The sequence below is a fragment of the Vitis riparia genome, chromosome 5 (genome assembly GCF_004353265.1).
Source record: "Vitis riparia cultivar Riparia Gloire de Montpellier isolate 1030 chromosome 5, EGFV_Vit.rip_1.0, whole genome shotgun sequence".
In the NCBI taxonomy this organism is placed as follows: Eukaryota; Viridiplantae; Streptophyta; class Magnoliopsida; order Vitales; family Vitaceae; genus Vitis; species Vitis riparia.
In genome coordinates, this window is record NC_048435.1 from 15,875,077 (window position 1) to 16,019,255 (window position 144,179).

General features: G+C 34.0%; 4 protein-coding genes, 1 long non-coding RNA gene and 1 pseudogene across 13 annotated transcripts; 2 read left to right on the forward strand and 4 right to left on the reverse strand.

The window, feature by feature from the left end:
- Positions 1–34,590: 34,590 nt before the first annotated feature.
- Positions 34,591–36,999, reverse strand: LOC117915201 (annotated as a pseudogene).
- A 10,598-nt stretch (positions 37,000–47,597) lies between these two features.
- Positions 47,598–59,323, forward strand: LOC117915027. 3 transcript variants are annotated; one of them, XR_004651354.1, is made up of 5 exons: positions 47,598–47,835; positions 48,232–48,310; positions 49,193–49,370; positions 59,115–59,188; positions 59,260–59,323. It is a non-coding gene; the product is annotated as an uncharacterized LOC117915027 (long non-coding RNA). The 3 variants fall into 3 exon arrangements; XR_004651355.1 differs by having other exon boundaries at positions 49,205–49,370; XR_004651356.1 differs by having other exon boundaries at positions 47,598–47,752.
- Positions 59,324–59,333: 10 nt separating this feature from the next.
- LOC117915024 lies at positions 59,334–75,716 on the forward strand. Its single transcript, XM_034830569.1, has 11 exons — positions 59,334–59,384; positions 59,543–59,631; positions 59,719–59,872; positions 59,952–60,154; positions 62,524–62,738; positions 62,828–62,935; positions 71,244–71,365; positions 73,595–73,696; positions 74,304–74,391; positions 75,063–75,207; positions 75,436–75,716. The coding sequence occupies exons 1-11, from the start codon at positions 59,358–59,360 to the stop codon at positions 75,467–75,469; spliced, it is 1,287 nt and encodes a 428-aa protein (XP_034686460.1). The 5' UTR covers positions 59,334–59,357; the 3' UTR covers positions 75,470–75,716.
- Positions 75,717–76,097: 381 nt separating this feature from the next.
- Positions 76,098–103,918, reverse strand: LOC117915025 (disease resistance protein RUN1-like). Of its 3 annotated transcripts, none has more exons than XR_004651352.1 (4): positions 103,335–103,917; positions 101,814–102,444; positions 77,603–77,823; positions 76,098–76,433 (listed from the first exon to the last, which is right to left on the reverse strand). XR_004651352.1 is itself a non-coding variant. In XM_034830571.1 (4 exons), the coding sequence occupies exons 1-3, from the start codon at positions 103,817–103,819 to the stop codon at positions 77,728–77,730; spliced, it is 1,212 nt and encodes a 403-aa protein (XP_034686462.1). In that variant the 5' UTR covers positions 103,820–103,918; the 3' UTR covers positions 76,098–76,433; positions 77,686–77,727. The 3 variants fall into 3 exon arrangements, 2 of the variants coding, with proteins under 2 accessions (XP_034686462.1, XP_034686461.1); XM_034830571.1 differs by having other exon boundaries at positions 77,686–77,823; positions 103,335–103,918; XM_034830570.1 differs by having other exon boundaries at positions 76,098–77,823.
- LOC117915023 (disease resistance protein RUN1-like) lies at positions 77,812–82,240 on the reverse strand. Its single transcript, XM_034830568.1, is given in 6 exon segments — positions 77,812–78,285; positions 78,374–78,825; positions 78,828–79,410; positions 79,506–79,817; positions 79,964–81,059; positions 81,700–82,240. Coding segments are annotated over 6 exon segments (3,396 nt in total). The 5' UTR covers positions 82,206–82,240; the 3' UTR covers positions 77,812–77,838.
- Positions 96,302–101,432, reverse strand: LOC117915026 (disease resistance protein RUN1-like). Of its 5 annotated transcripts, none has more exons than XM_034830576.1 (3): positions 99,547–100,151; positions 98,858–99,458; positions 96,302–96,320 (listed from the first exon to the last, which is right to left on the reverse strand). In XM_034830576.1, the coding sequence occupies exons 1-2, from the start codon at positions 99,994–99,996 to the stop codon at positions 98,871–98,873; spliced, it is 1,038 nt and encodes a 345-aa protein (XP_034686467.1). In that variant the 5' UTR covers positions 99,997–100,151; the 3' UTR covers positions 96,302–96,320; positions 98,858–98,870. The 5 variants fall into 5 exon arrangements, 4 of the variants coding, with proteins under 4 accessions (XP_034686467.1, XP_034686465.1, XP_034686466.1 ...); XM_034830574.1 differs by lacking the exon at positions 96,302–96,320 and adding an exon at positions 96,728–97,037; XM_034830575.1 differs by lacking the exon at positions 96,302–96,320 and adding an exon at positions 96,728–97,082.
- Positions 103,919–144,179: the final 40,261 nt, after the last annotated feature.

A 144,179-nucleotide genomic window follows, 5' to 3' on the forward strand; every position in this document is an offset into this window, starting at 1 on the left:
TCAACACAAGATGTGTAAAACACACTCACGAGAAAAATGCCACAATACTTAGATAAAATATCATATCACTAAATGAACCAACGAGTACATCATGTGTGAAATGACAAAGGACTACAAACAACTGAACTCTCAACATGAAACTAAAAACAATGACCCTAAACCGAAAACAGAACTCAACAAAACGAAAACAACTCTGACGAACTGAAAACTGGACTCAACAAAACGGAGACAACTCTGATGATGACCATAATCAGGATGAAAAGGTGCTCTGAAGTGAACTGCTGCAAAGTGATGTATCCATGTCGACTGAATCAAGTCCTCGACCTGGAAGATCCCAGAACACCATATGTCATCAGTACCCTCAATATCCAAATCAATCTACTGATGACCAGGAGCAGGAGGAACTGCATGTGTAGAATGTGTAGGCAGGGGATTGGTGGTCACACTTGGCCTAGCCAAGTCAACCACCCCTGAATCGATCAAATCCTGTATTGCATGATGGAGTGCTGAACAACGCTCAGTATCGTGCCCCGGAATCTGATGATACAAGCAGTGCTCATGTGAACAGAAATGAGGAGGAATAGGATGGGGCAGAGGCCTCAGCGCCAAAGGAACAATCACCCCAGCGTCTCTGAGCTTCTCAAAAGCTCTAGTCAATGTCATGCCCAAAGGAGTGAACTGTCTCGCAGCCCTCTGTGCATATGGTCTAGGTGGCGGGTGAGTAGCGGCTCTCGGATGTGGTGGTCGCGGCTGCATACTAGTCTGAGCAATGTAAGGCTCCTGAGCATAATCCAGCTGATACTGATACTGTGGAAGAGAGAAAGGAGCTCTGACTGTAGGTGGCCTATAAAGTGAGTGATGCGTAGGCCTCCGATGCTGATAACTAATAGCGCCAACCTCTCCAGATCTACTAAATGGCCCAATCAGCTTCTTCCCCTTACTGTCAGGGGAAGGAGTAGTATCTGTCCATAATCCTCGAGCAATGGCCTCCTCAACACTGAAAGCTGCCTGAACCAAACTCCTGAGATCCTGAAATGGGATGCCCACAAGACGTCTCGCGAACCTCGGCTGTAGGTTCCGAAGAACCATATCAATCTGATCCTGCTCCTTAGGCCGATTTACCATACCAGCCACCTTTGCCCTCCAATGAGTGACAAATGAAGAAATAGACTCCTCTGGCCTCTGTCTAGTGGCCTCCAACTCTCGTCTGGATACATCAATATCGGGCACTGAAAGCAAACTGAGTCAGGAACTCACGAGCCACGTCCTCCCAGGTGCGAAGTCTCGAAGGCTCAGCTGAAGCAAACCACCTTTGAGTTGCCCCACTAAGTGACATAGGAAAGAGGGCCACCAACTGTGCATCATCTATCCCATGTGCTCTCATGACCGTGCTATATAGCCTCAAGTAGATCTTGGGACAACCAATCCCACTATAACGCTCAATGTCTGACATGCGAAACTTGGCGGGCAAGCTAGCCGCCGGTATGCCATCTCTGTCATCCCAAGTCAAACCCCCGTCCTGTAATCTGATCTGTCTCATCATGGACTCAAGCCTCTCAACCTTGGCCTCCTGCTCGGCCAATCGAGTATCCTCAATAGTAGGAACCATGGGAGGCAGCACTGTGACAGTAGGTGGTGGAATGATCTCATAATGATCTGCCAGATGGAATGGAGTACCAAGTGAAACCCCAGGTGGACGAGTCTATGCTGTCTGAGATGCATGAGGAATCGTCTCGTCAGTAACCATGCCATCCGGATGAGGATCCTGGTGAGAACTCTCTAACTGATCCAAGCGCCTACTGACTCCGGCCATGAACTCCTGAATGGAAGCAAGTGTGGAAGCTAGCTCATCTGACATCTCAACTGAACTGTCTAAACTCAGATATGAATCTGCTCTAATCAATCGTCCTCTAACTCTCCTCCAAGAATGTGACTCCAGACTCAAACGACTCCTAAACTGACTCCTACAATGCAAACAAGATGGATGAAGGACACGAGATAAAACTCTAAAAGACGACAATACAACATACAAGCACATGGTCCTGAGGTGGCAATCAGAAATCTAGACATATGACGAGAACTCTGGAGTCATAAAGGTGTCCACTGTGAGATGGCTACAAATGTGACTAGAGAATTCTCATCAATAATCCAAGATGAAAGAAGTGTGAAAAACACACTATCACGAGATCAGTACTCCATCTATAAACATATATCTTTACCTCAACTTTCGACTCGAGCTCCATAAGAGGAAGATAATAAGGTGATCAAGGCGAATCTCTAGAAAAAAGTGTGGATGTGAAAATGCGCCTTTCACCTTTCCGTAATGAAAATATGAGCATCGAGTCGAAAATCGAACCAAGGATCAAACAAATGATGAGGTACTGAGCTCGTGATAAACGTACAGTGTAAAAAGATGATCAATGAACATATCCCAAAGTAGCAAGTGAGTGTCAACAAAGTGAAAGGGTGTGTCGAGCCAAGAAATGAGAACGAAAACCCTAAGGAGGAAAACATGACAAACTCATCGAGTGAAAAACTCAATCCAAGGTGACAGGACAAAGGTGATCCAACCGATACTCAAACTCATACCAATCTCCGAGCACTCTCAACTGGAGACTAAAAAGAGGAAGTGTCGAATCTGAACTATGACCACAGAGGCTCTGAAGGCCCTCAGATGCACCCACGTGTAGGAAGGGAGTCCTAATCGAAGGATCTATGGCTCAACCTACGAGGTTAAGGTGGCTCTAAATGGATATGGGTGGACTTTAAAAGATCCCTAGCAGAAGCGATCATACCCTCCGGCGGTACGCAACCCTCTGCACTCCCCCGAAGAGACGGGGCGCTTCCATGCCAGGTGGTCATCACCTCCACACATGCACTACCTCGACATCCCAGGGGTTTCCTATGGTGAAACCTCTCAAAACTCTCAACTCTTGAAGGTCAACTGATGTGCACAGTGACGGTGTGGGTGCATCCGAAAATCCTATGAAACTAAAAAGAAAACAAACTGGCCACACAAATATCCTAAAATCTAGCTCTGGGCTATACAAGTCTTCAAAGTTCGGACTCCAATCAGCATCAATATGTCGACCACCTCCAGAACGCTCCCAAACATAGATATAGCCCATCGCTAGACCCTACTCCTAATCACTAGCTCGGTCGAAGAGCAAACAAAGCAATAAGTTTCGTATCAAATACGAGACCTCAGAAAACAAAGTCGACTGAGACTAGGGACTCGGAAATAAGGGGATAAGGGTGTGTCCCACATAGACAAGCAACTCATGCAGTCACATGGAAATAAGAGAAGTCATGCAACAAACAGTCATGCAAAACAGGTATATATCATCCAAATCTACACACAAACTAATCGAGAAGAATATCTGACAAATGATAGCATGCTCCATGATAACCAAGATAATATATAACCGAGAGAATCAATCATGTCAAATCAAATGATATACAATGGTGAACCTATACATGTGAAGCGATCAGAACAAACATGGCAAAATCAGGGTCACTATGCTAAGCAAGGTAAGATGATCAGTCAACATAATCAGCATATCAATGTTTCAAACAAATAGTAACAATGAAGCACGGGAAAAATTGCCATGATCGGAATCCTCAATCAAGATAAACAATCATCATAATCAACATGTTAATGTCCCAAGTAAAAACAAACACCCAAGCATACATCCAATAGTATCGGGAACTCTCAATGTGCAATCAAGAGATAGGTATCCACTGATCGGCTCATCAAACACCACATTTGCTTCATCTTAAGTTCAAGCTTGACCCTCTAAACAATCCCCAGTGGAGTCGCCATTTTGTGGACCCCGCATTTCGGCTCAATGCGTTTCCCACTCGATGGCAAGCTCGATTTTTATTTTGAAAAATGATTTTATTTGATTAGGAAAAATGACTTGGAGTCGCCACTTATTTTTGTTTTATTTTTAAAAGGGTAAACAAAATAAGAAAGAAAAACCCTAAGTGTGACTCCTTGTTTTGGAAAAGGTGGTCTGTGAAAAACCGAATCGGGTTCGGGGGTCAGGTTACTTATCGGGAAGGTACGGTAAAAACCGTAGCACCCCTCTAAGTCCCTAAAGTCGGGTCTCTACTAATAAAATGAAGCTGACATGGCAACCAATGAGAAAGTCAATGAATACTCAAATTGATCATGCATGTATGAGAATTAAAACAAGCATAAGGAGTGACCATGATGTGAGAAAATACGTACCTGGGTGGCGAACCAATATGCGCTATCAAGAGAGGGGGTTAGTGCACAATAATGATCACAACTATGTCACTTATGTCACCAAACAAGATAAAGAAAGCATCAATAGCACACATAGCTTTTCATTCAAATTCACTCTTATTTTAAAGAAAATTTATTTGATGTCGGGCCCCCACCATAGCCCGTTTATTTTAGTATGAATTAATTCCATAAATTCCATTATTCGGAATTACGGAAATTAATTCACAATTATTTTTAAAACGTTTTAGAAAATCACATAAAATGTGAAAAAGGCTTGCCGGGAAGAAAATGGCGGCAAATTTTATTAAAAGAATGAGGTATTTAGAACCTAAAAAAAATGTCTAAGGATGAAAAATTTAAGAAATGTAGAGTTGGAATTATTTAAAAAAAACCAGAAAAACATTTGAAGAAAACGATTCGGAAGATTATTTTCAAAAATAAAATAAAAAGGATGAATTGGAATATGGCACGTGGTCAAAAAGTGGCCATGCAAAAAGGTGGCCATGCACACCTGCCTGTAGAGTGGGCCCAGGGAGTGAGTTCTGAAATGGGCTATAGTTGCAGGCTCCTTTGAACAGTGAGACAAGGTTCAGATCAAGAGGTTGGCCCACATTAACCGCGTCTACCATTTTTTCATGAAGTCTTGAGCATGCCAACCACTTTTAGGTTATATTCCCATCCCTCTATTTCAATGCAAGCCTGGACGACATGATATAATTCCTGTGACACTTCTGTATCTCCACGCTGTATCACATTAAAATCAAACTTAGCCTCATTTTGACCACTAACCATACTAGATGCAGCTTCTCAACTGTTGAGCTATCATTGATGTTACAGGCAAAAGATATGAGCTTCTGGGCAGCCTCCTCAGATCCAGCGACAGGGAAACGTTCTATCTCCATATGAAACCTCACAGAGCGTTTCATCATTGTATTCTTCCCCATTAAATTTAAACCTTCCAATGGTTTCATCAGCGCACCTTATCTTCTTTACTAAATCTGGCCTAGCTATTTTATTGCTAAAACTTCAATGGGATTCCACATGGCCAGGGTTCAGCGCAATACTTCATGTTTTCACTCTAATGGAACACTGATTTTAAGGTTTCATCATGAAACGGGGATACAGGCCGACTCCAAGTGGTTCCTGGTGGTGGCAGTTGCAAAGGTGTGATGAGGGGAGGCCACGGCGGCACGAGTAGTGGCACTACAGCCGCGAGTGCAGGAGCTGGCTTGAGCGCCAGGTTTGCCGTTGTAGTAGGACGCGCCCCGCTGTGAGCACGGCACACTGTTCCTGCTCAGTGCACCGTAGCTTATGTACCTGGGATGGATTATTGGGTTCTTGAATGAATGAGGTAGGAACCCGTGAATCCATGGAAAGCGAAACTCGGCCTGCTTGTGATGTGGGCAAGGATGTATCACCTGAATCTCCTTGCTGCTGCTGTAGCTGTTCTTCCCCTTGTGAGTGACTGAAACTTTCTTCAATGCACTTGCATTCCTGCATATTCATCAAGTTTCTCGTTGAAGTCCACTTGTGGATCCTTATTCATCAGAACTCCATACAAAATCACCAGATTTTTATATAAAAACACCCTTAACCAATTTGGGAGTATTGAAACACTCATGAACTTATAGGCTCGGAAAATGAAATGTCCAAGGAGGCCATGCAAGCGCCGTTCTCTGTTATTGACGCACTTAACCTCATAGCAAGAGCCACAACTCAACCCATTGTTGAGCAAAGCTGTGCTCAAAGCTGCTGTGTTCGTCCCCTACCCCTCGCTGTACCAGTTTCAAGTTCTGGCGAATTCGATGCCTTATAAACGTCATCATCTTCTTCCTCATCCTCTCCATGAGCACCAAGGGCGTTTGTTGAGTTGCTGGAGCTGTAGCCAGCTGGACCGCGTTGGCAATGAAGTCAATATGACCTGGGTGGAAGGCGACGTCCATATGAGTGTAGGAATAACCTTAGCTAAAGGGCTTCACCACCAGAATACCGCATTCGATAGGAGCTCCGTCCTCGTTTCCTACAGCACAGAAAATTTCAGAATTTCCTCTAGGTAATCTCTTTCTCAAACTCGTTCCACACATGGAAATATCCTCATCCGCTCATTTCTATCAAAACTGGAAAGTGGCGTGCGTGCCTTGCAAATAGAGGAGAGAGAAAAGTGATAGAGAAAACGGGTTGTGAGCGGCAATGAATGCAAACAAGCACGCCGGCGGCACCGTCTGCTGATGAATATCTCAAGTGACTGACCGTTGATGGTCATCTCAGTGACAGCAGCCATACAGGTGACGTCCAGGTTAGAAAGCTCAGGAAGACAAGTGAAAACCCAGAGTTTCAGGCTTTGAGACAATCGCTTGCGCGTGCTGATTCGTGGTCAGAGCCCCAAGATCAATCAGATTTCATTACCGTTTACCTTATCATCCACTACAGATGGGATTCTACCAGATTTCTCAACGATGCTTGCCAGCCGATCCAACACTTGCAATATAACAATCATAGTTTAAACCAGATATACCTCTAATACTGAAACCCATTCCTCCAATTTATTTTCATCGCGTTGCTTCAAAGTCAAGCAGTCATCACCTGAAGAATCTTGAGTATGGAAGCCAAAACAATGACTCGCATGAAACACCCATGTACAGGATGGGGAGAAATAGATAATGTGAAGGAGCGGAGCTTTTCATTTTGAAAAAGAATGGACGAGGAATGAATACCCCATAAATATGAAGTGACTCATTTCATTTTCCTTGTCCTGTGGGCTCAAAATTGGTGGATTAATCCAAAGGAATGTTTTAAAAAAAAACAAACGAAATACGAAAAGGCTCTCAAGTATTAAACAAACAATCAAAACACAGTGAAAACTGAGAAATATAAGATGAAAACGCAATATCCAAACCAAAGCCCACTCACAAATGATGCAGAAGAATTACCTGTAAAAGAGATGAGGGAAACATGATGATATAATGAACAATGAACCCCAAATAAACTTACCAGACAATGCTTTCCTCAAACCAGAGTTTGTTTGTTTCTCCTCAATTTTCTCTGCTCAAGCTTTCCTCACCTGCAGCTGGCCTAACTCTCCCTTCTCTCACCTAAACTCTACTCTCTTTTCCATCCCATGCTCTGTTTTTCTCCGCTTGCTTCTCAAGAATGTCTCTCTCTAAGCTCTTCGAGACTCACCTTCCTCAGCTAAACTCTCTAAAAAAAACTGCTCTGTTTTTCTCTCACCAGTAGTCTCCAAAAAGCAAACCTCTCATGTGAAAGCTCTATTTTCTCTCAGGTTCCCTCTTCTCAAGCCAACAGCCAGCCCCCCCCAAAAAAATCCTTTCCTCTCTAGCTCATCTCCTCTAAGCCTCGAAAAGCACCACCACCCCCTGTAACAGAAACCCTACCTCCACTCTCTCTCGCTGCCAGAGACGCTCCTCCCAGCTTGCACTAACGGCCAACAGATTTTCTCAGAATCACTTTTACAGGTGTCAACTCCTGATTGCTCCTCCAACTCCACTATTGTGATTCTCTAGCAGCTAGTCAAAATGTGACACGTGGCTTCCCCCAGATGGTGGCACCTGGCTAAAAGCAAGCTGCAGAAAATGAGCCCCAAATGGGGTCTACAACGTCATACGTACTTTCCAATGGGAATAGTTACTCCCATTAAAATAGGGTGAACTATTTAAAAGAGCACCACTTTTTGATTGTTTGATATTGGACTTATAGGATCAATAAAAATTTGATTTTTATCCTATATGATTAATAAAAAATTGATTTTTAAATAATATAAATAATAAAAATTGAATTTTTAATCAATATGATAAAGAATTGATTTTTTATCTTGCTCTGATACCAATTGAAAAATGGGTACTACTCTGAATGTCACTTGAATAATAGTCAAAAGTCCAATAGGGAACACCCAGATGAGGGGTGAATGAGTGATTTAAAAATTTAAAACAATATTATTAAATTATAATCAATTTTCTTATCCTAAGATATTATAACGATATTCAAGATATCCAAATAAATGTTCACCTCAAATAAAAATATAATTTTTATGGTTCATTTATATCCAAAGATTATTTAGGGATGGAATAAAACAAATACTAATATCCAAAAGATATCTTGAAGGGTGTTAGGGATAACAAAAATTAGTTATAGGGATAACCACTACAACCACCTAAATAACCAACACAACAACCTCTAGAGTAATCCCAACAAATCAATCGAACCAAGATATTCAATATCATCAACCAAAACATAAGTAGGAATAAATAGATATGTACTTTTTAGTAAAGTCCTTCAAGATATTAAGGATAATCAATTTAACCAGTTATATTCAATTCAAACAAAATATAAAATATAAAATATATAGACAATGAGACACAATAATTTTTATGTGGAAAACCCCCACAAATTGTGGAGATAAAAAACCATAAGGTCTAAGACTTATCAATCTAAATCCACTATTTAAAATCAAGCTACACATATTTAGCTGACCGCTTTACCCTAAAGGCTTAGAATGTGTTTGGAAGTGATTCTAGAAAATATTTATACCATTTTTAACACTTGAATGATAAAAAATTTCAAGTGCTAAAAAGATTAAAAGTGTTTCTTAGAATCACTGCCAAATAGGCTCTTACTCTCCAATACTTATAACTTGATCTACGTCTGCAATGCAACAACTATTTATTGCTCACTAGTAGGACCTTTGATCCCTCGAAAGGATTACAATCTTCAACTAACAATTTAAAGAATTGAATCCTTGAATGAGAGATCAGAAATGGTGTGGTAATAAGGCTTTCTCTTAATGAGGTCCCTCTTTAAGGAACAAGAAGTCTCAACAAAGTATTTTCAATCTTCCTAAAACTCTCCACCCAATCATTCTGGGATCTCTTAACTTGAACCTCTAAGCCTAAATCTCTAATCCTCAAAGGTTTATAAGGGAGGTATTTATAGGCACAAGTCAAAAGAGTCATAGTATCTTAAGTTTCCAAATTAGAGTGAGTGAAAATCATCCAAAATACTTTTCTAAACTCGATAGAATTGACATGACCCTTTGAGCAAACTTGGACCACATGAGCAGTCCATTTAAGCAGTCCTTATCGCTTGAGCAACCCTTGCTTCTTTTGAAAAAATATTTTAAAACATTTTAAGTCCAAAAATGATACTAAACCTTTTATACCTCAAATAAACCTTATATGCCACAAGCCAAACCTTTTTAGATGTACCAGTGACTTCTTGATTGGACGAATAACAACCATTGATCTTCAGTGGAGTGTAAGTCACTATCTAAAAGACTTCTATGGTCAAACATAAATTGGAACAAAATTGTCAACATATGAACAAGACTCAATATTTTAACATTAGGTGCCTTATTTTTGCTTCACCAAAATTTGAAAAAGAAATTAAATTTATATTTCATTAAGTTTAGTTAGGAAATAAATGAATGATTTATTATAATGAAAAATGTCAACTATTAAGATTATATGGTCATAATATGTTAACTATTATAAGAATGAAACTAATTTAAAAAGAATATAATCAATACACACTTCTAATTTGTAGATGAATTTTTAAATCAATCCCTACCCAAGCAATTTTTTTTTTTTTTTTATCAATTTAATATATTTCTTTTAATGTTTTTTGAAATTATTTTTATTAATAATTTTTCTTTAATGTTAGGGTAAGTCCATCAAGTGTTTGATGGTTTTATTATTATTATTATTATTTTACAACAATTTTTATGATATTTTTTTTTTCAAAATTAAATATTTTTTTTTTAAAAAAAAAATTGATGGTAAATCAATTTTTAATTTTTTGAAATGTTATAATTTTTTATGTAAGTATTATGTTATTCCCTATTTATTTTTAGATTTTTTTTATATAATTAATTAATGTGATTATTGTTAAATTATTGTGGATGCAATTTAGGAAAGATGTAGACCTTGATTGTTTGACTTTTTATAGGTTACAACTAATTAATTATTTTGAATAATTTTATTTAAAATTTTTGGATTAATTTTGTATAATATATTGTCATGATATTGTGATATATTAATTATTAAAATATAATCTTAGTTTGCTTTGATTTTGTTATTTTAATCAATGGATAGACCATATTAATTCAATAAAGTTAATTTAATAGTCAAAACATAGAAAATATAATCTCAATTTAAAACATTAATGTACATATTTGTCTAAATAATGTATAATGAAATTATTTTTCGTAACAATATATTTATTTTCCTTCAATATACACTTATTTTTCTAAGAAATGTACTTTTTTTTTTCAAAATGTAATTGTTTTTCCTAAGGATGTACTTATTTATATTATTACAAATTTATCATAAATTTAATTATCAATAAATGACCATTTTGGTATTTTCATTAACCAAAAATTCATAAATCCTCAAGAAGTAAAATGATATATCAAATCACAGACAATAATCACATGCACAAATAGATCTATCTCACAACAAGATCTATAATTTTTTTCTTCTAACATATATTAAATAAAAGTTTTAGGGATAATTCACCTTACCAAAATCCTACCCTTAACTTTAAAATCAAACTCCATAACAATATTCCCCACGTGAAATAAAATAGCATCCTAGAATTTCATACCAACCCAACTACGTTTGGTCTTTCAAACAACCTTTTGAGGACTTATGCTACATGTTTTTTTATTTTTTTATTTTTTGTTTCCCTTTTTATTTTCTGTTTTTCTCATTTCTCTCTACTGTCATCCAACTCTTTTTCTCTCTCATTTCCCCTTTGTTTGACTTTTTCTTTTCTTTTCCTTTTTAATTCTTCATCGTGACTTCCACACCGACTTTTTTTATTATTATTATTACTATTATTACAACTTCTCTATATTATTTTTTATACATATCCTTAAAAATATTTAATTCTTCCTAATTATTTTTATTATAATATACATACTTTTTTTTTTCAAAACTATCATTTTATGTGGACCACGTGTATATTATTATGTGATATTTATTTAAATATTAAATTAAATATTATGGTTTAATAAATAATAAAGCTAAAATCCTATTAGTCAGTTTTCGAGAAGTTAGTTTCTTAAATTAAAGACACTTTGATGGAAAGTGCACTTCTAATTCTATAAGGAAACTGGTCCTCTCTCCACCCTATAAATAAATGTTCTATTCCATCAATAATACGCATAAGAGAAAACCTAAGGGTGAAGGGGTTAAAGGAAAGAAACATAGTTTCTATTATACTTATTGTTTGGTCTCTTCAAAAATTCCCTAGGGATTAAAGACATGTTTTTTGTTTTTCTCTTAATAATAGAATTGTGAAAATCATATTATTCTAAAATCCTTGGTTATTATGACTGTTCTGCAAGAATTAAAGTTATGGTTGTTCTGCAGGAATTAGGGTTATTATTATTCTGCATAAATAAAGAAAACCTAACATGTGGTATTAGAGTAATGGTTCAAGAACTTATGATTTTCCTTTAAAGATTATTTTATATCTCTCTTATGATATCAAATTTTGATGAGAGAATTAAATTTATTGATTGTATTTTTCCGCTGCAATCAACATATTTTGTTGATATTTTTTGTATTCGATTTCTTCCTGAAATGAATTATGGTGGCTTCAAGTTATTATATGAATTACGATTTTATCTCAATTATGATTTGTTGCCACATAATTGTTTATTGCTATTAATGCACAATTTGAATAAATCAAATTCTTTATGACTTTATGTTAAACTTGATCCTTTTATGAAGAAATTGCATATTATACAACTTGAGATCATAAGTTATTTTTGGCAAATTGTCTTTTATGCTTCCGTAATAGTATTATGAAGGTTTAACATGATTGAGATTTTGTTTAATTTGATATTCATATTATTTTTGTTTGCAGTCACCAAAGTGGCCAAACTTTAATGTTTTGAATATCAAATTATATAATAATTATTTATATTATATAATTTGAAATTCGCTTATGAACGGTTTGTTAGTCACCAAAGTGGCCAAATCTTAAAGTTTTGTGTCTATCAAATTGTATAATATTATTATTGATTACCTATTATGTATGAGGTAATATAAGAATGATTGAATAGTTATGGGTTAAAGATCATTTGGGTGAAGGTCTTATTATGGGTGATTATTTATATGAATTATACATTATGGATATTGTTGTCAATGTAATGCAAATTGACACTTATAAGATTTTGAGGTATAATTCACATAAATATAAATGGAGCTAATTATGTGGGAGTTTCTCATATTGTAGACCCTCAATTTTGTCCTCTTAGCATATTCCTTAGGTGTTATTTCAGTGCTGTGTAACAGTTCCCTAATGGCCCATTGCTACTCATACAACCTACCTTTTTGAGCCACCTTAGAGACTCTGGTTGAGGGATTTATCTCTCCCCATTGTGACCCTTGGCAGCCCCGAATTAGACTTAGGATTTTTCTTCTTTTTTTAGGATAGCTCATTTAGGTACATTTTTAGGATAACATACTTAGGCATGTTTAGGCACACTTTTTAGGTCACTTAGGTTCACTTAAACACTTCTTACGCACACTTAGGCACCTTTTAGCTTGCACACACTCACCCAAGGTCACCTAGGCACCTTCTAAATTACACACACTCACCTTAGGTCACTTAAGCACCTTGTTGATCATCATAGGTCACTTAGGACCACTGAGTCACACCTTAGGTCACTTAGGCTAACCTTAGGTCACTTAGGCACATTATACTTCAACTAGATTCACCTAGGCACATTACACTTTACCTAGATTCACCTAGGGCACATTTAGGTACACCTTAACCCATCTAGGCACACTAAAGCCCACTTAGGCACACCTTGATTCATTGAGGCACACCTTGACCCATTGAGGCACACCTTATCCCATTTAGGTATACTCTAGGTCACTTAGGCACCTTTCTAATCACCTTAGGCATATGTAGACATTTTTTAGATCACCTTAGGTCACTTAGGCACGTTTCAAGCCCACCTAGATTCACTTTGGCCCATTTAGATTCATCTAGACCTATTTAGGCACATCTAGGCTCAATTAGGTTAGCTAGGTCCACTTAGACACATCTTTGGCCCACTTAGGAATGTCTTGGCCCTTGCAGGTACACCTGACCCACTTAGGCACACCCGAGCCCACCAAGGATCACTTCATATGGATTGTTTCACTTTAAGTTGGACTTTGGTTTTGATTGCTTGATTTTTTAGATTAGGTAAGTATGTGGTTTGATTTAGATTTTTTTGATTGCTTGAGGTGAATTTTCATTATTTAATTATGCCAATTCGATATTTCATTTTTCAATTTTATCTATTCCTTTAGTTTAATATTAGGATTTGTGATCACATGTGTTTAGTATTTATGTATTTATTCATTTATTTTATTTTATTTTTGTTTTATTTAGTTATTTATTTATTTTTGCTTACTTGTTCATTTTTTTAGGAAAGTTGCATAAGGTCGCTTCTACTTATTTTTCTAATTGCATGAATTAATTAATATTACTATTATTATTATTGATTTTCCTATATAAGTATGTGATTGATTTCTTTTATTTTATTTTTACTTTTCATGATTTTTTATTCTACCATTTTTATTTTATTTATTTCTTCATTTATTTATTTTTGCATGAATCCTGTGGCTATGCGTTGGAGAATCTACATTAGAGAAGACTCTTAGGAAGACGAATTTGGAAGGTTTTAGAAAAGGAAAGGGGTTGTTAGCCATTCGGGAGAAAAAGGAAGGTTGAAAACGTGTTTTGGGAAGTATATTTAGGCAAAAGTCTTTTGGGGAAATAGAGGAGATTCAATCATAAAGAAAAAAAAAATGAATTTTCATGTGTGGTGATGGAAATGAAAGATTGAGCGGGTTCAAGAATGGATTCAAGGTGTTTTGAAGAAGAGAGAACGTGTGTGAGGAATAAGAGGATTCAATGACTTTTAGAAGAAAGGGTTGCCATCTACAGAGTGTTGTATTTAAGGGTATGGAAACAAAGGACTAGTCCAAAACAGACAAACAAAGAACAAAATGAATAACAAGGAAACTTAGTGCACTATCCTTGAAATAGATCTACCCTCCTCAAAGACGAACTCGGTGCATTAGGGTACCATTGGTCTACCTTTAAGATTTAACATCCAGAAAATCTCATCTTTGGTGCACTCTATAAGCGAGATGTGTACAACTCGGGTTTTGAAATATTCCTCCAGATAGATGAATGAAAGGCTCTCTGAAAAACTCTTTGAAAAATTGGGTGTGTAGAGAGTGAAGGGTGACCTGCTTTTATAGGCTACAAACACAGTCCAAATGAGACTCTACTTGTAATCTGAATAGAACTTTACTTGTAATTTGAATAGAACTTTACTATTCTACTTGTAAGCAGAATGAGACACTACTAGCACAATCCTAGTGGGACTCTTCCCAAAGATAAAAGACTAAGTCAAACGGAATAAAAATTTAAATTAAAAAAAATTTATTTTGAATTTTGTAAAAATTTGTTGAATTCGCTAAAACACTTTTTCACATTTACACTCTTCCAACAATCTCCCATAGAGTGTAGATGTGAAAGAAAAAAAAGGAGGAAAAAAGAATCCAATACATCAGTACTGGTGCCCAAATGCTATGAACCAGTCTTAGGACAAATAAGTATTGAATCACAAAACACGGTGAAAATAAATTTCTATGAACCAGTGTTTCTTGATGTAACTCAAGGAACTTTTATCCACATTCGTTTTCTCAACTACACTACAAGCTGTACAAAACGGGTTGGCACAAATAAGTCATGTGCCCTGCCTGGATATTCATGAGAGTTCTAGAGAACCTGTCTAAGTTCTCATAGGAAGCAGTCTCACCTCCACTCTCATATAGGTGAATTCATCAGGTATGTTCTACATTTAAACATACCATCCATAAGGAATATGGTATTCATTAAGAGTAAACACTCAACCTTAGTCAATGCAAAATACACTCTATTTACACCATAGGGATAGACTCTCATACAATTAAAGTCAATAGAGTACCTTAAGTCAACAAGTGATTTGTTATTTCCCATATGAACCTTCTTCATGGAATTTCCATTCTAATAGCTTGGGTTACCACTACTCTTGACTTCTGTAATAGGCATAAGCCCCATTCCCCATGATGTTTCTTCCACTATTTTCTTATTTAGTGATTTGGTCAAATGATCGACCAAGTTCAACTCTAACATCACAAATTCTAGGGATATAATCCCTGTTTCAAGCAACTGTCGCACAATATTGTGCCTTATGAGTATATTCCTATTCTTCCCATTAAATATTTTACTCTTAGCCTTAACAATTGCAACTTGACTATCACAATGCATAAACACAGGTGGGGCTGGTCTCGTCCATAAAGGGATATTTGCTAAGAGGTTTCTAAACCACTTAGCCTTAGAACTTGCCTTTTCTAAGGCAATAAGCTCAACCTTCATAGTAGACCGAGTAATGCAAGTTTGCTTGGTGGACTTCCAAGAAACTGCATTTTCACCAAGGATGAAAACATGTACACTAGTGAATTTCATCTCATCTAAATCTGAGATCCAATTTGCATCACTAAATCCTTCAAGGACACTTGGAAATCCACTATAGCACAAACCATAGTTAATGGTGCCTCTTAAATACTTAAGCACTCTACAAACAACAATCCAATGGTCCTGATTAGGACTTTGGGTGTACCAACTCAATCTACCTACTGCATAAGTGATGTAAAGTCTGGTATAGTTCATTAAGTACATTAGGCTCCCTATGATCTGAGCATTCTCTATTTGGGCAACACTGTGTTTTCTATTTTTCTTCAACTGTGAGCTGGGATCATAAGGAGTTGACACTAGTTTACAATCAAAGTGTTCAAACTTCCTTAAGATCTTCTCAACATAGTGCTATTGAGAAAGTTTAAGCCCATTAGGTGTTTAGTTATTTTAATTCCTAGAATTACTTCTGTCTCTCCTAGGTGTTTCATATCAGACTTAGAACCTAGGAATTTCTTGGTCTCACACACAACCTCTAGGCTAGTTCCAAAGATCAGCATGTCATCAACATAAAGGTAGATGACTACACATGTGTTATCCTCATACTTGTTGTAGACACACTTATCAACATCATTAATGGAATATCCATTAGTTACTAACACATGATCAAACTTGTTGTGTCACTATTTGGGAGCTTGTTTTAACCCATATAATGATTTAACTAGCTTACACACCTTTTTCTCCTTCCTTGGTTGTTTTAAATTTCTTTTAAAGATCCACTTACAACCAATAGTCATTGCACCAGGAGGTAAATCTACTAACTCCTATGTATGGTTATACATGATTGATTCGATTTCACTATTTATGGTTTCCTTCTAGAATGGTGCATCAGGAGAAGTTATAGCTTTTTTGTAGGATCTAGGATCCTTATCTATTAGGAAGGTGTAGAAACCATCTCCAAGGTTTGTTTCCTTCCTATCTCTTTTACTTCTTCTAAGTTCAAATTCAGAAGGTTCAATATACTCGTCTCTACTTGTTTTGTAACGACCCACACCCAACTATGTAGATATTGTCCGCTTTGGGCCCAATGGGGCCCTCACGGCTTTAAAACGTGTCTATAGGGTTAAGAGAAGTCCATACTTATATAGCGTCAAGAATTTTCCCCCCTATCCGATGTGGGATGTCACAAACACCCTCCCATCCAGACACAATGTCCTTGTTGTGTCCCACGGGATTGCGGGGCCAAACAGACGAACACCCCTACGTGGCCAAACAAATCCCCACATTGAGGTCGGAGATCAGCTCTGATACCATTTGTAACGACCCACACCCAACCATGTAGATATTGTCCGCTTTGGGCCCAAGGAAGCCCTCACGGCTTTAAAACGCATCTACAGGGTTAAGAGAAGTCCATACTTATATAGCGTCAGGAACTTTCCCCCATATCCGATGTGGGATGTCACAAAAGTTCACCATTTAGTTTCATAGGAAAGATGTTTTCAAAGACATCCACATTTTTTGTTTCTATTATGGTATTGACATCTATAAGACTATTTTCTGACTTAGTAACAACAAACCTATATGCCGCACTATTCTCAGCATAGCCAATGAACATTGCATCAAAGGTTTTAGGATCTAGTTTTTGTTTTTTAGGTTCAGTGAAAAGAATTTTAGCTAAACACCCCCACACTTTAAAGTATGCTATATTAGGTGCATAACCCTTCCATAACTCATAAGGTGTTTTACCGGTTTTCTTGTAAGGTATTCTATTTTGAATATGACAAGTGGAGAGGATAGTTTCCTCCCACAAGTTCAAGGGTGCTCCTGAACTTACCAACATTGGATTCATCATTTCTTTTAAGGTCCTATTTTTCCTTTCTGTTACTCCATTAGAATCAGGGGAATAAGGAGAAGTAGTTTCATGAACGATCCCATGATCTTCACAAAAAAGTTAAAGGGGTTGGACTCATACTCTCCTCTCCTATCGGTTCTAAGCCTTTTAATTTTCTTACTTAGTTGATTTTCCACTTCATTTTTGTACTTGATGAAAAAATCTCTTGCTTCATCTTTGTTTCTCAAAAGATATACCCTTGTATACCTTGAGTAGTCATCTATGAAAGTTATGTAGTATCGTTTACCGCCTCTAGTCATTGTATTTTTTAGGTCTCTTAAGTCACTGTGTATTAAACTTAGTAGATCTGATTTTCTTTCAATTGTTTTGCAAGATTTCTTTGTGGTTTTATATTTTACACAAGATTCACATTTTCCATGGTTTTCTAAGGATAGTTTAGGGATTAAATTCAATTCAACCATTTTCTTCATATATGAAAAGTTCACATGTCCTAGTCTACCATGCCAAATATTACAAGAATCAACAATGTAAGCAGAAGAAGAAGATGCATTATTATTGATAATATCATGAACATTCAACATAAATAAACCCTAATTACAATAACCCTTCCCCACAAATGCATCATTCTTGGTTAAAACTATTTTATCAGAGTCAAACAAGATCCTCGCTCCTACTTTCTCAAGCAGAGATACTGACACCAAGATCTAGCGGATATCTGGCATATTAAGAACATCACTAAAGGCAAGCACTTTTCCAGAGGTTAGCTTGAGGAGAACTTTCTCTTTACCAATCACTAGAGTAGATCTAGAATCACCCAAGAACACTTGTTCATCTCCTTCCGTTACAGTGGTATAGGAAGTAAATGCACTTTTGTTCCCATAGATGTGCGTGGTAACCCTAGAGTTTGTCATCTAGTCCTTCATATTGGTGACCATGCTCACCTCAGAGGAGATTACTACTATGATCTCCTCTGTCTCCATATTTGCCTTTGAATTGGACTTCTCAGTTCTCTTCCTATGGCGACATTGAGTTGCATGGTGTCCAGACTTGCCACAAACAAAACAATTACCTCGTTTTTTAATAGTTGGATTTTGAACCTTGTTTGATGCAATGGGCTTGGTTCTAGAATTTTGTTTTCTGAACCTATCTTTTTTTTTCTTTTTTTTTTTCTGGTTTGAGTTTTTCTTTTACTACATTAGCCTTAGAAGACAATTCCTTAGCTTTCTCGACATCGTCCTTATTTCGATTTTGTTCCTCAATCCTAATATGGATTATGACATCTTCTAGGGACATTTGTTTCCTTTTATGTTTCATGTTACTTTTGTAGTCTTTCCAAGACTTTGGAAGAGTCTCTACTAAATAACCAACCATAAAAGATTCGGGTAATTTAATGTCTTCAATAACTATGTCATTAATCAATAAGTGATAGTCATGGATTTGAGATGATACATCTCTATCCTCGGTCATTTGGAAATTCCTAAAATTCCCTATGGCATATTTCTGAGTTCCTGCATCTTTCAAGATAATTTTTTATTCATTGCATCTCAAATTTCTTTTGCAACTTTAAATTGATAATAAATATAAAAAAGTTCATTAGAAAGGGTACTTAGAATAGTATGCCTAACTTGTTTATTTCATGTTTCCTAGGTAGGCAAATATGGACCTCGTATTTTTGGCTCGATGCGTTCCCACTTGTTTGGCGAGACTCGCTTTTGATTAAAATGAAAAACTGATTTTTTATAAAAAGTTGGAGTCGCCACTGACTGTTATTTATTTTTTAAGGGGAAAACAAGTAACAATAAAACCCCTAAAAGGACTCCTGATTTTTGTGGAAAAGCTGTCTACAAAAAATCTGAGTCTGGGTTCGGGGATAAGGTTACTTATTGGGAAGGTACGGTAAAGACCGTAACACCCTTCTAAGCCCCTAAAAATGGGTCTCTACTAAATAAGGTGAAGTAGTATGACAATTAACTAAGAGGTCAATGGATACCAAAATGATTATAGTTCAAAAACAAGTCATGATAATGAAATAATAAACATAATGAGGATGAGAGCGTACCTAGGTAGCAGATAATAAAACATTGTCATGAAAACAAGGTTAGTGTATAATGACAAGTGTAAAAAAATCTCACACAAAACCAAATCAAAATCAAATAAAATCAATCGTACAGTTCATTTGAATTATTTTTGAAATAAATGTTATGAATGTTGGGCCCCACCAAAGCCCAATTTATTTTGTTATGAATTAATCCTCATAAATTCCATTATTTTGGAATTATGAAAACTTATTCATTTTTTATTTAAAAAAAAAAATTGAAAATGAGTTTTTTGAAAATTAAATTTGAAATTTAGGAAATTTTGGAAATGGAATTTTAAGAATTAAATTTGGGATATTGGAATTTTGAAAATTTTGGAGAATGGAAACTTAAAAATTAAATTTGGAATTTTGGAAGTTTTGGAAATGGAAACTTAAAAAATAAATTTGGAATTTTGGAAAATTTGAAACTTAAAAATTAAATTTGGAAATTTGGAATTTTTGGAAACGGAAACTTAAAAAATAAATTTGGAAATTTGGAAAATTTTGGACATGGAAGCTTAAAATTAAATTTGGAATTTTGGAAATTTTGGAAATGACATTTTAAAAAAAAAATTAAGTTTGGAATTTTGGAAAATTGGAAGATTTATATGAAGATGATATCTTTTAAAAAAATAAGTTTGTGATTTTGGAAAATTGGAAGATTTATTTGAAGATGATATCTTTTTTTAAAAAAAAAAAAAAAAAAGTTTAGGATTTTGGAAAATTAGGAAATTTAGAAAATTATTTGAGAATTTTAGTTAGTGCGCTTAGAGAATAGCCATCAACAACCATGTACACGTGGGAGGTTTAAGTGCAAAGGTAGGTCTGCTTTGTGAGTGCCACTTACTCTCCTTAAAAAAAACATATTCTAAAAAAACTTACCAACTTGGGACGTATTATACCTAGTTTTATCCACACCTATATATAAAGGATTTGAATCATGCAAGTCATGCGCCAATCGAACCCACTCAATATCTCAAAATGATAACTGTCTCACACGGGAAATGAAGCCACGTTTGTGCATTTTCTTTCACATGGGCCGGTGCTAGCGGCAGTGGGGAATGAGGTCTGGATTGATAGGAGCTGAGGACCAAAGCTAGACGATGTTCTGGGGGTGATTGGTGGGCATTGTGAGGAGGATAAGCTGACGGTGGCTGTGTGTGTGTGTTCATAATGACAGCTTGGTGGTCTTAAAATTTGATGGTGTGATCATGTGCTTGTTGCTTTTCTCCTCATAGTCATGAAAACACGCACTAAAGTGACTGAAATCCCTCAAAAAATCAAGCATCAACACAACACCAATGTGGTAAAATGGAGCAGCATCTATGGATCCATGAATCCTTCATGAATTTACCATAAAAAAAAAATTAATAACCAAAGCCACTACACATTCATGAATTCTTTATGGATTCTCATGAAAATACTCCATTCACGGCCACAAAACTAACGACCACAATGTTCCATAATTTAGTCGTGAGAGGAACACTATATACACGGCCACGATATCCCCATTGTTTCATTTTTAAAAAGCATTAAATATCAAAGCCACTAGCATGATCTCCACGGTTGATGTATATAAATTCAACCATTCATTTTATTTTTAATTCCATCCACCATGTCATTGTCTTGTGAATCTTCATTAAATTCTCTAAATATTCGACCACTACATTCACACTTTCATTTTTTTTTCTTTTTTTATTTTATTTTAAAGAATCAATAAACATTGAAGCCACTAATATGATATCCACTCAAACACCAACACAACATGAATTTCAGCCACATAACGACCAATTTCACTTGTATTTCTTTTCTCCATTAGCGCAACAAAGTGGGTTCACATGAAAGTGGTGGTATTCTCTATTAGATCTCCACATGAAAACAATTGCATCTTCCATTAAATATTTACTCAATGTGCCACCATTTTCAGCCATAAAAAAAATAAAAATCTATTAACCTACACGCATGGTTTCTAGTAAACCAACATTGTTGAATCATCTATTTTCCTTGTCAAATTCAACCATGAGAACACACGGTTGCAACTTTTTGAAAATTCATTTCTTCATTAACAGAAAATATTTCCACCAAAATCATCCAAACACACTCATAACCAAGGCATTGTACCCAGAAGAAACGCATGGTGGTAAACTACTTGATGCACACTACGGGATGGACACCAAAACTAAAGGAAAACAACAATAATATAGCAACAAAAGAAATAGATTATAAACACAAATCATTAAGCCATTAAATGAAGATTTATCTCATGGAATACTAGTGAGCTTACAGGCTAGGTGAGAAAGACCATAAATTCTAAGAAAAACATTATAATAATAAAAAGATGATCTTTAAGCATCACACAACGAAACTAGACCAAATTTGTATTATTTATCCATCATGAACAAAGAAACAGTAGTTAGAAAAAATGGCAACCAACTTGCAAATGTCTCAGACATTAATAAGCAACATAAGGCCATCTACTACTCATACCTCAAATTGACAAATAAACATCCAAGAACATCATACAATGAACGAGGAATAGGGTAATAACGAAAATAAACAAGAAATCTGCAATAGTCATACCTCAAAGTGTTCCTCTGTTTTGCTTTTCTTTGTTTTATTTCTCAAAACCCACTTTACCGGAACGTCTCTTTCTACCCAGAAAATAAAAAAATCTCTTTCCCATGCTAGCCCTTTCTTCCTTCCTGTGTTATTTCTCTCTCTGCCTGTCTCCCACTCTCGTCTCCTATCCAGTTTTTTCTCTCTCTCAAAACCTATTTTTTTCTTTTTCTTCTTTTTCTCTGCTCTAACAACTCTCCTACTTTTTCTCTCAATCCCTTGCTCGGTTTTCCTTCTTTCTCAGTTCCTTCTTCAAACCAGTTTTCTGCCACTCCTTACTCTATTTCTCTCTCTCATCTCTCTATTTTCTCATCTTTCCATCTGAATCCCCTTCCTATCTGAATCCCCTTCCTCCTCTGTTTTTTCTTTCTTTAAATCTTAATGCTCTCCATCAAAAACCTCTTCCCCTTCCTCTAGACTTCCTTGGCCTCCCTCATTTTTTCCTTTCTTTAAATCTCAATGCTCTCCATAAAAAACTTCTCCCATTTCCTCCAGACTTCCTTGGCCTCCCTTCTCTTTTTTCTTCTTTAAATCTCAACTCTCTCCATCAAAAACCTCTCACTCTTCCTCTAGACTTCCTTCACTTTTGATTTTCTTTCTTCCCTTTTAAGATACCCCACATGACTCCATTTTCCACAATCTCCCTCGGAAAACCCCAACCTCCCTCTTTTTCTTTTAAAAAAAATCATTTTTCCATGCATTTTTTTCCATTAATTGTTTTTAGAACTTCACTTTCCTATGCAATTTTTTTTATGGTGCAACTTCAGTCCTCTAGTAGCGTTCTCTCCTTACATCTCTTAACTTAACAAGCATCTAGTTGCATTTTTTAGAGTTCTCAAACTCCCATGCAAAATAAATAAATAAATAAAAGAGCTACAAATTAAAAACCTTATAATAGAAAATGAATAAATAAATAAATAAATAATCATGCCAATTTGGAAAAGAAAAATGAAAAATATCAATACAGGCATATATGAGAAAAATCTAAGAATTAATTCATGAAATAATAATAATGATAATAATGATGATAATAATAATAATAATAATAATAATAATAATAAGATAAGATCACTAATCACATGCAATTTTTTGAAAAAAATAATTAGAAGAATAAATAAATAAAACAAGGAAACAAATAAATATCAAATGCATATAATTAATAATCCAAATATTAAACTAAAACACAATAAATAAATAAAAATTAAATTAAAAAATACAAAATACCAAATTGACACAATTAAATATCGAAAATTCATCTCAAGCAATCAAAATCAAAATCAAGCCAAATACTCACCTAATCTAAAAAATCAAGCAATAAAAAAAAAATCAATCTAAGGGAATTAAGCCCAAAAAAACATCTGAGTGACCTAGGTGAAAAGTGCACAAGTGACCTAAGTGGGAATTGCAAGGTGAACTAGGTGGAAATTAAACTGAGGAGGTGTCTAAGTGAGCCTAAATTAAGCTCGAAAGATAGCCAAGGTCATAATGAGAGTCCAAATGAGCCTAAATGGATTAGGTGTACCTAAATGGGTCAAGAATACCTAAATGAATCGAAGTGATAAAAAATGTGCTAAGTGACCTAGAAGGTTGAGAAAAGTGCCTAAGTGATATAGGGTGATCAGAAACGTGTCAAGTGACCTAGGAGTGTACCTAATGGACCAAGTTCAACTAAATGGGCCTAGTGTGCCTAATGGACCAGATGTATCTAAGTGAGCCTAAATTAAGCTCGAAAAGCAGCCAAGAGATGACTACAAGTCAAAAGAGAAGTATGGGAAGACACTTGGTGTCACACCTGTTAAGAGGACAAAATGGAAGGTCTACAACAACAAATCAGAACCATCTTCTGGTTTTGGGTTAGTCAAAATGTGTCCCAAGTTCACTACATCAATTTCAGAGAAAACCCTTTCTTGCCATCTCTTGAAGAATGTCTCGTTTAAGGGATCAATCTTAGAGGTGTCGAATAGGTGTGAACTAGGGAAGCTTCCATCTGGGATATATTTCAAGATTGTTGTTTTTAAGGGTATGGAAACAAAGGACTAGCCCAAAACAAACAAATAAAGAATAAAATGAATAACAAGGAAACTTATTGGCCGGGGTGTGACAAACATTGTCCTTGAAATAGATCCACCTTCCTTGAAGACGAACTTAGTGCACTAGGGTATCAGTGGTTTACCTCCAGGATTCAACAGTTAGAGAATCTCGTCTTGGGTGCACTTTGTAAGCGAGATGTGTACAACTCGAGTTCTGAAATATTCCTCCAGATAGATGTATGAAAGGCTCTTTGAAAAACTCTGAAAATTTGGGTGTTCAGAGAGTGAAGGGTGATTTTCTTTTATAGGCCACTAACACAGTTCAAATGAGACTCTACTTGTAATCAGAGCAAAACTCTACTTGTAAGTGGAACAAGATTCTACTTGTAAGCGGAACGGGATTCTACTAACACAATCCCAATGAGACTCTTCCCAAAAATAAAAGACTAAGTCAAACAGAATAAAAATAAAATTTAAAAAATATTTTGAATTTTGTAAAAATTAACTGAATTTGCTAAAACACTTTTTCACATTTACACTCTTCCTACACAAAGGATTTATTAAAATTAGCCGAATTATCTTAATTCAATCTACACACTTTTCACCGAATTAACGTTTTTTTTATTATTATTTATTTGTTTTGCCAATTTGGTTAGCTTAAATCTTGAGTTCATTAACATTTGGTGATGTTTTTATTTGTTTTAGAGGATTAGATAGCTTGATAAAATAATTGTCTAGATTGAATCCTATTTATTTGTTTTAGAAATAGAATAGTTCAAATAAAATAATTTTTTTGAATGAATCTTGTTTATTTGTATTAAAAAATAAATAAATAACTCAATAGAATATTTGTTAATGCTTTTAAAATTATCTAATTTTTTTTTTGATTGAGTAGAAAATTTTTTCTTTTGTCAAAAATGAATTTTCTCCATCATGGATGTAGCTCCTTGATTCCAAATGAAAGGTAGCCGAAAAGGGGATCTAAGTTAGTTTTTCTTTTTTTTCCTTCAATCTTGTAAGTTAGAAAATAAAAATCTTCATTTTGTGTATTGATTGAGGTTTATTAATTTGCTTGGTCTCTTTTGCTTCCCTTAAAATCATTTTCAAAAGTATTTAAATCATCAAAAGGCTTTGAAAAAAAAATATTCATTCTAGATTTAGGCAAAGAATACATTTTCTTTAATTTAAAAATTATGCAACTCTATTTTATCCAGGTTGCATTCTTTTTTTTTTTTCAAATTTTGTTTTTATTAACATAGGTATGGACTTATGCTCCCAAACTAATGGGAATACACAAGTAAAACTTATGGATATTGAATGGGGACTTGATGGGACCCCAACCTTTTCCAAACTCATCTTTGTTGCCACTTTTGTTACTTGTTGTAATCATAACCATCAATTTTTTAGAAATTATTTACAAGATGTATGCGATAATTGATGATTCTGTATACTCTGATCATTTTGCTATGCTATTTAAATACCAAGCATGCTAGGATTTTTTTTAATTTAAATTTATTATTTATTACTATAATTTTGATCTAACCTCTAGTGTCTTTTGGAAGCACATTATAAGTTACCTATGTTATTCATGCACGCTTTTTACCTTCGTATTTTAATTTCATAAATTATGTATTGCTTTATATAGGATCGTTATGTATTGCTTCGTATGTGATTGTCAACCTGTTTAGCATATATTTTTTATTGTTTGTTTGGCTTGTCATGTTGATTGAGAGACTAGGGTAAAATGCAAACTAACCATTGATATCCTATGATAACACTTAAGTTACAGTTCAGGTACGCACACTATCCTTTTATTATGCTTATGTTTTGACTTCTTGTTTGACATGTTAGTGCTAATAGAGTTTTGAAATCACCTTAGCTTACCTAGTTACTCTCATTCAATTGATTAATTTTCATGCTTCCCTCAACTTGGCTAGTAGAGACATATTTAGGGCTTAGGGGGGTGCTACCTCTTTGAGGTGCCTTCCCAATAGATAACCTGATCTCTCGGACCAAGACTTAGGTTTTTCAAGACACGTTTTTTCAAAACTATGGAGTCACTTCTTTAAAGTTTTCTTTCTTGTTTTATTTTCCCTTTTAAAATAAAATAAAATATGTGGTGACTCCAACTTTTCCAAAACTAATTTTTCACCATTAAAAAGTGAGTCTTGTCGACGAGTGGGGACACACCTGAAAAATGCAGGTCCACACATATACTCTCAAATTCTTGTTATAGTAACATGTCTTGCATGTTTATAATTTTGTATTATTATTGATGTATATAAAGCCTTTGATATTTGCCCTATTTACAAAGTCTCATTTAAGTTTTCTCATCATGTTTGACAATTCTGGTTATGATTGTTGTAATATTATGTTTTCCAATAAACTTGTATGTTTAACTATTATATAATGTTCATAATAATAGTTAATATTGATTTATTACAAAGTAATGTTTTTATGGTAATTATATTATCACGTAAGAGTTCATATTATTTAGTGTGTTAGTCACCAAAGTGACCATACTGAAAGTTGATGAATATCCTTTAAAGATCTAAATGTTGTTTATTACAAAATTTTGAAATTCATATAATGTAAAGTTTGTTAGTCACCATAGTGGCCGAACTTGAAAGTTTCATGAATTTCATATTAAGTAATACGTACTTACGTTATTCAATTACTCATTATTTATGGATGCTTGCAATATATTTAAATACTTGTTGAATAAGTATATTGAAAGATATTTAAGGATTTACCCAACCACTTTATGAATGAGGAATATGATGAGATAAATCATATGTTTTAGTTAGATTATATTTGTACATCCAAAGATTGCAAATGTATTTTAACATGGGCTATGAAGTTATCCATTAAAATATGTATTAAAAACATCATAAAGGTATTATATATTGTAATATCTACCTAAAGGAGAGTTGTAGTATATATGTATTGTTTTTCTAAATTAGTTGTTTGAATCTGATTGTGTTTTTGCTTATAGCTTACCAAGTTTAATCATGAAAACATGATATTTTATGTTACATTGTTGTCCTCAAATTTGCTAATTATTTTGCAATATTAAGTTTATTATTGTTCCTCTAAATAAAGAATATCCATGATTGAAGACTAATTAATATCATCATGAATTTTGATGATATGTAAGAAATGAGCCCTTCAAAATGATATGATTGCAAGACTAAAGATCTTGGAAATAATTGATGAATTTTCATATTATGCAATCTTGTTTTAGTATAGACCACTTCAAATCTATCCAAACACTATTAAGAATGAGTGTGATATGATTGAATTCGTCATCATATTTCTTTGAAAGGAAACAAGACTACTTGATGAAAATTCATTCCCTTTGAAGATTTATGAAACTTATAGGAGGTCAATGATTAAAGTCTATAAGAATTATGAATGAACCAATTAAAGAGATGATTCTTGTGAAATTATCAAGAATCATAAAAGGAAACTCAAAATGTTGAGGATCACTTTATTGAAAAATTATGAATAGTTGAAGGATTGCATAAATTGTAAAATATGATTTAAAAGAACAATTAAGTTTTGTTCTTTTGTATGATTAAAATCATATTTCATTAACGTTTTCCTTTTAATGAGATTCAAAAAGAAATTAATAGAATCAAAGTATGAAGTTAGACAATTATGTTTTAAGGTGGTAAATGTTACAATTGCTATTAAACTCTTTAGGCACTCAATACTTATGTTATATTAAGTATGATTGTAATTCAATGCTACTCGGTTAGGAGTATGTCAAGTATCTCTTACTACCCCAAAGGTATAAGATTTACAATCCAAACCGAAGTATCACGAGTGATTGTTGAAACTAACAATGTTGTGGTTCATTAAGAATGTTTATATTAGTGGGAGTGATAAGCACCATGAAATATGGTTATCTAAGGAGTTATAATAAAGTTGTCTTTAACTTTATAACTTCTAAAATGTTGCTTACTATTAACAAAGGTTAAAGTTAGTAAGTAACAACTAAATGATCAATCACTCTTAAATGAAGTTAATTGGACCTCTTATTATTAGGAATGACATTAAAAATAAACAAATAAATAAATAAAATCTTATAAGGGGAAAGATTTGTTATTCCAAGTATCAACCATGTGGTATTATAACCACATAAAAAATTTTCAAGATTAGAAGTTTAACATGAAATGTTCGACTTTTAGTTTTATTTGATACTTCAAGTTTGTTTCTCAATTAATGTAAAAAGTGAGCCAAGTGGGAGAATATCATATTTTCATTAAGTGGCTCATATTTTAATGATTGAGTAAGTTTAAGAGATAAACTTATAGTTTTCAATTAAAACTATCATTGAAAGTCAATTAAAGTTGATATATAAATTTTAATATTCCTTTGTGATATCTTAAGCTCTATGATATCATAATGTTCTTTGGATTTAAGAAAACCACTATGATTTAGTAAATATATCCAAAGATCAATGGGAGAAAATTATTTTTATATTGATAATGTCTTGCTAGTTATTGTTGGATTTCTATTTATTGCATTAAGTTATGAAATAAAATCTCAAAATTCTTTGATAAAATATATAAAAGAGACAATATTATGTGATGGAATAACATATCTTATGTGAAGTTACATGAATTGTTAGATTGTCTCATAAAGTATATATTTAAAGTTTTTTGAGATATTTGATGGATTGAAAGTGTTATGAGAGAGGAACCTTAATGTTGTATGTTTTCCATTTACTTTCAAATTCAATTATGTTGAATGATAGTTAAAAGTCTACTTTTTCTATTTGTTCATATTAATTGAAGATTATGCAAAGGAATAATATTATGTAAAGGTATGACAATCTTCTATCAAAGTATGTATTGTGACATAATATGTCATAAATGATGAATTATGGGTGCGGAATATTATTTTAGAACTTAATTGGATTTGTCGAATTTATCGCCAAGTTGCTAAAAATAATATATCCTACTGTCACTTCTCTTTCAACAACAAATATTTTATGATCATCGAGGACATAAAAGATAAAGATTTTGTTGTATATGAGATAATTTAGAAACAAGAGTGTTAAATTAATTGATTATGTGTACAACTTATGATTGAAGACCTAATTATGAAAAAAGTGCTACTAAGACATTGAATACCACATAGAAATTACAAGTCTTAGGCACATTATGGTATTGGTTTCATGATGATGATTGTTTATTGAACACTCTGGAGCTTGATTATATGTTTCTGAAATTTCCTTATATCTGTTTTGTATACATAATTTCATACAGATTGATGTTAAAAGGAAAGTCTTTGACAAAGACATTATTATGGACTATTATTGTACTTCTCATTTATAGGTCATGTTAAGTGGGAGCTATTTGTGTAGTTCATGGAAGGAAGGGACTATCTCGAAATAGTGATGTACAACTGCCATGACTCTCATTAGTTTTCACTTAATTATGATTTATGATGTGATCAATGTAAGAATGTTTTATCTTCATATTTTGCGCATTATGCTTTAATTATTAAATCATGAAGTGAAAGAATATCACATGGGCCAAGTGGGAGAATGTAAGAATTTTATGTGGCCCACGTGTATATTATTATGTGATATTTATTTAAATGTCAAATTAAGTATTATGGTCTAATAAATAATAAAGCTAAAATCGGTCAGTTTTTCGATAAGTTAGTTTCCTAAATTAAAAGCACTTTGATGGAAAGTGCACTTCTAATTCTATAAGGAAACTAGTCCTCTCTCTACCCTATAAATAAGAGTTCTATTCCATCAATAATATGCATAAGAGAAAACCTAAGGGTGAAGGGGTTGAGGGAGAGACACAATTTCTATTATACTTATTGTTTGGTCTCTTCAAAAATTCCATAGGGATTAAAGATATGTTTTTTGTTTTTTTTTCTCAATAATAGAATTGTAAAAATCATATTATTCTAAAATCCTTGGCTATTATGATTGTTTTACAAGAATTAGAGTTATGATTGTTTTACAAGAATTATTCTACATGAATTAGGGTTATTATTGTTCTACATAAATAAAGAAAATCTAACATTTTATGTTTCTTATTTCTCAATAAAATATCTCCTAATAGTACTAATCATATATCTACATTTTTTTCAAACTTAATTAATTTTCAAAAACCCAAATTATTAATTCCAATAGTAGTTAAGATTTAACTTCCTAAAAAAATTTATATAGTAAAGCTAATATGATGTAAATTTAATTCACTTATTTGACCATTAGAATTCTTTGAAATTTTCCAATTCTTTGACTTGTGTTCTTAATTTTGAATTTTTTGACTTTTCAACCAAAAAAGTTTTTACACTCGTAATTTCCACATGGCCTAAAATACTTGGATATTACGTGATCTTTCAGTTTTCCTTGGCTAGGCATATATGGAGTTGTTGCGAATACATCATGATGAAAAATAAGTACACCCTGTTAAAATTAACTGCATCGAATCAACATCATGGTGGGGATCACTCTACTAAATGGTGGCAAGTCTGGCTTCAAGAATGGCAGTGCAGTGGTTCTCATGGTGGTTAGAAGGGCAGCAGGGTGCTCCAGCCACAATGGTGCTAAGTCAGCATTGATTCTTTAGTTGTACCAATCACCTGAATGTAGAACGATGGTTTTGGATTGTCTCAAGATTTGTTTAACCACAAAATAATAATAATAATAATAATAAAATAAGACATTGAAGGTACAGTAAAGAATTTAAGCAACCCCAAATGCCTTTGTTATATAGACTTGAAGGAGAAATGAATATACCTTACAATTACAACTGTAACGACACCACGCATTTGGAGACATTCTAGGTAGAGCTTCAAGTGATTGAAAACAAGAAAAATCTCTAGGAACAAGTTCCTCACTTTAAGAAATGGTTCAATGATAAGTTTTCTTGTTCTTCATTGCTCCAATTGATGTGTACATAGACTTTACTTTAGAAATCTACATCAAATATAGATTTTAGGACCAAATTAAGATGTTTTTTTAGATACTTTATTTTTGAGTAATTAATTCAATATTTGAAAATAACACTATATTTTAATTATTGTTTTGTTTTTTTTGTCTGTACTTTTATATATAGTAGCTTGAGATACATACTTCACTCTGAATGCATTCCAAATTTGAGTTATAGATGGATATGTTCTTCACTATTTAAGTTTAATTGATAATTTATTCCAAATATGAGTTTATGAAACTAAGAGGGTGTTTGTTTTTTTGGCTTTTTGTTAAAAGTAATTTGTTTTCAGAATTTAGGTTGTTTATTTTTCTACTTTTTCATGACTTATTATAAACTTTTTGATGAATAGAAAAAACCAAAATATTTGACTTTTCTAAATAGAAAAAATCACATATTGGTTTTTCTTTATTTTTTAATGCTTAATAGAAATAAAATACTACAAAAACAAACAACCTAATACTTAATACTATTAAGCATTAAAGTCTTATTTAGAATTAAGTATAAAAAACAAACACCATCTAAGTGTTTAGCTAATCTAAAAGAAAGAAAGTCAAGTTTTAGGCATTAGGGTTCGGATTTCCAAACTCCATAAAGTTATAAAATGACTATTATTTAAGGTGAACCATGTTGAGAAGTGTATCAAATTCCCCATTTTTATATATTCTTTTTTGTAGAAATGATATTATATGGAATGTTTTCAAAGTTCATATGTGATCGTAATTAGATTCTTTATAGAATAAAAAAACCTAGTAGAAATATCTCTCTAAATATTTTAGGTTATGAGGGGAAAAAGTTATGATATAAGATAGAAATAGAGATAAGAAGAGTAAGAGACATTTGATGAAGTAAGAGTGCTCACAACTTAAGTTGTAGACACAAAGACTAGGAAAACGATGGATGTTTAGGAACCTAGAAGTTGCATATGTTTTGTTATTTGCGATTTTTTTTTTATCATACAGTGAAATGTTATCTCTCATTCGTAGGTGTAGACATGTTGACCAAACTCTGCACTTTAAAACTTTTACATCTTTATATCTAGATTGTCTTTACTTTTTGTGTTCTTTCATTCATATATTTGCATTGAAACTTTTGCAAGCCCAATAAATGGTATCAAGTTTTCATTAGCCCAACAAACTCAACGTTGTCCTTTCAAAATGTAGCGAAAAGGCCTTTTAAAGGATTTGTATTTTATCATAAAATGGAAAAGAAAGACAAGAAACATTATAGAATTTTGACTCCTTCGAACCACTTGGCAATATATTTATCTTATATTGAAGATAAATATCTAGTCAAAATTTTATGGTGTTATATAGTCTACACAGAGATTAAAGTAATTAAGAAGGAGAAGGAAGATGGCCTACCAATAAGTTTCCACGAGGGCTTGAATGAACAAATAAAATAGAGGGATGGTGGTTAGAATGCTAGAGAAGTGCTTCTCATGGTGGTTAGAAGGGCAGCAGGGTGCTCCAGCCACGGTGTGACGGTGGTGCTAAGTCAACAGTGATTCTTTAGTTGTTGTACCAAGCACCTGTACGTAGAATGATGGTTTTGGATTGTCTCAAGATTTGTTTAACCACAAAATAATAATAATAAAAAGAAATAAGATATTGAAAGTATAGCAAAGAATTTAAGCAACTCCAATCCCTTTGTCATATAGACTTGAAGAAGAAATGAAGATAACTTACAATTACAACTGTAGGGAAACCATGCATTTGGAGACATTGTAGGATCTATGCTTGAAATATGCAAATCAAAATCAACAATAAATAGAAATAAGAAGCTGGAACAAGTCCTTCACCTTAAGCAATGGTTCAATGATAAGTTTTCTTGTTCTTCGATCGCTACCACATCCAATTCCATTGTCCAACATCACCATATATAGACTCTTTTACTTTTAGAATATTCTACCATCAACCAATGATCAGCCTATTTCCATAAGGATTCATATTAATTTAAGATGGATACATTATAGAACTAAAATGAGAATACATTTTAAAATAGTTAGTGGGAATAATTCAAATATATTTCAATAATAACACTACTAAGAAATTTAATATACATGTCATAATTGATGAAAAAAATATGAAAATAATTTTAAACAAAAGTTTTGATCTAGAAAAATCAAAAGTTTTAATTTTCTTGTTGTCCTATATAGTAGCTCGAGATATATACTTCACTTTGAATGCATCCCAAATTTGAGTTATAAGATGCATATGTTCTTTACTATTTAAGTTTAATAGATAATTTATTCCAACTATGAATTTCTAAAACTAATTGTTTAGCTAATTTAGAAAAAAAAAAAAAAAAACAGGAAGTCAAGTTTTAGGCATTAGGGTTTGGATTTTCAAACTCCATAAAGTTATAAAATAACTCATATTTAAGATGAACTATGTTGAGAAGTGTTCCAAATTATCCTAATTTTTATGTATATGTTCTTTTTTGTAAAAATATTATTATATAGAATACTTTTTAACTTCTCATGTCATTGTAATTAGATTTTTTATAGAATAAAGAAACCTAGTATAAATATCTCTCTAAATATTTAGGTAATGAAAGGGAAAAAGTTATGACATGAGATAAAGATAAAGATGAGAAGAAGAGTAAAAGACACCTAATAAAGTAAGAGTGCTCACAACTTAAGCTGTAGACACAAAGACTAGTAAAACGATGGATGTTTAGGGACCCAATAGTTGCATCTGTTTTGTTATCTGTAGTAGTTTTTTATTGTATAGTGATCATTTGTAGGTGTAGACATGTTGGCCGAACCATGCACGTTAAAACTCTGTGTACCTCCATGTGTGGATTATCTTTACTTTTGTATTCTTTCACTCATATATTTGCATTCAAACTTCCGTTAGCCCAATAAATGATATCAGAGCTTTTATTGGCTCAACAAACTCAATGTTGTTTGACCCCTTCTGAGCCACTTGGCAATGTATTTATCTTATATTGAAGATAAATATTTAGTCAAAATCTTATGGTGTTATATAGTCCCCACATATCTTAAAGTAATTAAGGAGGGGAAGGATGATGACTTACCAGTAAGTTCAGATGAGGGCTTGAATGAACAAATAAAATAGAGAGATGGTGGAATATAAAGAGGACTTTGCTAGCAAGCGCACCTGGCAATGCAGCTTAATGCTTGAGATCAGTGTTGGATGCTCTCAATCTTTTAGGGTGTGGTTCCTGATCATCTGCTTTGTTTTCCCCGGCATCATCATAGCCCCTTTGATGATCCAACAACATCATGATATGGGTGTTCATCAGCTGAACTCCGCACCTCATGATATGGGTGCAAGTAGACGGATAATTAATCAACTATCAACATCAATCGCAGCCAGAAAGTGCCATGGTTGATTGCGGTTGTACTTATTTGGAATAGCATTCTTAGGATAGAGAGCCACCCACAATTGATCTGATCCATTATCATTAATCTGGCAGCAGTTATGCCAAGAAGAAATGGAGAAGTCATCCACAATTTCATCCGGATCACCACGCAATCTCAGATAAAAATGATCTGGATCGTCCAAATAAGTTCCTCTATGATAAATAGAGAAGAAAGCAAATCCCAGAAAGTGGTTATCCTCGTACCAATTTAGATAAAAAATGCTCTACTCTTACTTGGCTATACCCACCCTGGAATTCCACCATCTCCTGAGATAATAATCATCTTGCCTTTCTTGCAATTCAAGTGCTGCATGTACAATCAAAGCTAATATGTAATTGGAGTACTACTGGGTGGATGAAAAGTTTTACGTGTCATTATTAAATAAAAATCATACCTCATTACTTGTTGGTTTGAACCATTTGAGGAGGGAAGACCCGAGTATAGATGATGGACTTGATAACATTTCCAGCTTCGTGAAATAGCTGGCATGTATTTCTCGTAGACTCAATGGAAGCTCTGGAATTTCTTGGAGCATCTTGCAGTGACTGATGTAAAGGGAACGAAGCTTACAAAGTTGAGAGATGCCAGAAGGTATGCTAACCATATGGTTTACACTTAAATCTAAATTTTCTAAGGAATATAGGCCTCAGCTATCAGTGGGTATTGACCCTTCCATTAGATTGCAGTGACTCAAATTTAGTGCTGCTGAGGAGCAAAAGCCTTTCAGATTCTTGGGGGACCTCTCCAAGTTTGAACAACCATGGAGCATCAACATTTTTAACTTTCCTAAACACTGTGACAAAAGGAATTTTGATTTAGTAAATGAATTTTCATAAACAAAAAATTAATCTCAAACAAAATAATGATGAAATACTAATTATACCTTATTTCCTTGCCAAAGTTGTTTTATGTTGTTGTCCATCATGTTGAGTATAACAAGGTTCTCTCCATGAACATTTGACGGCAATAATTTCGAAGGGTATCCTTTCCAATGAAGATATCTCAACTGTTGTGAAGGAAATTGAAAATCTTCATGAAGAATAATTTTATACTCCTTGTTCATAGAACCACAATAATCCATCCCATAAATCTTGAGCAATCTAAGTCGTTTCATCTTTGCAAAAACCTTTGTACTAAATTGTAGTTGTTTTGATCTAGACAAGTTTAAGAATATGGCCTCAACATTTTTCATCCCCTACAAACTATAACAAAAGGATTAGGCAAGCATAAAAGAGATAAAAGCTAGCTGAAATTGTATGGATATGTAACTTAGACAAAAATGATATTGCTCACATTTACATATTTTTATGAAGCTTAAGAAAGTTCATGAGTTTGATGGTTACCTTCTTCATTGTAAATGCACGATACACATCACTCGGATCCCACAATTTGCTCCATTTTCTAGGATTATCAGGAAATTCAGTACGAATAATGTTCCATCCCATTTCTTGTATCAAATCATGCATAAGTATCTGATTGTTGGAAAGAGATATAAGACACTTATCATAGAGGACTTTTATTCCTATCTATGCATACAAATCACAACTATCCAATATCCTTAAAACAAAAAGCTTACTTTAAGTACATTTTGAATTTTCACTTCAGGTTCTCTTTCCAATTTGCACAATTCACTTTCCCATTAGAGTATTGTCTTGTTAAACAAGAGAGAATCGAGGACTTTTAGAGCTAAAGAAAGGCCATGACAATAATATACTACACGATCCGAGAGGTGGATAAAGTCTTGTTTCGGAAGATTTTGTCTAAAAGCAAAGAGACGAAAAAGCTCACAAGCTTGTTCATAATTTAATTCCTCAACCTCATATACGTCATCCATTTCTTGTAACAAATGTTTACTTCTAGTTGTTATGATGACTCTACTTCCTCTTCCAAGCCTATCACGATTTCTGAGTAAGTATTCTAATTGATCTGAATCATCAATGTCATCAAGAACAATAAAAACTCTTTTAAATCGGAGAACATTTTTTATCATATTAGCTCCTTGGCCAACATTGCTTACATTTTGATTTCTCTCCACTTGTAGTATATCACAAAGAAGTTGATTTTGTAAATGATGCAAACCCATAGTATTGCCAACTTCTCTAACATTTTCGAGAAAGCTCATATACTCAAATTCACGAAAACAATTTATTATTTACAACTTTGGCAATAGTTGTCTTACCTATTCCGCCTATTCCACATATACCAATCATACGAACATCATTCAATTGATCAATGCATAGCCGCCGAATTATCTCATTTACATGAGAATCCATACCAACCAAGTTGGCACCAACATCAAACATTCTACAATTCAATCTCATGAATATATTGTTGACGATTTTCTTAATATGCTCGGACTCATACCTGCCAATTGTAAAGTACATGTGATGATTGATTAGGCTATAGCTGATTAAAAAATAAATACATGTTAAGCTTCTTCATGAAAAATGAATTATAGTAATATATATATATATATATATATATATATATATTAAAAGTATTAAGTTTTAAAACTCAAATTACATTTTTAGGACATTTTCATTGTATCAAGTATACAAGACAATTTTCTACACAATCACAAGATGACCGTGAGGAGGACTCGTTCGACTCATGGGAAGAGCTATCTTCTATTAGAAGATATTGGTTGTCACTAGATGATTCTACCGAGGTTTGACTAGATGAATCCGACTATGACTTTATTTTGATGAGATTAATCATTTGTCGCTTGGGATGCTTTCCTATGTCTAAGTCGGCAATTATTTCTTTGATTTTGCAATTTGGGGTGATATGTCCCTTTTACCACATTTGAAACATTTAATATCTTTCTTTTCTATTTTCTTTGAAGTGTTTTGATATTTTTTATTTGAATATTTCTTATGTTTTGGTTTTCTATAAAAGGATTCTTCTTTGAATTTTAAGTATTTTTTATTTAATCTCTTTTTCTTTCATCTATAGTATTTTTCCTGTTTGGTAGAAAGAGGAAGGGGATTTTCATATCCATATTGGGCACAAAACGATCCTAACTCTTTCTTTGAGGTTTTAAGATCTTTTTTGTGGGTAGCATTAACTTTGATCATATAACAAAGATTTAATGCTTTTTTATTGATGAATTTGCTTAATTGGCCATAGGTAAGGGAATCATAAGGTATGACACCATTATACATCTCTTTGATTCTAAGTTGGACTTTTTGACTAAAGAACTTAGATAACCCATTAAGGAATCTTTATTTCCAATAGGGTTGGTTTACATCTGGTTTGGTGTGGACTTTAGCAAAGTATAACTCTTTATACCATCTATAGTCACTAAGCTTTCTACATCTAATGTTTTGAAGGATTTCTGAGGTTCAGGCTTGAAAGGCAATTGGATCTCCAAGGAAGTGTTTGGTTATGACAAATATTAGGGTATGAACTGAATTTTGATTTCCTCTTTCATCTAAGCTGGTTTGAATATAGTTTTTTTCTTCTTCAATGAGAGTATTATCCCACCAACTTTTGAGCTGGCTAGTGAATCCTGTAATCAGGTGTACACTGATCAGATGGTCAGAGTTTCTAGAAGCTATTGTGTCATCAAAACCACTCTTCAAAACGGTGGACTCAAAGGATGGGCTTCAAAACTGCCTTTCAAATTCAAAGACACGTGCACAAATGGACATCCAATTTTTGGTGGATTTCAAACCATTTTGAATCTGTGGACTTCAAATCTGTCTCCAAGGACCTATATGAGGCTCCCTCTTCTCATTGTAAGGTAGAGAAAAAGTTTGAGTGAAAACTTAGAGAGAGAAAACAAGTGAGATTTTCCTTTGTAAGATAGCCTTATATTTGAGAAAGCTCTCAAATTCTGTTGTAAAGCTCTCTTCAAGGATTGTAAGTTTCAACTTTTCAAAGTTCTTGTATATTTTATGTTTTGAATGAAAGTTTAAATTTCAAATTTAACTGTGGATCAAGTTTATTATTTAATATTTAAAGAACCTCTTTGAAAGTTTATGAACTTTCTGAAAACACTGTCAAGTTATCTGGGTTTTAAGCAAGACCATTGTGACTCCTCCGGATTCAACTAGGAGATTTCTTCAAAGTTTGTATTGATATTCAAATTGAAGTGTTCTTCTTGCTTTAATTTTCTTATCATTCCCCGATCCTGTATTTATTGGTATCAGAGCCATGATAGTTAATTTTCAAATTTAATTTGTTATTTTATTTTATGATTATTTGTTTAAATCCAAACTGCTTAGTGTTGGTCAACCCATAGTATCCGTTGGTAAGCCATTGTAGCCATGCTAGCATTTAGGTGTTCCTGGTGGTGGTCCCACTAAGTTGCCCAGGATTTAAATAGAGAACCCATAGAGTAAAATGTCAAATTTGTTTAGAAATTTTTCTAGAAGTAGCTCTCATAGTAATATGAGTAGGATGAAACATGATCTCAAAATGCTAGAAGAAAATACTTCAAAATTTGAGAATCAATTGAATGTATAAATTGATACTCTGGAACAATATATCAAAAACTAGGAAATTCCAAGACAACATATCAAAGATATTTATCAAATAGGTACTTTCAGATTTAGATCAACATATAAAATCAAAGTGTCCGAAAACACACATTCTATAGGATCAGAAAGTGAAACTATAGAACTCCTTAACCCCAGGGACATTAAGATGTTAAGAGAACAATCTTACAAAATTCTTCACATAGGAGCCATTCAAGTAGCAGTCAAACCATTAACCCGAATTGGGTTAAACAAACCAATTTGTGTTTGCCTTAAAGATGCAAGACACAATAACTTTGATGACTCCTTGTTAAGAGTCATGGAATCAAACATGGCACATGGCCCTATTTATTTCAATTATTTCCCTTACCTAGAGTTAAGTTGTATAGATTGTGAAACCAAGGTTTGGTTAATTTTGATTTTGATGATAACAAAACAAGATTTAGAACTAATGATCATATTTCAAGTGTGATTAGGCAAGACGATTTTCAAAGTGGCAATCATAAAGACAAATCAAGCCAAGGAGAAATCATGAAGAAGAAGACCACCTCAAAGAAAAGAGTTTTTTCAAGACCAAAGTTTCATAAGATCTCTTTGTAAGGTTGTTGGTGCACTAGGACTTTCATGCATTTCATTCTTTATTTATGCACCAAAATCATCCAAGAGTAATATTGTTTTAAATATCTTAAGAATTTGATGATTTCATGTTTTCAACTAAAACCTTGTGTTAAATGATTTTCAAACATGTGTTAAAAGGTTTTAAGTTGAAAAAGGTTGGGTGTTGAGCCAAAAAATGGCTTAATCGGTTCAACCGGTCGACTGTTGTGCTCGTCCGGTCGATGACCGGTTGAGGGAGGCCAAAAAGTTTCTCTCTCTCTCCCAGTGGCCTTCTCTTCCCGATCAAGGTTGAAGCTCAATCGGTTGAGGTCCGGTTGAGGCCCAACAATCACTTTCCAAGCATTAAATGCTAATGGCTAGTCAACCGGTTGACCCCTAGCTCGACCGGTCGAACCCCTAATGGCTAGTTTGCTTTTTTTCTTCTATAAAAAGGCTCCAATCTTCATTGTTTCATAAGTTTAACCTTCCCAAATCATTCTTGATTATATTTGAGCCTTGGAAGAGTATTTTTTAGTGCACCATTGTTTCATAACTTGCATATCTTTAGTGCACCATTCAATCTTAGTTTTTCTTGTATCTTTGAGCCTAAAGTTCTATTACTAGGATTTTTGTGAGATCATTATTTGTATATCTTTGTGAGGAATTTTCTTAAGTGAGGGGTATCACTTGAGAGGTTGTTCAAGAGAGGGATATCTCTTGAAGAAGTGTAAAGGGTGCTTGGAGCCAAAAGTCTAAGAGGGTGAATTGGAACCATAATCCAATTGTAAAGAGATTGGAAGTTTGGTTGAAGCTTCAAGATAGTGGAACCCTCATTCGGTTAGGAGGTTGAGGAGAGTGGACGTAGGCAAAGAAGTGTCGAACCACTATAAACTCTCGTGTTTGCACTCTCTCTTCCCTAACTCTTTTAAATTATATGCAATTGTCTTTATTTTGTTTATTATATACTTGCATATAACTGTCTCTTATTTTTGCATAGTTTAAATTTGAAGAAAAAGAGACCATCACCCTATTTACCTCCTCCCCCTTCTAGGGTGATTATCATAGTTTGGATTAGCCTCAAATTCCTAACATAGATGATATGACTATACACAAAGCTTTAACTTTAAATGTTCAAATCAAGGGTTATGACATAGACCCTAGAGCAAAGAACATTCTTATATTATATCGAATATACTAGAAGGTCATGACCACCTCAGTAAATGCTAAGTGTTTATTGAAATCTCTAAAAGGGAAAACACTTTTGTTCTAAGCCAATGAGGAACATTCCTTAACTATGACCCCTGAAGAAATCTCTTGGGAATCTTTAACTCATTCAAATACTTGGAATTTCACACAGTTAGCTCTTCCAAAACCTATTCAAAATAGGAAACCTCTCTTTATCATGCAAGATGATAAAGGAAATGTTACTATCCAGTTTCCAAAAAGAGAAAAGTGACAGAATACTAGAATCTCTATTCAAGGAAGTAGAACTTTCTCTCCTCCTAGACTATCCTTCAAGGTAAATTCTCGAAAGGCTTATGTCAAATTAGACAATGTGGATTTTGCTCTTAATATCCCTCATCCTAGGTATGTTACCCAAGAATCACCTTTAACTTTTCCAACACTCTCTCAAATGATGCCTGATGAACCTAACTAGTTAATGGTTATAGACAGTACTAAACCCTTCCAAATAGATAAATAATATCTTCACAAAGAAATGCACCTTCCAAAACATGATCAAAAGAGAAAATGGTTTTTTTCTTCTAAACTCACCACTCAAACTAGACATAAGTATAGGAATGAATGGTACAAGTGTATGGAAACACATAGGATAAATATTCTCATGTTTACATACTTAAAAATGTATGCTTCAAACAATAATATTGACTACCATTTCCTAGAAGTAAATATGTTTCAAAAAGGTCAAAATTGGAAAACCACTTCAAGTAAAACTGTAGTTTCAAATCATCCTCCTTTAGAAGAAATAACCATAATTGCTCAAAATACTGAAATTATAGTTTCTCCTTTCAAAACATTAAATCTCAACGATATTGAAGGTAGAACAATAACCTTAAAAGACTGTAAAAACCTTCAACAACAAAATAATTTTACAAATCAAATTTTAGGCACTCTTTCCTCTCAACTTGATAGGATAGAAGACAGACTAGAAACCCCTCACATATCTCGCCAAATAGTCACACCTCATTAACTAGATAGGAATCTAGATAAGAATCACCCAATTTTCAAACCCATGGAAGTAGGGAATAAGACACTTAAACTTTCAAATAATGATGATCTAATCAAGACTTTAACAAAAAGGATTGAACAATTAGATCTTACTAATAAACCCTCACCATCAAATACAAAGTCTATAAATATGATAATAGAAATTACACCTACAAATGTAGATAAAATAAGAGCCATATTTGAGGAACAGGACCCTCAAATAAATAGGATTAGACATCAATTTAAACAACAAACTAAGACTAGGAACTACTATCCTAGACCAAATCCTCTTGATCTTCAATATGAAGAAAGGAATCAAATCACCCAATCAAAGTATGATGGAGATGGCATTTATGAATGGAACATAGATGGCGTAAGTGAACACCAAGTCTTGAATATTCTTTAAGAAATGATTATGGCCTCCACAGCCTACAAATCTAGATGAGACTTTGACCATCTAATCATGTACACCTGATCGTAGGATTCACCGGTCAGCTCAAAGGTTGGTGGGACAATTCTCTCACTAAAGAAGAAAAAATCTATATTCAAACCAGCTTAAATGAAAGAGGAAATCAAAATTTAGTCCATACCCTAATATTTGCCATAACCAATCACTTCCTTGGAAATCCAATTGCTTTTCAAGCTCGAACCTTAGAAATCCTTCAAAACATTAGATGTAGAAAGCTTAGTGATTGTAGATGGTATAAAGAGGTATAATTTGCTAAAGTCCACACCAGACCAGATGTAAACCAACCCTATTGGAAAAAAAGATTCCTAATGGGTTACCTAAGTCCTTTAGTCAAAGAGTCCAACTTAGAATCAAAGAGATGTATAATGGTGCCATACCTTATGATTCCCCTACCTATGGCCAATAAAGGAACTTCATCAATCAAAAAGCATTAAATCTTTGTTATCTAATCAAAATTAATGCTACCCTAAAAAAAGATCTTAAAACCTCAAAGAAAGAGTTAGGATCTTTTTGTGCCCAATATGGATATGAAAATCCTCTTCCTTATTCGGCCAAATAGGAAAAATACTATAGATCAAAGAAAAAGAGATTAAATAAAAAATACTCAAAATTCGAAGAAGAATCCTTTTATAGAAAACCAAAACATATGAAATGTCACAAAATCTCGCCTCTTTGAGGGTGTCCTCCACGTCGAGGAACATGTACTAGGGTGTATGTGCCTACTCATTTACTTTTAAGATAATTTTTAATTTTAAAATATAGGAGATAATATTTCATTCAAATTAATATTTTTTTTTATATTTATAAGAAATGTATTCCTTTTACATCAACTCTCATAAGGGTTTTTATTTCCCTTTTGGTTTTCAATTTTTTAGAAAATGATTTTCATTTTTTTCATTTTTTAAGTTTGGTTTTTTAAAATAAAAAAATGAAAAAATATTATCCAAAAAACACCATATTAATGAAGCAAATAAAACAAAATAATGTGAAAACAATAACAAAATCATGCAAACAATACAACACACAAAATTTACATAGTTCACCCAAAATAGGTTACATCCATGGAGTATTGCATATTTTCACTTATAGGGATAAAAATAATCACAAGTGTTTACAAACACTTACTCCTCACAAACCAAATCCCGGTTACACCCGAAAGAATAATAATTCTACAACCCTTAATAGAACATTACTTTTTCACTTAAAGAGTTACATCACACTTTTCTCTTAACCGGGGATGAGTAGAAAGATGATAGGGAACCTTTATTTATAAGCTCCTACAACCACTAGGTTTATATGTAAATTACATGTTATTATCGAATTCAAGTAACATTACATGATTCAAAATTTGAATATGTCTACAATTTCCTCACCCAACATTCTTTATATATTATACATGCACATACACATGGCTATGAGATTTGTCATGTGCATTCCATGTCCCTAAATCAAAGACTCCACCACCAACATTTTGTCCCTAATTGTTATTTTCTTCTAATATAAAAATAAAAATAATCTAAACTAAGCAGGCCTAATTATTCAATTCTTACATAGACAGATTATTTATTGCTTCAAGTCAATATAATATATTTTATATAAAAAAATCCTCAATGTGCATTGAAATGATGACAAAACCATCGTCTCCAGTTTTTACCATAATCTTAGTTACTAAAAATAATTTTGACTTAAGATTAAAATCATAATTAGCTATAATGTTTTTGGGCTTCTTTAAAATCCAAGCCTAAAATTTAAATTATAGTTTTTAGATTTTTTTTTTTTTACAAAGTTTTGTTATTTTATTTTAAAATATTTTATTTTATTTTTGTTTAAACAAATTACTATTATAAATTTATTATATTAATTTTTATCTTGTATTTATTAATATGTAAATAGTTATGAAACTTATTTGATTATTTTTATTTTTAATATATGAACTTAAATAAGTTGTTTTGTATATATTACAATAGGTAGTTGTGTTTATCATAAAACTTTTTAAGTGTAATTTTTGGCTTTATTATTTTTAGTTTTTTTTCTATCAGGTTTTTCTTTTCATTTAATTTTTTTTCTATTTATTTTATGTAAAAATATTTTGGTTTATTTTTGTTAAAAAAATAAAATTACACAATAAATTTATTGTATTAATTGTATATTTTTGTATATACTATATTATAAGTGGCATATAATAGCTAAGTTCAATTTTAGGTTACAGTGTTAAATATTTTCATGTGGCATGGGGGAATTCCTTTAATAGATGGAACTTACATATAACTATAATGATAATAAAAAATAATAATAATAAAAAGGAAAATTCAAAATTGTTGTTTAAGTTTTAAGTTTAGATTTTAAATAAGCTTAACTAATTTCACAATTTATTAAACACATGTCCAAAAAAAAAAAATAGAGTTGAATTTCTTACAAGTGGGAAAAAATAAAACTTACTGCTCAGGGTTTTACCATGAGCTTCAATTCCTCCATGAGGTAAAAGAGCTTTGGATTAGGAGGAGTTCGTGGAGAGGGCGGTGGTGTCGTAGGCCAGGCGCATTCAATGTCTGGGTTCATCTGACCTGGAAATGTAACATGCATGCAAACTACAAAACCAAACTCTACCTTTCATGAACTAAACCTAGTTACCAACAACAAACAAATCGATTTCACTACGCAACAAAAACAAACTAATTTGGAGTCCTTGATTTTAAATTTTTAATATATATATATAAAGATAAAAGATTCATTTATATGTTTAAATTAATAATCTTAATATATTGGAAGGAGTTTCAATTTTATATTCTCATTTTTTTTCTTCTCATAAAATATTTTTTGATAATAAATAATGTTTGAATTCCTCTTATATTGTTATCTTTGAGTTTATCTACTTAATGCTTTAACCATGTCATCTATGTTCAACATAGTAAGTTACAATCATCTTTCTACTTATTTATACTTCACTTCAACATTTCCAATTTCTAGATTGATTTTCATGCCATAAAAGGACATTTACCTCAATTACTACTAATAAGTTATTATATCTTAAACATAATATTCAAAATATTAAGTTTTGAATTTGTATTGATTAGTAACCTAATCAAATTAATCTTAGTTAAAGCTACAACTCTATAGTCCATAATGGGGCATGATAATGAAAGTCGATCCACCAATTCTATCGACGATGGTAAAAAACATTTTGACAAAACAAAAGAAATGATGATTTATTTTCTCAACTTATAAAAATTAATTAATTTTTATCATCATGTCATTTATGATAACTTTAATTTCATATTTTTACATTAACTAGAAATGCAATTGTTATGAATATTAAGTTTTAAATGAGTAAAATCATTATAATTTAGATTAGCAACCTATTTATAATTAAACAATTGTATAAGAAAATCTACATACTCTCAAAGCCTAAAATATCTATGCAATAATTCTTTTAGTGGGGATTCATCATCCTTTTTCATTGACCTCATGTCCTCCATTTTTAAAATATCATAAAAATGAATCTATATATATATTCTACAATGAAAAACAACCAACAAAAAGAAATGGTTGAAAGAAAATAAGAGAGTGAAAGAGAGTTGTTATTTATTTGATATGAAGATATGAAAAGACGAGATCTGACATCTATAAAAAATGATAGATAAGAAGGCTCCGGTATCTAGTTTATGAAATTTTTTTGACAACTGGTTGTTATAAAGTAAGTAATATAAATAAGAATGATAAATAAGAGGAGATGTAGAAGAATATTAGAATTTAATGGGATGCAAAAAAATAGTAATAAATAAAAAGAAGCATAAAAACATATTAAAATTTAATAGTATAAACAAATTTAAGAAATAAATTAATAAGATGAAAAGATTGATTTTGATGTTTTAATTTGTTAATATTTATTGTTTTTTCATAATTGAAATAGAAGCTAAAAGGTCATCATGGTTTCTCAATTTATATAATGTTGATGATACTTGAATATAATTTTTAATTAATAAACTTATAAAATAAAAGGAATTATAAGAAGTAAAATAAAAACACAAGAAATGTTAAATAAGTAAATGATGACAGTTAACATTTATCAAGGTAATTATAATCCAATGTTGGTACAATTTATTTTTTGAAAAAAAATTATATAATAAAAACTAAATTATTATTAATATTGATTTTTTTTAGAGAAAAACTCAAATCCTTGTCTAAATCAATTTTTTTTTCATAAAAAAATTCAGTAACAATATTTAACTCTTCATTTTAAAAGAAGAATATAAACTAATGAAATTTAAAAATGAAAAAAACATTAAATTGAAAATTTCATTAAAAAAAAAAAAAAAACTCAAGCTTTATACGATAGTAATGAAATGTCTTGAATGTTGTATGAAAATTGACTTATGTTTTGTAATTCTTAAAATAAATTTAGCCATTTAATTAATATTTTCTTAAGAATGCCTTTAGTTTGCTAAATTGGATTAGGGGCTAATTAGAAAGTGATTATGGTAAAAACACTTATAATTATTTTTATAATATTTTATTAGAAATGTCTTTATTATAAATTTATTAAACATATTTAAGAGGTGGGATGAAAAGTTTGACTCTTACATTTTAATTTGTTAGCATTTATTGTTTTTTCATAATTGAAATAGAAGTTAATGGATCATTATAGTTTCTAAATTTATAAGCTACGGATGATATTAAAGTATAATTTTTAATTAATAAACAAACAAAAAAAAAATAATTATAAAAAGTAAAATAAGTAAAATAAAAATATTATCATCCTAAAACATCATTTTAAAATGAATTAAATTATGATATTTTTTTTTAAAAAAAAGATTATCTAAATCATTTTTTAAGTAATATATAAATTTTATTTTAATTAATTTTTTTTTAAGATGAACATTATCTAAACCTTAGTATTGTTTTTAATATATTTTCTATGATTTTTTTAAAATAAAAAATTATTAGAGAATTTGCATTGTTTTTAATATATTTTCTATGTTTATAGATATTATTTAAAATAATTTTATTCACAATATTTTATTTTTAATCATTTTTTATATTTTTATAATTATTTTTTAAATACAATTAAAAAGAGTAAAAATTATTGAAATATTTTTTAAAAATATATGAGTGAAGAAGACTGGAGTCATTTGATGCAATTTATCTTCCTAAGCTGTTTTTCTTCTGTGGGCGGGCAGACAGGCTTGTGTCTCTTTGATTTCGAAATTACTCAGTAGTGACTTCCACTTCCCAACCATACTTCCAAGCAATACAGGGATAAGGAAACCGGGGCACCAAATCTTTACTCTCCTCATTCCTCGGTAGTCAGCACACAGGTCTCTAAGGGTTTTAAAATTTGGGACTCATCTTTTCTTTTCTCATTTCTTATCCATGTCTTAACCATACTTTGGATTCCCAGGTACTTGTTCTCAATCTCACCGACTATCTCCATATGCAAGTGATTTGTTTCCATTGTTGTGTTCAAGCGCTTTGGCTTGTCAGCTTATTATGGGTGTTTTCAAACACTGGTTTTGGATGGATAATAGATCATAAAGCCCTGTGTTTGCATTCTTCAACATCATCTGGGTGTTGGGCTACTCTAAATGCTTTGAAAATCGTTTTAATAATGTGGGTGTAATGGTAAAAGTAGATCAACACAAGGAGTTCTGTTTCAAGAAAATTCTTCCTGTTTTTTTTTTTTCCTTATTCCTCTCTTCATTCATTGGACAATGCTTATTTTCTATTCCAACTATTTTGATTCCATGGCTAAGACACATGGTAAACATCACTTACATGGATGGGTTTTGTGGAACAGGGGGCATCAGTGGAATTGCTACATCTTGAATAGCGTTGAAAGATTAGCATCAGCGGTTCTCCGATTCCTTGGCTTTCAGGTTTTTCTTGAATAGCGTTCAAAGATTCTTGTCTTTTTTCCTGACCCGATTTAAAAATCCGGGTCCTTTTTTTCTCGGTTCTGCTTCTTTCCATTTGCAGTTCTAACTTCCGTGCTGTAAGTTTGAAGAAAAACCTTGCATTTGCAACTGAAAATGGGTTATTTCTTTGTTTTGAAGAATAGGAGAAATTGATGCCTTTGTTTGGTTATGTTTTGAAAGATAGGGAATGTTAAGGGCCTTTTGCTTTGCGGAAATGAAAACAAAGTTTGGACAGATAATTTCGTTTCCATGTGTCGAGGCTTGTTGTTTTTTTGATAGTTTTCAGTTGTTAAATATGCTATTTTTTGGATTAAAAAAAAATGATTTTGGAAATACCTTGCCTACTGTTTCTCCATGTAACTTTCATTTGTTCTCTTTTTGAAAACAAAAGTCAAAATTTCCATTGCTTTCCTCCATTTTCTCTGGTTTTGGTGGTAATCAAAGGGAGATGGTTGTGGATGTATTTGTTCTGATGAATTTTTGTATCATTAAGTTTGGTTGGGAAATATGACTATATGAGCTACATATGCCTGAAATTCATTTTTCTGTTCTGGGAAGAATTTACCTGGAAACATTTTCCATTGGTGAATTGAACGGTGGCTTTTCCAATTGAAACCTGTGGTGATTTAAAAGAATGGATTTCAAGAATGCACAATTTTGTCTGTAAAAAATAAGTAGAGTCTATACAAAATACCTGGTCTGTTTATATCATAGAGCCCAGATAGGGAGTGTTAAAAATTTTAGTTTAGGATCTTGAAGAATTTGATTACTCTGCAGTGAATATTTTTTTTAATGATAATTTTTCATACTTTCCTTTTGAAATGTTAATAGCATGGTTTATAGATATGCTTTCAGGACATGTAGGAAGAGAATTGATTGGACGAGGACTTATTGTCTTAGTATTTCAGAATAGTATGGCAAAGGTTGCTACGGCTGGTCCTTTATCTTCTGACTCTTCGTTTTGGTGGGGTTCTGGGAAGGTGGGGCAGGAGTTAAAAGGAAGACACCATCTGAATTGAGAGTAAGTTTCTGAATTCGTGGTTTTGCTCTGTTCTCTCTATTCTCTACATTATTAGATGATAAATTGGGCATAAAATGAGTTTCTTTAGCCTTTTATATGGAAGATCTTGGCAGGTAGTGTCTTCTTTTTTAATTTTTAATTTGTTAATTTGCAAGTTTTATGAGAATGAAGGAACATAGCCATTGCTCTGCATGTTTGCTTCATATACAAAGAAAGGAAGATTACTCTGATTATCTACTTGTACACTCTCCTGGTGCAACAAAGAAAATAAAAAATTGAATAGCTCTGAGCATAGAAGTCATCTCTAAGAGTTCTTACCTTTAATCTTCATGGCGGATGAGATTGATGGTTTGAAATTGGGATTTGAGAATCTCAGAATTGGACTTGTCGTACTTGGTATGGAACTCGGCGTGGTCAGTATCGAGGCAGATACAACTTGGTTGAGTCATTCTGTGGACCCGCATTTATCACGTGCGTCCTCACTCAATGGTGAGACTCGCTTTTGTTTGGTGAAAAATTAGTTTTGGAAAAGTTGGAGTCGTCACTTATTTTATTTTATTTTAAAAGGGGAAATAAAATAAGAAAGAAAACTCTAAAGAAGTGACTTCATAGTTTGGGAAAAACAAGTCTTGAAAAAACCCGAGTTTTGGTTCGGGGATCAGGTTACCTATTGGGAAGGTACCTCTAAGAGGTAGCACTCCTTTAAGCCTTAAAGAGGTTTCTACAAGCAAAGTTGAAGGAAATATGACAATTAATTAGTTGATTATGGATACCTAGGTAGGCCAAGGTGATTTCGAAACTAATATGCCAAAAAAGAAATCAAACCACAATCATAAAGGAGGTTTAGGGTGTGTACTTGGATTGTATCTCAAACGCTATCATAAGAAATCAAAGTTAGTGCAGAAATATAGCATACAACTCAACATGCGCTTTATAAGAAATAATCGAATAGTCAAACAAATGTCAAGACACCCAAGTCCTATCAAACATAGGCATAGTTCACAATGACATATATGTTCATAGAATTTCGAAATTAGAGAATAGAGATAGCGTACCTGGCTAGCAAGCATCAATGTCTCTATGGAAAACAAGGTTAGCTCAATAATAGGTGTAAAACAATCTCGTGCATATCATCAGGAGGAATCAAAATCAATTGATCACCAAACAACCATCTCACTTGAGTCAATATCAAAGAAGATATCAAGAATGTTGGACCCCCCCACCAAGGTCCAAATTACTATTGCATGAATTGGTTCAATGGGTTCCATTATTTGGAACCATGAAGTTCGTTCATGCTTGTTTGAAGAAAAGAGAAAATTAGTTGAAAACAGTGAAAATGCATGCTAGAAGGAAAATGACAGTAAGGAGTTTATTTAAATCTGGATTTTATGCCTAGGAAGGATCTAAATATGGATTTTTAAAACTGGAATTATTCAGTTGGAAATGGATTTGAAAAATCAATTCAAAACTGTAAATTTTCAATCCAAGAAACAAAAAGAGGAAGAAGAAGAGGTGTGCACCGAGGTGGCCTTTGCTGGAGTAGGACTTGGGGGTCTGGCTGTGACTGCGTTGCTGGTGGTCGTGTGAAGAGACCTCTATATATTGATGGCATGACTGGAAAAGAACTGACCGTATTCATTCCAGAGCCCAAACTCACTGGGTTTGAGTGTATAATTTTATCAGCAAAGACGTTCCAACCCAACTCTGGCTTCCTAGAATCACAACTTGCATTGCTAGGAGGAACTTGTGGTGAAGCAATTGAAGTCTAGCTCCAGATCTGATTCCCTTGCTGCCACTCATTCTCAAGTTTCAAGTCTTTGCTCAGAAATCCATCTGATTTATCAATTTTCTCACAGTTCACTTCTGGAATTTTATGTAGCTTAGATTCTGTGTCTTCTTGCTCATCCTGAGCTTCATTTCTTACCCTTCGGTTATCCTAACCAGTCATCTGAAGCCTGCATGCGGGAGCTCACTGATTGATGCTCACATAGCCCACCTCCATCATTTTAAGATGTGACTGTGGCAATGGCAATAGTTCTGATCCGGGATGCTGCTTTGCTCAAAGAGGGCTCTCAGCTCTGTCTAGTGTCGTTGATGATGGGCTATCTCACCTCCAGCACTAGGGATTGGAGTGCCTCTTCAAATATCCCAGCATCTAGGTGGCCCATTAATTTTCCATAGCCAGCTAGAGGACTATAAACCCGTAAATGCCCAGCTTCATCTTTCCACCTTGCTTTGAATTCCCATCATCAGCCTCCAAGAGTGAAACAGGGGCCTTGTCCAGTAGAAATGCCATCAATGAAATCAACAATTCTGTCTTCTTGGCATTCTTAACGTGAGCAATCTGTAGTAGATTCTTCTCACATCTTCCAAAACATCTTTGCTGTCATTCCCAAATTCCGTTGGCAGTAAAGCAGAATGAATGCTAAGTGAACTCCCTTGAAGCCACAGTACTGTATAAAGCAATAGGTAATCCTTTGGAAGACTGGGCAATATTAGGCTGTGGCAAAAGTTTCAGTAGAGTTTCGATCCCTGACTTTCATGCAGATAATTGGCGAGCTTCTGAATTTTCCATTATTCTGTGGACTAGAGCCATCACATGAAAGAAGCAAAGTTGGAACCACTCATTACTGGTGCCTGCTGTAGCCGAAATTGTTGAACTGACCAGACAGCAATGGCCATCAGACAACCCAGCCAACTTTTCCTACAACTCTTCTTGTCATGAGCAGAAATGTTCGGTGGCTCACATCAATTTTCAATGGCTTTCATGTCAGAAGAACCTGTGTTTTTAGGCTCTATCTTGAACAAAATATCACAAACAACTCCCTATGTCCAAAGTCACCGGAAACTGAAATCTCGACGAGTAGTGCGCTTTGAACCTTTTGGCATTTGTTTTAATTTGCACTTTGGGTATGAGTTCTGCTGAACCACACATAAATGACACTTTGGACAAGCCTGCTGCTTGTAGTGGAAGGCATGCTCTTCTCTCTTGAGTGGTATACTGATCATTCAGCTCCCATAGCCCAAATGCATGCATGAGGGCCTTCACCTCAGGTACAGATGAATTTATGGGAATTTAATACCAACACATGGGACTTCACTGATCTACAGCAGCTGACAACTTACCCTGCTGATGCTAGAATTGGCTTGGAATTACTGATTCATCGATACTAATCTCTTCGCAAGTGGTGTCGATAGGCAATTCAAAAAATTTCCAAATTAGATGACTGGGGAACTTTCTTTGTTTGGACATGAGTGCTATGTGCTGTTACAGTAGTCAGAACTTCTTGATGACACACCCCAGCTTGTTCTTGATTTTAGTCACGTGGATGGCATTACATCCAGGAACTTCACCAGAATTGGCCGAGCTTTCCTGAGAACGAAAAAAGAATCTGTGTTGTACCCAATTTCAGTAACCAGTTTACCCCTTGCCTCCCGTTTTCTTCCCTGCAGTTCAAGTCTCTTGAAAGTCTATTTGCTGGCGAATAGATGCAGGCCGGTAGCTAAGAGACTGGAAATGCCTCATATGATGTCCATTGTCCTGAATGCATGAGGGTGAAGAAACGAAACATCTTTTAGTTCCTTTTCTCATCAGTTTCTGTAATCAACAAATCAGCCAAAATGCTCTTAGTTCTCTCCTGAGCATCACTTTCAGTTCTGCAATATGTCTTGCTCTCTTTTATTGGTAGAAATTCTGAAATGGTCAGAGCCATTCAAAGAGTCTGATATCTGTCAAAGTATGTTGAGCTAACAGTCCTGGAAACAAGCCAATTACAACCTCCCTGCCACAAATCAGTCGTAAGTGAAGTCTGTCCAGTTCTTCGCAGTACTAATGACCAGTGGGGCGGGATGATGCTGAGTGAAGCCTTCTATAGACCAGGGTATTGTGTAGAGCAATAGGCATTACTTCAGAAGACTGGGTGAGATTAAGTCATGGCAGTAGCTTGAGTGGAAATTCAATCCCTGATTTTTCCACAAATAATCAGCAAGTTTCAGAATTTTCCTTGTTCTATGAACCGGGATCATCTCATGAAAGGTGCAAAGTTGGACGAATCACTCATCACTGATGTCTACGGCAGCTGAATTTATTGATGGCTATCATTTCTTTGTCTTCAAAAGTCATTTTCATTGCAGCAGTCCCGTTAAATCTTCCTGATGGCCCCCACATTTTCATCCCATGTTGAAGCAATTCTATTGACAATTTCGATAGTTATGTCAACACTAGTACTCCTTAATGAAAATACAGCAAAAGCTTTTCCACAACATTAGCCAAGGGAGCAAAAATCTCATTCATTGTTCACAAGGGATCATGATGCTGAAGCTTCTTTCACTTCCTTTAAGCCCTTGAGACAAATGGCACCGAGACCCTTAAGAACAAATGCGAGGGCCTTTGAAGAAGGGAGTATTCCTGCCACTATTGAAGATAAAAGGCATCAAGGTGATCCAGTTCATGCAAAGCAAAAAGACAAGTAGGGTCTTTATAGATAATGTCGGTATGACAGGTATGGCTGAAAAAGTATCCTCCAAGGTTGACAGGTAATGAATTATACTGGGAGCCTTGGGATCCCGTAGAATTTGCGGGAATACATGTGAGAGCCTCTGAAGGAGAAAGTATTCCAGCCGCTCCAATCATTTCTGCATTACCAAATACCAGTGACAAAGTAGCAAGTAAAGGATTATCATAAGGATTTGATGTCTAATATCCGTATCATGGATCTCAACTCTTGTCACTCCGATCTCAGTATGATATATTTGCTTATCCAGTATGAGATGCCATGTAAGGCGTGGCATTGAAGAGGACTATGGCAGAGTCTTTGCTGAAAATCAAGACCAACATATGCTGTAGGACTTTGTCTGGCTTGTGGCACACAAGAAGGTAAATACCAATGACTTGCTACAATTGAGAAGACCCCACAAAGCTCTTAGCCCTGACATTTGTAAGTTGTGTATGGAGCAAGGACAATCAGCAGATCATCTATTCCTTCATTGTTTTGTGACGTTGGGGTTGTGGCACAGACTATTTCAACTAACCAAGATGGATTGGGTTCCTCCGAAAAGCATTTCAGACATGATGTTCATCAATTATAAAGGTTTTGGCAAGTCAAGAGAGGGTTGGTTTTGTGGCAAAACGTGTGCATAGCTTTAATTTGGGTTGTGTGACGGGAAAAAAATGCTAGGATTTTTTAGGACAAAGCTAGGAATTCAGAGAATCTTTGGGACTCCATTCATTTCATCGCTTCGTTTTGGCTTTTTACTCAGCGGGTTTTAAGGGCATTCCCCTTAACGTTTTACAACTAGATTGGCTAGCAGTGTGTAGTTCCAATGAGACGGTGTAGTGTCATGTTATTTTTTTGTGTTGTTTAGTTTTAATTTTGGCGGGAGGATTTCTCATCCTCCTTATGTACTATTTTATCCTATCAATATATTCATGTGTGGTTTCCTATCAAAACATATGCTGTAGGACTCCATGAGCCTGGATCAATAAAAGATGAACAGCAGCCCTGAATTAATAAGAAAACAAACGACAACTTGACCTTTGGCAATTGTGGCAGACCCTCTGAATCCTCATCAGCTATCAGACCCAGTAGACCCCCCTGTCATTTTGCTTACTTGGAGGTTCTTCAAGATCGTGGACCATGCCGGCTCCGTTTTGCAGTCGATATACTTTTTTAAGATCAGCAGGAGCAACAATCTGAACTCAGAATCAGACCACCTATGACTGTTTGGTCATTGGATGAGAAAACCTCCAGGTCCTTTTTGAGGAACATGTATTATAAGGACCCTTCCATAGCTTTCTTTATCCATTCCTTTGCCAAGTAATATGTTCTCTTCTATCTTGCCACTCTGAATTCAAGGAAAATGAGTACCAAATTAAACATTGTAACCAACTTGTTCACCATGGTGGCCTTTAGTTTGAGCTCTACAATTTCTAGAAAACCCGTGACTGATCAAATTCCCATGCTGCATACCTGAACGCACCAGAACTGATGCTGATGCCTTCATGGGCACCAAAACTGATCAATCTCACCGCTGGCAAAGCTTCTCCAAAAAATGGGCAAAACTATCTATGCTTCACCTCTCGTCTGTTCTTCCACCCCTGTTTTGCTTCCTTCATTCTCCAGTAACAGATACTTTGACTGGTGCCAAACAATCTTCCTCATGAAACAGTAGTTGTATGAGAAACCACTGAACCTGCTTTTTTCTTCCAAATTTGGATATTGAGTTTTGACAGCATCAAGAAGCCATTGTCTAGCGCCATCAATCAGTGACGCAGACATGGCTGGAAATACTCGAAATATCCACAGAAAACAAAGGAAGACTACCAAGGAAACGGAGCACGAAGAAAATAAACAAAAAACGAACCAATGGAAGCCACATTTCATATTTTATTCCACGGGCTTAGGTTGGTGAGGGGAGTACAAGCAGATTCCAGCAAACAAATACAGCCACAATTCTCATGTAATGCACAGTAAATAAAAAAAAAACAGAGCCTTTCAGTTCCAAACCTAAACTAGAGAGCTCCAAAGAGAGAAATCAACAACAACTATAGAAGCAATCTAGTACCAATGCAAACAAAATATAACCTTTGTCATTCTACACCCAAGCATCCAGTCAAAACTTAAAATCCAGTGAAGATTAATACATAACAAGAGGATAACGGGAATGAAGGAAGAGTCTACGGAAAGCGTACCTGGAAATGCTCCTTTCTGGTAAGAAAATCCCCGTTGGTATATCGTCTTAGATCTCTTACTCTACTTTGCCGTGCTTCCTTCGTCTCCCTTTCTTCTCTGAATGTCTTTTCTTTTCTCCCTCCTTTTGTTCTTATCCATAGTCCTCCTTCTAAAAATTCATAATCATCCTTTTATTTGCATAAAGGAAATTCCTTCCTTATTCACTTCTTGTTGATCCTCTCTATTAAAGAAACAATCTTTGCCAGCTCACTGTATTTCCTTTAGTGGTGTGTGGATCCCATATGATATGCCTGTTGTATCTTTGAAGAACCTCCTCTTCTTATGCTCCAGCCGTGCCTTCCTTTCTCGGAGAAAATTCTTCATCCAAAGAAATCCATAGGTCTCCTATCAATCTATTAACCTCTTTTTTTGAATTGTTTTCTTACCTTGTCCAAAATTGCATGAATATCCTCCAAAGATCCTTACATGGCAGCCACGAGTTTGGAGAATTCCACCTTCCCATATGAATCTTTTTCTTTACAAACTTAGAATCCCTTTCGTGCGTGATTACCCTCAATATTTGCACTCCATCTACAGTAGTGGACTTTCCTTTGTCAAAATTTTTGGTTATCCTCTTTCCAAATAGCTGGTAGCCGTTTCCTCATGCAAGAAATAAAAATAAAGATAAAAATAAAAATAAAAATAAAATAAAATAAAAATAAAGATTAAAATCAATAAATATCATGAAATTGAAAATAAAAGAAATTTAAATCATGCAATTAAAAAATAAAAATCAACCACATGCAAGCCATGCAAGAAAGTGAACCATGTAATCATGCAAAAATACGAGCCATGCAACCATGCAAACCATGTAGAAACGCCTAAAGGTGACCTAGGGTGTGTCTAAGTGTCCTAGGACGAACTAAGTGGGCCTAAATAAACCTAGGTGGGCCTATGTGAACCTAGATGTTCTTGGCCAAACTAAGTGGAATCTAATCCTAAAGTGCACTTAAGTAAAACCTAATCTAAACTTGAAAGGCGGCCAAGGCCAGATAAATCCCTCAACCAAAGTCTCCGAGGTGACTTATAGAAGACAAACTATATGAGTAAAAATGGGCCACCAAGGAACTACTATGGAGTATTGAAAGAGCACTTAAAAACATGTGCTAAAGGGACAAAATGGAGGGTCTACATGTACCGGACTTGGTCGACTTAGTTCGTCCTAGGACAAAGATTGAGAAATGCAAAAGGATTTTCTTTGGTTAGGGTTTAGGGAGGGAAAGAGAGAGTATCTTATAAGCTGGATCTGAGTGTGCTTCGAGAAATAAGGCCCTCTTAGAGAAGTGGCTATGGAGATATCCTAGGGAGAGTATTGCTTTATGGCACAAGGTATTCTTGAGCATCTATGGGACACATTCAAATGGTTGAGATGCCAACATTTTAGTGGAAAATGGGTCAAAAATCCGCTTGTGGGAAGATTTGTGTTGGGGAAATCAACCTTTGGTTGCACAATATTTTTGAGTCTTTACAAACTTTTATCAGTTCAAAATTCTCCTATTTCATTTGTCCTCGGTCTTTCTTCTCCTCTTACTTGAAACTTTAACTTTAGCCAAACCTTACGGATATAGAGATAGAGGATCTTGAAAGACTCATGTCCATTCCCAATAGTGTTAATCTAACACCGTAATCCCTAGATATGAGACCTTGTTTATTATCACCTTTCAACTTATTTTTGGTCAAATCTTTTTTTCTTAACCTCATTTGATCATTTAACTTTAGTTTTCTTTTCTCTTGCTAATTTCATATGGAAATCAAAAGCTCGGCCAAAGGTCAAGGCATTTGCTTCTTTAGTGGCTAACAAGAAGGTTAATATCAATGACTTGCTTTAGGTGAGAAGACCATTCAAATCCCTTAGTCTAGATTGTTGACCTTTGTGTATGGTTAGTTGAGAATAAATGGATCACCTTTTTTACATTATTCGACAACTTTAGAGTTATAACGTAAGCTATTCAAACTAGTAAGTTTGGATTAGGTTCCTTCTAGAAGTGCTTGTGACATGTTGACCATTTCTTTTAAGGGTTTGGGTAGCACTAATTGGGGTAAAGTTCTAGGGCAAATAGCTTGTTTTACATTGATTTGGATAGCACAATGGGAAAGAAATGTAAGGATCTTTGAGGACAAGTGGAGGACTTTCAAAATGATATGGGACCTAGTCTACCTCTATCCATATTTTTGGGCCTCTACTACCATAGTTTTCAAAAGTATTCCTCTCAACATTATTCAACTTGATTGACTTTCAATATGTAGATCAGAAGGGTTAAAATAGCAATGTTGAAACATTTTGATGTCTTTTGGATTGTTTTTCTTTTCCTTTTTTTTGATCAAATTTTGTATTTAGGGAAAGATTTCTTATCCTTCTTTTGTTTACTTTTTCAATGAAAATGTTCTTCGTTTCTAATAAAAAAAATTATAAGTTTTGTTTATTTATTTATTTTTACCAACCATGAAAGTCATGCTAAATATGGAAAAATGCACATTTCCTGGGAAATACTGCAATGCTTTTGTCTTTTGGATTTGTTTTATGAAAGTTTTAATGGATTTTTGTGGGTATTATATTTGGTTTCACATTAATGCAAATCTCTTGGGAATTACAGCAGTGTTTTCATCTTTTGGTTTCCTCTTCCTAAGTTACTAGTGATTTTTTTTTTTTGGTGGGTATTATATTTGTTGCCAGACTAGAATGCATTTTTAAATAAAAATCCGTGGTCGGATTTCTTACTGTCATGGCCTGTAATTTAATGGGTTGACGTGGAACAAACATAAAAACAGGCTGGACCCTGATCAAAGTCGGATGCTGTGATATCCAGTTGCTGTGGTGTACAGCATCTTCCAATTTGTGTGATGTAAAATGGAACTGTTGCATTTTACTGTAGCTTATAGGCTTCAAATATTAGCCTTAATTGGCAACAAATCTTACCACTTTTTTTGCAATTTGGTTTCTGCGGACCTTTCTGTGTAATCTTTGCAAATGGTTGTGGAGGAAAATTCTTAAGATTTTCTGTGTCTATTACAGGGAGAGCAGTTAAAGCAAAGGAACGTTATAGAGCTTGTAGATGAATCTCTGGCTCCTTTGCTTGGTTCTACAAAGTAAGCTTTGTTGTATTTCTTTAGATTTACCTTGATTTATATTTCAATAAGTACTTGGTTACTTCTCTCAGGAACACAATTGAGCTCAAGAAACAAGATGCATTGAAGTTCCAAGATGCATTGACACCCGTATGGTGGAGTTTTTCCTGCCAAAAAGTCTAGGTTTAGGATGCTTTCTGGAAAAGAAAATGCTAAGGTACAATACTTTTTCATCTAAAATTGATTTATTATCAAGTATGTTTACTGTAACATGTTAGAACTGTCAAATCACTAATCTGTAAGATCTTGAATGTGCCATGCAATTTACCATGCATTATTTCTGTCTTAATTTATTCAATTTTTTAATATATGCAGGAAGATATTTCAGCTGCACCAGCTGGCTGCTTGAAGAATATCTGTGTTTCTTTGAATTCAGTTGTCAAGAGTCATCCACAACTTTCATGGTATACATTTCCAGGATGGTGTACCTTGTTTATACTTGATAAATTGTTTGCTTTTTTCTTATTTATTCAATTTCTTATTTCTATCAGTCAAGACAATACTGTGGCTTCAGCTGCAGTTTCCAAAGATGGTACAAGGCAAGATTGTGAATATGCTGAAAAGTGCAGTCAAAGCACATTTCGTAGTGTGGCTGAATTATCACTTGGTAGTGAGAGGATATCTGAAATGGCTGTTGTTGATATGGTATTTTTGTTAGCATTTTCCCCTTTTATTTACTTGAAGAAAGTTCTGTGTCAGAATATAAATCTATTTATTTTCACAGGATAAAGCATTAAAAGGACTGGTTGCCTGTGAACCCCGTGCTTTTTCTGGTTTAGCTGCTGATTCTTCTGAAAAGTTCGGCAATTTTACTTCAATCTCTTCTGGCCATTTCTGCTCTGAATTTCATATTCCTGGGCAGAAGGCCCCACTGGATTTTACATTAAAAACTAATATGCAGATAGTGTCTTCTTCCTCTGTGAACTGGTGAGTGTGCTGGTATGTTCTGTGTTGTTGGTTCTCATCACAGTTACACATCTTACCTGTTTCTAGAGATTGTTTTCTTTACTTTAAGGGTGAAAAATAATGCTTCCTCATCTTTACTCTATTTTCATCTGGAATTTTTTTTGGACGTGATCTGATGCATGAAACTGGTGTTGAACTTAAATCATTCACTTGAGAAGCCTAGATAAGGGTTTTTGGTGGTTTAGGATGACTACCATAAAATACATTCTATGAAAAACAATGTAGCATCAATAAGTCTGTTGTATTTTTAGGAGGATTCCTCGTCCTTCTTTTGTGTTCCTTTATACTTAATACATTTATTGTTTCTGATAAAAAATATATATCCTCAAAAGGCAGGATACAATCACAAGGACACAATAACATATCAATATTTACTTTTATATATAAATTATATAATATCTGAAAATTATGAGTCTGGCTAGTTCATCTATTTTTTATACTAAATTGCATAGCTTAGAAGAAGCAACTCGTTCACTTGTATCCATGCTTAGAGCATCTCTAATGCAATACCAAAGTAGTTTATATATATGTGTGTGTGTGTGTGTGTGCACGCCAAAAAACAACTAAATTTTTAAATATTAGCACTCCAATGGGAGCTGTCATTATTTGGCTTTCCTTTTAGCATTGCCAAATGCAATGCCATCTTTGGCATTTGGTTGGAGAATGGTGGTTGATTGCATTGTGAGTCTGGTGCTAAAATTTGGCATCGTTAGTTTAATATTTAAGCTGGAGAGCAATTACCATTGCCAGAAAATAAGTTTGGCATTTGTTGTTTTATCTATTTGCATTGGAGATGCTCTTAGTGTGTAATATCTTTTTCTTTTCTTTTTTTAAATGCTTTTACTGTGCTCATTCTTATCATGCCAAATGTTTTTTTATTTTCTTTTTAAGATTTAAGGTTTTATCAAGATTATACCAGGCTTAACTGCAGGTAAATGATATGTTGTTGCTGTGACTTATTTAAATAGATTTCCTTATGTCATTGGATGAGGTTTTCAGAAACATGTAACACAATAAGTAGCGCATACAAAATTTATTAACAATGCAGTCACATACGCAAAAACAAAATTACTAATTGGACAACTACATAAATTGATTGAGGATATGGTCTTTAAATACGTAATTGCACTCGAGTGGTTTGGAGAATGATGACTGGCGTCCATTTGTTTTATTTTTATTTTTGATGGTAAGATTTGACTAACTTGTATGCCTAAACTTGATTACTCATTTATATTGGTTATTCCCTTCAAATTAAATTTCATGTCTGGCTAGTCTCATGCTTACTCCATTCTTGAAAATTATCTATACCATACCAATTTACTGAAAAACTGGACTGATGCAATATTGAGAGAAGTACAATTCGACATAACTTTTGTTTTTTCTGATTTTCAGGAATGTGAAGATAAGATAATGGGTTTGTTTTATTGTTTAGGTGGCTGGTAGTGCACTTTGTTTAATGCTATATGATGGAAACTTTAACTATAATGAATTTGTCAGTGCAATTCTTTGGTAATCTATCGTATTCAAAGCTATTGGTTATCTGTGTATAGAAGATGTTGTAGAAGAAAGAAGTAATCTAAAATTTTTATTTATGAACAAAATTTTACAAGCTTCAGTAGCAACTTCCTTTTTTCATAACTTTCTGGGGCATAGGCATGTTATTGTTTCGCCACGGGGAATGATTCAGGCTTGAGTGTGATTTACATTCAAATTGCTGTGAATTTTTTCTAAATAACCTATTTCACTTGTCTAGATGTCTCTCCCACAAAACTAAAATTATGTTAATTGAAATTTTGAGAGAATATCATATTTGCCAGCTAAGTGTTGACGGTGTTGGATTTTCTTTTGTAATATTTTGATGCTCTTTTGCTGAAGTATTTAGATCTCTTTTTTTTTTTTTCTTTCTGTCGAATCAATTTTTAAAAAATTCATACTTCGGTGCTAACATTTAATTAACCCACTTATATTTCTGCTTTTGGACACAGTTGCTATTTTTCCTTGAACAACAAATTTTTGTACTAATATTTGACTTGAAGAAATATCATTGAATTATGTCCAGACTATTCTGATTTCATTTGATATCATCTATTCTTTTTATATTTATTCCTAGATCATTGGTTCTATATTGTGTTGGTATTTGTAAGCATTACAAGGTTATGCATTAATAAAATATTCAGAAAACGATGATTTTGCCATATATATGGGTTATGTGTATGCAAATTGTTGCATAATCTATGTATGGACTAATGTATATTCCACCACACTTAGCATTAGGTTTTCGTAGAAGGTGATTTTAGCTAATCAACCTTATCTCGTTTTGCCATTCCTAGGTTTCATAGATTGAACATGTCTGCTACTTACAATGGTACAACCCTATCTACACCTCAATTTGGTTGTTCCAAGGATCAAAATATTAGCTGCTCCTCTGGGATCACTTCCACTGCCCAAATATTCAATTATAGAGCTTTGCACTCATGGGTGCACCCTCAGTCTTCTCTACCACCTTCTGTCATATCAGCATGGACCTTATCTGCTGCAGATGGAGGTTTGTGAACCAAATATTTTATTAGTATGAAATTTAAGTTTTTCTTTTCCTTTCTTTTCCTCAAGTTTTCTTACAACATATTTTCTTAGTCAATTTAGTGGAAACGGATTTCTTAATCAAACGACAACTAGTATGGGAAGACTCATTTCGAAGTCTCTATTACATGCTTAGAAAGAATATCTGTAATATCTTCTATGGTAATTACCTTCTTCCATGCTTCATAGTAGTTTTCAATTTTACGTAAGTTCTTGTAAGATTTCATATCTTGTTCATATGGAGCAACCTGCAGATTAATAGAATACCCTTTTAATCCCTTATGGTGAATGATCTTTTCTTGCGTTACCTGAAGTATTAGTTTATGTTTTGGGCTCAATTGCTTTGGCCAGTTGCTGTTTGGTTTTTGGAATACCATGGTCTTTGTCGTTGTGATGAAATTTCTGTGAGTATTTATGTTCTCTTTGTTCTTCCTGGCATTGCAATTATTTGGTGTACTAATTCTTATAAAAAGGGAAAAGATAGTATTATATAGAGAAAAATAAGCTGTTTGTTAGTTTGTGCATTAGTGCTTTTTTTTCTTCCTCTTGTTGGAGGAGTTGGAACAAAAGATAATAATATTACATGGAGAAAAATAAGTTGTTTGTTACTTTGTGCATTAGTGCCCTTTTTTCCCCTCTCTTGTGGGAGGAGTCACAACAATGTTGATTATTTTATGAATTTGAAGCAAATTGGCTATAGTTTTGAAATTTAATAATTTGTTAATGTCGAACTCAAGGCTACAAATGTTGGTTTAGTGGACATTTCGTGGTTCCTAAGTATAATAATGTTAATATATCTATGTTTATGCCAATGTCATCGTTGAGAAATATTTTTGGTGATTTGTATGAAAAAAGAAAGAAAGTATACTTTTAGTTAAACCTCAAAATTTATAATAATTTAGAAGTCTAAATTCTAAAATCTTAGAAAATTCGAAGACTTAATTGCATTGATTAAACAAAATTGGGTTTAAATTTATCACCATATAATTGAGTGAAGATTATGTCATGAAATGTGGGAATTTGTATGGAAAGGAAAATCTTAGCTTAGAGAAAATTTGGAAACTAAATTGCATTCATGTTGACCAAAACCAGGTTTAGATAGATGACAGGATAACACATTGAAGACTATATCATAAAAAAATCATGGAGTCTATTCTACTTTGTAATTCTAACACAGAATCTTGTGGAATATTATGATAGTCATTCACATGAAATAATATAGTCTGACACAATACACCACATTATATGTGATAGTCCTTCTGATGTCATGTCTTCCCGAATTTACTTCTCTTTGTCTTACTATCTCTAACATTAATAATACATAAACAATACCTTTTGATAAAAGATTGACATATTATAGGTTCAAGATGCTTATGGAGCAAAGTATCTTTTTGAGAGCTTTTTGTGATAATTTGACATGCATACTAACATTGGTATTTTCCCTTTTGTTGATCAAAATACCATGCTGGAAACAAATGAACAACAAAATTAAATGAGAAGTACAATGCATTCCTACTTGATACAACGCAAAATTTTTGGGTGCTTGAAATCATCATCTATGTCATGATTGAGTTGGTGTAGTCCCACTCCATGTATTCTTTTATGCCCATTGCTTTTTTTTTTTCATTGGTAATAAATGGGCTTGCATTAGAAAAGCCTAAAAAGGGCGAAAACAGTACATACAAAGTATACACACATGCCTCAAAAAAGCTAAGCAATAAGAAGACAAGGAAATGCCTTCTCCTTACTTGACAAACAACCAATCTATAAAATCAATCATAGACAAAGTGTGGTCCTCTATATGCACCCTAGCCCAATTCACAAAAGTATATATGAAAAAAGATTTAATTGCTTGGTTGGACCACTCAATGACATTGAAAGCTCTTCCATTCCTTTCCTTCCATAAATTCCACATTAAACTTAAGAGAGCAGCCTTCCATGCACTCTTCCTAATTGAGGAATGCATAACCCACTGCACACCGAAAATGGAATAAATCAAGTTCCACAACATTTTAGCCTTGCCATAGAACAAAATTAGGTGGTTAGTGGTTTCCTCCTCTTCTTTGCACAAGTAGCATCTATTCGAAATATTCCATCCCTTTCTTTTCAACTAGTTGAGAGTCAAAATTATGCTCCAAGACACTTCCTAAGCAAAAAAGCTCACCCTTCCTAGAGCCCAAGACCTCTAAATAATATTCCAGGAAAATTGATCTCTAGATACCCTCGTATAAGAGCCATAAAGGGAGCTAACTTAAAATTTGCCATTCTTACTCTCTCTCTAACTCAGAATGTCGTCCACTTTTCTTCTCATAACAAAGGGTTGAAGCTTGCAAAACAAAGACTCAACTTCTCCCATCTCTTAATCATTAAGATATCTTGAAAAGCGGGTCTCCAGCTACCTAAATCCCCTCTCTCCTCCCAAGCTTTTGAGACCTAATTGTGTTTGTTTATTGCCATAGAAATAAGCTAGGGAAAGCTTCTTTCAAGGGTTGGTCTTCACACCAAAAGTCTTTCCAAAACTTAACCCTTCTCTCATTCCCAGCTATCAAGTGGGATCAACTTCTTATGTCCTCTCATTCATTTCTGATGGCTTTCCACATCACCACACCATGACCTCCTCTTACTCCTTTTGAACACTAACCCCTTTCTCTACTCCAAACTTCCAATGATAATTTGTTTTCAAAGGGGCCAACTCTCTTTCTTCTGCAAATCTCCAACTCCACTTACCAAGGCTTTATTAAGGGCCACAAGACTATGAATTCCTAAGCTTCCCTCCTTATTTCCACAAACCAAATTCCAATTCACCAAACGAGGCCTTCTCTTTAGAGCACCACCACCCCATAAAAAATCCCGTTGGATCTTTTCGAGTCTTGCACACTTTTTTTTTTTTTTTAATCAAGGTAAGCCTCCCACCCTTAGATATGTATCGCCTTTTTCACATTGTTAATTTTTTTTCTGAATCTCTGTTCCACTGCATCCCAACCCTACGAGATTTAAAAGGGGCATCCAAAGGAAGACCCAAATAAGAAGTGGGAAGCTTCCCTACTCTACACCCCATCACCAAAGCATCATTCTCCAAAGTCTTTAGGCCCTTACAAGAATAACCTCACTTTATCCATATTTGCTTTTAATTCAGAAAGCATCTCGAACCACATTGACAACTCAAATATCTCAACTGGTCACTGTTGGCCTTACAAAAGATTAATGTGTCGTCGACAAACAGAAAATGGGACACATCCCTCCTTTCTCCACTTCTCCTTTCCACCTTAAACCTTAAAATGAAGTCATTGCATTTGGCTGGGAACAACAACTGACTAAGAGCCTCCATAACCAAAATTAATAGATAGGGGGATAGCAAGTCGCCTTGTCTTAAGCCCCTAAAACTGTGAAAAAAGCATGAAGAGGTTCTATTGATATGAACAGAAAAGCTAGCTATGGAAATATACCAATTGATCTAACTTATCCACCTTTGCCCAAACCCCACTTTGGACATAACTGATAGAAATAAATCCCAATTGACATGATCATAAACCTTCTCAATGTCCATTTTTCAAAGGAAACCAGGAATATTGCTCTTTAACCTAGAGTCAACAACCTTAATAGCACTGACCATAGTGTCTAAAATTTGTCTACCTTGAATGAAGGCATGTTGATTTCACTTCCCCTGTTGTTATCTTTACCTTATTTGCCAAAACTTTGACTAATAGCTTATACAAACCCTCAACCAAACTAATTGGTCTAAAGTCTTTCAAATCTTTGCTCTCCCTTTTTTGGAATCAAAACCAAGAAGGTGGAATTTAGGTTTCTTTGGAATGTGCCATGAAGAAAGAACTCTTTAAAGAAAGGTATGATCTCCGGTTTGGTAAAATCCCAACAAAAATGTCAAAAAGCCATGTTAAAACTGTCTGGACCTAGAGCTTTACCACCAGAGAGACTACTCAGGGCTTCAAAAACTTCCCCTTTGAAAAAGGAACCTCTAGACTTTTGGATCTATCTTACCCCAACACTTCAAAGCGTAAACCCTTACACTCGGTCTCCAATCCCCTGTTTCCAAGAGAAGAGTATGATTGGCATTGCACACCCTAGCTTTAATCTCCTCATCATCAATTAGAGTAACCCCATTTGTTCTCACCTTGGTTAACAAATTCCTTCTTGCATGAGCATTGGCCATCTGTGAAAAAACTTGGTGTTCTTGTCTCCATCTCTTAACCAAATTTCCTAGATTTTTGTCTCCATGAAGTTTCTTCCAATAAAACCCACTTCTTATAATCCTCAAAGGCGCCCTTTTTAGCCTCTGCCTCCTCAAGAGAAAGACGACATTCTCTCTTAGAGTCTTAGAATTGAACACAAGAAAAGGCTTATGATTTGTTAAAGAAGACATTGCTAAAACCTTCTTTTTTCCACACTCTAAGATCCCTTTTAAGAGCTTTTAATTTCTTAATGAGGCAGTGATTGCTAAAGCTAGTAACCGTATACCCAGTCCACCAATTTCTCACAAGCTCTTTGAAGCCATCAGTCAAAAGCCACATATTCTCAGATCTAAAGGGGATCTTACACTTTTGACTCCTCCACCCTCAGAATAATGGGACAATGGTCAAAAGCTAGCCTAGGAAAGCGAATTGAGAAATACTCAAAAAATGGTTATCCTACTCATCAGAGACTAAGAAGCAGTCCAACCTAGAAGCTGCTTGAGAATTAAACCATCACACCATGTGAATGAATCTCCAGAAAGAGGAAGGTCCTTCAAACTCAACTCCTTTATGACATCTAAGACCCTCCTCATATCTGTCATAAATCTGAATTTGTTCATTCTTTCCCTTGGAAATCTAACAAGGTTAAAATACCTTCTATGCACTAGGGATCATCCCATAGACCTTTGATAGCTCCCAATTCATCCCCGAAATCCTTTTTTTCCCCATTAAAACTAGATCATAGACTCCTATGAACACCCAGACAAAATCATCTTCAACATTTCTAAAGTGACATGAAATGGAGAACCCACCACACTCCACTGCAATAGGTCCAAAACTCTATTGTCCTAAAAAATCAAAATGCATCTTGACGCTCCTCTAGCATCAATTGCACCTTAGTTCAAAAACCTTCCAACACCTAAGCTTCTTACCACCTGTAACTTCATCTCTTGCACCTTAGTCTCTAGAAGGCAAACTAGATCTACCTTCTGAGTCATAACCACAGACTTGATCAATTTCCTTTTTTTCTCATCGTTGAGTTCTCGTACATTCCAGGAAAGGATTTTAATCTTCATCAATCAATTGGAACCAAATCCTAATTGTTCCTACCATTCCTTCTAGAAGAGAGCAATGAACTTTCATAATTGATTGAACAATCTAGTCTCCTTAGCTCCCTTTTGAAATGAGAGGAGGACACACATTTCTTCTTCCCCCTCTACTAGGAATCCCACATCTAACTTTCCTCTTTAACTTCCTCAACAAAGACTAGATTTCCTTTTCAAACCCCTGAATCGGCATCCCCAAAAATCTATTAAAATCTACTAGCTTGGTGAAGTCCTTGTTTGAAAGCGGGTCCTTGCATTCCACACCATTGGATCCCACCTCTTGAGTTGAGGCTGAAGCATCGTTACCCCCGACTCAACTCCACTCTCTTGATTGGGGGAAAAATTCTCTAGGAAGACCACAACTTAGCCATCTTGAAAAACCATTGATAGAGGCTTTTTCACAGCATCAACCAAAATTTCCAACACTTCCCCTCCCAACTCAGAAAAATCTTCTCCCCGCTCAATACCCATGATCTCTTAGCAGACTCCTTGATTGTAGTTTCTCGTCACCTAGAAAGGAGTAGAAGAAGAAGAAGGCCCTTCTCCAGGATTGAGTCCAAGAGAGCGTACCTTGAAATCTGAGTGCTTTATCTAAAATAGCTTTGTTGGCTAAAGGCTTATCATTGTCTCCATGGAAGGCAACTTTGACATGCAAGGATTAGAAGCGATTAACAGGCTACTAGGGCTCCAACAACCTCTTTTTTTTCTGGAGAGCACGAAAGGAGTGGACTCAATGGTAGTAGCCTTGAGGCCCATCTCCCTTCCATTTTTAAAGCTCACCTGACCCACTTTAAAAGGAGCTTGGGCCTATCCAAAGTTGATCTTTGGCCCCCTCCATCTCCATAGAGCCTAACTTGACCTAAGGCCCAACAAAAAGGCCAAGGCCTCATCTACTAACCCACATGGCTCCTCCCCAACGATAGAAGGGGAAGGATGGGTTTTTGTAGAAACTTTGATTCCCATCTTTTTGGGTACCACTTTTTCTTTTTGTAGAGTTCGATGGATTGAGAGACAACACTTGAGCTTCCACTCTTTTAGAAACCATTCTTTCACTCTCAAATAGGCGCATGACCTTGCCCTACTCTCTTTTTCTACCCTCGTTTCTCTACAACTCTGAGAAGACTGCACCTCACTCTTCAATGGAGGAATCTCCCACCACAATTGAATTGCGAAACAAGAGGATGTAGAGTTTGATGGATCAAGAGATGACACTTGGGCTTCCACTTTTTCAAAAAACCCTTCTTCCACACTTCAGACAAGTGCGTGACCTTACCCTACCCTCTTCTCCTACCCTCCCCTCTTTGCAACTTTGAGAAGACTACACCTCACTCTTCCATGGAGGAATCTCCCACCATAACTGAATCGTGAAACAAGAGGAACCCACCATCACCTACAAAGAACTAGGTAACTTCCCTTGATCCTAGGAAGAATCCTCGCCCATTGCGAATTCCTACACTCCGTCGTATCCTCATCGATAGCCACAAGACTCTCATAAGCTTCTCCTAATCTTTTGAACAAACCTTTTCCCCAAAGATGCAAGGGAAGGCCCAAAACCCTTACCCACACCTCTCGAACATCCCTTGCCTCCATGAGGCAACCCATAGATGGATTCCACCACTTTAGTGGAAGACTTTTTCCATTGAACCATTTCACCCCCGAGTGGAACACCCTCTTAGCTTCAACTACATCTTCAAACTTGAACAGAATAAGGGATCCTCCCAACAATGCTAAGTGGAGTTTTCCTTTCAACTTCCAATTGAACTATGCCTAGTTCCTAAGAGAGACAAGGTTAGGAGGCTGGTCAAAAAGCCCCCCCATCTTCCCTCAAGATTCCTGTTCAAGACTTCCTTGTTTTTGTTGATCACCTCCTTTTTTATTTCAATCCATGGAGTGTTACACTATTCAGAAGAACTAGAGATCTCCACCTCTGCTACCGAGTACTCATTCCCATCATCACCCCTCTAAGAACCAACCCCTTCGAAGAGGTAGCTTTGGCTCCTCCACTCTCCTTAGGGTCGTGGAAACACCAAGGCTTCTTAGCTTGCTAGACAGGATTTTCCACCCCCCTACGAATCCCCTTCCTTTAGGAAACACCAAGGAAAACTTTTTTCCTTCCACTTCCTAAATAGAACAAAGTAGAAACCGCCTTGCTCCTATTATTGCTCAAATCTAGCAAATGGTGTCTACCCCACTCCACCCAAGACTTTCTGAAAAGCTCCCCATCTTTGAGAGCACAGCAGGTCTCAGCCCCTTCCACCAGCAAAGCCAAGCCCTTACCCCACTGAATCTAATAGATGATGAAAAGTTTGGACCCCTTTCACAAATCTTCCCAATCACCTTCCTTTTGGTCTCCTCGATTAAATCCTCAAAGCTCTTTGATTCAACGCCAAACCAACACTTATCTCCAGGAGAAACCACTGACATTTTTCAATCCCATGAAAAAACAGGAGTTTTTTTTTCCTTTTATGCCCATTGCTGAGTATGAAGACAGCTAGTTGTCATCTATCATTCTCACATCTTCCATACACAATCATTTTCACATGTTCCTTACATCTAGCTTGAAGGTCTATCTTGATTCTTGATGGTTTTGAATATTCATAATGATCTTGTTCATATAATCATGTGGTAGGGGCTGACAATTCATCACTGGTTTACATATTGTAGTGTTATGACACTGTAACTACATTTGCTGCTTCATAACCACTACAATTTCTTTGGCAATTTGGCTTGCCTAGGCCATGCTTTTGCAATGGCTAGTTTCTTTCCTATTTTTCTTTAGGAATTTTCAGTACATAAATTACATATAAAGCAATTTAGAGATGTGGTGATTTCATCATATTATTTTTGTTTGTGTACTCTAGAGTTTATTTATTATTCTCTGGAAGCTCTAATTATAACATTGAAATTGTAAGAAACTTCTTTCTTTCTCCTTAGAATGCCCTACACCATGACTTATGTGGACCATAATGTTAGAGCCTTTTGGTCGTTCAGGTTGTAATAGGAGCAAAATGTGCATGATCCATTCATTTTGGATTTTTATGCTCTCCCCTTTTTTTTGGGGTTTTGTTCTTTCTTTGTCTTGCCTTTTGTTTTTTTAGGGTTTTTTTATTAGTTAAATTTATTTTGTATATCACACTATACACTGATTTTTCTGTTTTATTGGAAACTTTCTAGTTTGTACTTCACAAATTGTGGTGGTGTTTGCTGGTGGTGACGGCTTAGGAGGAACGAAACAGTTCTCTAATGCTTATATCTCCCAGTCAACAAGAGGCTTAAGGTCATTGTTGAGAGAGCATGTAAGATGTATCTCTTTCATCTTTTAAAATTTGCATGGATAGGAAGTTTATTTTCTCTTTATGGAACATGTTCATAAACAATTTTCATGTGGAAAATATGTTTTTTCTCACTCTAAATGCTAATTCGAGTTTTTTCTGTTTGAATGTAAAAATTAGTTCCTGAAATAAGATATTACTTTTTTTTTTTTTGCACTTGGTATTAACTGAGGTAGTGGCATTGAAATAGAAATCATGGGGGTGCTTATTTTGACTTAAAACCTGGAAATAGTTGCTGCTTCTTTGCTAGAGGTTTAAATATGAGGTTTATAAAATTGTAACAAAAATGAGTGCAGTGACAAAATATTTTGTGTTCTTTCTGCAAACTTCAAAGCTAATCTGGGAATGATAATTTTAAACCATTCTTGTGGAATTAAGATGATTACCAAATTTATTGATTTTGAGAATGTTGATATTTATTAAGGACCTTGATCTGCTGACCAAGTGGCTAACTGTTAGATCATTAGAGATAATTTATCAGGGACCTTGATTGGCTGGCCAGATGGTTTACCGTGTTTGACTTTTACCAAGTAAAAAAAAAAACTGTCATCCTTGATTTTAGTGAGGCATTGGCTGCTCTCTATTTTTGGTTTTCTCATAATTTTGTCTTATATAATAGGCCAACAATGTATATCAAGTTAAGTTGACTTAGGCTAAAGCCTTAATGTTCCACTGGACATGCAACCTTCTCTTGCTTGTACTTGGCTCAATAATGGGGATTAAACAAGCAATGAGGTTCGAACTTATTGCCCCTTAGAAACCAAAGCTCTTGTACAATATTATGCTGACTTGGAGTAAAATCCTAACTGTCTTCTCATTTTTTATTTTGTAAGTTCTCGATTCATATAAGAAAATGAAAGAAAATTTTAATCAATAAAGAAATTTCTATATTTAGGTAAGGATGCATGAGACTATGTGTGACAGGCGGTGATACCTGGATTCTCAATTTTGCTGAAAGTAACCTTGTTGACAAAAATGACAGGGGTATTGTTGTGGGATCCTCATGGGATATATTATTATTATTTTTTACTTGGGACTAGATAATTGTCAGTAATTTTTAAAGTGAAATTTTTTGGAACTTGGGTCTTTAAGAGATGAATTCAAACTAAAAACAAGGAATTGAGTGTTGTTGAGGAGATTCAAGGATAAGAGAAAAAAAGGGCTTTTATGAGGATATTTAAAGATAAAAAAAAGGGGTCTACCTGGGCAGGTGGGGTGATAGAAAACAAGTCTCTTGGTACTTCATTAGCATAAATTTGTTACTTTTAGAATAATAACATTTAAAGAGATGATAAATCAAAACAAAGGTAATAAAATAAAAGTAAAGGGATGGATATGGATAAATAATAAAAAATATATTGATATAAAATAAAATTAGTGAAAGAAATATGTATGCATATTGTATATTAACAAAATTTGAAATTTCCAATGAAAAAACATGACATACGATATAAATTAAATTTTTTGGTACATTTCCTTCATGCGTAGGAGTAATATGACTTGAATTGCTAAAGGGTAATATTATGGATTCCACGGCGAATAAAGTAGATATAGATCTAAGTAAGCACTCAAATATTTGACTTTTGACCATGTCCAAGTATCTGTACCATTGTTAAGTTCCTTTCAGCCAAGTCCTTGTATCTTAGAGTTTGTGAATTTGAATGATTAGATGTGTAACACATCCCTGCATCTAATACTTGCAACTAAATCCTTGTAACATATGTGGCAAGCAGACATAATTTGTGATTGTTTCTATCTGTTGCATGTGCGATCAGGGGCTGCTTGGATTGTTTTAGGGCAGTGTATCTGATTTCAATTTGATATAATTGGGTTCAAAGAACTCAGAAACAAATATGGAAGCTCAGAACAATAATTGATTTTTTCATTTTGATTCAGCATAATGATGGGTTCAAATGCGGATCAAAGTTGAAAATCTTGGTAACCTAGTGGGCAAACCCCAACTTTGCAACCATGTAATGAGTTATGTGCTTATGAATTGGTGCCTGTCATATATGCTCTCTTCTTTTCAGGATGTTGGACCTCTGAGATTATGATATTAAGGGCTTGCAGTGCTAACCATTTTAACTAATTAATCTCTGTTTTGGATTTTACATATATTTTTTTCCATGTTTGTAATATTTTTTTAATCCAGTGAACTAACTTTTTCTTTTGTCTGTATATTATGAAAACTAGGATGTTTGTTTCTCTATGCCTCTTTGCCGTTCTAAAGTAGAACAAGTCACTACTGAAGACCTGGTTGAGCTCTCGGAGATTGAGAAACGCAATCTGGGCCAGGTTTTTGTCTATGCTTTTAATTTTGATAGTCTTTTATCTTTCACCTTGCTGAACTTATGCCTGGAATAGAACATGGGGTGCCTTTCTCTGCCATTTGTGGAACTTCCATGCTTGCTTAGACTACTTGCTTGTTACAGTTGCCTCAATGGGATTTTCTTAGGCATTTAGTTTATGACAAATTTATGAGCAGCAAGGGCAAAATATAAAGAAGCAGTTCCAAAAAGCTTCATGTTTGATGTGATGTCCATTACTGTTTTTTTTTTTTTTTTTCTTTTCCAAAATTTGATTATGAAAATCTCCTTAGTTACAGAAGTATACCTACTTCTCCTGATGTTGTTCTTTGTGATTTATCACTCATTGGTGATTCTCATTTCAATTCAGACTTGACGTCTTGGTTCCATATCTGATGTGGATAACAGTCCACAGTCTTTGCTGTCTTTCAGTGGAAACAAGAATGTGCATGCTTTATATGACTTTATGCTAAATTATAGGTAAATACCTAGCTAATGTCTGAAGCACTACATCTCTCTAGTAAGTTAGGTACTTTGTCTATATCTCTGTTCTCTTTTATTGTCAAGGGTTCTTCATTTCTTATGGCTGTTTCCAGATCTTTCTTGACCTCCTTGACAAGTGTGGATGTTCCTCTTCTGTATTCACCTATTCCATTTCAGAATGCTGCTCTTTCTGCTCCAGAGGCAAGTGTAATTTTATTCAAATTTAATTGTTTCCCTTGGCCATGAATGCATTTCCAAGAGCAAATATACGTCTCAGCCAGATTCTCGCATAAACAGTGGCCAACAGTTGGATGTTTAGATCCACCATATTGAAAATACATCCAAACTATTTCTGTGCATATGGGTAGGGTAGTCCAAAACTTTGAACCTTCTAACGGCAAGTGCTTCCCTGGTACTGCTTTGTGTTCTCAAAGTTTCATCAAATAGGATCCCTGAACTTTGTTGTAACATGATTGAAGTAACTTTGATCAATCCTTATTCCACCTTTTCTTATTGTTATAATCATTTATCAACCTTTCCTTGTATCTGCATCTGACACGAAGAGGTCCAATGCATGTATTACTGCCTTCTCATCTAATATAACCTACTCAGAATACATTGCTTTTCTTTTATAGGATTACCGATTACCTTGGAAGCAGAGTAGTCATCCTTTGAAATTAGAGCAAAATGGTTCTTTATAAATTTTAATACTTGTACAACGATAAATATTTATTATGATTAATTTTAGTTGCTTGGTTTTCCTTGCTAATTCCTGTGGGGTAGGTGCTAGGAATTTTTCAGCAGTGGCCTTCTTTTGCAGGTCAATTGCAGGGAGTTGAAGAGAGCTGATGATGTTGCTTTTCCTCTTAAAGGATCCAAAATGAAAGACGAAGCAAATGAAAGTGTTTCGGCTGGTCTCTCCTACAGCATTGAAATCAAGGATGCTTACATTCCTCCGTGGATAATATCCAGTTTATGTGCAACCATGGGTTCTGAAGGGAGGAGCTTTGCGGCAAGGTATGACAAATTTTGTCACTGTGCCTGATTATTTTCTATGATTAGCCCTGATCTCACCACAAAAGAAGAATAAATATATGTAACTGGGAGCTTTGGCTTTCAGTTATTCATCTTACTGGAAATCATGTCATTAGATGTTATTTTACGCACTTGTTCATGCTTGTTAGCATTACCAGCTGGCTAACAAGAATAAGCTAACTTTGTGTGTGCGTGCGCGCGTGTGCACAGAGTTTTACAACAGAGCCTACTTCAATTGGCCTAAATGCTGCGCTTGAAACTGTTGGCCTGAAAGCCGACACCCAAGCAGCAACAGGTGAAGCCATACAAGAAAGCACATATGCATCTGGAATTCCGGAGGCTGTTGTAACTTGTCACATGCATTCGACCTTCTTAAAAGGCTTGAAATATGCCAATGGTTCTTTTACTGCTTGTCTTTAGCCTGTATAACAAATCTGTTTTCCTTGATCAAGTGATTCAACTATATGTTGCTCATCAATTGCCCTGTTCGCCCTCATTATTATTATTGTACTATCATATTTTTTTTTCTAAGTCTTATTTTTATACACATCCTTAAAAATATTTAATTGCACACAAATTATTTTTATTATAATATACATTTTCTTTCAAACTAACATATATTTTTTTCTAAATTAAATTTCTTATTTCTCAATAAAACAAATCTTTCAATAGTAATAATCATACATCTACATTTTTACAAATACAATTAATTTTCAAAATTAAAATTATTAACTTAACTTCCTTGAAAAATTCTATATAATAAAACTAATGACACAAATTCAATTCATTTATTTGACCATTAAGATTCTTTGAAAATTTCCAAATTTTTGACACGTTCTTAATTTTGCATTTTTTGCCTTTTCAACCCTCACTTTGATAGAAAAGTTTTCACATTCATGGTTTCCATATAGGGTATTACATGACCTTTCAGTTTTCCTCGCTTAGGCATGTATGGAGTTGTCATGTCTCATTTTACATCAAAGGATGCTGGTTACGAATGCATCATGCATGCTGAAAAATAAGTACACCCTGTTACAAAATAAGTGCATCGTATCAACATCACAGTGGGGATTACTCGACTAAATGGTGGCAAATTTGGCTTCAAGAATGGCAGTGCAGTGGTTCTCATGGTGGTAGAAGGGCAGCAAGGTGCTCCAGCCATGGTGCCGCTAAGTCAACATTGATTCTTTAGTTGTTGTACCAAGCACCTGTACGTAGAATAATGGTTTTGGATTGTCTCAAGATTTGTTTAATCACAAGATAATAATAATAATAATAATAAGACATTGAAGCTACAGCTAAGAATTTAAGCAACCCCAATCCCTTTGTTATATAGACTTGAAGGAGAAATGAAGATGACTTACAATTACAACTGTGAGGACACCATGCATTTGGAGACATTCTAGGTAGAGGTAGAGCTTTTAAATGATTAAAAACAAGAAATGCTTGAAATATGCAAATCAAAATCAACAATAAATTGAATGCATTCCAAATTTGAGTTATAGGATGCATATGTTCTTCACTATTTAAGTTTAATTATAATTTATTCTAAATATGAGTTTCTAAAACTAAGTGTTTAGCTAATCTTAAAATAAAAAATAAAAAAAAAATCAAGTTTTAGGCATTAAGGTTTGGATTTCCAAACTCAAAATTGTAAAATGACTAATATTTAAGATGAATTATATTGAGAAGTGCCTCAAATTCCTAGTTGTTATATATTCCTTGTTGTGAAAATAATATTATGTAGAATATTTTCTAAGTTCATATGTGGTTGTAATAAAATTCTTTATAGAATAAAGAAACCTAGTAGGAATATCTCTCTAAACATTTTAGGTGATGTGGAGGAAAAAAGTTATGATATGAGATGGAGATAGAAATGAGAGGAAGAGTGAAAGACAACTAATGAAGTAAGAGTGCTCACGGCTTAAACTATAGATACAAAGACTGGAAAATGATGGATGTTTAGTAACCTAGTCGTTGCATCTGTTTTTACTATTTGTAATATTTTTTTTTATTGTATGGTGGAATGTTATCTCTCATTTATAGGTGTAGATATGGTTGATTGAATCATACTAAAACTTTGTGTACCTTTATACATGAATTATCTTTATTTTTGTGCTCTTTCATTCGTGTATTTTCATTAAGACTTCCACTAGCCCAATAAATGATATAAGAGTTTTTGTTGGCGTAACAAACTCAACATTACCCTTTCATGATGTAGTGAAAAGACCTTTTAAAGGATTTGTATTTTATTATAAAATAGAAAAGAAAGCAATATATTCTTATATTGATGATAAATACTTAGTAAAAATTGTATGGTGTTATATAGTCCGCACATATCTTAAAGTAATTAAGAAGGGGGAGGAAGATGGCTTACCAATAAGTTTCCATGAGGGCTTGAATGAACAACTAAAATAGAGAGATGGTGGAATATAAAGAGGACTTTTCTAGCAAGTGCACCTGGCAATGGAGCTTAAAGCTTGAGATCAGTGCTGGATGCTCTCAATCTTTAGGGTGTGGTTCCTGATCATCTGCTTGGTTTTCCCCAGCATCATCATGGCCTCTTTGATGATCCACCAACATAGGCACATTGTGGTGTGGATAATCATGGGTCTATATCAGCTGAACCCCGCACCTCTTGATATTGTTGGAATGAGTAACCCGACGATTACCCATAGGAACAAAATCAGCCAGAAAGTGCCATGGTTGTCTGCAGTGGTACTTACTTGGAATAGCATTCTTAGGATAGAGAGTCACCAACAATCGATCTGATGCATAATCATTAAGGATGTCGCATGTACACCGATACCGAGTGGCGCGGTCATCCACAACTTCATCCGGATCACCGCGCAATCTCAGACTAAATTGAGATCCAATTGGAGTGCCGCCACGAAAAAGAGTGAAGAAAGCAAATCCCAGAAAGTGGTCATCCTCGTACCAATTCAGAGGAGGTTCTATTCTTACTTGGCTTCCAATCTCCTGATGCAATACCCACCCTGGAATTCCACCATTTCCTAGGATAAGAATCGTCTTGCCTTTCTTCCAATTCCGATTCATGTACTGCATATACAATCAAAGCTAATATGTAATTGGAGTACTACTGGGTGGATGAAAAGTTTTAAGTGTCGTAATTAAATAAAAATCGTACCTCATTACTTGTTGGATTGAACCATTTGAGGAGGGAAGACCAGAGTAGAGATGATGGACTTGATAACATTTCCAGCTTCGTGCAATAGTGGGCATCTATTTCTCGTAGACTCGATGGAAGCTCTGGAATTTCTTGGAGCATGTTGCAGTGACTGATATCAAGGTAACAAAGCTTACAAAGTTGAGAGATGCCAGAAGGTATGCTAACCATAGGGTTCCAACTTAGATTTAATATTTCCAAGGAATATAGGTCCCAGATTTCAGTGGGTATTGACCCTTCCATTAGATTGGAGTGACTCAAATCTAGTTGATCTAAGGAGCAGAATCCTTCCAGATTCTTGGGAAACTTCTCCAAGTTTGAAGAACCAGAGAGTATCAGAGATCTAAGGGATCTCAAATTAAAAATGCTGTCTGGAAGAGTCACAAGGCAAGTGCTCATAGACGAACACGTATGAGGCTTTTCAGATTTTGAATTGATGATGGTAATTCTTTTATACCTGAACCTCTTAAATCAAGATATTGTAAGCATTTCATATCCTCCATGATTTCTGGAAAAGTATCTAGATTTGAACAACCATTGAGTTTGATGTGAAGAAGGGACTTTAACCTGCAAATGCTACGTGGAAGACTCCTCAAGTTTTTGCAGTTTGACATAAATAACACCTCAAGTCTAGTGAGATGTTCTATTGAGGAGGGTAATTCCTTAATACCACATCGATCAAGGTGAAGATAAGATAAAGCTTTCATAGGACTTCCCTCCATCTCTGGAAATTCCTCCAAGTTTGAGCATGAAACCAAGTTCATTAATTTAAGAGAGTCCAAGTATTGAATGCTACTTGGTAAACTCGTAAGGTTTTCACACCCACACAAATTCAACTTGGTAAGCTTCTTGAGAACTTCAATAGATGGATCAACAACATTCAAGCTTGTACAATGTGCAAGTTCTAACTTCTCTAGATTTGGCATATTTGAGAACTTCGATATTTCAGTGAGTTGCTTTGATCCTGTTAAAGTTAAGATCTTCAACCGTTCCAAATTCTGTGACAAAAGGAATTTTGGTTTAGTAAATGAATTTTCGCGAACAAAAAATTGATCTCAAACAAAATAATATGATCATGAAATACTAATTATACCTCATTTCCTTGCCAAAGTTGTTTTATGTTGCTATACTTCATGTAGAGTTCAATAAGGTTCAGTCCAAGAAAATTTGACGGCAATGATTTCAAAGGGTATCCTTCCCAATGAAGATATCTCAACTCATGTGCAAGGAATTGAAAATCTTCAGGAAGAATAACTTTCAATTGCATTTCTGTAGTACCACAATAACTGCTAGAATAAATCTTGAGCAATCTAAGTTGTTTCATCTTTGCAAAAATCTTTGTACTAACTTGTAGTGGTGTCGATCTCAACAAGTCCAAGAATATTGCCTCAACATTTTTCATCCCCTATAGACAATAACAAAGGATTAGGCAAGCATAAAAGAGATAAAGCTAGCTAAAATTGTATGGATATGCAACTTAGACAAAAATGATATTGCTCAAATTTAAATATTTTTATGAAGCTTAAGAAAGTTCATGAGTTTGATGGTTACCTTCCCCATTGTAAATGCACGACACACATCACTCGGATCCCACAATCTGCTCCATTTTGTAGGATCATCATGAGATTCACTACGAATAATGTTCCGTCCCATTTCTTGTATTAAATCATGCATAAGTATCTTATTTTTGGAAAGAGATATAAGACACTTGTCATAGAGGACTCTTATTTCTATCTCTGCATCCAAACCACAACTGTCCAATATCCTTGTAACATAGTCTTTGTCTTCCCCATTAAAAAAACATGCAATATCAAGAAATATTTTCTTCTGTGTATAATCTAATCCATCATAGCTTACTTTAAGCACATTATGAATTTTCGCTGCAGGTTCTCTTTCCAATTTACGCAATTGACTTTCCCATTCGGGTATTGCCTTGTTAAACAAGAGAGAACCGAGGACTTTTAGAGCTAAAGGAAGGCCATGACAATAATAGACTACACGATCCGAGAGGTGGATGAAGTCTTGTTTGGGAAGATTCTGTCTAAAAGCAAAGAGACTAAAAAGCTCACGAGCTTGTTCAAAATTTAATTCCTCAACCTCATATGCATCATCCATTTCATGTAACAAATGTTTATTTCTAGTTGTTATGATGACTCTGCTTCCTCTTCCAAGCCAATCACGATTTCTGAGTAAATATTCCAATTGATCTGAATCATCAATGTCATCGAGAACAATAAAAACTCTTTTACATCGGAGAACATTTTTTATCATATTGGCTCCTTGGCCAACATTGCTTACATTTTGATTTCTCTCCACTTGTAGTAGATCACATAGAAGTTGATTTTGTAAATGATGCAAACCCATAGTATTGCCAAGTACTTCTCTGACATTTTCAAGAAAGCTCATATACTCAAATTCACGAGAAAATGTATTATATGCAAGTTTGGCGATGGTCGTCTTACCCATTCCGCCTATTCCACATATACCAATGATACGGACATCATTCAATTGATCAACACATAGCCGCCGAATTATCTCCTCTACATGGGAATCCATACCAACCAAGTTGGCACCAACATCCAACATTCTACAATTCAATCTCCTGAATATATCGTCGACGATTTCGTTAACATGGTCAGACTCATACCTGCCAATTGTAAAGTACATGTGATGATTAATTAAGCTATAGCTAATATAAAAAAAAAAGAATACACGTTAAGCTTCTTCATGAGAAATGAATCATAGTTAAAAAAAATATATCAAAAGTATTAAGTTTTAAAAATCAAATTACGTTTTTAGGACATTTTCATTGTATCAAGTATACAAGACAATGAAAATAAAATATGTATTTGTTTAATTTATTTGCTTGTGAGACATTGTCAAATTGATTTTTTTTTGGGAACATTTATAGGCTGCTAAGCATGGAGCAAATTTATATAAAACAAAATCATATTGTAATGACCCACTCTCTTGTGCATATATAAATATCATTTGCAGCTCTCTCTCTCTCTCTCTCTCTCTCTCTGTTATGTGTAACATTATAATTACCCAATCCCCTATCCACAACGTAGACACAAGGTCTTCATCATGTCTCATAATATCATGGGTTTGCAGGTCTTCAGCGACTTTCTTGATATACTTTGAATATTTCATGACTTGCAATAATCATAAATGACCTCCAAATCTCTTCAACTATTACTCTATAATCATAAAAATGTCTGATTCCTGTGCCAGTAAATAAAGCCTACTTATAAATGAAAGTTGAAGGGAAATTAATAAAGCTTTACCCATCATTCTTCTTCACATGCACTCCAGATATATTGGCTGCATCTGTCAATGCACTCCTCCAACTTCGCACCTTCTCTTTCATCTCCTCTGTGTCTTCTTTGTAATTGGAAAATGCCTCTCTAAACCTTCCTGTCTGCCGCCGTACATGGGATGGATCCACATGGTAGAAAATCGGTACCACAGTTTGTTTCATTTCTTTCCTGCACTTCATGATCTTCACCAACTCATCTAAACACCATCTGGAACCAGCATAGTTTTTCGAGAAAACTATTAGGGCAAACCTTGATTCTTCAATAGCTTTTAGGAGTTCAGGCGCAATCTCTTCCCCTCTCTTAAGTGATTCATCATCTCTAAAGGTAGTAATACCTCTTTCAATCAACTTTGCATACAAGTGATCAGTGAAATTGAATCGGGTGTCTTCACCTCTAAAACTCAAGAAAACATCATACTTCCATTGTGAGATGAAAGTAGAAATAGAAGTAGAAGTAGAACTTGTGGAGGCCATAGGAAACTTTTGCCCAAATTAGAACTTAGAAGAGATTTTGCAGAATCGTGAATGTGGATTGTGGTTTTCTTTTTATGGTAAAAATTTGGTGATGAAAGACTTTGGGTCAATGTGGTGTACAGAAGACAAGAAAAAAAAAAAGGTGGGAAGCGCCTGGGGGCACTGAGTACGACATGTCTCCTACAGCTGTTAAAAAGCAGCGCCTCATAAAAATCTCGTCCAACCATTGCGAGTCTGCTTAAATCTCTTCTACTCGCTATTTTCTTCTGCCACCTTTCTAAATTGCTCTCATCTCTATTAAGTTATGTTGGATTCTCGTAAAGTATTAGGAAGGAAAAATAAAAGTAAAAAAGGGTTTTCTTATACTTAATTTTACCATAAAAATATAAAAAATATCAAATATATTTACAATTTATTAAAAATTTATATATTTTAAAATTATTTAATCTTTATATAATAAAAAATTAAATAAAATAAATTTTAAAAAATATACAAAATAATTTATTCACTTTATATGTATTTTATATTTTCTTTTACATTTTTTTTTATTATTTTTTATTTTCTTTCTTCGTATTTTTCCTTTAAATTTTTTGGAACTAAATAGAGTCTTAATTTTTTTTAAAAGGTTAATTTCATTAATTTCCCTCAAACTATAGCTAAATATATTTATCTCCTATAGTTTTGTAATTTCATTATACACCTTTTTTATTTGATTAAAAAAAAAATAAGGAAAAATAAAAAATTATAAAAAAGATATTGAATGAAATTTTAAATTTTTTTGAATTAAAAATATTTTGTACAGGATAAGAAGATCCCAAATTAACATAGTTGCATAACGAGACTCTTTTGTTATTATTTGTTTTTAAAAACTAGCAAAGTTATTAAAATATTTTCATAAATATTTAATTATTTTTTGTTTTCTCTAGAATTACTAAAATTAAGTGATCAAGAATTCCAACATAGGAAACAGTGATTGAAGAGAGCAAGAGCAGGCGCTGCTGCAGATGGGATCACGGGGATGGATCATCTCACTTTGGGTGATGTCAGTTCCAGTGGGATGGTACAATCGCACTATACATGCCACTCTTTTTCTTTTACTTTAAAAAAAAAAAAAAAAAAGTTAGAAATTTTAATTTGACCAATTGGAAGGGTGGTAGTTGAAGAATGAATTATTATGGAGTGGGACTCCTAGGGATCGTGAATGGGAACAAAATTCGGTAAATAGAAAAATAACATAACTTGCTTGGAACCAGACACCTTGAGCAACGGATGATAGCCTCTTACGCTTGGGTATTATAAAAGCACATAAATATTATTATATCTTTTATATTTTATATATTATAAATTAATTAAAATAAAATTATTTTATATTAATTAATTTTAATTATCTTGTTATTTATTTTATAAAACAATTAAATACAATGCAAATATATAATTTTTAAGTAGCTCATTAACCTCCTAAGACATTTTAGAACCCTTCATGATACCCTTATAAGTTTTCAAGAATAATATCTACATCTAAAATTTTTTTACAAGAAAAAAGTGAGCATTTTCATGTTTTAAAATAGTGTCTTACACACCAAATGGTTAGTGGGTAATCATTAGGCTATGTTTGGTTCCCGGAAAATTTGAGGGAAAATGCGAGGGAAAGAAAATATAAAGGAAAAGTAGAAGGAAAGAAAAAGTGAAGGAAAATAAAAAAATAGATTAAAAATTGATAAATTATTTTTTTTGTTACTTCAAACTCATTTTATTTATTTTAACTCATCAATATAAAGATTAAATAATTTAAAAATACATAAGTTTTTAATTAGTTTTAATTATATTTGATTTTCTTTGATATTTTTCATAGGACAATCAAACATGAGAAAATCATTTTCCTTAGCATTTTTTTTCTTTCCTTTGTATTTTCCGGGAACCAAACATAGCCTAAGGGTTAAGTACATTAAAATAAACATTTAAACATTAAATAACCATTCAAATAGTAATCTAAATGTTTTATTTTAACATGAATATACAACCTACACATATTTTGATAATTAAATAAAAATACAAATAGAGATATAATACACAATCATACGATGTGTCCATAATAAAATACAATCCCCATTCAAAGTTTGATTGGGGTAAATTTTTGTATCTTTTACATTAGAAATTTTGCTCTCTTTTTAATTCACCCACTTAGGGCACTTTGTTTTTCACTTTTTTTAATCCATTTCATAAAATCTTTAATTATTATTATTTTTTTCTCACACAATTATGATTCAAACGGAATACATTATGTTCATATATTAGAAACTATTATTTTTATAATACATTTGTATTTTCCTTTCAAATGTAGTCTAATTGTCTCAAACAACACCAATAATTTGTTTTTTCAATTATCATAAATTTTATTATCAATAAATGATTATTTAATTATTTTCATTAACCAAAAATTCATAAATCCTCAAAAAGTAAAATCTAAACAATAATTATATATCAAATCACATGCAAGAATCATAAGTATAAACAAATCTATCTCACAACAACATCTATAATTTTTTTTTTAAAACATATTAAATAAAAATTGCGAGGATAAGTCATCCTACCAAATACCAAAACTCAATCGTTAAGTTTAAAATTAGGCCCTATACCAAAATTTTCCATATAAAATAAAATATCCTCATAAAATTTTACACCAAACGAACTATGTTTGATCTATGGAACAACCTTTTGATGACCTATGGTACATGCTCTCTTTTCTTTTCTATTTCCCTTTTTAGTTTCTAATTTTCTCATTTCTCTTTACTTGCGTCCAACTCTTTCTCCTTTTTCTTTTTCTTTTTCTTTTTAATTCTTCATCATGACTTCCACACCACTTTCGGCTTCTTTTATTATTATTATTATTACAACTTTTTCGTATTATTTTCATACATATCCTTTAAAATATTTAATTCTCTACAAATTATTTTTATTATAATATATATATTTTTTCCAAACTATCATTTAAAAAAAATTAAATTTCTTATTTCTCAATAAAATATATCTCCTAATAGTACTAATCATATATTTACATTTTTTTTCAAACTTAATTAATTTTCAACAAATCAAGATTATTAATTCCAATAGTAATTAATACTTAACTTTCTAAAAAAATTTATTTAGTAAAGCTGATATGACGTAAATTTAACTCATTCGACCATTAGAATTCTTTGAATTTTTCTAATTCTTTGGCCCGTGTTCTACAGTTTTTACTTTTCAATCATAACTTGTTAGAAAAGTTTGAGCGTGATTCAGTCCACCACGCGGAGTGCTACAGCTGGTCGTCGGTCAGTCCAGTTGTCACCGACAATGGGTGTTAAAAGGCACCGTCTTTTCCTCTTCCTGCCCCATAAAAATCTCTCCCTCTTCCTCCCTCCAACCATTGCGAGCCTGCTTAAATCTCATTTACTCGCTCTATTCTTCTGCCACCTCTTTAAATTTTTCTCATCTTTTAGGTTATGTCTGGTTTGTCAAAAAGTATTAAAGAAAGAAAAAAAAATATATTAAAAAAATGGTTTTCTCTTTGATTTATTTATATAAATATATATTTTAAAATTATTTAGTTTTTATATAATGAAGAAAAATAATGAAAATAAATTTAAAAAAATATATAAAAATAATTTATTGATTTAGTGTGAAAAATAAAAGCAGTTTCTTTTTGAGTGTGACACTGAGTACGACATGTCTGAGGAGGACAGATTTAAGCGTGATTCAGTCCACCACGTGAAGCACTACAGCTGGTCATCGATGAGTCAGTTGTCACTGATAGTCGGTGTTAAAAAGCAGCGCCTCATAAAAATCTCGTCCAACCATTGCGAGTCTGCTTAAATCTCTTCTACTCGCTATTTTCTTCTGCCACCTTTCCAAATTGTTCTCATCTCTATTAAGTTATGTTGGATTCTCGTAAAGTATTAGGAAGGAAAAATAAAAGTAAAAGGGTTTTCTCATACTTAATTTTACCATCAAAATATAAAAAGTATCAAATATATTTACAATTTATTAAAAATTTATATATTTTAAAATTATTTAATTTTTATATAATAATAATAAAATAATTTATTCACTTTATATGTATTTTATATTTTCTTTTATTTTTTTTATTGTCTTTTCTCATAATTTTTTTTTAATTTTTTGGAACTAAGCAGAGTCTTAATTGTGTTTAAAAGGTTAATTTCATTAATTTCCCTCAAATTATAGCTAAATACATTTTCTTCCCTCATCTTTCTTATTTTGATTAAAAGAAAAGATGAGTAAAAATAGAAAAATAAAAATTATAAAAAAGATATTAAATGAAATTTCAAATTTTTTTTGAATTAAAACTAACGAAACTCTTTTGTTATAATTTGTTTTTAAAAACTAGCAAAGTTATTGAAATAATTTCATAAATATTTAATTATTTTTTACTTTCTCTAGAATTACTAAAATTAAGTGATCAAGAATTCCAACATATGAAACAGTGATTGAAGAGAGCAAGAGCAGGCGCTGCTGCAGATGGGATCACGGGGATGGATCATCTCACTTTGGGTGATGTCAGTTCCAGCGGGATGGCACATGCCACTCTTTTACTTTAAAAAAATAATAATAAATTGGAAATTTTAATTTGACGAATTGGAAGGGTGGTAGTTGAAGAATGAATTATTATGGAGTGGGACTCCTAGGGATCGTGAATGGGGCAACAAAACTCTTACCTAGAAAAATAACATAACTTGCTTGGAGCCAAACACCTTGAGCAACGGATGATAGCCTCTTACGCTTGGGTATTATAAAAGCACATAAATATTATTATATCTTTTATATTTTATATATTATAAATTAATTAAAATAAAATTATTTTAAATTAATTAATTTTAATTATCTTATTATTTATTTTATAAAATAATTAAATACAAGGCAAATATAAAATTTTAAATAAAAAAAATACTTACATATATTATTATTTATTTTATATCCTTCAATATATATTAATTTGTTTCTTAAAATTAAAACAACTTCAATATATGTATTATTAATTTTTCTATTATTTTTGAAGTTTTTTTAATATTTTTTATGATTTTTTTTATCGTTTCATTGATATTTCCCAATATATATATCCATTATAATCGATATTTTCATCTTTGGTTTTTTGTGAGTCCGAGAACATGTGATATTAACCTAACATTAAAAAATTACATTTAAATGCGATATTGGACTATGCTTCATACCTAATATTCAATACCAATAATTGGACTTTTGGGTTATAATTATTCTTTTAACCTAATGTTGAATTCCAACATCGAAAAACTTTGAGCAATTGTTAGTGTTGGATTTCTCATTGTCTCATCTTATTTTCGTGTTTACAAATCAATATCTAATATTTGATTATGAAAGAAATTCTTTTAGCAAAATCAATTTTTAGTTGGAAAAAATGTAACATATGATACTTTATCCATCTTTTGGTGGACAGTCTTGAAGAATTTTTGTTGTCAAAGAATTTTTTAATATTCTCACAATTGGTTCTTAAAGTAAATTGTTCTTGGTTAAAAAATAATTGAAATTTTTCTAAGACTAATATTATTGCTTCAATTTCTAAGTCTGTAGAGCTAAGGTTCTTTTGATAATCATTAAAGGTTCCACTACAATATCTACAAAGTTTTTCTTCTCCTATATTAGTTATTGCTAAAAGTATACCTCCCCATCCTGTTTGACTAGCATCAGTTTGGACTATTTTATATTCATTTTTTAAGGGTAAATGTAAGGTTGGGAGATGTTTCACAAGTTCTTTTATTTTCTGTATAAGTTTAATATCTTCTTGGTTAAAATATCTTTGCCCTGTGTTTTTTGTTTTACTATAAAGGGGTCCAGCTAATCTGCTAAGGTTTTTAATATATGGCCTAGCATAATTTAATAATCCTAAAAAACTTTGAAGGGTTTTTAAGTCTTCGAGTTTGTCTGGAAAATTATTTATTTTTTGCACTATATGTTCTTGTAATTTTATTTGTCCATCCTCTAATTCTAATCCTAAAAATTCTATTTGAGTCTTAAATAATTTCAATTTCTTTTTACTTACTATTAATCCATGACTAATTAATTTTTTAAAAATCAATTCTAAATGCTTTATGTGTTCTTGAAGAGTATATGAAAAGACAAGAATATCATCAATATATACAAGAACAAAATAATATTTTCCAAAAATATTATCCATCATTCGTTGGAATATCTGAGGAGCATTTTTTAGTCCAAATGACATTACATTCCATTCATATAATCCACAAGGACATGAAAACGCTGTCCATGGTTTACTATCCTCTTCTAATCTGATTTGCCAAAATCCACTTTTACAGTCTAGCTGAGAAAAATATTTACATCCTTGAATAGAATTAATTAAAGAATATTTGTTTGGAATTTTATAGGCATCATCATATGTATTATCATTCAATCTTTTATAATTAATAATCATCCTAGCCTTTCCTCGTTTTTCTTCATTATGGTTCCTAACTAAAAAAGCTGAGGATCTATGGGGACTGAAACTTGGTTTAATGAGGTTATTCTGTAACAGTTCTTCTATTTGAATTTTGAATTCCTTTGTATCTATAAGATTGGATGCTATATCTGCCGTTTTTATTGTTAAATCAGGGTTTTTAATTGGTATTTTACAGGTTGTCTTATTTTTATTCCAATGTTTTTGTGGTCTTCTCCTATAGTTCCTATTTTTTCTGCTTCTAATATAAAGTTTTTTAATCTATTTGCATTTCTTAATTGTTCTGAGTAGTCATTAACTATGCTATTCTTTTGTGCCTCCACTTTGCTAATTTGATGAGATGTTACATTATGATTTTTACTTAATACATTTTCCATGTTTGTATAAACAATTGTTGTGGTTTTAGGATGAAAACTAACTTGGTTATTTTGTATTGTTATCCCTCCTTGTAAAGAATGTACAAAATTTAAACCTAAAATAAAAGGATATAAACTTATAGTAGGTACAAGATAAGTTTGGGGTAATACTAAGGTTATGTTATTAATTATGATTGGTACGTTTGAAATATACTTGGTTAGTATTAGTTTTTGTTGATTGTATTGGATTAACTCTACTGGTTGAACTAATGTTTGCTGATATTCTTGAGGTACTAAGGTTTCAAATAAAAGGTTTTTACTGGCTTCAGTATCTAACATTGCGTCTACCTTTAATTCTATGGTTTTTAATTTAATTGTTGTTGGAAAAATAATAGATTTAACTTTATTTGCCATATTTACTTGTTCTATTGTTTGTATGGTTATTTTTTCAGGATTCATTGGTTCTTTTATAGGACTTTTTGGTTCTTCTGTGTCCTTAGGTTTTGAACAACTATCTTCTTCTTTTGAAATTTTTCCTTTGATTATTATTTGTAAATCTTTCCATATATTATAAGGTTTTATTTTACTTTCTAAAGGTTGTACAAAGTTTTCTAAATTTAAAGGGGTTTTCTTAGCTTGATTTTCCTCTTTTTCAATAATCATACAAATTTCTTCTTTTCCATTTTCACTATCTTCTACACTATATACACTTGAATTTTCACTTTCAAAGTTTAATTTACTGATAAGTTCTTCTTCTTCACTATCTAGCTGATACTCATTTATTAAGTTTATTTTTACTTGGGTTTTTCTATTTCGTTCATTTAATGGTTTTTTAAGTTCAGGACATTCAGGTCTTATATGGCCTTCCTGACCACACAAATAACATTTACACTGTCTTTTTCTCTCTGAGGTTCTTTTTCTTTTTATCCAAAACTTTCCAGGTTTTTTATACCTTGTCTGATATGGCCGTTTTTTATAAAAGGTTCTTGACTTTCTTCTTAAAAAAAAAAAAAAAGATGGAAATTTTAATGACCTTGAGCAACGGATGATAGCCTTTTACCACCGAACTACATATGCTTGGGTATTATAAAAGCACATAAATATTATTATATCTTTTATATTTTATATATTATAAATTAATTAAAATAAAATTATTTTAAATTAATTAATTTTAATTATCTTATTATTTATTTTATAAAATAATTAAATACAAGACAAATATAAATTTTAAATAAAAAAATACTTACATATATTATTATTTATTTATATCCTTCAATATATATTAAAATACTTACATAAATTTTAAACAAATTATTGAAAAAGTCATATCAATTTTATCAGCTCTTAAAAGTCATATCAATGCCTAAGAGCCAAAGATTCCAACCACTCAAGTGACCCCTCCATGACGGAAATGCATAAAATACTATTCTAGCCACAAGTAAGGAATATCAACTGGATCAACAAATTTTAGACATGACCTTAGTTCTTTCCAATTTTGAGCAGAACAGATCCAGTTCTTTGATTCCAGTTAGTAAGAGGGAAATCGAACTAAGAAATTGATACTCATATTCTTGATATAATAGATGCTACCACACATGCAATCACCTCAATCTGATGGAATTGTTTGATCTTAAACTTCTATCTTCAGCCATGAATCCTTTACTCACAATCATTGAATTGGAAGCATTGATCCAATTCAAAAAAATAATGTTTCATAATTCCATAATACAATTAAAAATTTTCAGGCAAATCAAGAGAATTTGTATTCTTCCCTGAATCCATCATTGACAGGTAAAGGATTAAATCATGTTAACAAATAAAGCTTTTGGTTAGAATATGAATCAAACCAAAGGAACCCTGAACTCTTAAGGAGGTTAATAGAAAAATCACGCTTTTACCACTAAACTTTATCAAATATAGTGTGATTATTGTCTATAAGAAACCTTCTGCCAAATAAAGGAATAAGATATTATCAAGACAGGATAAGAAAAGGATTACAAAAAATTAGAATTACAAAAAATTACAAAAATTAAAATTAAAAAAAAAATATTTAAAATGATTATAAAATTGCACCAGACTAGCAATGAAAGAATATAATTGCAGGTGTGAAACTGGGAAAGGGAAGAGAGTCCGGTCGCCGAGAAGCGTGAAAAATGGGTCTGAAAAAGATAGTAGAAGCGTTCAAAACAAGGTGGGTCGTAAAGATGGCCCGCCATTAAGACCATTTCGTTCTTGACGTGTCCAAAACGTTATGTACTTGTTATTTTCTATGGGTGTTCATATACCTTTTAGCTCCTTCCTCTCTTTTTCCCTCCAGGGAACACTTGAAAATTTGGTCGTGAAAGACTTTGGGTCAATGGAGTGTACAGCCTCCAACCATTTGAGTGTGATCCAGTCCACCGCGTGGAGCACTACAGCTGGTCATCGATGACTCCGGTTGTCACCGACACTGGGTGTTAAAAAGCAGCGCCCCAAAAAAATCTCCTCCAACCATTGCGAGTCTCCTTAAATCTCCTCTACTCGCTCTCATCTTCTGCCACCTTTCTAAATTTTTCTCATCTCTATTTAGTTATGTTGATTCTCGTAAAGTATTAGAAAGGAAAAATAAAAATAAAAGTATAAAATATATTTAAAATTTATATATTTTAAAATTATTTAATGAAGAAAATTAAATAAAATAAATTTAAAAAAAATATAAAAATAATTTATTGATTTTATATGTGTTTTATATTTTCTTTCACTCTCTTTTATTTATTTATTTATTTTTTTGCTTCCCTCATATTTTTCTTTTAAATTTTATGGAATCAAGCGTAATCTTAATTTTTCAAAGGGTTAATTTCATTTATCTCGCTCAAATTATGACTAAATATATTTATCATTTTTAACTTTAAAATTTCATCATGTACGTTTTTTAAGATGAGTAAAAATAAAAAAAATAAAAATTATAAAAGAGATATTGAATAAAATTTTAAAATTTAAAAAATTAGATATATTTAATTAAAATCTTTGTGGAAGTGAATGAAATTAATATTTTTTTGAATTAAAAATATTTTAGACATGATAAGAAGATCCCAAATTAACATAGATGTATAATGAGACTCTTTTTTTATTATTTGTTTTTAAAAATTAGCAAATTTATTAAAATAATTTCATGACATGAGGACAAATATTTAATTATTTTTTACTTTCTCTATAATTACTAAAATTAAGTGATCAAGAATTCCAACATATGAAAGAGTGATTGAAGAGAGCAAGAGCACGCGCTGATGGATCATCTCACTTTGGGTGGACGGTATAATCGCACTATACATAACTTGCTAGGGAAGGGTGGTAGTTGAAGAATGAATTATTAGGGAGTGAGACACATAGGGATCATGTGAATGGAGGAATAAAATTCGGTGTCTACTTCAATCACTCTAAAGTCTTGTCATGTTTAATTCTTTGCTATAACCTTTGTTTATTTAATTCTCCACTCCCTTGCCTTTTCTCTCACGGGAAAGTTGTGTTTTCATGGGCCAATATGGTAATAATATTGTTTTTGGAACCCAGGTTTGTGAAATGGGAAAAACATTTGTTAATGTGAAAACTTATATCAGTTTCATGCACTCTGAGCCGGTTGTTTTTTTTCTACCGAAATTGCCCCTCCAGGTATCCAGGTCAGCAGCCCATCTCAGCACGTGAAGGTAGTACTTGAGGTGCGTTAAGGTAGTACCTGAGGTACATTAAAGTAGTACCTGAAGACCATTAAGGTAGTACCTTATGTACATTAAGGTAGTACCTGAAATTTCTTATAATTACATAAGGTACCGTTGGAGTAACCTATGAGAACATAACAATGTCATGCTGCAATAGGTAATGAAATTAACTAATAAAAATATGAAGCCACAAAATGGCTACATTTCTGGCAGGTGCGTTAAGGTAGTACCTGAGGTACATTAAGGTAGTACCTGAAGACCATTAAGGTAGTAGCTTATGTGCATTAAGGTAGTACCTGAAATTTCTTATGATTACATAAGGTATCGTTGGAGTAACCTATGAGAACATAACAATGTCATGCTGCAATAGGTAATGAAATTAACTAATAAAAATCTGAAGCCACAAAATGGTTACATTTCTCGCAGGTGCGTTAAGGTAGTACCTGAGGTACATTAAGGTAGTACCTGAAGACCATTAAGGTAGTACCTTATGTGCATTAAGGTAGTACATGAAATTTGTTATGATTACATACGCCACTGATGGAGTAACCTATGAGAACATAACAATGTCATGCTGCAATGTGTAATGAAATGAACTAATTGTGTCTTAAGTCACACAACAACAACATTTCTCAAATATGCACTAAGATAGTACCTGATGTACATTAATGTAGTACCTCAAGCCCATTAAGGTAGTACATGTTTTGCATTAAGGTAGTACCTGATGCGATGAAACAATTCTGTCTTCGTTGACAAAAGATGTACACTACAAATTCCAACAAACATTACAAATTCACAAACACTACCAACAATTTCTACTAACCAACACATAATTTATGCATTTTAATCGCCAATATATGATATTGCCTAATTATATTCATCAATTATTACCATCAGTCTAAAAATCTGAATAAATACACAAGTTTTCCACCCAATTTCTAAATATGTCCACAACATTTTTCCATTTCATGAGTCTCCAATACACAAAAATATTGAGATCGAACAGCCGCTCATACGATCCAAAATCGACATTCGCCTCAACCTATGCCCTCACCAATGGGGAAAAATTGCAAATACAACAACCACTCGAAAATCACTCTTTTGCTCCAGTTTAAACAAAAAAAATATTAAAAAAACAACCCTAAATACAAATTAATTACCTTCACATTTGATGTGAAGGTTACAGAAAAATGTGATCCAATGAGAAGAACACGAGATTCTTCTTCATGAACCCAATATATCAGAGTTGTCGCTTCCATTCCGGTTCGCTTTCCTAAACCAGATTTTCAGTCAACACGTACCCTCCTCAAGCCGTCTTCTTAACTCGACCTTGTTTCAATGAAGTGCTCCATTTGGTTCTTCACAATTACCACAAGCAACAAAAATTTCGATTCAGGTTTTCAAGTAAAGGTTTATACTTTCAAATGTGTGAAATTTTGCAAATTTTCACACCCTCTTCGATCCGAAGGGGTGACGAAATTGGGATGATTGGGTTCAAATGGTTAGGACTTTGAGAGGAGAAGGGGCTGAAGATAGAAAACTAGATTGGAGTTTGGGATTAAAGGCTTCAGAAATTAAATGAGAGAAATTGTTGAAAAATATACAAGATTCTCTGCTTCGCCTCGGTGACGGAGTGAAGACAGATGAGAGGAATGGCTGCAAAAATGAGAGAGAGAGAAGAAAGAACGGCTGAACGCTAGGGTTTTCTTGTGGGAACCTCTGCTTCGCCTCCGTGACAGAGTGTAGAAAGATGAGAGGAATGGGTACCTGGAGGGGCAAGCTCGGTAGAAAAAACACAGCCAGCTCAGAGTGCATGAAACTGATATAAGTTTCCACATTATCAGATGTTTTTCCCATTTCACAAACCTGGGTTCCAAAAACAATATTATTACCATATTGGCCCATGAAAACACAACTTTCCCTTCTCTCACTCACACTTCACCATCAAGAATGAAGTGTTCAAACATAAGACTCTTGGGGATGGTATGGGATTTCTCAAATGGTTCAAGGTCACTTCCTTAAATTTACGAAATAAGAATGTTTGGTGCCAAGGTTTACAATACAAGAACACGATAATGACTCCCTAATTCTGGGCACAAGTTTCCTCTTCCATGTCCGATGTAAGATTGGGATTGCATTTTTAAAGCTAAATAGAAAAATAACATAACTTGCTAGGGAAGGGGCTTGGAACCAGAGACCTTGAGCAAGGAATGATGGCCTCTTTACTCTTAGCACCAAACTACTTATGCTTGGGTATTATAAAAGCACATAAATTCTATTATATCTTTTATCTTTTATCTTTTATATATTATAAATTAATTAAAATATAATTATTTTAAATTAATTAATTTTAATTATTTTATTATTTATGTCATAAAATAATTAAATACAAGGCAAATATAAATTTTTAAATAAAATTATCATATTTTTAAATAAAAAAAACTTACATATATTATTGTTTATTTTATATCCTTCCATATATATTATAATTTGTTTGTTAAAATTAAAACAATTTCAATATATGCATTATTAATTTTTCTATCATTTTTAGAGGTTTTTTTTTTCAATATTTCTGTAATTTATTTCATCAATTTTCGTGTGTGTATATATATATATATCCGTAAAATCAGGTCGTCAATATATTTTTTTTAATGAAATAAAATCATAGTTTAATTTAAATAAAATTCTCTAAACCAAAAAAACAGAAAATAAAAAATAAAAAATTCCTTTCACTAACTCATAATGCCATTATGGTCCAATTTGATATAATCTTCAAAGTCTCCATCCCAAGTCTAAAACAAAAATTACTATAGTTCATTCACAACCTACTAGAGTAATCAAATTACATATACTTAAATTCACCAAATTAGTATAAGTTCAAAGGTTTAACAAAGGTGATTGTTAAAATTTTTAAGTAGCTCATTAACCTCCTAGGACATTTTAGAACCCTTCATGATCCTCCTGTAAGTCTTCAAGAATAATATCTACATCTAAAAAATTTTTAAAAGAAAAAATTGAACATTTTCACATTTCAAAATAGAATGTCTTACACCCCAAAGGGTTAGTGGGTAATCATTAAGGGTTAAGTGTATTAAAATAAACATTTAAACATTAAATAACCATTCAAACATTAATCCAAATGTTTTTTTTGAAGTAAACATACGGAAATTTCATTAAACATCAGAATGAAGACAAGAAAGAATACATTGCGGGGGTGTATAACCCCAAATGTGTAGACTAGTAAAAGAACCTGCACCCTTGGCTAAGCAATGGACAGCAGAATTCGCTGATCTACGGGCATAAACAACTTGGACATCAACCAAGTGTTGTAACACATCTAAACAGTCTGCAATAATGAAACCAAAGCTCATATTTGGGCAAGATTTGTGCTGAATAGCTTGAACAACACGCAGACAATCGGTCTGCACTACAATCCTGCTTCTTGATCGCTCATGAATCCAACTCAAAACTTTGTGAACACCCAAAGCCTCTACAACTTTAGGAAGGGTTTGATGTGGAAAAGGCTTGGCAAAACCACCCATAAAGCGTCCCTGATGATCTCGGAAGACAGCACCTATAGCGCCTTTATCCGAAAATACAGCCCCATCCACATTAATCCACATTAGGCTTGGCAGTGTATCCAAATGTTTTATTTTAACATGAATATACAACATGCACACATTTTGATAATTAAATAAAAATACAAATAGAGATATAATACATGATCATATGATGTGTCCATAATCAAATACAATCCCCATTCAAAATTTTCTTAGGGTAAATTTTTGTATTTACCCTAATAGTAGTTAAGACTTAACTTCTTAAAAAATCTTGTTTAGTACAACTGACATGACACAAATTTAACTCACTTCTTTGACCATCATTAGAATTCTTTGAATTTTTTCCAATTCTTTGACTCATGTTCTTCGGTTTGCATTTTTTGACTTTTCAACCATAACTTGTTAGAAAAGTTTTTACATTCATTCCATATGACCTAAAATACTTGGATATAACATGATCTTTCAGTTTTCCTTGTCCAGGTGTATATGGAGTTTGCCACATCTCATTTTACATCAAAGGATGCTAGTTACGAATACATCATGCTGACAAATAAGTACACTCTGTTAAAAAATAAGTGCATCGTATCAACATCACAGTGGGGATTACTCTATCAAATGGTGGCAAATTTGGCTTCAAGAATGGCAGTGCAGTGGTTTTCATGGTCTTAGAAGGGCAACAAGGGGCTCTAGCCATGGTGCTACTAAGTCAACATTGATTCTTTAGTTGTTGTACCAAGCACCTGTAAGTAGAATAATGGTTTTGGATTGTCTCAAGATCAGTTTAACTACAAAACAATAATAACAACAACAACAACAACAACAACAACAACAACAACAACAATAATAATAATAATAATAATAATAATAATAAATAAAAATAATAATAATAATAAAAAATAAAAATAAATAATACATTGAAAGTATAGTAAAGAATTTAAGCAACTCCAATCCCTTTGTTATATAGACTTGAGGGAGAAATGAAGATAACTTACAATTACAACTATAAAGACACCATGCATTTGGAGACATTCTAGGTAGAGCTTTTAAATGATTAAAAACAAGAAAAATCTCTATGCTTGAAATATGCAAGTCAAAATCAACAATAAATAGAAATAAGAAGCTAAAAATAATGTCACGTGATGCTATTGTCATTCTAGGAACAAGTCCTTCACTTTATGAAATGGTTCAATGATAAGTTTTCTTGTTTTCATAAGCTACCAAATCCAATTCGATTGTGTTCAACATCACCATAGACTCTTTTACTTTTAGAATATTCTACCATCAACCAATGATCAGCCATATTTCCATAAGGATTCATATTAATATAAGATGGATCTATTATAGAACTAAATGAGAATACATTTCAAAATAGTTATTGGGAGTAATTTAATTATATTTCAATATATTTGAAATATACATGCCATAATTGATGATAAAAATATGACAATGACTTTAAACAAAAAAGTTTTGATATAGAAAAATTAATAGTTTTAATTTTTTTGTTGTCTTATATGTAGTAGCTCAAGATATATGCTTCACTTTGAAGGCATTCCAAATTTGAGTTATAGGAGGCATATGTTCTTCACTATTTAAGTTTAATTATAATTTATTCCAAATATGAGTTTCCAAAACTAAGTGCTTAGCTAATCTTAAAAAAAAAATGAAGTCAAGTTTTAGGCATTAGGGTTTGGATTTCTAAACTCAAAGTTGTAAAATGACTAATATTTAAGATGAACTATATTGAGAAGTGTCTCAAATTCCTAATTGTTATATATTCCTTGTTGTGAAAAGAATATTATATAGAATATTTTCTAAGTTTATAAGTGATTGTAATAAAATTCTTTATAGAATAAAGAAACCTAGTAGGAATATCTATCTAAATATTTTAGGTCATGAGGGGAAAAAAGTTATGATATGAGATGGAGATAGAGATGAGAGGAAGAGTGAGAGACACCTAATGAAGTAAGAGTGCTCTCAGCTTAAACTGTATATACAAAGATTGAAAAAACGATGGATGTTTAGTAACCTAGTTGTTGCATCTGTTTTTGCTATTTGTAATATTTGTTTATTGTATAGTGGAATGTTATCTCTCATTTATAGGTGTAGACATAGTTGATCGAATCACAGTAAAACTTTGTGTACCTTTATGCATGAATTATCCTTATTTTTTTGTTCTTTCATTCGTGTATTTTCATTAAGACTTCCACCAGCCCAATAAATGATATATATAAAAGTTTTTGTTGGCCTAACAAACTTAACATTGTCCTTTCGGGATGTAGTGAAAAGGCCTTTTAAAGGATTTGTACTTTATCATAAAATAGAAAAGAAAGAAAAGAAACATGACAGAATTTCAACCCCTTCGAACCACTTGGCAATATATTATTATATTTATGATAAATACTTAGTCAAAATTGTATGGTGTTATATAGTCCGCACATATCTTAAAGTAATTAAGAAGGGGGAGGAAGATGGCTTACCAATAAGTTTCCATGAGGGCTTGAATGAACAACTAAAATAGAGAGATGGTGGAATATAAAGAGGACTTTGCTAGCAAGTGCACCTGGCAATGGAGCTTAAAGCTTGAGATCAGTGCTGGATGCTCTCAATCTTTTAGGGTGTGGTTCCTGATCATCTGCTTGGTTTTCCCCGGCATCATCATGGCATCTTTGATGATCCACCAACATAGGCACATTATCGTGTAGATAATCATGGGTGTATATCAGCTGAACCCCGCACCTCTTGATATTGGTATGAGTAGCCTGACCATTAATCCTAGTAACAAAATCAAACGCAGCCAGAAAGTGCCATGGTTGTTTGCGGTGGTACTTATTTGGAATAGCATTCTTAGGATAGAGAGTCACCCACAATTCATTGGATGCATCACCATTAAACTCGTGGCATTTACGCCAAGAAGAAATAGAGAGGTCATCCACAACTTCATCTGGATCACCGCGCAATCTCAGATCAAAATGACATGAAGCCTCAAAATTCTCTTTATGATAAAGAGAGAAGAAAGCAAATCCCAGAAAGTGGTTGTCCTCGTACCAATTCAAAGGAAGCTCTATTCTTAATTGGCTTCCAATGTCCTGATGCAATACCCACCCTGGAATTCCACCATTTCCTGGAATGATAATCATCTTGCCTTTCTTGCAATTCAAGTGCTGCATATAGAATCAAAGCTAATATGTAATTGGAGTACTACTGGGTGGATGAAAAGTTTTAAGTGTCATTATTAAATAAAAATCATACCTCATTACTTGTTGGTTTGAACCATTTGAGGAGGGAAGACCAGAGTAGAGATGATGGACCTGATAACATTTCCAGCTTCGTATCGTGGGCATGTATTTCTGGTAGACTTGATGGAAGCTCTGGAATTTCTTGGAGCATCTTGCAGTGACTGATATCAAGGTAACGAAGCTTACAAAGTTGAGAGATGCCGGAAGGTATGCTAACCATATGGTTTCCACGTAGATTTAATTTTTCCAAGGAATATAGGCCCCAGATATCAGTGGGAATTGACCCTTCCATTAGATTGCAGTGACTCAAATCTAGTTCCACTAAGGAGCATAAGGCTTCTAGATTCTTGGGAAACTTCTCCAAGTTTGAACAACCAGGGAGTATCAGATATTCAAGGGATCTCAGATCATAAATGCTATCTGGAAGAGTAACAAGGTTCTTGCAATTGCTCAAATACAACATTCTGAGTTTTTCAGATTTTGAATTGATGATGGTAGTTCTTTTATAGCTGTTCCTTCCAAATCAAGCACATCTAAGTATTCCATATCCTCCATGAATTCGGGAAAGTTCTGTAGGCTTGAGCACCCACTGAGATTGAGCCGTTGAAAAGATTTAAACCTACAAATGCCTGCTTGGAAGACTCCTCAAGTTTTTGCAGTCACTCAGAAACAATTCACCAATATTATGAAGATGTTCCATTGATGATGGTAGCTCTTTTATACCTGTTCCTCTTAAATAAAGAAATTCTAAGTATTTCATATCCTCCATGATTTCTGGAAAAGTATCTAGATTTGAACAACCAAAGACTTGGAGGTTTCTAAGGGACTTTAACCTGCAAATGCTACTTGGAAGACTCCTCAAGTTTTTGCACACTTTCATATACAACTCCTTAAGTCCAGTGAGATGTTCTATTGAGGAGGGTAATTCCTTAATAGCAGATCCATCAAAGTGAAGATAAGATAAAGCTTTCATAGAACTTCTTTTCATCTCCGGAAATTCCTCCAAGTTTGAGCATTTATTCAAGTAAATAGTTTCAAGAGAGTCCAAGTATTGAATGCTGGTTGGTAAACTCGTAAGGTTTTCACACCCACTCAAATTCAACAAAGTAAGCTTCTTTAGAACTCCAATAGATGGATCAACAACATTCAAACTTGTACAACGCTCAAGTTCTAACTCCTCTAGATTTGGCATATTTGAGAAGTTTGATATTTCAGTAAGTTGCTTGGATCTTAGTAAATTTAAGATCTTTAACTGTTCCAAACACTGTGACAAAAGGAATTTTGGTTTAGTAAATGAATTTTTGTGAACAAAAAATTAATATCAAACAAAATAATATGATCTTGAAATACTAATTATACCTTATTTCCTTGCCAAAGTTGTTTTATGTTGCTATCCATCATGTTGAGTTCAACAAGGTTCTCTCCATGAAAATTTGAAGGCAATGATTTCAAAGAGTATCCTTCCCAATGAAGATATCTCAACTCATGTGAAGGAAATTGAAAATCTTCAGGAAGAATAACTTTAAACTCCTTTTTCATAGAACCACAACAATCTCTCCAATAAATCTTGAGCAATCTAAGTCGTTTCATCTTTGCAAAAATCTTTGTACTAAATTGCAGTTGTTTTGATCTAGACAAGTCCAAGAATATGGCCTCAACTTTTTTCATCCCCTACCAACAATAGCAAAGGATCAGGCAAGCATAAAAGAGATAAAGGTAGCTAAAATTGTATGGATATGTAACTTGGAAAAAAAATGATATTGCTCAAATTTACATATTTTTATGAAGCTTAAATAAGTTCACAAGTTTGATGGTTACCTTTTTCATTGTAAATGCACGATACACATCACTCGGATCCCATAATCTGCTCCATTTTCCAGGATCATTGGGAAATTCACAACGAATAATGTTCCATCCCATTTCTTGTATCAAATCATGCATAAGTATCTTATTTTTGGAAAGAGATATAAGACACTTATCATAAAGGGCTTTTATTCCTATCTCTGCATACAAATCACAACTATCTAATATCCTTGAAACAAAATCTTTGTCTTCTCCTTTAAAAAAACATGCAATATCAAGAAATATTTTCTTTTGTGTATGATCTAATCCGTCAAAGCTCATTTTAAGCACATTTTGTATTTTCACTTCAGGTTCCCTTTCCAATTTACACAATTCACTTTCCCATTGGAGTATTGTCTTGTTAAACAAGAGAGAACCGAGGACTTTTAGAGCTAATGGAAGACCATGACAATAGTAGACTACACGATCTGAGAGGTGGATGAAGTCTTGTTTAGGAAGATTTTGTCTAAAAGCATAGAGACTAAAAAGCTCATGAGCTTGTTCAAAATTTAATTCCTCAACCTCATATACATCATCCATTTCTTGCAACAAATGTTTACTTCTAGTTGTAATGATGACTCTGCTTCCTTTTCCAAGCCAATCACGATTTCTGAGTAAATATTCTAATTGATCTGAATCATCAATGTCATCATGAACAATAAAAACTCTTTTAAATCGGAGAACATTTTTTATCATATTGGCTCCTTGGCCAACATTGCTAATGTTTTGATTTCTCTCCACCTCAAGTAAATCACAAAGAAGTTGATTTTGTAAATGGTGCAAACCCATAGTGTTGCAAACTGCTCTAACATTTTCAAGAAAGCTCATATACTCAAATTCATGAGAAAATTTATCGTATACAACTTTGGCGATAGTCGTCTTACCCATTCCGCCTATTCCACATATACCGATTATGCGAACATCATTCAATTGATCAACACATAGCCGTCGAATTATCTCATTAACACGGGAATCCATACCAACTAAGTTGGCACCAACATCAAACATTCTACAATTCAATTTCATGAATATGTTGTTGACGATTTTCTTAATATGCTCAGACTCATACCTGTCAGTTGTGAAGTAGATGTGATGATTAATTAAGCTGTAGCTAATAAAAAAAAATACACGCTAAGCTTCTTCATGAAAAATGAATTATAGTAAAATACAATATATCAAAAGTATTAAGGTTTAAAACTCAAATTACATTTTTAGGGCATTTTCATTGTATCAAGTATACAAGACAATATAAAATATGTATTTGTTTAATTTATGTGTTTGTGTGACATTGTCAAATTGTTTTTTTTTTTTTTTTTTAGGAACATTTATAGCCTGCAAAGCATGGAGCAAATTAATATCAAGCAAAATCATATTATAATGACCCACCCTCTGGTGCATATGTATATATATATATTGTGCAATGGAGACACAAGGTTCTCACCATGTCTCATATTATTATGGGATCAAACAAAATCAAACTAAATTCTATGTTTGTTTGGGGATTGACTTAGATATCATTAGTAATGAAGTGTTTTCTTATGTATAAATATTATTCACACTATATATAAAATTCTAGAAACTTGATTCTAGTTGACATGTGACATCACACTTATCTTTTTCAAATACATTATATTATTCATTCTACATCATATAGTGATTGAAGTATCATTTAGCGCATATTCTATATCTTAATACAAGAGGTTCTAAGTTTAAAACCCTATACCTCATATTCCTTAGGTTTTAAAACTTATTGACCCGTAAAACAAAAATTAAAGGCTTCAAAATAAGTTAGTAATTGGGGTTTTAAGTCGATTTCTTTCAGTATCATTGCAAAGACGAAAAATAGGCTTACAAATCTCTTCAACTATTACTCTATAATCATAAAAATGTCTGATTCCTGTGCTAGTAAATAAAGCCTACTTATAAATGAAAGTTGAAGGGAAATTAATAAAGCTTTACCCATCCTTCACATGCTCTCCAGATATATTGGCTGCTTCTGTCAATGCACTCCTCCAACTTTGCAGCTTCTCTTTCATCTCCTCTGTATCTTCTTTGCAATTGGAAAATACCTCTCCAAACCCTTCTGTCTGGTGCCGTACATGGGATGGATCCACATGGTAGAAAATCGGTACCACAGTTTGTTTCATTTCTTTCCTGCATTTCATGATCTTCAACAGCTCATCTAAACACCATCTTGAACGAGCATAGTTTTCCGAGAAAACTACAAGGGAAAACCTTGATTCTTCAATAGCTTTAAGGAGTTCAGGTGCAATCTCTTCCCCTCTCTTAAGTGAATCATCTCTAAAGGTATGAATACCTCTTCGAATCAAATTTGCATACAAGTGATCAGTGAAATTGAATCGGGTGTCTTCGCCTCTAAAACTCAAGAAAACATCATAATTCCATTCTGGGATGAAAGTAGAAGTAGAACTTGTGGAAGCCATAGGAAACTTTTGCCAAAATTAGAAGAGATTTTGCGGAATTGTGGAGAATTTTTTCGCAAAAAATTGCTGATGAAGGATTTTGTGTCAATGTAATGTATAGGAAAAAAAAGGGGTAAAAGAAGAAAAAAAAAAAAAAGTAAGTAGCGTCCGGGGTCACTGAGTACGGCATGTCTGACGGTGATATTCAGTCCACCACGTGGAGTACTACAGCTGGTCGTAGGTCAGTCCAGTTGTCACTGACGGTGGGTGTTAAAAGGCCCCGTCCTTTCCTCTTTCCGCTCCCACTTCCTCCCTCCAACCATTGCGAGCCTGCTTAAATCTCATTTACTCGCTCTATTCTTCTGCCACCTTTTTAAAATTTTCTCATTTTTGGTTATATTTGGTTGTCAAATGTTAAAGAAAATGAAAAAATATTAAGAAAATCAAATATAATTAAAATTTATCAAAAAAAAATATAAAATTAATTTATTATATTTTTTATTTTTCTTTACTTTTAAATTTTTTAATATTTTCTATTCCTCTAAATTTTCTAAAACCAAACATAGTCTTAAATATTTTTTTGAGAGGTTATTTTTATTAGCATCTTTCAAGATTTTGATTAAATATATTTAATTTTTATAGGTTTAAAATTTCAGCATGTACTTTCTTTATTTTGAGTGAGAGATAAAATGAAAATAAAAAATAAAAAATATAAAAAAGGTATGTGATGAAATTTTAAGTTTATAAAAACTAGATATATTTAACTGAAACCATAGAAGATGTGAATCAAATTAACATTTTTTTGAGTAAAAATGTTTTATACGTGATTACATGATGCCAAATAAATATATTTGCATTATGAGACTTTTTTGTTATCATTTATTTTTAAAAACTAGAAAAGTTCTTAAAATAATTTCATGACACAAAGACAAATATTTATTTATTTATTTATTTTTAACATTTTATGATTGTGAATTTGTGATATTATTGAAAAATATTTCTACATTCTTCTTATCACAAAAAAACAAAAATCAATTATTGGTATTAGAAATTAGAAATTAATTATCATCGGAATTAAAAAACACGTTTAATATGAAAAAATTTCAATATATGAAACAGTGGCCGAAGAGAGTGAGAGAACACGCGCTGCTGCAGACGGGGTTACGGAGATGGAGCACCTTACTTTGGGTGATGTCAGTGCCAGCCAGACTGTACAATCACTATGCTATGCCACTTTTTTTGTAAAAAAAAAAAATTCTTTTCTTTTAAAAAAAAAATTCTTTTCTTTTTAAAGTTGGAAACTTTAATTTGAAAAAAAAAAAAAAAAAACATAGTAGTTTCCGTGAGTGGGGAATTTATAGAAGAAAAGATATAGATTTTAGTGATAAGAAGGGGGGTAGAGTATACTCCCCATGATGGGCTAGATTCGTAATGGTGGTGGATAACATGTCAGCTTGGTACCTGATTTTGTTCTTCAACTACTATAAATTATTCCTATTCTTTTCATCCTTTGGAGTAATTGAGTATACCAATTACTCTCTTCAACCTATGTGTGTAAAGCAAGCTCTTGTTGATTTGAATTGGAAGGCAACAATGGAAGAAGAATACAAGACTTTAATGAGGAATTATACATGAGACTTGGCACCTTGTCAATCTCAGTATAATGTGGTTGGTAATAAGTGGACATCTAAGTTGAAGTTTAGCCCAAATGGTGCCTTAATATGCACAAGCCTAGGTTAGTAGTACAAGGATTTTATTAAACTCTAGGTATTGAGTGTTTTAGAAATTGATAGCCTTGTGATAGAACCTACCTCCATTAGATTTTTATTAACTCTAATAGTAGCTTAAGGATGAGAGATTAGGTACTTAGACATCAACAATGCCTTTCTTAATGGTTTTCTACAAGATGATGTGTTTATTTGTCAAATTGAAGGTTTCATTCATCCTACCAAGCCTAATATTTGCAAACTAAGCAAAGCTTTGTATGGTTTGAAATATGCCTCAAGGGCTTGGTTTGATAAACTTAAAGATGCATTACTATAATGGGTTTTAAGAACTTAAAGTTTGATGTATCTTTGTTTCTATACAACTCCAAAGTAGTATTCTCAAAGTTACAAATATACGTGGACGACATCATGATTATTGGAAATAGTAATACAATAATTTCAAAACTAGTTAATGACCTAAATAAGAGTTTTCTCCTAAAGAATCTCAATTCTTTACATTTCTTCCTAGGAATTGAAGTCTTCATAGACAAATAAGTATGTATTTAACTCAGTCTAAGTATATTGCAAACTTGCCAAAGAAGACAAAAAAATGGAAGCAACAAAGCTTTTACCAACATTGACTTCTAATGGAAAAATACTCTCTAAATCAAATGGTGATCCTATGGACAATCCAACATTATATAGAAGTATAGTTAGAGCCTTGCAAAATGCTATTGTCACAAGACTTGATATCTCATATATGGTTAACAAGCTAAGTTAGTTCCTTCAAAGCCCAATAGAAATCCTTTAGAAAGCTTGTAAAAAGCTGTTACACTATTTGAAAGGGACAATCACTCATGATTTACATTTCCAACCAAACTAATCTTTCAATCTCGTGGGATTCATAAATGTAGAATAGGCAAGCTACTTGATAGGATATCAACAAGTGGTTATCATGTGTATTTAGAAGGTAATCTTATCTCATGGAGTTGGAAGAACTAGAGTGTTGTTGGCTAAGCATAGGATCAAAATATCAAGCCCTGACTTATGTAGCAGCTGAATTATTTCCTCAAGTCCTTAGCAACATATTTGAGACTTCAATTGAGGACTATAGTAGTTTATTTGGTGTGATAATCAAGGTACAAATTCACTAGTTGTTTCAGTTTATCATGCCAAAACCAAGTATATTGAAATTGATTTACATTTTGTTTGTGATAAAGTACTTCACAAGAAGTTAAATATACAATTTGTGCCTTTAGTTGATCAAGTAGCACATTTGTTTACAAAACCACTTTCAATAACTTGGTTCTTAAAGTTCAAGGCTATACTAATAGTGAAGGAATTCCTCTTTTGTTCAAGGGAGTGATGACAATCCTAGTTATGCCTAGCCAATGGATTCTGCCAATGATAAAAATATCAATTTTTATGAATATATTGATATTTGGATTTTAAGGATATATCGGAAAATATCGTTGGAAATTTTGATAAAAAATTGATGGAATTGAAATTGTTGAAAACTCATTAAAATATTAAGAAAAACTCTAAAAATGATAAAAGAAACAAAATACATATATTGAAGTTGTTTTAATAAAGAAATTGATATATTTATAATAAATTTGTAATATTAGATAGCATCAAAATTGTGTGTCTATTTAGAGATACGATAGTAAAATTTAGTTTTTCAAAGTATGAGATTCCAAATCAACAATTTTGTCAGCTAGCATCAAATTTGTGTGTCTATTTAGAGATACGATAGTAAGATTTAGTTTTTCAAACTGTGAGGTTCCAAACAATAGCCAAATAGAAACTAGATTCATCAAATCAATCTCTATCTCTTAATTCCATTGTTTTTTTCTTTGACTTTCAAATACATTTTCTTTCATTCCAAGGGCTTTCTATGGGAAAATAAAATGGTTGAAAATATTAATATAATAATATTTTGAAATTGCATACAAAGTCGAGAATAAGGGAAATCAAAAGCCATTTGGTGCTGATTCATTGTCTTCTATTTGGACCAATTATGGCTAGTGAGAGACAAGTTGTAGAGGATGTAGCACTCACTCTTGCAACAGCAAAACAACAAACCTCTTGACCATCCTCTCTCCTTACTCTACACTTGCTAAATCATTGATTTGATCCCCCACAAATCTTCCTTCTTCGGGACATCTTTCCCCCTCCATCATTTACTTGGCTCTCTTGGGATTCTTGCTTCATGATGCCTTCTCTCTTTGTTTTATGATTCTCTAGGCATCCTCATCCACCTTTTTATATCCATACATGGAGGCCATGAAAATTTAGCTAGTCTTGAGAGGCTTTTCATCACCCATCTTTCTGTGATATTATTCTTATCTTGTCAAAATCCCATCTTATCTTATTCATATCCCACCAAATCTTAATAGATTTATTAAGATCTTGCCAGATTTCATTTGGATCTTTTACATTCTAGAAGCCCACAAGCTTGACTTTCTCAAGTCATGTCAAAATTTTGGTTTACCTCCATAAAATTTTACCTCCATTTGTAAGGTATATGATTTTATTTTGATTTATGATCTAGATTATTGTTTGATAAAACTTAGTACTTTTTATTTAATGACTTAAATTGACTTTAAATTAAATTATAGTTGACTTAAAATTTATTACTTTATTTTTACTTTAAGTATTATAGTTGTTTGATAAAATTAATTAAAAAATTATTCTAAATTATCAAATTGACATATTTATCCTCATAAATTATAATTAGGATAAAAGAGGTCGAGTGATAATGAAGATCATGGAGTAGTAAAAGAGATTACATAAATAATTAAGACAAATAAGAGTAAAAAGAAAATGAATGTGTGGACTTAAAAATAAGTTAATTATTTTTATTTATTACTTTAAATTATTTTTTACTTATAGGTTATATTATTAAGTTATTTTATTAAACATACTTGATTTACTTAATGATTTAAATTAAGTTATTAAGTCACTTTAAGTTATTAAGTTGGTTTACTGAACACCCACTTAATTTGTTTCTTAATACTTATTTACTCTTTTTTGTTTTAGGTTTCATTTTGTTCATTCTTTTGTTTTAGATGTGGGTGCTTTGTTTTGATGCATTATCAATAAAATTATTAACCAATAAAATTTTGGCTGAGTTTTAATATTTGCTTGTAAGCAAGACCTGTCAAAAAGGAACATGCCTAAAAATTGTAACAGAGCCAAATTATGTAACGAGGTTGATTGACCTAATTGAATTATATGCAACATATTCAAAATTAGAAGTCAGCCACTTTTGAAACATGGTCACATTGAGGTTGCGTCATATCCAAATTTATAAGCATCTTTTTATCATATTGTGGACCTCGCATTTCGGCTCATGCGTTTCCCACTCGATGGCGAGCTCGATTTCGACTTAAAAAAAAAAAAAATTTATTTACTAAAAAGAATTGACTTGGAGTCGCCACTTATTTTTGTTTTATTTTTAAAGGGTAACAAAATAAGAAAGAAAACCCTAAGTGCGACTCCTTATTTTGGAAAAGGTGATCTACGAAAAACCGGATCGGGCTCGAGGGTCAGGTTGCTTATCGGGAAGGTACGGTAAAGACCGTAGCACCCCTCTAAGTCCCTAAAGTCGGGTCTCTACTAATAAAATGAAGCGGACATGACAATCAATAGGAAAATCAATGGATACTCAAATCGATTAGGCGCATATGGGAATTGAAACATGCAATAAATGATGACTAGAATAGGGGTGGACGCGTACCTGGGCCACGAACGAGCAATGCGCTATCATAAAAAAGGGGTTAGTGTACAATAAAAAATAAAATAAAAACACAAAACCCATCACATACATCGCCAAACAGAAATTAAAATTGTTCGAGGGAAAACTGGATTTTTGAAGTTTATTTGAAAATTGGAGTCTTAGAGATTATTTGAAAATTGGATTTTTAGAAATTAAGTGTAAGAATGAGTTTTTTTAAATTAAATTTTGAAGGAAACTAGAATTGAGAATCTTTTGAGAAGTAGAAACTGTGAAAATCAAATTATAAAAATTGAAAATTTTGGGGGTCATTCGGAGACAGAATTTTTAGAAATTAATGGAATAAAATGATAATAATAAATAAGTAACGGAAGGAATGCGAGAATTAAGATATTAGAAACTGATAATTAAGTTCGAAAATTGGAAATTTGGGGTTTCAGATAACTAAATTTGGAAATCGGAATTTTGAAGAATTATTTAAAGACGGAATTTAAATAAATGAATAAGTGAATAAATAAATGAATAGAATAATAGTAATGATGAAATAATAATGACTGGATAAATAATTGTGAAAGTTAGAATTTCGGGAATTGGAAATTGGACTTAGGGATCAGAAATTTAAAGAATTTTTAGGGATGAAATTTTAAATAAATGAACCAGTGAATAAATAAATGAACAGAATAACGAAAGTATGGATAAATGATTACAAAGATGGGAATTTTGGAAATTGGGAGTTGAATTTAGAGATTTGGAAATTTGAAGAATTATTCAGAGGGAGGATCTTAAATAAGTGGGTAGGTGGATGAGTGAATAAGTAAATGAATGGAATAATAACGATGGCGAAATAATAAAGATTAAGAAAGTTGCGAAAGATAAAATTTTAGAGATTGGAGATTAAACTTAGAGATTTGAAAATTTAAGAGATTATTTAGAGATGAAATCTTTAATATATGAACAAGTGAATAAATAAATGGATGGGAAAACATTAGTAACGAAAATAATCATTAAACAGCTGAATGTGAACAGTGGAGTTTTTGAGATTGGAAATTAAATTTGGACGTTGGGTTTTTGAAGAACTAGACTTTAATTATTGAAATAAATAGATAAATATGGGATAATAATACTAATTAACGATAATAATATTTAGGCGAATAAAGATGAATAGTAGAATTTTTGGGATTGAAAATTTAATTAGGACATTGGATTTTTGAAGAATTGGGCTTTAAGGAATGAGATTTTTAAAGGAGGATAAATAAACACATGAGGAATAATAATAATAATTAACAAACATAATATTTAAACAAATGAAATTGAATAGTGAAAATTTTGAGATTGAAAATTTAATTAGAACATTAGATTTTTGAAAAATTGGGCTTTAGGGAATGAGATTTTTAAAAGATGATAAATAAATACATGAGAAATAATAATGATAATTAACAAACATAATATTTAAACAATGAAATTGAATAGTGGAAATTTTGAGATTGAAAATTTAATAAGGACATTAGATTTTTGAAGAATTGGGCTTTAGGGAATGAGATTTTTAAAAGAAAATAAATAAATAAATATAAAATAATAATAATGATAACAAGAATAATATTTAAACGGATGAAAGTGAATAGTCGAATATTTGAGATTGAAAATTAATTTAGGAAGTCAGGTTTTTTTTGAAGAATTGAATTTTAATGATTGGGGTTTTTTAAAGAATTAAATAAATAAATACGGAGTAATAATAATAATAATAAGAATAATATTTAAACGGATGAAAGTGAATAATCGAATATTTGAGATTGAAAATTACTTTAGGAAGTCAGGTCATTTTGAAGAATTTAATTTTAATGATTGGGATTTTTTAAAGAATTAAATAAATAAATACGGAGTAATAATAATATTAATAAGAATAATATTTAAACGGATGAAAGTGAATAATCGAATATTTGAGATTGAAAATTAATTTAGGAAGTCAGGGCATTTTGAAGAATTGAATTTTAATGATTGAATTTTTTTTTAAAGAAATAAATAAATAGATATGAAATAATAATAATGATGGAAACAATAAAGATTAAATAAGTGAGTGTAAAACTTGGAATTTTTAAAATTGAAGATTAAATTCGGAAGTTCAATTTTTGAAAAAAATTATTTAAAGATTGAATTTTTTTTTTTTTTTTTAAAATTACGTCCAAGAGTTGGAGTTTTGAAGAACTTAAAAAAAACGGAGTAAAAAAATAAAAAATTTGAAAACTAAAACTTTAAGAGTCTTGATTCTGACATATAGAATAATAAAATAAAATAAAAGGAATGGGGCATGCAAAAGTGGCCGTGTATGGGCTGCCCAACAACTTTCCTTGGAAGAAAATCCCACTTGGAAAACCAATATATAAAAAAATAATGCATGGTGGGTTGACCTAGAAATATAGCCTATTGCATAGTCCTCGTATATAAATCAACGTGTGGCTGGTGGCATTCTTCTCAAAGCCATAGGCAATGGCAGTTGCAATGAGCCCATTGAAAATACACATTCCATCAATGCCAGCAATGATGTCTTTCCGAAATGTGGAATTTCAGCAAACGAACACTATGGTGCTCCGTTTTGGGTGTAGCGCATGCAAAGGTTCTCAAGCTGGTGTAGGGATGTGTCTCCATTATCAGTAAGAAAATGAGTTTAGTGGGTGTTGGGAGATGAAGACTTAGAGAGAGAAAGGGGATTGGTGGTGCAGTTAGGGAAGGTGGTGAGGTGAAGGTGCTGCAACGGGTATGATCATTGAAGGAAACAGGCATGATGAGTGGAATGGGCAGCCAGCAATGGGTACCGTGAGCATAAAAGAGGGTAAGATGGGTATGGGGGTTGAAAATGGAGCTGAGTGGAGGTGGCCTTGTGCATGGGGCTTCATGCATGCAAGTATGAGTTGGCTGTGGTGGTTAGAGAGAGAAAAGGTTGAAGGTGGCAGCCAAATGGGGAAGGAAAGACATGAAGGATGGAGAGCAGGTGAGAAGAGAAGCCCAAAAGATAGGCGCGATCAGTGTTGCACTTCGATAACTTGTCCTCCATTTTCATGGGTCAATAGTGCATGGGAAGAGAGAATTCTGGAGAGAGGGATCAAGAGGGTCCATAAGTGGCACATGCTTGCCTTCCATGCTTCCATGCGAAAATAAAATGTGAGAAGAAACAATGTCAGAGCACCCTGATCGATCCTTGCAAATGCAATGGAAACAGCGGGCTTATGCACTCCGTTGACTTGGTCCAAAATGTACAATTAGATTTGTCATTTGCATTCACTAAAGTAGCTGTCAGGTAAGGCATTTCTGCATCACAATGCTTCCGGAAATGCTCCCATGATGAACCGGCAACTGATGCTGAAACTAACAAATCCTCCTCTGCATTGTGTCGTACATGATCATCTTCGATATGCAGCAACACCTTCATCAATGTCGAAAATAACCTCGGTGTAAATTATGGCAGCTTCCTCATCATTTCCGGGTGGATGTGAGAAATCCAGTGCACACCATGGATGAATACCCAAAACATGGCAAAACAACGAAAACAGAGCACAAGGGGACGAGACAAAACGAACCCATGCTAGCCACGTTTCATGTTTAAACCAATGGGCTTAGGTGAAAGTGAGTGAAATCCAACGAGTATTAAATGAAAATCGGGACATGATTACAGATATCTCAAGAAGAAACTAATCAGGACTAAATCGAAATAAAACTCAAGATCTAACAAAAGAGAGAAAAGAATCATATTAGTTGAAACACATGTGAAATCCATAATAAATCATACCTGAAGATATTCCTCTCCTCAAAGTCGGCAAGAAATCAGCAAACCATCCCTCCTCTTCAGCACACCTCTGTTTTTTCTCTCAAAAAAAATTCCTCTCAGGTCCCTCCCGAAAGGAAACTCCTCTTCTTCCCCCTTGTCTGGCTTGCCTTTTCCCTTTTTCTTATTTCTCCCTTCCTCAGCAAGCCACTACCAGCTCCGCTATTGCTCCACTTAGCAAGCATGGCACCTCTGACCACCAGCATGGCCCCTGCCATGCCCATGCAACTGATTTCTCGGGCGTAGGGAAAAGAGGGCCCCCACTTATCTCCCGTGCTGCCCGGCTCCTCTAATGCTATATATAAAAAAACTAAGATCCCTTGGCTCTTCAAAGGGGTCTACACATATATTTTGAAAAGTATCGTAAGTCATAGGGTTTTTCACTCTAAGACCCAATGCCCTTGTCGTTTTTAAGAAGTTATCTTTTCATTTTTTTAAATATTTTAATTACAACATGATATCAAGTAAATTTTAGTGTTCTGAGTCCCAAAATTTCAGAATTAAATTTATAAGGAGGAACAATAAAATTTAGAGAAAAATAATAGTTTTCTAAAAAGAAAATATAATATAATTTTAGGAAAAAAAAAAGAACAACTAAAAAGAAAAATATATGATGAATAATGTTATACTCTTTTCAAGTATTTTGGTTCTCACACGTAATATAAGTTTGTAAGTGAAGTTACTTTCAAATATTAAAAAAAAAAAATATTAATGACAAAATATTATTTTGTCATATAAAAGAAAGATCCAATGATAGAAAATTTATAAAAAGTTCATTATAGATATTGGGTTTAGAAATTGAAGTTTATACTTTGGGAAGTGTTTTTGAAAAAGGTTTTAAAAAATAAATTTTGAAAAATAGTTTTATTATTTTTTTATAGAACAAAAGTATGTGAATTTGAAATGTTTTTAACCTATTTTCTATACTTTTGAATATTTTTTAAAAACAATTTTCATATCTAATACTTTATTTTTAATCATTTTACATATTTGTATAATCATTTTTTAAAATAACTCCTATAAAATAATTGAAAGCAATAAAAAATGTTATTTGAAACCACCATATTTTTTATTTTTAAAAACAAAAATCGTTTTTGTGAAACATAGTTTCCTATTTTTATATTTTAGAGAAGTTACTATATAAAGATTTATCTCATACAGCTTAGAAAGTAGAGGAGAGGCTGTTGGAGAAGATCTAGGCAAAATGAAACGCTTGTCATTAAGTAATTAGACCTTTTGTCATAAGCTTAGCTTATACATGAACTGCAAGCCCTTCTTACCGGACTTTGAGACGCCCTCCTATCAAAAAGAGGGAGGCATTCATCAATACCTAATATTTAAGTCATTGACGATTGTTTCAAAAAATAATTCATAGAAAGAGCTTTATTCCTCATATTATTAATTTATTTCATATAATTAATTGATATTGTTTATCTCTTAGAATATTAGTCAAACTGACATGCACACTAATAATATTGGTAAGTTTTGTCATCTGTCTTATGAGAAATAATCAAATATAGTTATCCTTCATCATTTTTTTAAGGTAATTTTATATTGAATCATATTTATGATAATTCTCATAATTTGAACGAGTTTTTTGAAAACCATATGAAAAATTTCCGATTATTATTAGGAGATTAGGAATCATGGGAATAAATTAATTTATTTAATGGTAAAGTTGCTAAAGATATAACTAAATTTTTTATTGATATTCACAAACATTTACTAAATTTTTAGATTCAAAATTATGATATTAGTTGTATTATTAATTTTTTTTTTCATGGCAAGTAATAAGATAAGTGGGTATCCTCATTCTTTATATAATTTGAAATTAAATTTTAATATTTCTAAAAATACTAACAATTATAGAAGATGGGCTGAAAAGTGCATATTTGTTTTGATATATTATAATATGTAGTTCATATTTATCCTATAATTTTTAAGTGTAATTTTTAGACTTTTCAGGTTATGCATTTCATTTTAAAAAGGTTTTGCTATTCTTTATTTTGTCTAAAAATATTTTTGGTTTATTTAAATGTATGCATTATAAATATATTATATTAATTAATTATTTTTTATATACTATAATGTACGTGCTATATAATATCCTAGTTCAATTTAAGGTTACATTTATAATATTTTCATGTGGAAAGTCCTAAACTATGGTTTATGTTTTAAGTTTAGATTCTAAATAAACTTAAAATCATAGTCATCAACAATTATAATGAAACTTAATTCAAAATCATAGTTAATGGCTATGATTTTAAACTTAAATTTAAATTCATAGTCGATGACCATGGTTTTAAGTTTACAGTAGTTTTGTCATATCATTTAAAATTGTAGTTTATCAATTACAATTTTATTATAAAATAAAATAAAATTTCATAGTCCTGTGGCTAAGAAAAGTTTGGGAGTATTTTGCTAAGGAAGCTAATTTGAGAAATTAATTTTTATGTAAAATATATTATATTGGTTCAAAACCTTATTACATACTTATGGTAAGCATGTGAAAAGGTACATGGTAAGTTGTAGTTCTAGTAGAGACGAAACTCTATTTGCCTTCTATCCAAAGAAACATATGGTGTGAAGAAATTTTGGAATATAATAATTTGATGAATTCATTAACGTTAAATGCCATGTTTGGTTGGTAGGATAGAATATGTATACCTAATAAACATAATATTCTAAAGTAGTATAGCTAATGAGATATGTTATATTATTGTGGACCCCGCATTTCGGCTCAATGCGTTTCCCACTCGATGGCGAAACTCGCTTTTCATTTGAAAAATGATTTTATTTATAAAATCAAAGATGACTTGGAGTCGCCACTTATTTTTGTTTTATTTTAAAGGGTAAACAAAATAAGAAAGAAAAACCCTAAGTGTGACTCCTTATTTTGGAAAAGGTGGTCTGTGAAAAACCGGATCGGGTTCGGGGGTCAGGTTACTTATCGGGAAGGTACGGTAAAAACCGTAGCACCCCTCTAAGCCCTTAAAGTCGGGTCTCTACTAATAAGGTGAAGCTGACATGGCAATCAATAAGAAAATCAATGAACACTTAGAGCGATCATGCACATATGAGAGTCAGAAGATACATATAGACTAACCAAAGCGAGAATGAGTGCGTACCTGGGCAAAGAACCTTCATGCGCTATCAAGATAGGGTTAGTGCACAATTAAGGAATAATAGCATGCATGTCAGAGAGCAGGGTAAATAAATCATGTATGATAACCAAGTCAATCAATCAGAACAATCAATCGATCATAAGATCATGTATGTGGGGCCCCCACCAAAGCCCGATTATTTTTGCATGGACCAAATCCGTAAATTCCATTATTCAGAATTACAAAATTTGATTCTTTGCTTATTTCAAAACATTTTTAAAACAGAGGAGGTGTGAAAATGCTTGCCAGAAAGAAAGATGACAGCAAAATTTTATTGGAAATGGGACTCTTGGGTGATCTTAAAAATTCTAAGGATGAAAGATAGGATGCTTTGAAATGGTTTTAGAAAAAAAAGAAGTTATAAAACGAGGATCCGGACATGTCTGACGGGGAAAGTTGAATCGCCTCCCTCTCCCATCCGGCGTTAGGCATCGGATGTGAGACATCCGGAGAAGGTGGGACTTCGGTCAGACAGGATTCCGGATGCGAGGCATCCGGAGAAGGTGGAACGTCGGCGGACAGAATTCCGGATGTGAGGCACCCGGAGAAGGTGGAATGCCAGGCGGATAGGATTCTGGATGTGAGGCATCCGGAGAAGGTGGGACGTTGGCCGGATAGGATTCTGGATGTGAGACATCCGGATAAGGTGGGGTATTGGCCGGATAGGATTCCGGACGTGAGACATCCGGATAAGGTGGGATGTTGGCCGGATAGGATTCTGGACGTGAGACATCCAGATAAGGTGGGATGTTGGCCGGATAGGATTCCGGATGTGAGACATCCGGATAAGGTGGGATGAGTTATGCCGCACGCCGCAGGGGGGAGAAAGCCACGTGGCATTTTTTAGGGAGGATCCCACAGGTAGGTGAAGGTTTAGAGAGAGAAATGAGTTTGGTGGTGTGGTTAAATGGATGTACACACGGGTATGGTAGAACATGGTTATGAGTAGCATGAAGGATGGGTATGGGTTGTATGGATATGGAAGCTTGGGTGAGTGGTTTTAATGGGTATGTGAAGGAGTGAAGGATAGCATGCACCTGTGAGACTCCATGTAAGTGAGGGAGTGGGATGGAGAAAAAATGAGAGGAAAATGGGTGTGGTGGAGGATGCTTGATTTCTGCAAGCTAACGAATCTCCTCTCCAGAAAATGCCAAGAATAGAGGGGAAAAGCGAAGAAAAAGAAAAAAAAGAAAAAAAAAGAAAAGAAGAACAGAGCAATGCACATGGGGAGATAATACCACTAAAAACCAAGCTCTGCATCACGAAGACCAAAAGAGCTTTCAAAAGAGTCTGGTGGGAGGATCTCAATGAACTTAACACTCAAACACAGAATACATCCAACATGCAGCTCATACGGGAGAAAACAAAGATCAAATAACAAAAGTCAGAAACAAGTTTACCTCTTTAGGTAAACAAAGCAATCGTCTGAATATCAGCAAGAAACGTAAGGTGATCCTAAAAAAAAAGATAAGATAAAGTAAGAGATAATCAAACCTGACTGATTCTTCTCCTACCTCTCCAAAAAATGCTTTCCCCCTTACCCCTTCTCTCTCTCTCCAGCCGTCCTCTTTTTCTTTTCCCTCAGCCCCTTTCATTTCTTTTGTGTCCTCTTGTGCCAGCCACTCTTCTGCCCTCCTATTCACTGGTCAGCAAGCATGGCCTGCCCAACCACTCTCCCTGCTGCTGCACGCATGCTGCAGCCGCCTTTTCTGCACTCTCATCCGCGCCCCCCTGACAGCCTGCGGGACCCCCTTCTAGGAAGTTTCTCCATGTGTCAAAGTCCTACTGCAACTTCAAAAAGCGAGGTTGATTCCTTATGACCACTAAGAATGTGACACGTGGCCCGCTGGGATAGTGACACCTAGCTAAAAATGTGATCTGTAAAAACAAATAGAGGAAAAGTGACCCATGCCTAAATGGGGGTCTACAAATATGCCCCTCTTCGGTAGAGCTCACGAGTGTAAGGAATATGAACATTGAAGTGAAAAGCAAGTGTGAATAGTGAGTGGAATGAAGTGAACTCTACCGAAGAACCAAGGAGACCCCCATAGGGACACGAGTGAAACGCAAAGTCATTCAGGCCAACAAACGAACATAAAGGCTCTAATCCTAAAAGAAAAAATGATGTCTCAAAGTGCCTCTGAAGCTACACTAAGGACCTAGGCTTCCTCCAAGATATCTCCAAAAATGACTCGAAAGACCATATCAAAGGTGAGTAACGATCGAACCACCCTGGAGTACGAGATGAATATGCGATAAGCACCGAGTAATGAAACGAGGAAAACCGAGGACAGATGCAGAGCCATGAAGGTAAGATATGCAATGCCAGTGAATATAAATGCCAGGAGCTGTAACTCTGAATGACAAGACTGAATCTAAACACCAAACTGAGAAAATAATAGCTCTGGAAGCCAAACCAAAAAGCTAACTCTAAACGCTAAACTAGAAAAATAATGGCTCTGGAAGCCAAACCAACCAAAAAAAAAAAAAAAACTAACTCTACATGCTGAACTGGGAAAATAATAGCTCTGGAAGCCAAACCAAAAGGCTAACTTTAAACGCTAAACTAGAAGGCCCATAGGTGAAAACCTACGGTGGTGATACAATAAAAATGCCCATAGATGCCAATCCATGGTGGTGAAATAACTGAAATAAATGCTCATAGATGAAAATCTATGATGGTGAAATAACTGAAATAAATGCTCATAAATGAAAATCTATGATGGTGAAATAACTGAAATAAATGCTCATAGACGAAAATCTATGATGGTGAAATAACTGAAATGCCCATAGATGAAAACCTATGGTGGTGAAAAACTTATCAAATCCCATAGATGTCTGATCTATTGTGGTGAATCTGAAACAAATGCTCATAGATGAAAATCTATGATGGTGAAAAACTAATCAAAGCCCATAGATGAAAATCTATGGTGGTGATAATCTCAAAGGCCCAAGGATGAAAATCCATGGTGGTGAAATAACTAAAATAAATCCTCATAGATGAAAATTTATGATGGTGAATAACCGATCAAAGCCCATAGATGTCCGATCTATGGTGGTGAACCTGAAATAAATGCTCATAAATGAAAATCTATGATGGTGAAAAACTGATCAAAGCCCATAGATGCTGATCCATGGTGGTGAATCTGAAATAAATGCTCATAGATGAAAATCTATGATGGTGAAAACTGATCAAAGCCCATAGATGTCTGATCTATGGTGGTGATAAATCTGAAACAAAGGGGGATGTCCTAAACAAACTAAAAATAGGGGGATGCACTAAACAATGACAGTAGGGGGATGCCCTAAACGAAATGACAGTAGGGGGATGCCCTAAACGAAATGACAATAGGGGGAACGCCCTAAACAAGGTGATAGCTCGTAAAGATCGACAAATGGGTCTGACAACCATGAAATCAAGACGAGACATGGTAAACCCAAAGAGAGGGGGTATGCCCCAGTAGAAAAGCGCTGAAGGGGGTATGCCCCAGTGTGACGACTCGCAAAGATTAAGAAGTGGATCAAGTGATGAGAAAAATCGCAAAAGATCTGGTGGACTCAAGGGTGGGGGTATGCCCCTGTGTGACGACCCATAAAGATCAAGAAATGGAATGAGCAATGAGAAAATCTGCAAAAGATCTGATGAACTCAAGGATGGGGGTATGCCCCAGTGTAAGATAGTAACCAACATAAAATACAGAATGTCACCAAACAAGACACTCTAGGATATGCTCAATGATGATGTAATGAAAAAACATATACAAAGCCTCAATGAACAAATGCTAAAACAAGTCCAAGCATCACTGAAACTATGCTGACGAAGCAAAGCTAAAATAATGGATCAAACAAATGCTGACCAAAACTCTAGGTCTGAAATGTAAGCAAATCAAGACACGACATGTCAACTATCAATATGAGTACATCATCACAAGTGCATCAACAATCTAATAGGCCCTACCATCATGGGAGATGTTGAACATAATGTCCAAAGGCATGTGAAAACTCAACCAAAAAGCTCAAGACTAGTCTACATCTTCCTCAGATCAAGAGAAAAGGATAAAGTCAGGTAAGATGATGAAATATGTAAGCTCAAAAGATGTAAGGCTCTGATAAGATGGGTGCAGGTATAACAGTGTCCAATGAAGGATGTATGGGTGCGTAACAAAGATAAGTGAATTTCCAAATCAAACCGGGTACGCTGAGAAGACTGAGCCCAGGGTGTCAATGACTCCATGATCCGTTGAAAGCAGCAATCATAAACACGAAATGGAGTCTCAACGTCAAAGTTAGCAAGGTGGGTATGCCCCAATATGAATGCATCATCTCAGAATGGGTAAGCTCTCAATGCAGAATGATCTCTGGAAAGTGTGTGTCTGGCATAAACTGTCATCTCACAAAATCATCATCGATGAGTGGGCTATGCCCTAGTGTAAGCATCTCCAAATCAACCGTCCATGAGAAGAGTATAACCAATCATGCATCATCTGATCAAAATGAATCTCCGCTCCTCAAAGCCATCGTGGTAATGTGAAGAGAGTATCTGACCTCCTCTAGAGAAAGAGCATGTCTCAATGTGAACTGATATCTCTAAGATCAACCGCCGATGAAAGGGTTATGCCCCAGTATAAGGCAAACCCTGAAATGAATAAACTTTGCTACATGCTCTCATAAGTGTCTGCGTCCTGATCCAATCATCTGAAAATTATGTCAACAATGATGAGAAGGCTACACTCCTGTAATCATATCAAAGAAATCATCCGGTCATATCTCATACTCCAATGTGAAATGAATCTAATCGCCTCCAAGGAACATCTATGCCTAAAAACCATCATCGACCGAAAGGGGTATGCCCCTGTGTAAAGTACACCAGATGAAATGCGCCAATCATGTCTCATGCTCCAATGTGAAAAAGGATATCTAATATCCTCTGAGGAATGGACATGGCTCAAAAATCTATCATCGACTGAGAAGAGTATGCCTCGACATAATGGTCATCCGATAATAAAACTCTCTGAGATGGTTATGCCCCAGTGTAGGGTCATACCATAACTCCTGGTCCATCATAATCAGAATGCTTTCGAATCAATCCCGAGTATCGCTCACATAAGAGCTATCAAACACAATGTGTGATGTCATGGCCTCAGGGTAGTCTTAAGACCTAGGACGTAACGAAGGCTAGGGTGATAGGGTGATAGAAATGAAGGGAAACTAGGCCCAAATACCCAATGATCAAAACCCATGCCCTCATGTATAAAATGCAACATGTATAGAAAATCTCGTGAGCCATGGACCTGAAGATGCCTACTGTGAATATGATGTCGATAAGGAGACAAATGAAGCAAAATGAACTAATAATGATATGTGTAATGATATGATCCCACAGGTAGGTGAAGGTTTAGAGAGAGAAATGAGTTTGGTGGTGTGGTTAAATGGATGTACACACGGGTATGGTAGAACATGGTTATGAGTAGCATGAAGGATGGGTATGGGTTGTATGGATATGGAAGCTTGGGTGAGTGGTTTTAATGGGTATGTGAAGGAGTGAAGGATAGCATGCACCCGTGAGACTCCATGTAAGTGAGGGAGTGGGATGGAGAAAGAATGAGAGGAAAATGGGTGTGGTGGAGGATGCTTGATTTCTGCAAGCTAACGAATCTCCTCTCCAGAAAATGCCAAGAATAGAGGGGAAAAGCGAGGAAAAAAAAAAAAAAAAGAACAGAGCAATGCACATGGGGAGATAATACCACTAAAAACCAAGCTCTGCATCACGAAGACCAAAAGAGCTTTCAAAAGAGTCTGGTGGGAGGATCTCAATGAACTTAACACTCAAACACAGAATACATCCAACATGCAGCTCATACGGGAGAAAACAAAGATCAAATAAACAAAAGTCAGAAACAGGTTTACCTCTTTAGGTAAACAAAGCAATCGTCTGAACATCAGCAAGAAACGTAAGGTGATCCTAAAAAAAAAGATAAGATAAAGTAAGAGATAATCAAACCTGACTGATTCTTCTCCCACCTCTCCAAAAAATGCTTTCCCCCTTACCCCTTTTCTCTCTTTCCAGCCGCCCTCTCTTTCTTTTCCCTCAGCTCCTTTCTTTTCTTTCGTGTCCTCTTGTGCCAGCCACTTTTCTCTTTCTTTTCCCTCAGCCCCTTTCTTTTCTTTTGTGTCCTCTTGTGCCAGCCACTTTTCTGCCCTCCTATTCACCAGTCAGCAAGCATGGCCTGCCCAACCACTCTCCCTACTGCTGTACACCTGCTGTAGCCGCCTTTTCTGCACTCTCATCCGCGCCCCCCTGATAGCCTGCGGGACCCCCTTCTAGGAAGTTCCTCCATGTGTCAAAGTCCTACTGCAACTTCAAAAAGCGAGGTTGATTCCTTATGGCCACTAAGGATGTGACACGTGGCCCGTTGGGATAGTGACACCTGGCTAAAAATGTGATCTGCAAAAACAAATAGAGGAAAAGTGACCCATGCCTAAATGGGGGTCTACAATTATATTATGTTTATATTTAATTTATGAAAAAAAAAAGAATATATAATGTTTTCAATGTTTAAAATAAAAATTATATTTCAATCCAATATTTTTTATTTAAAAAAAATGAAAATTTTGTTATATTTAACAATATTTAGGATTAAAATATTTAAACTTCATATATAATTTTTTATATATATTATGTTATTTAATATATAAAAATAATTTATATATATCAAATATTAACATTATTTTATTTTATAACTATTTTTTAGTTTTTCTTTTTTAATCATAAATTTAATTTATAATAAAGAAAATTTATTTTGTAAACTAAATATATAAAAAATAAAAAATAATTTTATGATTCATGAGATATGCATATCTCATATCTTAACATGAGATTAACATATTCCATGTATAAGGGATGAAAAAAATAAAATAAATAATATGTCCCTCCACTTATCTTATCACATGTTTGGTTAAATATAGGATAAAATAGAATAAGTGATATGATAACTTATCATATCCAATTACCAACCAAACATGACCAAAGTGATAATATATTCCAAATGAAGCTTTTTTTTTTTTTTTTTTTTTTGGGAAAGGTCACATGATAGTGGATTGCAATTTTGAGAGAAGAGATAATTTTAAGCTAAGAATTAGTGGATAGATTATTCCTTCAAATTTATAAAAAATTCAAATATAATTTAATTTTGTAGAAGGCTGGTAGAGCCTCTCCACGTAGCTACTGCAATATTTTCAACATCTTAATTTAATTTTTCCCACGCTTCAATTGAGTTATATTGGTAAACTTTTGAGGGTTTTTAATATTATTTCTTGTTGTATATCTTTTACTGATATGGATGTTGTCTTGAAACAAAATTTTTTATTGCAAATATATGTATATACATGGGCTTTGAAAATCTTGTTTGATTCGATACAATTGTTCAATAGTTTTTTTCATGGGAATTATTCCTTTTTGAATATAATTAATATAAATGATTAAGAATTAGGTGTTGTTTGTTTTTAAAATTTTTTTGTTAAAAATAACTTGTTTTTAGATTTCATATAATTTGTTTTTAAACTTTTTTATTAACTTAGTATTTATTTTTTAAAAATTTTGATTGAATAAAAAAATCAAGATATTTGACTTTTTTTTTTAAAACTTTTTAATACTAAAAAAAATAAAATATTTAAAAAACTATTTAATACTTAACATGGTTAAGTACCATTTAGTTTTAAGTTCTATTTAAAATTAAGCCAAAAAAAAAAAAAAACAATCACCACCTTAAACTTTGGTTGAGATTATATCAAACTTGTGGTGTAATCAGTGACTCAAACTGTAATTTTTGGGTCGTGCCATGAACATGCAAGTGGAAATGCACATCTTCATCTTGTGTTTGGACAAGAGGTGAATCAAATTTGGCTAGTGAGAGACAAGTCGTAGATGATGTATCTTACAACTACGAACCTATTAACCATCCTCCCTCCTTCTTCATCTCTCTTTTACAAGACTTTTGCTAAATCATTGATTTGACCACTCAGACTCATTCACTTAGCTCTTTTAGGATACTTGCTTCATGTGATTCTCAACAAGCACCCTATATTCAAAGAGCATCAAGGATATTTGGGGAGATGGGATGAAAACAACCTCTTTTTGTTTTTATAATTTTGTAGTATTGTAAGTGTAGAAACTGAGAATTATACAATTGTATATTCAATCGTATTTAATTTACATAATCGGGTCCCTAATTAACATATACACGAAGAGCAAAATATGAAAATATCAAAATCAAACCATACATTTAGCCTAAATATCATATCTAATTAGGGCCTCAATCTTCTACCACAATATCCTCCAAATCACCTCCCCAAATCATACAGGATTTCCACACTCCCCCTCAAGTTGGATCATAGATATTGATTATGTCCAACTTGCAAATAAAATCTTCAAAGCTAGATCTCTGTAACCCCTTGGTGAATATATTTGCCAATTGTTCCCTTGTAGGGATATAAGTTATGTAAATCGTCATATTCTCTATTTTTTCCTTTATAAAGTATCTATCCACTTCTATATATTTGGTCTTGTTGTGCTAAATAGGATTATGAGAAATACTAATGACGACTTTGTTGTCACAATAGAGTTTGATGGGGAGCTTTACTGTAATGTGTAGTTCTTCCAACAGTTTCTACAACCATAGTCCTTCACACATTCCTTGTGCAACTGCTTTGAATTCACCCTCAACACTGCTTCTGGCTACTACACTCTGCTTCTCACTTCTCCATTTACTAGATTTCCCCAGACATAGGTACAATAGTTGGTAGTAAACCCTCTGTCTTTTGCTGATCCCGCCCAATCGCATCTATATAGATCTTTACCTTCTTACTGTCACCCTTCTTAAAGAATAGTCCTCTCCCTAGAGAACCCTTTCGATATCTGAGGATTTTATACATTGCTTCTAGGTGACTTTCCTTTGGTGAATGCATGTAATGGCTAACCAAGCTTACGACGAAAGCAATGTTTGGTCTAGTGTGAGAAAGGTAGATCAATCTACCTACTAGTCGCTAATATATCTCTCTATCTATGGGTTTTCCATTGCTTTTCATCTTTTTTCTTGCCTTGATAGAGGTATTGCTTGGCTTGCAACCAAGCATGCCAGTCTCAGTCAACAAGTCAAGTACATACTTTCTTTGGGAGATACTAATTCCCTTCCTTGATCTAGTGACCTCCATTCCTAGGAAATACCGCATTTGACCCAAATCTTTTGCCTCAAACTCTGTGGTTAAGACCTTCTTCAACCTCCCCACTTCTCCTGTGTTATCTCTAGTGAGAATGATGTCATTGACATACACGATTAGGATGGTTATCCTTCCATTGTTGGACTGTTTGAAGAACATAGTATGATCTGAATGTCCCTGTTGGTATCCTTGGTTCTTAATCACCTTGGCAAATCCATTGAACCAGGGTCTTGGAGATTGCTTGATACCATACAGAGATTTCTTCAATTTGCATACCCTGGTTTCTTATTCTTCCTTACAAAACCTTGGTGGTAGCGTTATAAACACTTCTTCTTCTAGCTCACCATTCAGAAAGGCATTCTTGATATCAAATTGATCGAGTGGCCAGTCTAGGTTTGCTGCCTAGGATAAGAGAACTCGTATAGTGTTCAGCTTTGCCACTGGTGCAAATGTCTTGGTGTAGTCGGTGTCGTAGGTCTGAGTGAACCCCTTTGCAACCAGGCAAGCTTTGTATCTTTCTATTGTGCCATCTGCCTTGTATTTCACTATGAATACCCATTTACAACCCACTGGTTTCTTCCCTCTTGGCAAAGTCATCACTTCCCAAGTCCTATTTTTTTTCCAATGCCCTTATTTATTCCATCACAGCCTCTCTCCATTCTGGAATCTCCAAAGCTATAAAAAGAGCATTATACGACACAAATTTCAAGATAGGATGAAGAGTACATGAACGAGGTTGTTTCCTAAGAGCGATGGGTAAGTCATCTGTTACCTGATCAAGATTAGAGCTAGACTCCTGAGGGGTTGGAACTATCACCGATTCTAACTCTTTTAGTACTTCGGAGGTGAGTGTCTCATTAGACTTCGAATTTAGCCTCCTTGAGTGGACGAGTGTTTCCATATTTGTTTGTATTTCCATATCTCTGCTTAAGTTCAAGTGTCTTTTTGTATTAGGCAAAGGGATAGATATAAGTGTGGACCCACATTTTTCACGTGCGCTCCCACTCAATTGACGAGACTCGCTTTTATAATATGAAAGATTGGTTTTGTAAAAGTCAGAGTCGCCACTTATTTTATTTTATTTTAAAGGGAAAATAAAACAAGAAATAAAACCCTAAAAAAAATGACTCCATAGTTTTTGGAAAAGTGTGTCTTTGAAAAAAACCCGAGTCTAGGTTCGGGGATCAGGTTACTTTTTGGGAAGGTACTTCTAGGAGGTAGCACCCCTCTAAGCCCTAGAAAGGTCTCTAATGACTAAGTTGAGGAAAATATGACAATTAATTTGTTGATTGTGGATACCTAGGTAGGCTAGGTGATTTAAAAAAATAGCATGCCAAATAAGATCAAATCACAATAAAGGAGATTCAGGGTGCGTACCTGAACCGCTTCTTAAGTGCTATCAAAAGACATCAAAGGTTAGTTTGAAAATATGATACAACGTTTGTTTTATCCAAGCAAATCAAGCATGTATCTAAACACCCAAGAATCACATCATGTATGGATATAGTCACCAATAGCATATGTGTCCATAGGATTCTCGAAAATAGGTGAGGAGGAGCGTACCTGGATAGCAAGCTAGTACTCCTCTATGGGAAACAAAGTTAGCCAAATAATAGATTCAAAATAATCTCATATATACCACAAAGAGGAAACATAATCAATCAAATATCAAACAAACACTATAGAAGAGAATATCATGAATGTTGAGCCCCCACCAAAGCCCTAATTAATTTCGCATGTGTTGATTCCATGAATTCCATTGTTTGGAATCATGAAGTTTGTTCATGCTTATTGAAAATCAAGAAAATCAAGAAAATGGTTGAAAGTCAAAGAAAATAGTGAAAGTGCATGCCAAGAGGAAAAATGGTAGCAAAAGATTATTGAAATCTAGATTTTATTGCCTAAAGAAGATCCGAAGATGATTATCTAAAATCAGAGTTATTTGGATGAAGATGATTACACAATTCAAAACAGGTGAAATCACGAGGAAAATAAGAGAGGTGCAAAAGGAAAAGGGTAGTGTACACCAGAGTGGCCATGTTGGAGCGAGGCTTGGGGGTTTAGCTATAGCTGGATTGCTGATGGTTGTGTGAAGAGGCCTCTGTACATTGCTGGCATGTCTGGAGAAAATCCGGTCATATTCATTTCAGAGCACGTTGTCACAGGATGCTTCAAATGACCCTCCCCATGGGCTTATATAGGAGGAGGGAAGCTTCTGGAGACTCCTGGAGCCATCTACACTAAGCCATTGGTGGGAAGAGTGTGGAAGGTTCTAGAGATGCCTAGAGATGTCCACACATCTCTACACTATGATGGAAGGCATGAGAGGAGTCCAAGGCTTTCTAGAAGGTTCTAAAGATCTCTTGCATATTCTTGTACTTAGGGTTGTACATAGATTAGTGTAGGGAGTTCTAGAATATTCTTGATTTGTAAGGAACCCCCCAAGGTTCCAGAGAGTTCCATTGGTGCCTATAAATAGGTGAGACACTCATTTGGCCAAAGCACCACCCAAATCACTTCCTAACCAAGCAAGTGAGCTTCTAAACACTTGTAAAGGCTTTCTTGATTTAATAAGAGCTTCCATTCTTTAAAGAGTTGCCTACTAAGCTTCTTAAGCTTTCGAGTCGTGAGCGTCTTAGCCTATCAAGCTAAGCATTGGGAAGCAAGGCTGACTTAGCAAGATCAAGCGTCTTGACTTGCCTAAGTGCCGCACGAGCTTAGCAAACGACTAAGTCTGTGACAACGTGCTCATTTGCTGTCAAAGCGATTGCCATGGTCAGGACACATGGGAGACATGTAATGAAAAAGAGGCCACAGTTGTTGTTTACAGAACCCAACCCATGATAAAAATTTTATGCAGGTCATGAGGTAAAAATGTTGGTACACAATTGAAATCTTCCAGCAGTTTCTGTGCAACTTCTTCCTGTTCTCTTGCATATATTTCAACTTTGAGAAACCCCAAATAAATAACCTCTATTTCAGGGGAGAAACCATCCTTTAAATGCAATAGAAAAACATCTTCATCGAAACTAAAGCACCATTTGGCAGTCACTTTATCTCTTTCAAGATGCAACCATGGTATTCTTTGATTTATCTACAACCATGATGCTTTGAAAATCCGTCGTGAGTCATCTCAAAAATTTGGTGAAGCTCCTCTTCAAAAAGCTGTGTTGTCTCCTTTAAAAATCTAGTCATGCTTCTTTTAAAAAAAAAGTCCATGCTTTCTCTTTCAAGATCTTCATTCCTCATATTTCTAAATTTAAATTCCAGAATCTCATGCGAAGATTCATTAGCTGCAAATATTTCTGATAGATGGCTTGACTCCAACATGTAAAACTTTTTATGAATTCTGGGTTCACTACATTGGAGGAAGTAGATCCACTGTCATCATTCTAACAATGCCTCATAATGGCAGAAGAGAAAATGTTGGCGGAAAAGTGATTTCAACTTATCATTTGGTCTGGAAATGTGTAGAAGCAAATTCTCTCATATTAACATCTAAATTCTGTTTCTATTGTTAACTTGCTCACAAACAATTTTCTTCAACTGAATGCTCACGTCTTAATTGATTTTCAGATGTCCAGTTTCCTGTATAACTTCTCATTCTTCAGGCGTATCAAATTGCCCGTAATCAGAAATTAACCCTCAGTCAATAGTATTCAGCAACTTATTCTCGTGTGTGAAGGCGAATGGGCAGTAAGCTAGAGACTTTCTGATGGATCCTATATTTCTGGACTTTTGAGAGTGGCTGCCAAGAAGACACCAAGCTCCACCATCCTCTTGTTCCTCCTTTGCTATTTAGATTTGCTCAGACATTTTCTGCTCTCCTTGATTCCTCAAACTTAATCTGGAAGTCTCATCCTCATGCAACAACAACTATACTCTTAGTTTCAAAAAGAGAAAACTTCTTGGAACCAGATTTGATTAGCTTTGATGAAGATATGATAGCATCCTTACTGCCAAAGTGTTCCTTGAAGCTGTTTGATAGTTGGCCATTCATGTTTATGTTAATAGGCAGCTTGGATTTGCATCAGAATGGAGTTGAAGAGAAATGGACTGATCCGAGAGATGGTGGTGTGGATTAGGGGAGACAGATGTATTAGTGACTGTCCATCGCAAGCTTTTTGCAAGAATATTCTTATGCACTTTCCACCCTCTATCCACATTGTAAATTCTAATATGGCTTCCTTAAACCCTTCTCATTCCTGGATAATTCCTTGCTTGACCTGCCAGCACCTTAATCGTCGAAACAAGTGAGTCTCGCTTTCCAGGAATAATCTGACTCAGACATTTGAGAGGCCCCGATCTAAGCTTTGTGAGATGGGAAATTTCATGATCTAAATGATTCGATTCTTTATTGAGTCTTTCAGTGTTATCATCTCTATGGATGTTCTTGCCAGCATCACATATATCAGAATCTAGCTCCAATCTACTCATGGCATACCCCACTTCATTAGCAACATCTTCACTGGCTGTAAAATACATGTCAGCTCAAACCCGTGGAAGGTAACTTGGACTGTAGAGGCATTTACCAAACTATTAAGACTTCATATCACCTTACTTTACAATCCGAGTAAATGAAACCTTTGCTTCAGTGAAAGCTGAAACAACTTCAGGGATTAACCTAATTGGCTCTTGAACAATTTGTAAACTCGCCAGAGATGTAAAAACACTACTTGTAGTGAGAGGAATTCCTAGAAAGTGACATGCCCAGAAAGCAGCAACTAGTCTAAGAACAGGACATGACCAAAACAAGACCAATTTTTGCTCTCTCTTCGTCAGAACTGCTGATAGCCATTAAGATTCCTTTTTCCTTAACCCTTCTATAACATTCTTGAAGTGTTTCTCCCAAGCATACAACTTCAGGATTTTCATGTTTATAAGTGATTCTGTAAAAGGCTTCAGCTTCCTGTCTTGTGCTACCATGAACTTTATCTGATACTTGAGTTGCAATTTACCCGAAGGAGAATTTATGAGTACAATCAATAATATTGCAAGTAGAGGAACAATAGTAGCCATCCCATTGAATAACAAACAGTAAGTATCACAAGACACATTTGGAGGCATTGTTGTGAAGAGAATTGAAATAACATAGGATCACATGTTAACATTTAAGCATGCATTTAATAGCAAAAATTCAACCGGTTATCTTGGTTTATGCCATGGGAAGCCATTTCTTCCTCCTCTGATATCTAATAAGCTGCTCTAGGTGCGTGGTGGTGTGAGAACTAGGGATCAATGAGCTCTTCCCTTGCCTCCCAAAAATTCAGTCCAAAGTGCAAGTGTGTGTGCGTGCAGTGCTCTCCAAGAGAAGAAAAGAGAATGCTCTCCAAATGCACACACACACACACACACACACACACACACACATATATATATATGTGTGTGTGTGTGTGTGTGTGTGTGTATAAATAAATTCATATATATATTACACATTACACACTTTATTTGGACGTTTTGACTTAATGGGTCAGTCAAGTGAATTAGGGTGAGCCCATAAAAAAAAAATCAAGCAACAATATGTGTCCAGTCCCATTATGGACCACAATGCAAAAAATAAATTAACACTGATTTATGATATTATCAAATTGATTATGTAAGTCCACACATAAAAATTTCAACAATTCTCCCACTTGGACTACATAATCAAACATCACAACATATACACAATCATAAATCAATGTCCCATAGAATCTCATCAAAAACAAATAATTAAAAGCAATCATATATGCTTTATTGCTTGATTCATAGGGAAATATACAATAATAGCAATCATTCCAACAATAACATAGTATTACAATACCAAAGGTGGCTCCCACTAACTTAATACAACCTAGGCTTCCAACAACCCCATTTGAGATACATGATCCTGAAACGCAATTATGGGTAAGCCTTTTGTTAATGGATCCGCCAACATACTTTTTGTGGACATGTGTTCAATATCAATAAAAGACTCTGCCACTTTCTCCTTAACAAAATAGAACTTTACATCAATATGTTTGGAACGAGAAATATTCCTAGTGTTCTTGGAGAAAGCAACAGTTGCGGAATTATCACAAAATAACTTCAGTGGTCTAGAAATGGAGTCAACAACTCCCAAAGCTGAAATAAAATTCCGCATCCACATAGCATGACAACAAGCCTCATAACATGCCACATACTCTGCCTCCATAGTTGAGGATGCTGTAAGTGTCTACTTAACACTTTTCCAAGATATAGCTCCTCCTGCCATCATAAAAATATAGCCCGTAGTGGATTTCTTATCATCTATGCAGCCGGCAAAATCAGCATCACAAAACCCAACTACATCAAGTAAGCTGGTGCGCTGATATGTCAACATTAAGTCCTTAGTTCCTTGCAAATACCTAAGGACATTCTTAGCTGCTTTCCAATGTTGACTCCCAGGATTGCTCAAGTACCTTCCCAACATGCCCACAACAAAAGCAATATCAGGGCGTGTACATACTTGAGCATACATAAGGCTGCCAACCACAGATGAATAAGGAATGGTCCTCATTTCCTCTCTCTCATCATCATTTTGAGGACACTGAGCCTTTGAAAACTTATCACCCTTCACAATTGGCGCTTTAGTAGATTTACAATTGTGCATATTGAACCTCTTCAATATCTTTTCAATATTGGCTCTTTGAGACAATTTAAGCACTCCATTAGCCCTATCACGAAGAATCTTTATGCCCAAAACATGAGAAGCCTCACCAAGATCCTTCATGTCAAAATGGGTTGACAACATGTGCTTTGTCTCAATCAACAAGTCAGAATCATTTGATGCGAGTAGTATATCATCAACATATAAAACAAGAAATATGTAACTACTCCCACTGACCCTCAAATATATGCATCTGTCAACTGTATTCTCTTTAAAGCCATTTTGGGTGATAATCCTATCAAACTTTAGATACCACTACCTCGAAGCTTGTTTAAGACCATAAATGGACTTATTGACCTTGCAAACTAAATCTTCCTTTCCAACTTTTGCAAAACCAGTAGGTTGCTCCATATACACCTCTTCATTCAAATCACCATTCAAGAAAGCTGTCTTGACATCCATCTGATGTAGCTCCAAATCAAAATGAGCTACTATGGCCATAATCACTCTAAAAGAGTCCTTGGTTGACACAGGTGAGAAGGTTTCTTTGAAATCAATTCCTTATCTTTGACTATAACCTTTAACCACAAGTCTAGCTTTATATCTCTCTATTTTCCCGCTAGAATCACGGTTGGTCTTAAAAACCCACTTACACCCAACTGGTTTACAACCATATGGCAATTCAACCAAGTCCCAAACACCATTCATATACATAGAATTCATTTCATCATCCATGGCTTCTTTCCAAGAAGTGAATTGAGGACAATGAATTGCTTCTTGATAAGTGACTGGATCAAAAGCATCATAACCATCATACTCATGCTCCTGCAAATAAACCATATAATCATCTGAAATAGCCAACCTACGAACCCTTTGTGATCTTCTCAAAGGAACCTCATTAACAACAGTATCATCTACAGGAAGACCAAATTCCACTTGATCACCATGCTCTCTTTGATTAGTGGCTGGCTGTTGGACAATAGGAACATCCACATTTGGAACATGAGATGTAGGAAAAGGAATCACAACATGCTCTTCTCCAAAAGGTATTTCACGAGGCATAAAATTTGGATCAGCGTTAACTTCATCCTCAAAATATACAGCCCTGTCTGACTCAATGATCCTGGTGGTATGAGATGGACAATAAAATCTGGATCTCCTTGATCCAATGCAATAGCCAACAAAGAAACCACTAATGGTTTTAGGATCAAGTTTCTTTGACTGTGGGTTATAGGGCCTAACCTTAGCCTTACATCCCCAAACATGGAAATGGTGAAGGTTGGGTTTCTTTCTTGACCATAGCTCATAAGGTGTCTTAGGCACAGACTTACTGGGCACTTGATTCAAAATATATGTTGTAGTCCTTAAGGCTTCACCCCATAGAAATTCTGGTAAAGAGGAATTGGACAACATGCACCTCACCATATCTAACAATGTGCGATTCCTCCTTTCTACAACCCCATTCTGTTGAGGAGTGCCTGACATTGTATATCTCTCATCAATGCCACATTCCAACAGAAACTTAGCAAATGGTCCAGGATTCTGTCCAGTCTCATCATATCTCCCATAATACTCACCATCTCTATCAGACTTCACAACTTTAACGGGCTTTCCCAACTACAACTCCACCTTAGCCTTAAAGGCTTTAAACACATTCAGGGAGTCAGATTTCTCATGGATTAGTTCAACATAACCAAATCTAGAGAAATCATCAATAAAAGTGATGAAATATTTATAACCCCCTAAAGCAGTTGGTGTCAAAGGACCACATATATATGTGTGGATCAAGTCTAAAGTACTTCCACACCTATCAATCTTCTCCTTTCTAGTCTTTACTGTCATCTTCCCCTTTAAGCAAACAACACAAGTTTCGAAGTCTGAGAAATCAAGATTAGAAAGCACACCATCTTTAACCAATTTCTCTAATCTTTGCCTAGAAATATGACCTAGGCGTTTGTGCCACAACATGGAAGAACTCAAATTCATTCTAGCACGCTTGCAACCAACAATAGAATTAACAGAAGATGAATCACATAATGAACCATGATGCAAACTGAGACTATAAAGATTTCCAAACAAAACACCATTGCCAATTAAGACTAAGTTGCAAAAAATATCCACTTTTCCACCTCTAAAGTGAAAAGAATAACCATGTCTATCCAAAGAAGATACAGAAATCAGATTCCTCTGAAGTGAGGGTATGAAAGCCACATTGTGTAACAACAAAAAACTTTATGTGATCAACTTTAGCTTTATCATGCCAAAAAATTCCATTTTCACTTTGCTTCCGTCACCCATATACACACATTCTTCATGCTTTGACGGCCTCCTTTTGTTTGTCATCTCCTGTAAAGAATTAGTGACATGAATAGTGGCACCAGTATCTAACCACTAAGAATTGGCATGAACATCAACAATATTTGTCTCAATCATGTTTGCATTCAAATTAACCACAACCACAATTTCACATTTCTTTGTCTTCTCTAGCCAATTTTTAAATTTGAAGCAATCAGCCTGCTTGTGGCCAATCTTGTGGCAAAAGTTGCACTTCCCCTTGAATTTCTCACTCTTTGTAGCATAAGAAGAAGCAGATGCATTGGAGGTTCCTTGATTTGAATTCTCTTTCCTCTTGAACTGCTTAAAGCCTCCAAAATTCTTGTGTGAAGGTTTTTTCTTCATATTACTGACTTGATCAGTTACAAGAGCAAGGGAGTGAGTCTCATTTTTCTTCAGTGAGACTTCATGTTGCACTACAACGGACATCAACTCCTCCAGAGTCCATTCTTCTTTCAAGGCATTATAAGTCAACTTCACTGCATCAAAGGAAACAGGAAGAGACTCAAGTATCAACCATTGCAGAAAATTTTCACCCAACTCCACTTTCATCTCATTTACCTTGTTGAAGTAGTGCTTTAGCTTGATGATATGATCTCTAACCCCACTGACTCCATCATATATAGTAGTTGTGAGAAGCTTCAAATGAGTTGTCATTTCTGCCTTATTAATCTTGGTATAATTGGCTTTCACATATTCCAAGAAGTCTTTGGCCCTTTCCGTCTTTGGCACGCATTCCTTGATAGATTTATCCATAGTGTATTTCATCACCATCAAACAACTCCTGTTGGAGTGCTCCCATCTTTCATAAAATGATCCTTCATCTACATAGCTCACATCAATGGGCTTACTTGGCTCATCAACCCTCAAAGCCAAGTCCAGATTTTGTAGAGTCATATGCACGTTAAAAGACCAAACCATTCTTCAAAATTATTTCTAGTAAGAGGTTTGATGGTAAACAGTTGTAGAGAAATACCAGGATTGCTGGTAGCTGGAAAATAGCAAAATTCAACAATATGCATGTTATTACAATATCATGCATTTGCTAGTTTCCATAATTTCTCAATTTAGCAATAGCTTGGAATTTTGAAAATTCCACGGCGAACAACTAATTAAATATAACAACCCAGATGTACTAATTTTATTACCGAAATGGCAAAGAAAATTAGTACAGTTCATAATATACAATTAATTTCCTTCACCAATCTAAGCATCCTACCAAGTATTATTATCATCGATAGGACAATTACAATACCCGTATGAATCTTTGTAATCACAATAATAAAGCAACTAAATGTGGGAGTTAAATTATCTCAGCAAAGACAATTTGACACATATAGGGTCACGATAGGCAACCACATATATGTTCACTATTATTATGATAAACTGAAATATTTAATTTGCGCAACTTGACACACTTGGAATTGCGATAGGCAATCACACAAGTGTTATTTATTGCCACAATAAATTTAAATAGTTAACAAAATTGACATTGGACAACATTTTTGGTATAAAATAAAAATTATACCATAAAAACAATAATTATAATAATTGTCCCAATAAAGTCAAATTTAACAAATGCATAACAATTCTAACATATGTATAATCAATCCAAGAATACCAAGGCAAACAAAACAAAAAAAAAAATTGTTTTTTTTTATGACGTCAGCGTGGGACTGTTCATCTTCTCATCCAGCTGAACACGACCTAGTTCTGGAGAAAGAAAAAAAATTTTCCGCCCAAAATCTTGCGCATTTTTTTGATAAAAACACTTAGATTTCCATCCTCAAACATCAATCCTTCAATCCAAACCCAAAAAATGCACAAAAAACGCATAATAGCAAGAACCAAACAAGCCCTAATTTTCAAAATATCATCAAACGAGCTCCAAAAACCACAAAAAATGACGGGTTTTGCTCCAAACAATATTCTCTACAAGTCTCCAACCTCAATCGGGCTTGAAAACCAAGAATTAACACCAAACGAAAAAAAAACCCAAAAAATGTCTTCCATAACCAGAAAACGAGGAATAAAAAATTAACCCAAAATTGCAGCTCAAATGTCAACCATGCTTGCTTTGATACCAATTGAAGAGAATTGAAATAGCATAGAATCACATGTTAACATTTAAGCATGCATTTAATAGCAAAAATTCAACCGGTTACCTTGGTTTATGCCATGGGAAGCCATTTCTTCCTCCTCTGATATCCAATAAGCTGTTCCAGGTGCGTGATGGTGTGAGAACTAGGGATCAATGAGCTCTTCCCTTGCCTCCCAAAAATTCAGTCCAAAGTGTAAGTGTGCGTGCGTGCAGTGCTCTCCAAAAGAAGAAAAGAGGATGCTCTCCAAATGCACACATCTCTCTCTCTCTCTCTCTCTCTCTCTATATATATATATATATATATATATATATATATATATATATTCATATATATATATATTACACATTATACACTTTATTTGGACGACTTGACTTAATAGGCCAGTCAAGTGAATTAGGGTGAGCCCATAAAAAAAAATCAAGCAACAATATGTGTCCAGTCCCATTATGGACCACAATGCAAAAAATAAATTAACACTGATTTATGATATTATCAAATTGATTATGTAAGTCCACACATAAAAATTTCAACATGTTGACTATACCTAGTGAAGCCAGTATGGGAATTCACCTATTCTGTAAGTGTCTACAGTAACATAATTCATCATCTCACCAGAGGAATGAGATGCCTTTACAACATTTGAGAGTCAAAACTGCTTCTGATAAATGGCTGTAGACAACAAGGATCTCACTTGGAGCCTAATTAGTTTAGTTTGAAAGAACCATTTCTTCAAATTGATAAATGATAGTTTTTTCATTAATTTTTTCATTCGCTCATGTACAGAGTATATATAGAGGGTAATCACCATTCTAAGAATGGGAAAGAATGATACAAGGAAAGAATGATATAAGGAAATAACAACTAATATCCTAATATCTCAACTTTCCTAATATCTCAATATTCCTAATATCCTAATATCTCAACTTTCCTAATATCTAAACATTCCTAATATCTCAACACTAAATGATATAAGGAAAGAATGATATAAGGAAAGCATTCCTAATATCTCAACACTCCCCCTCAAGTTGGTGCATAGATGTCGCACATGCCCAACTTGTCTAAAAATTTTGAGAACACTTGACTTGAGACAGCTTTGGTGAGGATATCGGCCAATTGATTTTCTGATTGAATATAAGGCAATTCCACAATCTTATCATCCAACTTTTCCTTGATGAAGAATCTATCCACCTCGACATGCTTTGTACGATCATGTTGTACTGGATTATGAGCAATGTCACATGCGGCTTTATTGTCACAAAACAATCGGATTGGTTGCCTAGATAGGTAACCTAAATCCTGTAAGAGGAGTCTTAGCCATAATGCCTCACAAAGTCCTAGAGTCATACCTCTAAATTCCGCTTCTACACTTGAACGGGCGACAACATTCTGCTTCTTACTTTTCCATGTCACAAGATTACCACCTACAAAGGTAAAGTAACCAGATGTAGATCGCCTATCATCCACTGCACCGGCCCAATCAGCATCAGTATATACTTCTATACTCTGATGATCAACATTTTTAGCGAACAAAATTCCCTTCCCAGGAGCATTCTTCAAATACCTCAAAATACGCATGACTGCATTCATATGTTGCTCTCCAGGATTATGCATGTATTGACTCACTACACTCAATGCATAAGCAAGATCTGGTCTTGTATGAGCTAAGTACATTAATCTCCCCACAAGTCTCTGGTATCTTCCCTTATCAGTTGATACTTGATTAGATTCAACACACAATTTCAGACCTTCTTCTATTGGTGTATTAACAGGTTGACATCCCGACATTCCAGTCTCTTGTAAAAGATCTAAGGCATACTTTCTTTGAGACAGAAAAATTCCTTCACTTGATATAGAAACTTCAATCCCAAGAAACTATTTCAGAGGACCTAGATCTTTCATTTCGAATTCTCTAGATAGATAATTTTGCAGAGCTTTTCTTTCTTCAGGATCATTTCCTATAACTACCATGTCATCCACATATACGATGAGTGCTGTAATCTTACCATGTTGCTTTTTCAGGAACAAAGTGTGATCTGAATTACTTTGACGATAGCCAAAAGCTCTCATTGACTTTGTGAACCTTCTAAACCATGCTCTCGGGGATTGCTTCAACCCATACAATGACTTCTTCAATTTGCACACCTTCTGACATTGCTTTTCTGACACCATGCTTCCTAGTGGAAGATCCATGTATACTTCTTCAGATAACTCGCCATGTAGAAAGGCATTTTTCACATCGAACTATTGTAATGGCCAATCTAGGTTTGCAGCTAAAGATAGTAATACTCGAACTGTGTTGATCTTAGCTACAGGTGCAAATGTCTCTGTGTAGTCAATTCCATAAGTTTGAGTGTACCATTTTGCTACCAGTCTTGCTTTAAATCGTTCAATACTACCATCTGCCTTGTACTTCACAGTATAGATCCAACAACACCCAACTGGCTTCTTTCTTGGTGGACATTCTACGAGTTCCCATGTTTCATTCTTCTGCAATGATTTCATCTCTTCATTCATAGCTGCTTTCCACCTTAGATCAGTTAAGACTTCCTGCACACTGTTAGGAATAACTACAGTAGATAATTGATTTATAAATGACTTATTTGATTCAAACAAACGATGGTTAGACACATAGTTGCTCATGGGATATTTGACTTTGGTAGACAATTCAGGTTCATATGTGGGTTTAGGAATACCTCTATTATGACGGTGTGGTAACCGTTTCATGAATGGATCAGGTTCCAAATTAAGAACACCCTCAACAGACGACGATTGGTTTGCTATTTCAGTGAAGACATCTTCGGACCCAAATTGTTGACCACTCATATCCAACTCACCCGCTTCCTGGTTCACTAGTTCAGATTTTCCAGATTCATCCTCCTCATAGATATGATAATCATAATCGAGAGTTTGAATTTCCTTATGGTACTCCCCCTGAAGTTCAGACTCAGATGAAAAATACATCGAATCTTCATGAAACACCACATCCATTGTAATAAACATTCGTCGAGTTGGAGGATGGTAACATCGATATCCTTTTTTTGTGCAATGCATATCCAACAAACACACATTGCAATGCATGGGAAGTTAACTTGGTGCGTTGGTGTTTGTGTAGATGCACAAATGCCATGCAACCAAAAACATGAGGAGGTAGATTTGGGACGGTTGGGGCAACTATGGCATTAGTAAGAGCTTGGAGAGGTGTTTGGAAGTTAATTGGGCTAGAAGGTACCCGATTGATCAAGTATGTTGCAGATGTGATTGCTTCTCCCCAATAAGATATCAGTATTTTTGCTGCTATCAAGGAAGCACAAACAACCTCTAACAAGTGTCGATTTTTCTGTTCAGCGACTCCATTTTGCTGGGGTGTATTGGAACAAGTAGTCTGATGAATGATGCCATGTTCTTCCAAATACTTTTGAAGATCAGAACTCTGATATTCTCCACCATTATCACTACGCAAAACCCGAACCTTTGCATTGTACTGAGTTTCAATCATTTTATGAAAATTTTGAAACAACAAGTTCACTTCATCTTTGGTCTTCATCAAGCATAACCATGTCATTCTGGTACAATCATCAATAAAAGTAACAAACCAACGTGAGCCACTCAAAGTTGGGACTTTGGATGGGCCCCAAACATCAGAATGTATAACCATAAAAGGAAGCGAACTTTTATTCAAAATTAATGGAAACGAAGCACGATGACTTTTAGCCAATTCACAAATATCACAACAGAAACCAGAAATATCACTCTTTGCAAACAAACTAGGAAACAATTTTTTTAAATAACCAAAGGAAGCATGTCCCAAACGTCGATGCCACAACCAAATTTCAGACTTTTTCTTCTTCTCCTCAGATCCATCTGCCATCAAGGCTTGTTGTAACTTATTTGAATCCTTTGATTGCAAGTCCAAGTAATAGAGTTTTCCCCTCTTAATACCACAACCAATCGTCTGTCTTGTTTGGATGTCCTTAATCACACAAAATTCAGGCAAAAAAATGACAATACAAGATAAGGCTGCAGTAATTTGAGAAACTGACAAAAGATTGTAATCTAGAGATGGAACAACTAAAACAGAATCCAAATTCAAAGTATCAGTAAGAGTTAAGGATCCTTCCCCAATGACTGGGGTTGTGTTACCATTGGCTGTGGAAACAATTTTTTGTGAGGAAGGTCTAAGGGGTGAAACATGTCTAGAATCAAAAGTCATATGATCTGTAGCACCAGAATCAATTATCCATGCACTATTAATAACAGATGTAAAAGTATTTAAAAACTTACCACCATGATTTGTAGCGGCTACCAATGCAAAGGCTTTCTCAGCAACATTAGTCTTTGTTTTTATTTCGACAACAGTTGCAGTCGAGGTTTTCTTGGAATCTTTCTTCCGTTGATCACGATTATTATCATTAATAACAAAGTGGTGATAGCCTAAACATGATCTAAAGGTCCATGGTTCAAACCCTCGGTTCTCATTGTTTTCCTGGTCATACCAAGAGTCATTGCTTTGAAATTGTGGGATATCCAGACTGGTGGGATCAGTCTTATTGCAGTGAGTGCATTTGAAGTTTGACTTATCAATATTAGGGCTTGTCTTAGGATGGTTGATCGCTGTCGGACTACCATAGCGACAAAATATCCAGGATTTCAATTTCATGGCTCTGATACCATCTTCAAATTGATAAATGATAGTTTTTTCATTAATTTTTTCATTCGCTCATGTACAGAGTATATATAGAGGGTAATCACCATTCTAAGAATGGGAAAGAATGATACAAGGAAAGAATGATATAAGAAAATAACAACTAATATCCTAATATCTCAACTTTCCTAATATCTCAATATTCCTAATATCTCAATATTCATAATATCTCAATATTTCTAATATCTAAACTTTCCTAATATCTAAACATTCCTAATATCTCAACACTAAATGATATAAGGAAAGAATGATATAAGGAAAGCATTCCTAATATCTCAACACCATTGCCCCTCCAATAGCGATTCTAAGCATTTAGTGAGGAAGAGTCCTCCTGTCAATGCATAGCCCTCATACTTAAAAGTTTCTTTGCCTTCAACAACCATCCATGGCGTTCATACGTACCAGAATATGAGCCGTGGAAAAAGGGAAATTAATGAAGAAAGCTCCGATATTCTGATCATGAGTCATCATTGCTATCTGCCTAAAACCAGTTATTATACCAAATAGATCTCCATCTAGGCTTGGCAAAATGCACTTGAGAGGCTGGTGGAGCAGAATCACTATTGAAGATCACGATTCCATCACTAGAATAATTCATTTCTTATGCCTACTGAGCCTTGCTCCACTTTGTAAAACTAAAGATGATACTTTCGCCTGTATGGTTTCAAGAGGAACATTAATCCCAATATATGCTACTTTAGGAACCAACTCCTATTAGGAGCTTTGCAATCTATAGGTTATCAAGGTGTCCGATGAACTACTCTGTTTTAAGACTACTTTGCCTTGAACATCTCAATCTGCTGCAGCTCTTCCATAAAGCTCGATCAAGTTTGAAAGTGCCTTGATTGGGATCATTTTTGGGGTACAGTTTCTTCATTGAGCATCTTGCCAAATGGTTTCTGGATGTCAGAAGGATATTGATGCTGTTTGTGGATTGAACATGACAGGAGGCATTTGAGGCAGAATGAAACCCTTTATATTAGGATTGAACTTGAAATCCTCAGCATGGAGATTCGGTGTTGACTTTTCTGAAGACAAGGAACCCACTGATGAGCTTGGTGGCAAACTGGAATCAATTGAAGTTGGAACAACATGGGCAGAGGAACTGGTCATCAGACTTCTTAGTTTAATGTCCTTGAATGGTTCTTCCATTCTAGCACCGGAAACTGCGGATGCTTCAACTGATCGTGAATCCTTATGAAATTTGTTCAACATAAAGGAGAAGCTAGCGGCCATTATGTAAGCAACGTCAACCTTTCCAAATTTCACATTTGAGGTCAGGTGACCTATAGTGCTAGGAGACAAACACAGTTCAGAAGCAATAGCTGGCTTTCCAAATTTTAGACTTACAACTTTCAGCACTCAAAGATGAAGAGTTCCTGGCACTAAGAACATCAATAGTAATTAAATCTCCTCTAGCCCTTAGAGCGACTGGACAAGTGTCATCTAATGCAATGGTTTTGGCCTTGGAAATAGCTCCGTTGGCATAGGACTGAGCAGCATTATTTTAGGCATGATTTTTGGACTCATTCAAATCAAGAGTTTCTTCATGAAATGTAGAATAAACGGTAGGTAGCTGGACAATTGGACATTCATTGTAGTTCAAAATTGAAGAATTACTTGGTCTACACTATGCTTCAGCACCATTGCTGTTGGATTTGATTTGATCTAACTAGAAATAGTAAAAATTGTTTACAGAATCAACCAAACCAGTGGACTCTTGAAGAGAATGGTTCAGTCTGATGAGTGTTGAAAACACTAGAAGTCATGTCAAGCATAGCAAAATCATCAGAATCATGTCCAACTAATTTTCTGGGATCGTGAAAATTAATGCTTCCATTTACAGAAACATCATCAAATAATTTTGTATTGCTAGTAAGAATAGGAACCTTATCAGATGGTTCAACTTTGCCCATTTTTACTGTACAAAACCCAAAGAATGCAGATTCATCTATCAATCACAAATATCAGAGGAATATCTTCATAGTTTAAATCCTCGAACATCAAACCCAAAATGCCACAAACTAAGAACCCTCAGGAACTATGGTAACTTTTGCATCTGTCTAACCCCAAGTAACCCCGTTATACATAGCCTTTATAAAGTTTCTACCTTTCTCGGAATATTCATCCTGTTATGGTTTCCATAGCCCAGAATACCAAAAGAGGGAGAATGAAGAAATACATAGATGCAAAAGCAAAGAAAAATAATCCAAGAAAAACAAAGCAGGGGAGATAAAGATGGGTAGGTAGACAAGCCACATTTCATTATTTTCAAAAGGGCTTGAAGAATTGAACACCTCAAGACGAATTTAGTTAAAACTATATCAAGATTCCATAAACATTCAAGCCCAAACATAAATCTCTGTTTCAGCTATATATAGAAAGAATCAAAGAAATCAAGAATACAACCATAACATAACAAGTTTATAAGCAATTTCGAGTCAGCAAAGCAAATAAGTGGCCCTTGATGTATACTCCAATCAGCAAAATAAATGCTCAGAACCATCAGGTTTTCATTAGGAATCGAACATAAAAGAAGACGTAGAAAATAGCTGAAAACGTACCTAGGCAGTCTCTACCCGGTTACTTAGCTTCTTTGCTATGGTTCTTCTTCGGAAATCCTAAAAAAAAAAAAATCGTAAATCCCTGTTTTCCTTCTTCATTTGAAGATAATATGAGAATCCCTCCTACGAAGACCTTTCAAAAATCCTCCTTCATGAAGACAATTCAAAAAAATCTTGCCTCGCTCCCATTTTTATTTATTTATTTATTTATTTACGTGTATATATCGGCCTTCCAAAAGAACCCCACATCTGTTGAAAGAAATCCACTTTCCTTTCTTCCATCCTTCTTCCTTTTTGAAAATCAAAATACCTCTCCCTTTCCTTTGGAGAATCCTTTCCTCCCACATGTATGCAGTCAAGTTGATCTCTTCATTCCAAAAATATTTTTGCTTGCCTTCTTTGAGTGTGCATGCCTTTGTGAGAGTTGATT

Bases quoted from the DNA above. Each gene is read 5' to 3' on its own strand.
- LOC117915024 (XM_034830569.1), top strand. From the start codon at position 59,358: ATGCTTTCTGGAAAAGAAAATGCTAAG. The intron at 62,739-62,827 runs GTTTGTGAACCA...ATATTTTCTTAG, and splicing joins CTTATCTGCTGCAGATGGAG to TCAATTTAGTGGAAACGGAT. The intron at 62,936-71,243 runs GTAATTACCTTC...GAAACTTTCTAG, and splicing joins TATCTGTAATATCTTCTATG to TTTGTACTTCACAAATTGTG.
- LOC117915026 (XM_034830576.1), bottom strand. From the start codon at position 99,996: ATGTTGTATTTGAGCAATTGCAAGAACCTTGTTACTCTTCCAGATAGC. The intron at 99,459-99,546 runs GTATGATTTTTA...TTCTATATGCAG, and splicing joins TCAAACCAACAAGTAATGAG to CACTTGAATTGCAAGAAAGG.
- LOC117915025 (XM_034830571.1), bottom strand. From the start codon at position 103,819: ATGGCTTCCACAAGTTCTACTTCTACTTTCATCCCAGAATGGAATTAT. The intron at 102,445-103,334 runs GTAAAGCTTTAT...CACAACTGACAG, and splicing joins GGAGAGCATGTGAAGGATGG to GTATGAGTCTGAGCATATTA. The intron at 77,824-101,813 runs CACCTCTCAGAT...CATGATTATCCA, and splicing joins TTCCTAAACAAGACTTCATC to CACCACAATGTGCCTATGTT.